The 143,502-nt window shown below is 37.5% G+C and overlaps 10 protein-coding genes, 1 long non-coding RNA gene and 1 pseudogene across 19 annotated transcripts; 8 read left to right on the top strand and 4 right to left on the bottom strand.

Moving 5' to 3' along the window:
- The first annotated feature begins 19,037 nt into the window (after positions 1–19,037).
- Positions 19,038–20,576, top strand: LOC122047492 (HMG-Y-related protein A-like). Of its 2 annotated transcripts, XR_006130545.1 has the most exons (3): positions 19,038–19,211; positions 19,280–19,855; positions 20,169–20,576. XR_006130545.1 is itself a non-coding variant. In XM_042608835.1 (2 exons), exons 1-2 carry the CDS (start codon positions 19,158–19,160, stop codon positions 19,727–19,729), a joined length of 504 nt encoding a protein of 167 aa, XP_042464769.1. In that variant the 5' UTR covers positions 19,038–19,157; the 3' UTR covers positions 19,730–19,981. The 2 variants fall into 2 exon arrangements, 1 of the variants encoding a protein (XP_042464769.1); XM_042608835.1 differs by lacking the exon at positions 20,169–20,576 and having other exon boundaries at positions 19,280–19,981.
- A 2,547-nt stretch (positions 20,577–23,123) lies between these two features.
- LOC122048788 (glutathione S-transferase T3-like) lies at positions 23,124–23,957 on the top strand. The gene is made up of 2 exons (XM_042610311.1): positions 23,124–23,372; positions 23,424–23,957. Exons 1-2 carry the CDS (start codon positions 23,124–23,126, stop codon positions 23,955–23,957), a joined length of 783 nt encoding a protein of 260 aa, XP_042466245.1.
- Positions 23,958–28,106: 4,149 nt separating this feature from the next.
- On the top strand, positions 28,107–29,254 carry LOC122048789. Its single transcript, XM_042610313.1, has 5 exons — positions 28,107–28,180; positions 28,274–28,455; positions 28,505–28,627; positions 28,720–29,100; positions 29,184–29,254. The coding sequence occupies exons 1-5, from the start codon at positions 28,107–28,109 to the stop codon at positions 29,252–29,254; spliced, it is 831 nt and encodes a 276-aa protein (XP_042466247.1).
- Positions 29,255–35,114: 5,860 nt separating this feature from the next.
- LOC122047491 (14-3-3-like protein GF14-C) lies at positions 35,115–40,628 on the top strand. 4 transcript variants are annotated; one of them, XM_042608831.1, is made up of 6 exons: positions 35,115–35,271; positions 35,918–36,394; positions 36,471–36,549; positions 38,001–38,123; positions 40,088–40,204; positions 40,284–40,628. In XM_042608831.1, the coding sequence occupies exons 2-6, from the start codon at positions 35,949–35,951 to the stop codon at positions 40,341–40,343; spliced, it is 825 nt and encodes a 274-aa protein (XP_042464765.1). In that variant the 5' UTR covers positions 35,115–35,271; positions 35,918–35,948; the 3' UTR covers positions 40,344–40,628. The 4 variants fall into 4 exon arrangements, with proteins under 4 accessions (XP_042464765.1, XP_042464768.1, XP_042464767.1 ...); XM_042608834.1 differs by having other exon boundaries at positions 35,918–36,355; XM_042608833.1 differs by having other exon boundaries at positions 35,116–35,271; positions 35,939–36,394.
- A 5,734-nt stretch (positions 40,629–46,362) lies between these two features.
- LOC122048790 lies at positions 46,363–47,639 on the bottom strand. The gene is made up of 3 exons (XM_042610314.1): positions 47,127–47,639; positions 46,888–47,025; positions 46,363–46,822 (listed from the first exon to the last, which is right to left on the bottom strand). Exons 1-3 carry the CDS (start codon positions 47,637–47,639, stop codon positions 46,541–46,543), a joined length of 933 nt encoding a protein of 310 aa, XP_042466248.1. The 3' UTR covers positions 46,363–46,540.
- Positions 47,640–52,738: 5,099 nt separating this feature from the next.
- Positions 52,739–53,698, top strand: LOC122048791 (probable membrane-associated kinase regulator 4). Its single transcript, XM_042610315.1, has one exon. The coding sequence runs from the start codon at positions 52,840–52,842 to the stop codon at positions 53,569–53,571; it is 732 nt and encodes a 243-aa protein (XP_042466249.1). The 5' UTR covers positions 52,739–52,839; the 3' UTR covers positions 53,572–53,698.
- A 286-nt stretch (positions 53,699–53,984) lies between these two features.
- On the bottom strand, positions 53,985–70,882 carry LOC122047495. Of its 3 annotated transcripts, none has more exons than XR_006130547.1 (2): positions 70,662–70,882; positions 53,985–54,942 (listed from the first exon to the last, which is right to left on the bottom strand). It is a non-coding gene; the product is annotated as an uncharacterized LOC122047495 (long non-coding RNA). The 3 variants fall into 3 exon arrangements; XR_006130546.1 differs by having other exon boundaries at positions 53,985–54,998; XR_006130548.1 differs by having other exon boundaries at positions 53,985–56,112.
- A 67-nt stretch (positions 70,883–70,949) lies between these two features.
- Positions 70,950–72,643, top strand: LOC122047494 (40S ribosomal protein S15a-1-like). 2 transcript variants are annotated; one of them, XM_042608836.1, is made up of 4 exons: positions 70,950–71,043; positions 71,879–72,022; positions 72,102–72,262; positions 72,376–72,643. In XM_042608836.1, the coding sequence occupies exons 2-4, from the start codon at positions 71,890–71,892 to the stop codon at positions 72,472–72,474; spliced, it is 393 nt and encodes a 130-aa protein (XP_042464770.1). In that variant the 5' UTR covers positions 70,950–71,043; positions 71,879–71,889; the 3' UTR covers positions 72,475–72,643. The 2 variants fall into 2 exon arrangements, with proteins under 2 accessions (XP_042464770.1, XP_042464771.1); XM_042608837.1 differs by having other exon boundaries at positions 70,970–71,043; positions 71,876–72,022.
- Positions 72,644–73,929: 1,286 nt separating this feature from the next.
- Positions 73,930–74,886, bottom strand: LOC122047496. The gene has a single exon (XM_042608839.1). The coding sequence runs from the start codon at positions 74,832–74,834 to the stop codon at positions 74,238–74,240; it is 597 nt and encodes a 198-aa protein (XP_042464773.1). The 5' UTR covers positions 74,835–74,886; the 3' UTR covers positions 73,930–74,237.
- Positions 74,887–79,450: 4,564 nt separating this feature from the next.
- Positions 79,451–80,377, top strand: LOC122048792 (zinc finger MYM-type protein 1-like). The gene is made up of 2 exons (XM_042610316.1): positions 79,451–79,724; positions 79,860–80,377. The coding sequence occupies exons 1-2, from the start codon at positions 79,451–79,453 to the stop codon at positions 80,375–80,377; spliced, it is 792 nt and encodes a 263-aa protein (XP_042466250.1).
- Positions 80,378–82,934: 2,557 nt separating this feature from the next.
- On the top strand, positions 82,935–97,801 carry LOC122047497 (transcription factor MYB3R-3-like). 2 transcript variants are annotated; one of them, XM_042608840.1, is made up of 10 exons: positions 82,935–83,187; positions 83,273–83,348; positions 83,486–83,680; positions 85,061–85,112; positions 85,904–85,961; positions 93,293–93,387; positions 93,472–93,575; positions 95,576–95,704; positions 96,106–97,251; positions 97,420–97,801. In XM_042608840.1, the coding sequence occupies exons 3-9, from the start codon at positions 83,511–83,513 to the stop codon at positions 97,190–97,192; spliced, it is 1,695 nt and encodes a 564-aa protein (XP_042464774.1). In that variant the 5' UTR covers positions 82,935–83,187; positions 83,273–83,348; positions 83,486–83,510; the 3' UTR covers positions 97,193–97,251; positions 97,420–97,801. The 2 variants fall into 2 exon arrangements, with proteins under 2 accessions (XP_042464774.1, XP_042464775.1); XM_042608841.1 differs by lacking the exon at positions 83,273–83,348.
- A 5,625-nt stretch (positions 97,802–103,426) lies between these two features.
- Positions 103,427–104,373, bottom strand: LOC122047498 (annotated as a pseudogene).
- Between the last annotated feature and the right edge of the window lie 39,129 nt (positions 104,374–143,502).

Raw genomic sequence — 143,502 nt, forward strand, 5'->3', positions numbered from 1 at the left:
TAAAGTAACCATGCCTTTGAGGTTTTCCAAGTAGTCCTACCCACTGAGCTTAATACTAAACCTTGGTCTAACTAGTTAGGATCCATTTAAGGGTAGCTTCGGTTAGTTCCACTTGGCCAAATGCACCAGGTCGAAGCCATATCTTCCTAGACATGCGATGCCCAAGTTTTCCCAACGTACTATCATCCAAAAACTTCACCATTACTATGTTTCAAGTTAAATCTAATCCTTTTTAATCTATCCTTATTTACCCTGTCGGGTAATCTACTCTTGTTTACCCATTTCGGGTAGATTAAGTTCGGTTACCCAGTCGGGTAAATAGATTTTGGAGTTGCCAGCTATTCTGGACCCTCCTTCTATTTTGAATTTTAAGTTTTAATTACGAATTTTGAATTTGAATAATTAATTTCGAATTTGAATTTTAAGTTTTAATTTCGAATTTTTGAAATTGAATTTTAAATTTTAATAATTAATTTCGAATTTGAATTTTGAACTAATTTCAAATTTGAATTTTGAACTAATTTCAAATTTGAATTTTGAATTTTAATAATTAATTTCGAATTTGAATTTTAATTTCTAATTTGAATTTTGATAATTAATTTCGAATTTTGAATTTTAATAATTAATTTCTGATTTGAATTTTGAAATTTTAATAATTAATTTCTAATTTGAATTTTGAATTAATTTCAAATTTGAATTTTGAATTTTAATAATTAATTTTGAATTTGAATTTGAATTTCTAATTTGAATTTTGATAATTAATAATTAATTTCGAATTTTGAATTTTAAGTTTTAATTTCGAATTTTTGAAATTGAATTTTAAATTTTAATAATTAATTTCGAATTTGAATTTTGAATTAATTTCAAATTTGAATTTTGAATTTTAATAATTAATTTTGAATTTGAATTTTGATTTCTAATTTGAATTTTGATAATTAATTTCGAATTTTGAATTTTAATAATTAATTTCTGATTTGAATTTTGAAATTTTAATAATTAATTTCGAATTTTTAAATTTGAGTTTTAGATTAAGTTCGAATTTTTATTGTTTTAGCTCCCCCTGGATCATAGCCTCGATAAGGTTTATTGAGGTAATGTATTTGATCCTTAGGAACCCAATAATATCCAAGTCCAACTTGATTGATCAGGTTGGACTTGGCAACCCATGCTTGGACCATTTTTCTATTTGGTTTTATTAAGGATAGGTAAGATTTATACTTCTTTCTATATCCTAGTCCAGTTCAATTGTAGATTGCCCTTTGAGTTCCAAGAATTAAGTCAAGATTCTTGGATCCCAAGGAAAATTTCTCTAGAGTTATTTTCAAATCCTTGACTTGACTTTTCAGATTGGAATTCTCTTCCTCAAGTTTTTGAACTTGAGTTGAGGTTCCAGTCTGAACTTGATCAGTTAAGGATTCATTATTAGGCGTTTCTTTAAGGAGTGTTACCTCCTTTAGAAGTGCTTTAATTCGAATCTTAGACTTAGCTACTTTATGCATTAAATAATTAATTAAACTATATAACCGACTTTTACTTACAAAGGGGTTCGGCCCTTCGGAAACGAATGTGGATCCGTGGCTCTCGGACTCGGCTTCCGATTCGTCCTCACTTCCGGATCCGTTGGTGAAGTCCCTGGCTGTCAAGGCAAGAAAGTTCGTCTGTTCTTGTTCTTCGTCGTCGGATTCCTCGGAAGAAGACTCGTCCCATGTTGCCTTTAATGCCTTCTTTCTTTTGGGTTTCTTTGGATCTTTCTGGTTTGGGCAATTCGCCTTGATGTGACCCTTCTGATTGCACCCGTAGCATGTCACTTCGAATTTGACCTTCGAGCTTGGTTGGGCTTCTTTAGACTGAATGGCCTTTCTGAGATCCTTTTTGTTGAAACCCTTCTTTTTGCAAAGCTTCTTTACTAAGCTGACTATTTCGATTGTGAGTTCATCGTCGTCTTCTGAGTCTGGTTCTTCTTCTGACTCAGGTTCGGCTCTTCGCTTGACCTTTGACTCACGCGATCTCCCTGTTCCTGCAACCAAAGCCAACCCTTTCTCGGTCGGGCATGCATTAGTCTGTTCGTGAAGTTCGAATTCCGCAAACAGTTCATCTAATTTAATGGTAGACAAGTCCTTGGAGACCTTGTAGGCATCTACCATGGATGCCCACAAGGTGTTCCTTGGAAAGGCGTTTAGAGAATACCTTATGATGTCCCGGTTGTCTACCTTTTGTCCAATCGCATGAAGACCATTGAGCAGATCTTGAATCCGGGCATGGAGTTGGGCGGCTGTTTCACCTTCCTGCAATTTGATGTTAAATAATTTATTAAAAATTAAGTCTCTTTTACTTACTTTGGTGTCGGATGTCCCTTCGTGAAGTTCAATTAGCTTCTCCCACAATTCTTTGGCGCTGTTGAAGGGGCCGACACGATTGAGTTCTTCTTTTGATAGGCCACACTGGAGGGTGCAGGTTGCCTTGGCATTAGCTTCCACTTTCTTGATCGAAGATGCATCCCAGTCCTCGTACGGTAGTGGTTTGCCGGCGCTGTCAGATGGTAGTTCGAATCCGGTTTTGACAATCATCCAGACTTCAAAGTGAGTCTGGAGATATGCCTCCATCCGACTTTTCCAGTACCCGAAGTCGTCTCCGGTGAATAGCGGAGGGTGGGCAGTACTATAGCCTTCTTGAAGTGCCATTTCAGTTTTACCTAAAGCGAAAAAACAACAAAAAAATGTCCCAGGACTTGGTCCTGGCTTAGTAGTGCGGAAGAAAAAAATGAATCACGAACTGGGGTGGTATTGTACCAATTTCGAGAAAAACCGATTCGAGGGAAAAATAATTAGAATATAGCTATGAGGCTAAATTCTAATCGACTCCGAAAAAAAAAACCACGACAAAAATATTTTGAATGGTGGTTGCACCGATTCAAAATGACCCCGCTCTGATACCAATTGATCGATCGAAACGCGCTAGAGGGGGGGGGGTGAATAGCGCTCGTGGCTATTTTTGACGATATAAAACACAGAATGGAAACGCAGCGGAAAGTAAAATAAAACACACAGAGACGCAGGTGTTTTACTTCGTTCGGAGCCTATGGCGACTCCTACTCGAAGGCCCACGGTCCTTGACCGCTTTCGGTGGGCAACAACTATATATCCGAAAAGATTACAATTTGAATTACAATCAGTGTAATAAAAGAATTAATACCGACAACACAAGATTGAAGAATCTGAGCTTTGGGTTGTCGACGTCGAGTAGTAGCACTTCAAAATCGTCTCGTTGGCAGCACTTCACAGAAGACAGCTTAGCAATTGATTGTTGTTTTGAAGCTGCACCTCAACCCTCTTTTTATATGACATTCAGGGCGCCTGGATCCTTTCCGGGCGCCTGGAGTGTGACGTGGCCAACCAACCAGGATGCTCCACGTGGCGAAGTCGCGCAGGGGATAAAACTTGGTCCCGGGCGCCCAGATCCATTCCGGACGCCCGGACCACCTTTTTCCAGCAGGTTCCTCACCTGCAAACAAAGGTTAGTCCGAGCAAAATACCCTGCAAGACAGTGTTAGAATCTGATAAAACAAAGTAAGGAATAACTGACAGTCTTCGGACAGTCCGAGTCTGACTTCGGATTTCCAACCGGAAACCCTAGGTCGACCCGACGCCTACTGTTCCCTCTACGGGGAACGCTTCCTCACCTACTCCCCTCAGGAGAGATTACCTGATGCCAGTCTGATCCTCCAGACCGACTGGACTTACCGCCTAGGGTTACCACCCCCTAGGGTTTTTCTCCACCTAGGGTTACCGCCCCCTAGGACCTAAGGTTACCGCCCCTTAGGGTTTTCCTCCACCTAGGGTTACCGCCCCCTAGGACTAAGGTTACCGCCTCTTAGGGTTTTCCTCCACCTAGGGTTACCGCCCCCTAGGACCTAAGGTTACCACCCCTTAGGGTTTTTCACCTGCCTAACCGCAGCTAGGACTTTTCTGAAACACTCATTCAAACATGTTAGATCACACACTAACTTAACTTTAAATCCTTTGCCATTATCAAAACCAAGGTTCGATCGTCGGATGCTTCCCGCACCAACAATCTCCCCCTTTTTGATAATGGCAACCGAAATTCAATGTTAAGTAAAAGATATGTATAAGCACAAGAAACAGGATAAGCGTGATAGCAAAACATCGCTCCCCCTTAATACAAGCTCCCTTTTAAAATATTTTCTTTGAATTTCTCTACTCTTTCTTTGAATTGAATTTCTCTCTACTCTCCCCCTTTGCCATATATCAAAAATGAGCTAGTTTTTGAAAAAAATTTCAAAGCACAATTTTCAACTTTAGAAATTGTCAAACAAAATTTTTCAACTTCAGAATTTTTCAAACAAGATTTTCAACTTCAGAATTTTTCAAACAAGATTTTCAACTTCAAAAATTTTCAAACAAAATTTTTCAACTTCAGAAATTTTCTAACAAGATTTTCAACTTTAGAAATTTTCAAACAAGATTTTCAGCTTCAGAAATTTTTAAACAAGATTTTCAACTTCAAAAATATTCAGATGTTTAAAGAAAATTTCCAAGGAAAAAAAAAATTAACTTAAAAATTTCAAAGTTTTAAATAATACTGCTTTAACTTAAAAGTTTTAAAGAGAATAGTAAATTTTTTTTTAAAGTTTTAAAGTAGAGAATACTTGAAAGTTTTAAATTTGGAGAAAGTTTTTGAGAAAGCTGCTTAAGGCATGTTTTTGAAATGTATTTCAAGAATACTTAAGGCAAAGGAGAAGCGATGACCTTATTTTTTAAATAGCTTGTCGTTTGTATTAGTAAGGTATCCCGCACCAACAGTAATCACTCACCACAAACCCAGACCCGCAGCTTCCTTTCCGACCAACTTGATGTCGGTCCAAGGCAGAGAAGATCGACAACTACGCTAGGGCACATCAGTGGAGATCAGGAACAGAGAGCTCGATCGACGACGTACAATGAATATGCGACACTGCAGGATCGAGAGAAAGAGGGATCGGGAGAGGGCTGGATTCCTCCCCGTCGTGGCCACGTTCGGTGCTATTAGCGGGGGAGATCGACAGCATCCGGGATCGGCGACCAAGCGTCAGCGCATGGTGGTCTGCGATGATGTCGAAAGAAAGGAGAGGGCGAAGTGTTGGTTGATACTCAGAATATCGTACCGGTTCCCCTGTATAAAAATTTTGTACAAGTCCTGAACCATTCCTAACAACCTATTATGTTTTTTAGAAATTAAATTAGGAATCACAAACGGAACTTAACATTATTGATTCCAAATTTAACTTATCTGTTCTTAGAGGTTTAGACTTGGATCTCAAACCATACTTAAAATTATTGATCCAAATCCACCCATGTTACAAATTCAATTAAATATTAATTTCAAAGATTGGCTTCCAGGTTAAACATGGCGAGACACTAGACCTTCTTGGGTATGGGAGCATCCGCCACTTCCTAGACAAAGTCTTTCAATGAAATTTAATATTTAATTTCCTTGTAGTAACCCTAGGTTTAACCAAAAGGAACAATCGAATCACAAGATCGAAAAAAAACAAAAGAACACAAACTCAAATCACAAATTCGAAACCTAGAATTATATGCCTCTTGTGTTTGGTATTTCAAAATCTATACAAAGAAAACTAGTATGATGCGGAATAGAATTACTAGTTATACCTTTCTTTGTAAGCAACAACCTCTTGATCTTCTATCGTATTCTTCTACTTATCTCGGACGTCGTGTGGGCGACGATCTACCAAGACGAGAACCACCCAAGCTTCCTTTTTCTCCAAGCAAGTTTCGGCCACCACAAGAACTCCAAGAGAAGATGAGGCTCAGCCACCACCAAGTTCCAAGGGATGCTAAGAAATAAGACCTCCTATCTCTCCTTCTTCCTTTAACAAGATCCGGCCACCAACCAAGCTCCTTGAGATGAAGATGCCGCCGATCACGGAAGAAGAATAGGAGAGGGAGAGGAAGAGAGGGGTCGACCACTAACCAAGGAAGAGAGGAATAATAGAAGAGATATTCTTATTAGGTGAGACACCTCTACCCTCTCTTTTATATTCCTTGGTCTTGGCAAATAAGTAAAGTTTTATTAAAACTTCCTTATTCTCTTTGCCAATGAAAGGAAAGTTTAATAAAATTTCCCTTTCAAACTATATATGGCCGACCACCTTAATCCCTCCGTACAAGGAAAGTTTTAAACACAAAATTAAAACTTCCTAATTTGTTTTCGAAAATTTTTAAATAAAAATTTCTCTTTTGAAAATTCCCTTCATGGTTGGTCATAAAATGAAACTTTTATAAATTAAAATCTCTCTATTAAAACATGTAGATGATTTACAAAAAGGAAAGTTTTCTCTAAAATTAAAATCTTCCTTTCAATCTACAAATAAGGAAAGATATCAAATCTTTTCTTAATCTTTTGTAGAAACTATAAAAGGAAAGATTTAATTTTAAAACTCTCTTTTAAATCATGAGGATGGTTACAAAAAAGGAAAGTTTTATCAAAAATTAAAATCTTCCTTTTAACTACAAATAAGGAAAGATATCAAACCTTTCACTTAATATTTAGTAGAAAACTATAAAAGGAAAAAAATTTAAATTTTAAACTCTCTTTTAAAACCATGCCTTCCACATAAGAAAGATTTTAAAAAATAAAAAAAACCTTTTAATTTATTGTGGCCAGCCACACCAAGCTTGGGTTCAAGCTAGGGTCGGCCACCTAATGAAACCAACTCACCTTGGTTTGGCCGGCCCTAGCTTGGGCTCCAAGCTAGGCTTGGTCGGTCACCTTAAGGTGGGTAGGAAGGTGGGTATGGGTGGGTATAATATTTTATAAATAAGAGGCTACGATAGAGACCGAGAGGAGGAATTGGTTTTGGTCTCCCGATGAAATTAAGCTTCCCGTGTTCGCCCCGAACACCCAACTTAATTTCATCAATAATAATTCATACCACTAAAGAATTATTATTGAACTACCGCACCAATCTCAAATTATATTTTGGGCTCCTTTTTATCATGAGTGTATTAGTCTCTCTGTGTTTAAGATATAGAATGCCCACTAATTAAATGAGTTACTGACAACTCACTTAATTAATATCTAGCTCTAAGAGTAGTATCACTCAACCTTATCGTCATGTTGGACTAAGTCCACCTGCAGGGTTTACATGATAATCCTTATGAACTTCTCTTGGGGACATCATCAACCTAGATTACTAGGACACAATTTTCTTCTATAATCAACAACACACACTATAAATAATATTATTTCCCAACTTATCGGAACTAAATCGCACCCTTTGATAAGTCAAAGAAATAAATACTAGATATATGTGCTTGTTATTATATCAAGATTAAGAGCACACACTTCCATAATAACAAAGGTCTTATTCTTTTATGCAGTCAGTATAAAAAGAACTTACCTTAAATGATCCTGCTCAATATACTCAGAGTGTACTAGTGTAATTTTATAGTTAAGATAAACTAATATCAAATTACACTATGACTATTCCAATGGTTTGTTCCTTTCCATCTTAGTCGTGAGCTATTGTTTATAATTTATAAGGAATTGATAACATGATTTTCTGTGTGTGACACCACACACCATGTTATCTACAATATAAATTAATTGAACAACTACACTTAGCATATAAATATAGACATTTGACCAATATAATTCTTTATTTATAAAATAAATGTTTATACAAAAGCTAGACTTTTAGTATACACTCTAACACGCGATGAGGATGGCTAGGCACGAGGCAGCGACTCGAAGAGAAGGACAACCGTATCAAACGTCCGACGATCTGTGGAGACGGAAAGTTTGGCCAACAGTGAGCAGATCAGCGCCGGCGAACTCGGGATTGTGGCGTCGGAGAGGTGAGCGGCGGGATTGCGGCGTCGAAGAGGTGAGAGGCGTCGGGGAAGAGGTAGGTTCGGGCAAAGAAATAAAAGAGGAGAAAGAATGCGGGTAAATATATATAATATAAACTTAGGGTTGGCTTAATTAAACTCTAAGATTCTCCTTAATTAACTCTCACTTTTGGGTATTCCAAAGAGGCTTTCTCGCGGCCCAAAAAACGCATCCCCTTTAAATATGTCATACGAGCTCCGATTAAATTCCAGAAAATTCCTAAAATTTCTTAAAAAATCCAATAAGATTATTTATCAAATAACCTTATTATTTAATTATTATTTGGGCATCGTATTTTATAGCAATAGAAAATGAAAATAAATTGCTCCTTGAGGAAAACCAAAACCTTAAGGAACAAATCACAAATTCTAATCCAACTCAAGACCTAACACTTGAGAAGGAAAATTTAACACTAAAAACAGAAAATAATAAATTAAAAAGTCTTTTAGAAAAATTTACAACAAGATCTAAAATTTTAGATCTTATTTTAAATAATCAGAAAGTAATCTACAATAAACCCGGACTTGGCTACAAGTCAAGTTCAAATAAAACATTTAAATCACTAATAACCCAACATAAACAACAAAATAAAGCTTGGGTTCCAAAAGCGTGCTTAACCATGAAAGTAGGAATTAACCAATATTACATACCCAAAGATAAAATATACTATATAAAATCTGATAAACCAAATCAAAACTCAAGACACAAACCTAGACTAACTAAGGTGGCGTTTGGTTCTCTCCTTGGAATCGAAATGGGAATGGGTATCATAGTATTGTGGAATGGGAATGGGTATGAGCTTATGTATCATTTATACAAATAATGTTTGGTTAGTTGAATATTTTTAATCGGAATGAACTTAAATTTCCTTTTTTACCCTTAGAGGAAAATAAGAGAAAAAATTAGATGGAAGATAAAGTTGAATGTGAGAGAAACATATGATGAGAGAGAATGATGAAAGAGAAAGTGTGATGAGAGAGAAAGTGTGATGGGAAAAATTGAAGAGAGCAAAAGTGTGATGAGAGAAAATGAGGAGAGAGAGCGTGATAGGAAAGATTGAGAAGAGAAAAAGTATGATGAGAGATAAAGAGTGATGGGAAAAAATAAAAAGAGAGAAAGTGTGATGAGAGAAAATGAGAGATTGAGAAGAGAAAGTATGATGAGAAAATGTGATGAGAGAGAAAGTGTGATGGGAAAAAATGAAGAGACGGAAAGTGTGATGAGAGAAAATGAGGAGAGAGAATGATGGAAGAGAATACAGAGAGAGAAAGTGTGATGAGAGAAAATATGGAGAGAGAGTATGATAAGAGAGATTGAGGAGAGAGAAAGTATGATAAAAAAATGAGGAGAGAATGAATAGAGAGAAAATAATGAGAAAGAGTGTGTGATGAGAGAGAATATAGAGAGAAAATGGTAGAGAATGTGTGATGAGAGAGAATGAGAAGAGAGAGTATGATGGAAGAGAATGAAGAGAGAGAAAGTGTGATGAGATAAAATATGAAGAGGAAGTATGGTAAGAGAGATTGAAGAGAGAGAAAGAATGATGAGAGAGAAAGTATGATGAAAAAATGAAGAGAGAAAATAATGAGAGAGTGTGTGTGATGAGAGAGAATATAGAGAGAAAATAGTAGAGAATGTGTGATGAGAGAGAATCAGGAGAGAGAGAAAATAAGGGAGAGAGTATATTGAGAGAGAAAATGTGATGATATAATGAGGAGAGAGGAAGTATGATAGGAGAGAACAAGGAGAGAGAGTGAAATGAAAAAAAAATTGAACAAATATACTAAGGGTATTTTCGTCCAAAACTTAATTTTTATTCTCATTCCATCAAAACCCAAGGGAGGGGGTGAGTTTCATCTATACCCAAATTTTTGGGTTTCATTCTAAAATCTTGATTCCATTCTCATCAACCAAACACAAGGTTTGGGAATAAATTTATTCCCTCATTCCCAAACCTCTAAACCAAACGCCACCTAAATCAAAATCGAAATATTTTAAAACCCACCAAAAATTAAACTATCATCAAGTTAAATATAATTATAAAAGTAACAGACATAAACCTAGAACTAAAATTTGAAAATATAGGCTAATAATTCAAGGGGAGGCTCCAGAATAGCTGACACCTCTAAAACTAACCTACCCGATAGGGTAACCTAAAACTAACTTACTTGACAAGGTAATTAGGACTAGTTTAAAGGGATAACAGTTTAACTTGACCAACGGTACTGGTGAAGTTTTGAATGATAGTACGTTAGGGAAACTTTGTCTATGCATGTCTAGGAAGATATAACTTCGACTTGGTGCATTTGGCTTAGTGGAACTAACCGAAGCTACCCCTTACGGATCCTAACTAGTTAGACCAAGGTTTGTATTAAGTTCAGTGGATAGGACTATTTGGAAAACCTCGAAGGCATGATAACTCTAATGATGTCCAAGTGACTCACCATAGTCTAGAAGTTTATTCAAAAAATGTCTGTTTGTTGAACCTAAAGCTAAACCTTTATCTAACATAAAGTTAAACAAACCCCTAAAACTAAACCTAATTTCTCTCACAAAATTATAGCATTCCCTGGTTGAAAATTTAGATCGGGTGAGATGACTAAGCACTAAAAATTTAAAATAAAATTAAAATTAAATTACACTAAAATTACATTAAATTAAACTAAAATTAAAATTTAAATAAATTTAAATTAAATAAAAAATCTTTCTAATTTAAAAATTATTTAAAAAATTTTACTTTAAAATAAAAAAAATTATTTTAAAATTTATTTAATTAAAAATTACTTCAAAAAAATTATCTAAAAAAATCATTTTAAAAATTATTTAAAAAGAATTTTAAAAATCCTTTTAAATTTTTTTAAAAAAATTCTTTAAAAATCATTTTAAAAATCTTTTTTAAAAAAGTCATTTAAAAATTATTCAAAAAATCATTTTAAAAATATTTTTAAAAATTATTTTAAAAAATTATTTTAAAATTATTTTTAAATAATTTTTAAAATTCTTTTAAAAATCCTTTTAAAAATTATTTAAAAATCATTTTAAAAATACTTTTAAAAATATTTTTAAAAATACTTTTAAAAATATTTTTAAAAATCCTTTTAAAAATTATTTAAAAAATCATTTAAAAATATTTTAAAAAATTCTCTTAAAAATCATTTTAAAAATCCTTTAAAAAAATTCTTTTAAAAATTATCTAAAATCTTTCAAAAAAATCTTTTATAAATTATTTAAAAATCATTTTAAAAATATTTTTTAAAAAAAACATTTTAAAAATCATTTTAAAATATTTTTAAAAATCATTTTCAAAATATTTTTAAAAAATTCTTATAAAATTTTTTAAAAATCATTTTAAAAATCTTTTTTAAAAAATCTTTTTAAAATTATATAAAAATCACTTTAAAATCTTTTTAAAAATTATTTAAAAAATCATTTTAAAAATCTTTTTAAAAAATCCTTTTAAAAATGATTTAAAAATCTTTTTAAAAAATTCTTTTAAAATTTATTTAAAAATCATTTTCAAAATCATTTTAGAAATTCTTTTAAAAATTATTTAAAAATCATTTTAAAAATATTTTTTAAAAAATTATTTTCAAAATTATTTATATATCATTTTAAAAATATTTTTAAAAATTCCTTTTAAAAATTATTTTAAAAATCATTTAAAAAAATTCTCTTAAAAATTATTTAAAAATCAGTTATAAATCTTTTTTAAAAATTCTTTTAAAAATTATTTAAAATTTATTTTTAAAATCCTTTTAAAAATTCTTTCTAAATCCTTTGAAAAAATCTATTTTAAAAATTATTTAAAAAAAATTAACTTTAAAATTTATTTTAAAAAATTGTTTTTAAAATTTACTTTAAAAATTACTTTTAAAAAAAACTAACTTAAAAATTTATTTTGAAAATTATTTTAAAAATTAACTTAAAAATTGATTTAAAACTTATTTTAAAAAAATAACTCAAAAATTTATTTTAAAAATTAACATAAGATTTATTTAAAAATTATTTTAAAAAAATTTAACTTAAAAATTTATTTAAAAATTATTTTTTAAGAAAAATAACTTAAAAATATATTTTAAAAAATTAACTTAAAAATTAACTTAGAAATTTTTTTAAAAATATTTTTTTAAAAAAAATTATCTTAAAAATATATTTTGAATTTTTTTAAAAAAATTAACTTAAAAATTTATTAAAAACTATTTTAATTTAAAAAATTATTTTAAAAATATTTTTAATTTAAAAATTAGTTTATAAAATTGTTTTAACTTAAAATGCATTTCAAGTAAACTTAAAGTTAAACTAAATCTAAATCCTAATGAAATTATTAACATTTGATTAACTTAAAATTCTAGATGAATTAAATAATTAATAAATAAATAATTGGAGTAAAAACTTCAAAAATTAACTGTACTCTGAATTAGACCTGTTCTTAAAACTTAATCTCAATTTAACTCAATCAATCTTAATTTTAGCGTTACTCAAAATCTTAACTTCACTATAATTAAATCATAATTTATCATTATTAACGATTTATTCAAATTGAATCTTAATAAGTTAATACTAATTTTAGACGTAGCTTATCCTAATTGAACGTAACTTAAGTTACTTAATCAAAACTTAAAAATTAAGTAAATGAAAAACAAAATATAAATTGTAACTATTATTTTTAATCCATTGATATTAAGTCAATTAATACAAAATTTAATCAGATAAGTCAAGTAAAATAAAAGTTAATCAATAAATTATTGATAATGATTAACTATTATTAAGTTTGTAACAAATTACTTATTACTTATTATTGAGAATAATTGATTATTGATTAATTTCAATAATCTTATTTTTATCAAACAATTATACCAAGTATATAGAAATAATTATGTAAATAATATACTCGATAAACATAAGTGTTACTAACACTGAATCCCTTAAACACTTAGGTAGAAAAATATGTTAAGGCTTTGAAGTTTAACCCAAATCGTAGTGTTAACTTAAGGGGGAGAGATAAATTAAGGGAGAGTAATAAATTCAGGAGAATATCGAATTTAGAGAGAGAATAATTTTTGTTTCTTAAAAGTTTGTCTCCTAAAGTTTATTTAAATTTCTTAGATTGCTTTTCTAAAATCCTACCTCAATTTTTTTAAAAAAATATACTTTGAAAATCTTACTTTAAATATTTTTCTAGTAAATATTTTCAGGGGGAGGATTAATTGCTCTCATATTTATTTTCCCTTAATTAAAAATGTTTTGAAGTTAGTTTTTGAAAAATATTTTCTTAAAAATATTTTAAATCTGTTTAAAAAATCTAACTTATTTTTGCAAATCTAATTTGATAAACCTATTTTTGAAAACTAGTTTTGAAACATTTTCAATGTTTTCTAATTTAGACTCCCCCGAGTCAATCTGATCTTAATTCAATTTCTCGATTGCATTTTCTTTTACTTCCTTATTTTTTCTGTATTGTTTTTGATGAATGTCAAAGGGGAGGGTTGGTTTAAGTTAGTTTAAACAACAAAAAATACCAAATATAAGACTAACTTTAAAATCTTATAAAATGTTTGTTTTACTTGCATATTTTTTTCACTAACTTAACGCAGGTTGTCATTGCATCAAAAAGGGGGAGATTGTTTGTGCGGTTAGCACTAACGGTTTAACTCAAGTTTTGATGAATGACAAAATAGGTTAAGTTAGTTTCACTGTGATCTAACACTTTGACCAAGTGTGCAGGAGAAGCCCAGCTAGGCCGACGGGCCGACCGGATAGCTGGCACGAAGTCCAGACACGTCGACGGGCTAACCGGATGTCTGGCACGAAGCTCAGCTAGGTTGACAGGCCGACCGGATAGCTGGCACGAAGCCCAGCTAGGTCGACAAGCCGATCGAATAGCTGGCACGAAGTCCAGATAGGTTGATGGGCTGACCGAATATTTGGCAAAAAGTCCAGACGGGTCGAAGGACTGACCAGACATCTGGGAGGTAAGTTAAGGTAAGTCACTAGAGGGGAGTGACTGTGAGGACGCGTTCTCGGAAAGGGAACTTAGGCGTCGATCCAACTTAGAATCATTTCGGAACTCTAAGTTGAGATCCTGACTAGATTCCGATCTCGACGAGACGGAATCTAATTGCTATTTTTTTTATTATTATTATAACTGTACTATGTTAACACTTTGTTTTGTAGAGTAGTTTTGCATTTTGCTTCGGACTAACGTTTTCTTGCAGGTTGCTAGAAAACAGAGGTCCGGGCGCTCGGAAGGGATCCGGGCGCACAGAATGCAAGTTTTATCCTCTTATCACTTCGCCATGTGGAGCACTCTGGTTGGACAGACTACGTCACATTCCAGGCGCCTTGAAGGGATTCGGGTGCTCGGAGCCTCTTATATAAGGAGGATGCGCCCTGGAGCAAAGAACAATTCACAACAATGTCTTCTAACGTTTGCTCTGCTATGTTGTGCTCCTGCTGCGAAGCTTCTCCGACAACGTGCTGTCTTTCTTCTTCATTCTTTATTGTTGTCGGTATTTCTACTTTAAAAGCATTTGTAATTTTACTTGTAATCATATTTTTCGAACTGCTAGTGGATTGCCGAACGAAAGCACTCGACGAGTGCGGGCATTGGAGTAGGAGTCGACGAAGGCTCTGAACCAAGTAAAAAATTACTTGTGTTAGCATTGTTCTATTTTCAATTCTATCTTTCTGCTGCGTACTCGATTTTCTACTCGAATTTCTAAATCGCTATTCACCCCCCCCTTTTAGCAAATTACTCAATCCAACAGGGAGCCTCCACTTCCTTTGTTCGAGGTCAATATTATACTCACACGGCTTAATTAGACTATATTTCTTGTGAACAGTAATACCAATTGTTAGGACCAAAAAAATTCACATACCTTCATAATGGTATGATATTGTCCACTTTGGACCTAAGCCCTTATGATTTTATTTTTGGATTTTACTCATAATGTCTCATACCAATGGAGATATCTTCATCTTTTAAATACATGATTTTTTCCATGTCTCTCCAATATGAGACTTTGATTATATTCGCAATAATCTTCCCTCAAATGAAGGACTACCATTCTCTCATGATTTGGATCTTCCTGTAAGTATCTGGTCACTCTTGACCTACTCCAGGTCTCCCTGCAAACATTCGGCCATTCTTAACCTGCTTCGGGCCTCCCTGCAAGCATTTAGCCACTCTTGACCTGCTCCGGGCCTCCCCTCAACTTCATTCAAGACCATCCCACATGGTATATGGTCTGAACCATGACTTTGATACTATTTATTAGGACTAGAAGAATTCATATATTTTCATAATGGTATGATATTGTCCACTTTGAGCTTAAACCCTCATGTTTTATTTTTAGATTTTACCAAAAAAATTCATACCAATGGAGATATTTTCATCTTTTAAACCCATGGTCTTTTCCATGTCTTTCTAATGTGAGACTTTGATTGTATTCCCAACAATCCTCCCCTCAAACGAAAGACCACCATTAATCTAATGGTTTGGGCCTCTTAGCAAGTATCTAATGACTCTTGACTTGCTTTAGGTCTCCCCACAAATATCCAATCACTCTTAACGTACTTTAAGACTTTCCGTAAACATTTGATCACTCTTGACTTGCTACAGGCCTTCCCTCAATTTCATTCAAAGTCATCCCACATGACATTTGATTTAGATCATAACTCTGATACCAATTGCTGTAACGGAAGAAATTTAGATATCATATCTCCAAAATAATATGATATTATCCACTTTGAATCTAAGTTCTAATAATTTTATTTTTAGGTTTTATCCAAAAGACCTCATACCAATGGAAATATCTTTCCCTTATAAGCCTATGATTTTTCTCATATATTTTCAATAAGTGTTTTTTTTGTAACCTTGTAAACCCAATAGTTCTGACCCTAGCGGCTAAGCTAAATCAATCATATCCCAAGAAGGCTGGCTGTTTATGTGCCTATCACAGGTAGCATGGGTATTTTACTCACGAATGCCAACAGTACACAAAACAACTTCGTCGAGCCAGCAAGTCTCGACTACATGACAGAAGATCACCCTTGGCATCCTCGCGAAGGTCTCCAGCTAATATGCTCGGTGTGATAACTTGAATCATTGAACAGATCATCGAATATACTCACCATCAAGGAGGTCTCAAGAGATGGCCTGACGCCATCAGGATACCCGGACTGTTGTTGTTAGGGAGGGTTCCCCTCGCTAAGGAACAATCAACATGATCTCATGGGTACAATCGATGGGGACTCAAACCATGCAAGGAAGATGTAGGATCGAAAGCGCTAGAGGGGGGGTGTGAATAGCGCTCATGGCTTTCACTTATATTTCATAAATATGCAGTGGAATAGAAGTAAATGAAAAAACAATCGCTAACACCAAGAGTTTTACTTGGTTCGGAGCCTGTGATGACTCCTACTCCAAGGTCCACACTCGTTGAGCGTTTACTTTAGGCAATTCACTATCAATCTGAAAATATTATAAAAGGAGTATTGCAATTTAAATGCAATAAATAAAAGTATACCAATAACTCAAGAATGGAGAAAGTCGAGCTTGTGGTTGTCGGAGTAGTGTTACAGCTTTGCCGGATTGTTTCGTTAGTAGTGCGTAGTAGAAGAATCGTGAATTCAAGTGTTGTTTAAGCCTCTGCTCGAGACAGGCTTATATAGCCTGTTGAGGGCGCTCTCAACCGCATGGAGGGCGCCTCCAACCCCGCCGTAGTCGCAGCGTCGATAAGCTCTACTTTCCTCGCTGCTTATCCGCTTGAGGGCACCTCCAACCTTCATGGAGGGCGCCCTCTGCCCAGTGTCCAGGGTGTCTCCAAGATCCATAGAGGGAGCCCTCTGCCCTTCTACGCGGAGGTCTTCGACTAGTGCACCCGGTGCGCCTCCAAGCTCCATGGAGGGTGCCTCAGGTACTGTTCATCCAAGACTTTACATCTTTTTCACTCCCTGCAAGATGTGTTAGTCCAAAATACAAAATATATCTTGCAAAATAGAGTTAAGCACAATAAAATAAGATTAAGATAAATATTTGACAGTCACCGGACTGCCTGATTTTGACTTTGTATTTCTCTTCCAGAAACCCTAGGTCGAACCGACGCCTACTTTTCCCTCACCGGAGAATGCGTCCTCACCTACTCCACTCAGGAGAGTTTACCTGTTGTCAGCTCGGTCCTCCAGATCGACTGGACTTTTCACCTAGGGTTACCACCCCCTAGGATTTTCCTCAGCCTAGGGTTTCTATCCCTAGGACTTAGGGTTACCACCCCCTAGGATTTTTCTTCACCCAGGTTACCACCCCTTGAGACCTAAGGTTGCCGCCCCTTAGGGTTTTACACCACCTAGGGTTACCACCCCCTAGAACCTAAGGTTACCGCCCCTTAGGGTTTCCATCACCTAGGGTTACCACCCCTAGGGTTTTCCACCTGCCTAACCATGGTTAGGACTTTTGCCTAAGATAACTTAGGACTTTCTTGCAAAGTTAACAAACCTTGTTAGATAACAAGACAACTTAACTTTGAACCCTTTGACATAATCAAAACACAAGTTCGATCGTCAGATACTTCTCGCACCAACAATCTCCCATTTTTTGATTATGACAATACGGATCAAAGTTAAGTAAAACATAACAAGATAATTAAGGTATTTAAGCATGAGCATAACTAAAATACTTCATAAAAATTTCTTTATGCTCTTCTTTTCATAAAAAATTATGTTTAAATTCTTAACTTTAACTTTACTCTTCTCCTGTGATATAAATAAAAAATAATACTAAGTAGAGAGAAGGTTGTAAAGATAGAAATTTTTTTAAATCTTTAGCTCCCCTTGAAAGGCAGCACTTAGCTTTGAAAATAATTTCTTTGAAAAACACTTAGCTAAATTAGAAATTCTGTGAAAATACTTAGTTTTTTCAACAAAAACTTAGATAAACTTAGTCTTGTAGTGCCCCATCTTATTATACTCAAAACATTTGATGTGGCTCTTCCCACTCTTCTTGGTGGATGAGGTGGAGGATTGAGCTTCTAAGATCTCTTCTTCCTTGGATGACTTCTCTTCCTTGGATGACTCCTCTTCCTCTTCACTCGAAGATGTGGACGATTCCACTTCCTCTTCCCTTGAAGATGTGGATGACACTTCCTCATTTTCCTTCTCCTTCTCAGATGTTGAACACGTGTCAACATCTGATTGGTCATTCTCCTCTTGGACTAATGAACTCTTCTCTTTGGGCTCTTCCACTCCTTGGAGTTTTGTATGATCTTCATGAAATGCAATGATCTTTTTCCAAAGATCAAATGCGTTCTTGTAATTACCTACATTCAACAACACGTTAGGAGATAATAAATTCAATAGAATTTTCGTTACCTTCTTATCCATCTCTGAATTGCTCCCTTTGCTTCTTGGTCCAATATCGAGGTTGGAGACGATTCCCCTTCTTGTCCGTTGGAGTCTTGAATGGTTCTTCCAAAGTCATCCAATGGTTCCACTCCATTTGGAACCAAATCTTCAACCGCTTCCTTCAATACTCGAAATCATCCTTTTCGTATGGAGGTGGGATCTGAATATCCCATCCAAGAGGTCATTCGGACTCCATCTTTCTCTAGCGTTTTGCTCTCTTGACGATTAGTCCGTAGAAGAATGATCCGTTCTGATACCACTTATTAGGATCTTGATGTCCGCTACAGGGGAGTTAATAACGTCTCACCCAAAACATCAAACTCAATATATTTTTTAAACTCAAACTCAAATATTAATATTTTTATATTATTCAACTCGATTTTATTCATTTACACCTCTAATTTGATCCCTCTTTAACATACCAAGTTGCCTTTCTATGATTTGCCTTTTAATCTTGATTAGCATCAAGATCAAGATCCTAAACTCTTTTGCCTTTAAAATCCTTCAAATTTCTTTTCTATAAAAAAAAATCCATTACATAATTGAGATAGGCACCATTCTTTATTGCCCACTTCAATAGTTTAAGAAACTTTAATGTAAAAATAATAATAAATTAAATTTTAATTTATTCATCCATTATTTTATTTTGCATTAAAAATAACAAAAAAATGGCTTAAATTTTAATATGATATATATACTATATAATTGAATAAATTAAAAAGTATGGACTCTTCTTCCTCTCACTTTCCCAATTCTACTACTTGTGTTCATTCCCAAATCCCCCAAATCCCTCCATTACCGGACCTTGACCTGTAGCAGCGCAAGTCGCTCTCCAGTCTCCTCCCATGGCGACACCCGAAGACGACCCGCGGACCCAGCCTCTCCCTCCCTACCGTCAGGTACTGCTGCTACTCCGTCCTCTCTCGCCCTCAAATCCGTTTTTTGATTCCCTGATTCTCGCTTTCAGATGATTTTGGCCGCGATCTCCGCCGCCGGTGGCCACAGCGGCGCCAGCAAGTCCTCGATCTCGGATCACATCGAGTCCACTTACTCTGACCGCCTCCCGCCGTCCCACGCCTCACTGCTCGCTGCTTATCTCGCTACCATGGCCTCCGCCGGCGAGCTGGTCGTCGTCGGCCATGACGTCTACCTCCGCCCCGATCCGGAAGCTCCTCCGCCCAAGCGCCGCGGCCGGCCTCCCAAGCCCCGGCACCCCGCCCCCGCCGATGCCGCTCCCAAGCGTCGTGGCCGCCCGCCCAAGAGCGTCGACCCCCTGGCCCCGCCCAAGATCCCGCGCCCCCGCGGACGCCCCCCGAAGCAAGACGGTGACCCCGATCAGCCTGGCCTGGCGAAGAGACCGAGGGGGCGACCGCTGAAGGCCAGGCCGCCGCAGTTCACCGAAGTGGGGTTCGTGTGAGCTCCGCTCTGCTCCCGCAACGTGAGAAAGCTAATTGTTTGACCCAAATTGGCCTTCTGCTGCTGGAATCAACTCGATATGAAAGCTTCGGCTGTGGTTTTCTAGTAGGATTCACCCGACAAGAAGGTTAGTGTTGTATTTGTTCCACTACTTATTGTTCTTGTTCCATTGCCTTTTTCTACTGAAAAAAAAAGACCAACTTTTCTATTGTGCTGATTGCAATTTAATTTAGAGTCAAACATATTCCTTCTCCATGAATGTATTGCTCATGTTGTCGTGGGAATCTCATATGTTCTCTTCAACTCTTTCTGTGCAAGAATCTGTTTCTATCATCACACTTCTGAACAAATCACTACCTTTATAGTTTTTAATCCACAAACACCATTTATTACAGTAAAGATCTTGTAATTATGGATACTGATCATTGAGATTGTTGAAGGAATCACTTGGGGGATGCTGATGATTGACCACAGCTGGATAAGCACAATATATATGAATGGGATAGACAGATGCTTTGGAAAGTTTAGGAAGAAAGGAAAAAAGGGCAAGTGTTCACTTGAAGAATGTGGTTGAACATTACCTTTCTTCTTCACCTATTCAAATGTTGAGTAATGCAATAGATTCAAAGAACAGAGAGAGAGAGAGGCTACTCTTAGTGTATGGAGGATGATGAATTTGGGCATTTGACAGCCTGAGATGCGGTGGAGGGTCATCCAGTGATGCAAGGGCAGTTGAAGTTGGTGACAGACTTAACCTAATTAGGGTCTTTAGTTCTTACCCTTTTCTAGAAGTTTTCATTAGCTCACTTTCCTTTGCTATCTTTTCTTCTTCATTTTCAGGTTTGGAAGTTTTGTTTCGTTCTTGTTTTGACAAATAATCATATATATATATATATATATATATATATATAGTGAGAAGGAAAGTCAACCAATTGCATGAATGATTTTCTCCCTGAATGTGACCATTGAGATATCCATAGATACTTCTCCATGGAGATTGGTTCTCTTATTAACCTAGAGATCAAGGAGGAGTTGTATCGTCAATGGGCCGTGCTGGGTCATGCATGGGCTGGGTCCATGACAGGCATAATTTTGGTCATGCGAGGCGAATCATTCTTACTTTGCTCTATATTAGAGCAAAGGTTATATAGGGTGCCCTAAGTGGTCCAGTACCATCGGTCCTACGATAAAATACAGGCAGGTAAGTCACATAGGGTATTTTGTCCTAGCACAACGGTCCTTTACATAAGAGAGGTTAGGTACCTAATGAGGTATTTCTGAATTGATCCTAAGAGCTATTAGAGGAACACCTATGCAGATACCAATACTTTGCTATCTGGCCTTCAATTAGTTATTATGTTCATGGGAGCCTCATTTGTGACCCAACACAAATCATTTCTACCAAAAAAAATATACTTGTAGCTAAAATTAGGCTCATTCTTTGCACAACAAAATAATTTTGAAAAAATTCTAAACAAATTAAATTATTTTTAATATTGATCCAAATTGTTATTAAAATTTCTTTAAAAAATATTTTTTTATTATTAAATATCCATGTTGAAAAATATTTTTTCTTTCTCAAGGCTGAGCTGATTGGACAAAAACACTAGATGAAATCCACACAATTGAATTGACTAGTACGTATATTTCTAGGTCTAGCCCACTTAGTCAAACCGAGTAGGTTGATCAAATTAGGTGGATCGATTGAACTAGATTGAATGATCGAACCAAACAATTAGTTAGCTAGCCAATTCAATTAGACAAGTAAAGTTGACAAGTCATACAAATTGTATTATAAATGAATCAATTTGGTCAAAATGGTTAGAAGGGAAGACAAATCAAACAGTTCAAGTACATTTCACTAGTTTTATCATACCATTTTTTATGATTAATAAAGAAATATAATTCATATTTTCTTTTTTATATTCCATTTTGTTTGATTTCTAATCTTATTCGATTACATTCGATTGCATTTTATTAGTTCAATTGAATACTATCTTGTCCTTTGACATGAAGATTAAATGCGCAAAATATTTCTCGGCAAAACTCAAAAGAGCCTTTATTTTTTATTATAGTTAAAAGGATGTTTCATTTTTAAAAAGAAATTGAAAAGAGCATCACACTATATTTTTCATCCCTAAAATTATTTGTATTCCAAAGTATTTTAGAAGTTAAAGCCAAAGCTACTATAATACTAATTCACTCCACGTTGCAATAATTATATTCATATTGTTATACGCAATAGTTAGACGGTTTGATTTTCATAAAATTGAAATAATTTAAGAGAAAATCAAAAAGGTGTCCCCTAATTGTCACAATCATTAAAAGGGTATTGTAAGGATATTCTATCATATTTCAAGTACTATTTTTTTTTTTTAATTTCAATGGTGCTGTAACAACGATATAGTAATTGTTATAATGTATCGTGGGTAGATAGTAGCTACTACTAGATGCTAGAAAAAAAATTAATTTAATTCGGTTAAAAATTATATATATAATACTTTCATATAAGAAAATTTTATAAATTTAATCAGAATTATTTAGATTTAATATTTAATGGTAGTAACAATTACAAATCACTAATTAATTGTCTTAAAATAAGTTTAATTAATTTTAAATAATTTAAATTAAATTGATAAAAAAATTATATAAAATATTATATGGTGTTGTGGAGATAATTGGTATCACGTGACATGATTAAGTAAGTTAAAAATCAAGCTGAGTTAGAAGTCAAGTTAAGTTAAGATGAGCATCTAGTTAATTGAGCTTAGATCTAGTCAAGATGAACTCAGGTCTAATCAAACTGAGCTTAGATCTAGTCAAGATGAGCTCGGCCCTCCTAGAAGACCTCAAGTCAAGTCCCTTTAAGTCACATTGTCCTTAGGGTGTCTGCAATGGTGGATTTACAAAACCCAAGAAGTAGGGTTTTGTAAATCCAATTGCATTGCACCACTTTAAAAAACTGAGAACTAAAGAAGCCAGTATCCAATTTTGGATGCTTAATTGAATGTTGGCTTCATGGTGCTTTTAAGAATAAAATATTTAATACACATGGTTCCCATGTTAGTTGTCAAGCAAATGTTTAATTTTTTTTTAAAAAAAAAACTTAATCAAATGAACGTTATCAGACAACGTCCATTTGACAAAAATGAACAACGTTCATTTTGCAAAATTGAACGACAATGTTCATTTTGGCAAAAATGAACGTTGTTTGGCAACGTCTATTTTTTGACAAAGGTAAAAAAAAGGCTATTTAATATTTTTTTTTATTTTTTTTATTTTAATAATAACTTTTTTTTACTTATAAATAGAGAAGTATTTTTCATTTCTCTACTCACTATCTAAAACTTTCTCCATAATTTCTCTTCCACGATATTTCTATCTTCTTATTCCAAATGGGTGAAAGATTCAGTGGTTCATTCAACAATTTATTTGGTTCTCCAAATACAGAGGGAAATTCAAGCTCTCAAAATTCTCAATTGTATTCTCTTCCCAATCTTCATCTGTCGCAATTTGCTTATGCAACTCAATTTTCACAAAATACTCCCACTTGTTCAAATTTTGTTCCTCATGCTCCATTTTTCATGTTTCCATCTGATTATGCTTCAATAGGTGGCCAGTTTATGATGCAACCTCCTTCTCAAGTGTTTACTACTCCATCTCCATCAAGCATGTCGTTGAATGAATCTCGATAGGTGAGTCTGGGAGGATCTGGATCCGATAGAGAGCTCCCAACACCAATTTCAATGCTACGCTCTCAATTTCCACCACATTCGACGGCACCTGGGATAGAAAATATTAACATCGAGGATAATGAGGAGGATGACAAAGAAATGAATGCCTCTTGTAATAGAGCTAAGGTGATGTGGTCAACCGCCGAGAAGAAATGTCTTGCAAGAGCTTGGGGAACTATTACCAATGACCCAAAAGTTGGTAATGCACAAAAGAATAAGCATTTTTGGCAACGTACCTCCACGTACTATAATGATAATCGGCCTACGGGTACGACAGCAAGAGAATGGACATCGATAAAGTCACATTACTATCGAGTTATGCCTGATATTGGTAAGTTCTCAGGATGGTACAATAATTTCTTCAACAATAGAGCTAGTGGTGAAAGTGACGCTAATGTTGTAGCCGCTACACATGATATGTGGAAAAAGGTACACAAGAATAAGACTTTCAAGTATGAACACGTATGGAAGATTATAACAGAGTGCGAGAAATGAGCTCCACAATCTCTTGGTCGTCATGCTGACAAGAAGGCGAGGACTTCCAAATCAGGAGCACATACTTCTTCAACCAATCCGGATACTGATGGTGACTCTGAAATTCGCTCACGTCCAATAGGGCAACAGAAGGCGAAAAGAAAGAATAAAACCAAAGTTACAGAAGACGAAGACTTCAGCGTGAAATGAGAACAAATGCAACAATATCAAAAGGAAAAATTGGCACTTAAGGAACTCGAGCTAAAGCAAAAGGATTATGATATGATTATGAAAGATACGAGTGAAATGACAGAGACACAACTTCATTGGCATATGAAAATAGTTGAAGAAATTATAAAGAGACGTGGCCTACAATAGATTTGTCATTTGTAGACATTTATGTTTTTTAATTTATGTTGGTTTTTGTAGTTTGTGGACGTTTATATTTTTTAAAATTTATGTTGTACTTTATAGTTCGTTGATTTGTAAGTTTTTTATTTATGTTGTACTTTATAGTTCGTTTGTATTTAATTCTATTTTAATTATGTACTATGTTTTATTTTATGATCTCATTGTAATGATTTATTTGTTAATGTTGCAAATTATTAAATTTTCAATAATATTTTTATGAAATTATTTTGTTCGTAAATAAATTTAGTGAAAAAATGTAGTTAATTATTAAATTAATACTTTATTTAAAAATATTAAATAAACTAATATATATTATTAATAAATTAATTAACATGTATATTATAAATATATATTTATGATAATATATAAATAAATAGTAAATAAGATAGTAAATAGAAAATATAGATAATGATGTGGTGGGTCCAATATAAAGTTGTTTGTTGGATTTATGATTGTAGAAAGAGGTATATAAAAGTTGTAGAGTTTTTACTTTTGATGTGACAGTGATGTGGCATAGTAGGTCCCACGATAAAGTTGGGTTTATAACTTTAGATTTGAGGTTACTCTTAGAAGAGGTGTGTCCTCTAAGTCAAGAGAAAAGAGATGTGTCCTTTGGGAGGGAAATTTTTTAAAATAGGCATAAATAGTAAAATTATTACAAAAATAGGTAAAATTAAAACTTTTTACCAATTTAAGTGAGATGAATTTTAAATCCGGTACTTATTATTTTTTATTTATTCCCTTATATTCCGGGATTTAAATCCTGGATATGTATTAATTACCGGGATTTAAATCCTGGTATTTTTTTTTAAATTTTTTTTACAAATTGTTTCATTTTTCATTTGCTTAAGTTTTATCTTTTTTTAAAAAATAATTATAATTATTGATTTTGTATTGAGCCGCATGTGCTATGGTCCCATTAAAGTTTCCGTTAAAGTTTTCTTGACGCTGCTCCATGCAAAACGTAATCAAATGGAATCTTAATCAATTTGCAACGGAAATTTCGCTGACATACAGCGAGTAGAAATCACGTTGACATACAGACATGTTACGCGAATCCTGCTGATCAGCAACAGTCATTAATTAATATGCGCAGCGCATCATGCTGATATTTAATGGGCAGGAATCCCGCTGACATGTCGAATTGAATAATTGAGCAACAGTCATTAATTAACATGCGCAGCACATCATTCTCTATATAAATGTGTAATGAATTAATTGTGAGAAGCGCGGCTCTGAAGGGAAAGCTTTCAAAGCAATTGAGGCTGCGAACGAGCTAGGAAGAGAAAAATTGTGATAAAACAGGTATTTTTTTTTATCTCAAGAGCATTTCTACAAGTAGATTAAAGATTTATTTATCTTCCGATATCGGTTGCTTAAATTTCAAATAAATGAATTAAACAATTCAAATAGATATCATCAAGTTTCTTTCAAGTTAGTTTTATTTTTTTAAAAAATAAGTAATTATAATTATTGATTTTGTGACAACTTGAAAACTTGTTAATTACATGAAATAATCAGGGACGGATCTAGAAATTAGAATTGTACTGAGCTATAACTTTGGATAGAATCCTTGTCTTAATCTGTATAATTTGATAAGTGTCGACGAAAAAAAATATAGAGCACTCAGTTTAACTTTTAATTTTTCCCTCGTTTAAATCTTGTTAGATAAATATCAATATTAAGTCATATTTAATATCAATTATATACCTTTTTTAAAATAATGATACAATATTATATATAATTTAATTATTTATTCACAGATAAAAATAATTTAAAGACATAAAAAAAGATAAATACACTCGCTTATATGGTAGAATTATCCTAAAGATTTGTCTACTATCTATCTTTTTTTGAGTTCATAAAAAAAATACTTTAATATTTTAATATAATCCTAAATAACACGAGTAATAAATTTTCAAAATTATTTTAATTAATTAAATAATTTAATCAATTTAAATCATTTAATTTTATTATTATTAAATCATTTACAATTTACACTCTTAATTATTTGACAACTTAAATTCACATTTTAATTATTTTTCTAATTACCAATGAATTAACATTATGCTCAATCAATCAAAACTTTTATTCGGCCTTTTGAATTACAATATTTAATTAATTAATCTGTACCCTTTTCTTTCTTTTTCTTTAAAATCAGCAGATATTAATTTGTCTCTGGAAATAATATGATCAGTCTATTTTTTCTTATTGTAATTAGAAAAATCACTCTGTATTATTCCTTTGACATGATTACAAACTAAATATTCAACTTACTTTTTCCATTTGAAAGTAGAATTAACAATAATTTAAAAAAAAATTAATTAGTAAGTAAATTTTTTAATTTTATTATTATGCAGCTAGTAAGTGAAATGAATTTATTAGTATTTCATATTAATTAAGAAAATTTTAGTATGTAATTTTAAACTTGAGATTTTCCATGAGAGATTTTTTAAGTTAGTAATATTAAATATTATATTTGAGGTATGTGAAAATATATAGTGTTTGTATCCTATGTAGTTTTTATATTAGATTTGTATTATAACTCGTTAGTAATTTAGTTGTATAGGTTTTTGCTTTTTTTAAAGTATTATTAAGCATAATGTAATTAGTACATTTAGTTTACTATTAAATAAAATTTTGATGTGTTTAAAATAACTTTATCTTGATAATAAATTTAAATTTTAAACTAATGAAAAATATTAATTTAAGAGATGTGAAAATAAAAAATAATTTATTTCATTAGTTTAATTAAAAAAACGTGTTATGATATTTTGTTTGTTGAGAATTTCTTTATGTTTACAAATTATAGTTTATTTAAAATTTGGTGTACCATTACTTATTTATTGTAGAATGACTTCAAAAATAAAAGTCCTTGTTAGGTATGGAGGTAGGATCGTTGAGGGTAAGCACGGTGCAGATTATGAAGGAGGGTCGCATCGAGTAGTGTTTTTGCAAGAGAGCTTCGAGTATAGGGACCTTATTGAGTCCATAAGCCAGAAATTAGAGCTCCGATCAGATGATATTATATCTGATATAATATATAGATTGCCTTGTATGTCAAATGGAGTCATCCATTATTATTGTATGGAGGTCAAAGATGGTGATGATATACGTGCCCTTGTTGATAGTATTGCTGTTGTTGAAAGTACAAGTTATCCTCAACTATATGTGAAAACTAGAAAATATCGAGTTAAGGGTAGGAGAAGTGTATGTACTCAGGAGGCAGAGCTGGGTGGTAGATGAAGTTTTTGTGATCGTAGTTTGGGTCTTTTGCATGAACCTGTTATGCAAAGTGGTAGGCATAGTGTATATGCTCCTACTTCAGAGCTAATTGGTGATCCTTTTATACTGCCTAGTCGTCACAGTGTATGTGCTCCAAGTTCTCAACCGTTTGGTGATTCAACTCTACAATGTGATCGACGAAGTGTGTATGTTCCGAATCAGGCATTGTCTGAAGCTCCATTCGAACCAAGTCTCGGCGCAAGTATTTATGATGAGGCTGGTCCATCACATGAAGTTATGGAGTCTTTTCGTGTATTGAGCCATTCAGATGTCCCACTACCTGAGAGTATTGACATACCAATAGCAACAAATGATTGTCAGTCCAACCCTTCAGAAGAGGAAGATAGTGATGGGCTCCAATCTGCTGAAACAGGGTAGTTGCCTCCTACAGTAAACTGAAATGCTTCAGGCACTTCGATCATTGCCTCTTCCTCACAATCGTCTTGGATCGGATCAGTGGGTAACACAGTTGGAATGGTAGTTGGTACAGAATTTGATACAACATTGGAGTTTCAAGAGAAGGAAGATGTAATTAATGCAGTTAAACAGTATTCCTTGAATTGCAGTCGAGAATATGAAGTTGCTTAGTCAAGTTCGCGTGTTTGGTCAGTCGTATGTAGGAACACTAAATATGGATGTAGTTGGCAGTTACGTGCAGCAAGGCTAAAGAAACTTGGTGGAGGATGGGGCATAACACGATATAAAGGTCCACACACATGTGTTGCGAGGGCTATATCGCTTGATCACAGACAATTGGACTCAAACTTTATATGCAACTGCATATTGGAAGGGGTGAAGAAAGATCCATCCAAGTCAGTTGGAAGTATTATCGTTGAAATTCACAATTGGTTGCATTTCAAACCCTCCTATAGGAAAGCATGGGAGGCTAAATAGAAGGCTATTGCCAGAATTTGGGGTGATTGGGATGAATCATACCAACGTCTACCATATTTCTTTGCAGCTTTGCAACAGACAAATCCTGGAAGTGTTGTATGGTGAGCATTCGATGATCACACTCATGTCAGGCATCGTGCAGTTGAATTCAACAAAAAATTTTTGCGTCGGCTATTTTGGTCATTCAAACCAGTTATTGACAGTATCGAGTTCACAAAGCCAGTGATCCAAATTGATGGAACTTTCCTTTATGGTAAGTATAAACATTCACTCCTAATTGCAACAACCATTGATGGAGATAACTCTATGATTCCACTGGCTTATGCGCTGGTAGAGTCCGAGAATGTGGACAGTTGGGGATGGTTCATGGCGCTCCTTCGAACACATGTAGTAAGGTGTGATGGTATATGTGTCATTTCCGATAGACATATTGGAATTATGCAGACAATGAATAACCAATATCTCGGTTGGGATGAAACTCATGCAAAATATCGCTATTGCCTCCGTCATGTGGCCAGCAATTTTAACACACGCTTCAAAAATGTTGGACTCAAGAATTTACTCATAAAGGCTGGTACGGTTACAAAACTTCGCAATGCTATTAATACTTATGCATACATGTTTTATATACAACATCTAACCGATGTCACATTATAGGGAGGACGTGTCAAGTAAGAAAATGTGAACGAGTTTTGGAGTGGGTAAAAGAGAGGAATGATGAGGCATGAAACTGGATTTCATCGCTCCCAATAGAAAAATGGTCAATGTCCCATGATGGGGGTCACAGATATGGGCATGCAAATACAAATGTAGCTGAGTGTGTCAATTCAGTTTTGAAAGATGCACGTCGTTTACCTGTTGCTGCCCTTATCGAGCACACATTTTATAACACGGTCAAGTACTTTGATAACAAAAGAAATGTGTACTCTGATAAGATGACCAATGACAAAGTGTACACTTCGCAGTGCCTCAAATTACTTGATAGACGTTTGAAAGTTGCGTACACCCATCAGGTAACCTCTTTCAATCGTGAAGATGGAGTTTTTGAAGTGAAGACTAGATACTCCCGTGAAATGCGAAAAGGAGGTAATAAGCAAATGATACATCTTCGCCTTCAACATTGTAGTTGTGGAAAATTTCAGGAGACGAAGATACCTTGTTCGCATGCAATAGCAGCATGTATGGCAACTGGAAGAGATTATTTTATCTATATAGATGCTGTGTATTTATTGTCAACTGCGATCAAATGCTATAAAAGTAGTTTTCATCCCTTGGGTAATGAGGCCTATTGGCTAATTATGGAAGGTGATGATGGTCGATGCCTAATACCTGACCCAGACACGAAGAGAAAAAAGGGTAAGCCAGCGGGAAGAAGGAGAAATGAGATGGACGTTGGACCATCCACAAGCGGAGTGCAACATTGTCGACGGTGTGGGCAACCTGGACATAATAGAAAAACTTGTCCACATGTTTAATTCTTTTTGTTCGTATGTAACTTCAAATATTTTATAACTTTGTAAGACATGTGTTTTTTAATTAACTTTGTAAGACATTATTAATATTATGTATGACGCACTTATATTAACAAAGATTTTGTGTATAAGTATGATATAATATTTGATATACATATATTCATTTGTATCTGTGTATAGATATGGACCGCAGGCATGGACGTGCCGATTACCTTAGACATCCAGGTCCAGTTAATGGCGAGTTATTACATCTACAGACGTCGCATAGATCCGAAACAGTATAGGATAATGTGGTAATAAAATAAATTGTGTCGTTAATTTCTTTGTCATTGTATTTGTGCACATATGTTATGGTTATGATAAAATTAATTTGTTGTACAATGTTTCTTCAGGTTAGAGCAAGTCGCGGTGAGTCATATGACGCCAGTTACCTTGAACCTTTGCTTGTGAAGCGAACCAGTCTACATCAAAATGAGTATAATATTCAAAATGATCGTTTTATTTATTGGATGAGCGTAGCAGGATTCTTAGGGGTTTTCCAGGTTGGATATCGTCGTATTGATGGAGCACTTATTACTGCTCTTCTTGAGAGATGGAGGCCGGAAACACATTCATTTCACATGCCCGAAGGAGAGATGACAGTAACTTTGCAAGATGTTGCAGTTCTGTTGGGTCTACCTATTCATGGGTCAGCGATATCTGGTAGAGCGAATGTTGACATATATGACTATTGTTTAAGGTTCCTTGATCAAGTTTTACACCCCTCTAATATGAAGCCGAGACGTCTTTCAATTAGCTGGCTGGCTAAAACCTTCGATCTAACAAAACTTCCCACCAATGCAACCGACGAAACTATACAGTGTTATGTTCGTGCTACTATATTGCGAATGATAGGTGGTGATCTGATGGGCTCTAAAACAGAGGGTTATGTGCACGACATGTTCTTTCAATTTGTTGAGGATTTACATCGCATGCAAGAGTATAGTTGGGGTAGCGCATGCCTTGCATACTTATACCGCAATTTGTGTAATGCCGTTGACCCATATATTAGTCAGATATCGGGTCCCTTATTGCTTCTGCAGCTATGGGCATGAGAGCGATTCACTCAATGTCGTCCTATTATTAGGGGTGGGATAGAACACACACCCATGCTTCCGCTCGGGACTAGGTGCAATAATTATTTGTTCATATTATTTCAGATTAAAGTATTATATGCTCATTCACTTGATAAAATTATGATTTCAAGTGGGCAGGTAAGAAAGAAGCGCGACAATCACCGCGATTCACTTTGCAGGGATGGAAATATGAATTCGACGTTCAAACACACCACCAAGTAAGATCTTTGTTATTTTAACTTTTGTCGTTTACAATGTTAGCTATATTAATGTAAAGACTAATTGTTATGACATTATGTAGATCTCTGGGGAGCCATATGCTCAATTTATTCACCAGTTAGATCCGATTTGTCTATCTGGGCAGGACATTTGGACGGCCTTGATATGCTTCAATGTCGTCGAATGGTATTATCCAGATAGGGTACGACAACAATTCGGCTGGCTCCAGTTTATCCCTGTTCCTCCTTTTCGTCATTGTGGTTATCATTCAACCAGTTAAAAGGGAAAGTATGACATTGATTGGAGAGTTGAATGGGCAAAAGATATTAACATTTGGAATAACCGCCAACAATTTGTGGTTCACAGTAATACCAGTTTATTGACCCAACAGTATCATAGTCAATATGGAGACCGGTACAGGCGAATAACGCGAAGATTTATGACAATCGAGGGGGCCACTCATGTAGGAAGTGTAAGATATCACCAAATTCTCTAATTGTTTCATAAATTAATATTCAATTGCACTTTAACAACCATTATATTTATTTTTTTCTTCTTCTGCTAGATTGATACTCACGAGAGAGCATGGATCTCATAATGCTCAGATAATGCTCTGATCGGACAACAGCATAACCAGATGGCTGGGGCTATTCTTGGAGCTTTTGGGGAGCAGCGAAGATACATGGACTACCCAAGTGAATATATCATTCAGGATGATATGCATATTCCTGATTATGGGTTCACTCCTACCGCTAATGAACTATCAGGTAGAGGTCCGAGAACTCGTCAACCAAGGCAAAGGTATGTCGATCCTCCTCGTATGAGCTGTGATACTATTTATGAACCGCCAGTCTGGAGAGATCTATCAATGCAAGCTGGCTCATCTTCATTCACACAAGCCCGAACAAGTTTTGGTGGTTATCCCACATCAGGTGGGTTTGGCCACTACTCCGATCCCTAATCATCTTCAGAGCCATTTTCGGGTCCATCATCGTTGCCAACCGATAGAGATTTTGGCCACCCGACCACTTTAGAATTTTCAATGTTTGAATTAGGCTCTCATTTTCAGGGTAGTTTGGGACCTGATTATTTTACTCCTTCTACAAATATTTTTTTTGCTCCATTTCAAATGGAACGCATGTCCACAATATCTAACCTCCAATCAGTAGATATATCTAGTATGCGTTTCCATTTATCTGAAGCTAATGATGATGATCCACAAGAGGACAATCATGGGGATGACGAAGAGGCTGGAAATGATGCACATAACGACGCTGTAATCCAACAATCACATGAGCGGAATACGGGTGGTAGAATTCCTTTTCTCAGACGATTCCTTCCACACCGAAATCGTCGACGTCCGAGATGTGGTACCGATTGAATATAATTTGTAGCATATTTGATAAATGTTTTTATATTTAGACGTTACAATCTTTCTACCAATAATATAAATGTCGATTTTCCTTATATTTAGATGTGATAATATTAATATATTTGCTAAATCTCAGAATATCTTTTATTTTCAGTTTATTGAAATTATTTTCTAAAATAACTTATAATATATTTAATAAATATAAATATAATTTATTATTATTTGATCATGTCCGAGTCGCTGAATCGACGGACGCTGGGTACGTGGCGCTCTCCTCTATCTCCGACCAGCTGCACAGACCTCCGGCGAACCTGCACAGAAGTCGGGCCGGGGAGAGGTCCCCGGCGACGACCCTCCGACGCTCAAGTCAGGCAAGAAGAAGACGATGAAATAGCTCCGAAGATCAGAGTTTTTCATACCTCTGGCGAAGTCTGCGGGCTCTTATATAGAGCTCTGAGGAGGCTGATGCACATACACCGAGGCACACGCGTGTCCTCAGCCCATACCCAGTATGGGCTTGTCAGAGGAGCTTGCCTGACCCCTTACTGCTACAGTCCGAGCACGTCTCTGATGGGACAGCATAATCTTCTGATGAGATAGCATAATCTTCTGTCTTGTCATTCTAGCCCTTCTGTTTCCGCACCGAGCGGCATGCAGCTTGGCAGTCCCATCATGTCCGACCGGACTAAGGTGTACGTCCGTTCGGGGTATTCCTGGTCATGTGCTCTGGACTGTTCGCAGTGTTGATACTTTATTCCTTCGGGCGAGCGGGCCATCCGCTCGGCACTACTATACTGTTCATCATGAGCGTCGGAACCCCGACTTCCCGCCGGGGTGTATTGCTTCCGCTCGGAAGCTTCAGCCGGTCGTCACCATCATTATCCGCTCGGCCAAGCTTCTGGTTGGCCTTTTACCTTTCGACCTCCACGTGGCGTTGACTCTGCTAAATGGAGACTCCCATTCTTACTGCCGGATCATTATTATTTAAACATATGTTAATAAAACAAATTAGCTTTGTAAAAGAAATTATAAAAAATTATTACGGATTTGAATTTATTTTTAAAAAAATAAAACTTAAGCAAATGAAAAATGAAATAATTTGTAAAAAAAATTTTAAAAAAAAGTACCGGGATTTAAATCCCGATAATTAATACATATCCGGGATTTAAATCCCGAAATATAAGGGAATAAATAAAAAATAATAAGTACCGGGATTTAAATCCTGGATATGAATTCATCTCACCTAGATTGGTAAAAAGTTTTAATTTTACCTATTTTTATAATAACTTTACTATTTATGCCTATTTTAAAAAATTTCCCCTTTTGGGAACCAAAATCATCCTTTGGATGGGATGAGGAGATGGGTTCATTAATGAAAAGAGAGGTAAATTATTTATGTTTATCTGGTTCCTCTAGGTAAATTATTTATGTTTATCTGGTTTAAGAGGAAGGGAAGATTTAACATGTATTACTCTAGGCGAGGAGAATAAAAGTTAAATATATCACGTTCCAAATTGAGGTGTAAGAAAATATTTTTCAAGATTAAAGCTTACCAATTCTAGCTTACCTTTCCTTTAGCTCACTCCTTTTATTTATAAGATTAAGTTCTCCTTCTCTTTAATTATCCTTCCCTCTCTTTCCCTCACCTCCTCCCAAATAAAGGTAATCAGACCTCTTGACCTACCAATCTGATCTCTATGGTGCGCAACAGTGGGAAGCCGATCTCCTGAGAAGTCATCCGAAAAAAAACAGTAGATCTCCAAACAGATCAGACCCCTTGACCTACCAATCTGTCGAGCAGAGTCGAGCTCACGACCTACTGAGTAGGGCTAAGCTCCCGACATGAATAGACTGGAAGAAAGTCGAATAAAAAATGTGTTTTAATGAAAAATAAGATGAGTCAAGAATTAGCGGCACTTTTTAAAATTTTATCCGACTAATTTTTTAGTCTGTACAGCATACCTAACGTAAAATTTATTCTTTAGAATTAAAAAAGAAAGAAAAAAAAAGAGACGATCTTTTTTTTATCAAGTAGGAGTAAATCTAATATAAAATTATTCTTTAAAAATATTATTTGATTTTAATAATTTTTTATTAAATTGAATTTGAATTAATACGATCTATTTCTAACATGTCACCTTTCCTGTCTAGCTGTCTACTTGTCAGGGGGAAAAGTCGGACCGTGTTACACGCGGTTCAGCCAATCAAGGAGACGGGATCGATCGGGATTTCTGATGCCGCGAATCCTGCACCTACACGTGTCTTGTTATTCTCAACGGGAGTCCACTTGACTGTAAACTATTCCACTCGTTTAAAAGTTAAATCTACTCATATTCGTACCCGTCTTTACATGAAAACCGACAGTAGGTCCCATATTGCCACGTCTCTGTCCTCCCAATCTCGCCGCCACCGGTGAGCCGTTGGGTAGACAAGGTGTTGCCCTATTTTCTCCCATCACGGCTCTCTCTCTCTCTCTAGAAAGCACGATCCAAAAGGCAGGGAAAGGGTAGAGGGCAAGGATTGGGAGAAAGAATCGCTAGGGCGTCTCGCTTCCTTGGCGTTGAAGGGTACGCCTTTCCTCCGCTTTCGTTTCTCTTCATCCCGCGCTGTTGATTGTTCTTCTAAGATCATGTTGTTGGTTCTCGATTCGAAAATTTTCATCTTATACGGAAGCGGAAGAATTTTGTGGTCCATTCCTACCGAATGTTTGGTTCGGCGTCTGGCTTGTGATTTTAGGGTTAGGTTGTCTTCGAAACGGTTTGCTCTTCTAAGATCATGTTGTTGGTTGTTGATCGAAAAGTTTCATCTTTTGCGGGTTAGGAAGAATTTTGTTGTCTATTCCTGCCGAATATTTGGTTCGGCGTCTAGCTTGTGTTTTTAGGGTTAGGTTATCTTCGAATCGGTTTGCTCTTCTTGGATCATGTTGTCGATTCGAAAAGTTTCATCTTTTACGGAAAAGGAAGGATTTTGTTGTCCATTTCATACTCCATTTCTGCCGAATATTTGGTACTGTGTCTATCTTGTGTTTTTAGGGTTAGGTTGTTGAATATTTATTTCTCTGTCTTGTGGCGTCTGGTTTTGTCATCCTCTGATCGTGCCTAAAGCCATATTTTTCATACAAAATCGTTATTCTTTGTTGCTTTTGAATCTTGATCGTGTATTTGTTGTGTAAGTTGGGATTTTAATGCCGATCTGGTGTCCGAAATTCGATAGAGGAAGATTTCTGTGATCCAGATCTAGCAACATGTCTCCTGTGGAATCCTCGCGCGAGGACAATGTATACTTGGCGAAACTGGCAGAGCAGGCAGAGCGGTACGAGGAGATGGTGGAATACATGGAAAAGGTGGTGAAGACAATCAACACGGAGGAGCTTACTGTGGAGGAGCGCAACCTCCTCTCAGTAGCCTATAAGAACGTGATTGGGGCTAGACGTGCATCCTGGCGCATCATCTCTTCAATTGAACAGAAAGAGGAGGGTCGTGGTAACGAGAATCATGTGACACTGATCAAGGAGTACCGCAGCAAGGTGGAGGCTGAGCTCGGCAAGATCTGCGATGGCATCCTGAAGCTGCTTGATTCCCACCTGGTCCCCTCTGCCAGTACTGCTGAATCCAAAGTGTTTTACCTCAAGATGAAGGGTGATTACCACAGGTCGGTCAGTCCAAGATATTTTGGCATAGAAAAGGATAGGTTTGTACAACATGCATGTGGGATGACGTTTTCTCCTCTATTTTTTACAATTATACTTTTGTACTGTGATGCCTAGGTACCTCGCAGAGTTCAAGACTAGTGCCGAGAGGAAGGAAGCTGCTGAGAGCACTCTGTTAGCTTACAAATCTGCACAGGTATTTGCAACATAGTTATATATTTTCAAATTGGTCCACATTTCTTTCTATCAAGATCACAACATGAAATGATAGAAAACATCAACTTTAAAGTGGGCATAATTGGTTAAAGATCAAGGTGAGAAAAGTAAGTAAAAACAAATTTTGATCATATTTAAGTTCAGGATTACAAATTATATAGTTTATTACTCTTTTTTTTTCAAGACAAGAATAATTTTCTTTTGGGTGGGAGAATTTGAATTAGTTTTTTACATGTACTCTTTTTCCCAATAAATAGATTGAGATGCTTTATTAGGGATATCACTTTTTTTTGCTAACGGATAAGCCTGTAAATAGAATAAATTCAAGCTTGAATTGAGTAAACATACAGAAATTATATGCTTGTAATTAATTAAAACTAAAATGAACACATCAAAGCTAATCACTAGAAGAAAAGAAGTCTCAGAATTGTGTTAGGTGGATAAATATAGTATTCAATACGAATTAGATATTGAAGGTGATACCATTAGAAAGAGTGGTAGTGGAGTGGAGCTTTAATTGTTGTGTATTCCTAGAGTAAGAAAAATTTATAATAGTATGATCTGACAACTTATGACTTGGAGTGTTGGGAAACTAGGAAACATAAATTAGCATAACAATGAGAATGCTAAGATGGATGGGTAAGGTTATCAAAGAAGATAAAAAATAAATAAATTACTATTCAGGAGAAATTTAGTGTAGCTCCAATTCATGATATGAGAGAGTTGTGTTTGTTTGTCCATGTTTAAAGATGGAGAATAGTTTTTATACTTTGACAAGTTAATTGTTTGGAGCTGAAGGTGCGGGTAGCAGGAGACCAAAAAATGCGACTGACATAACTAAAAGTATATAAAAGATCTATATTTTGTCAGGGATGCAGCTTTTCTTTTAAACGTGATATAAGAGATAGATTTTCTCAGTTATATAGTCTTATTAGAGCTCAATGGAGAATAAAATCCATATTATCCAACCCAAAATAGTTGGGATTAATGCTGCTGCTTGTTGATATTGTTGTGTATCCTACCCTACATACATAAATCTTAGTGTGATTGTTATATCATTGGGACTTAGGATTGTCAAGGAAACAATTGGCCGGCCTGCACATGAAAGATCAAACAATAACCTGGCTTAGGCTGTGTGCCCTGACATAACTTCAGATTTTTAAAATGCCTTTTTCTTATGGTGTGATACCTATTTAATGGACATAATAATAATTATCGACATAATTGTCTCTCTTGAAAAAATATATCTATATCTATATTGTGCCTAAATCATTAGGCACATAAACATTACTTGCACAATAAATGCTACAAAAATTGATCAGATTAAAACAGCTTCCTTCACAACCAGGCTGCTAATGGGCTTTGGATGACATTATTTAATTGTCTCGGATATTTTCTTTGACAATTTGACAATTAGAAACTTACTAACAGGATATTGCTTTAGCTGATCTTGCTCCAACTCATCCTATAAGGCTTGGGCTGGCACTTAACTTCTCTGTGTTCTACTATGAGATTCTTAATTCACCAGATCGTGCTTGCAGCCTCGCCAAGCAGGTTTGTCTATATCCTCTCCCCTTCATCTCTTTTCTTGTTTCTGCTTTGTCATTGGGTTGATATCTTACAACCATAATATTGTATCTGTTATTAATTCTGTTTATTAGATCGAAGTTAACATCAAGTGATTCTTTTGAGACACCGGTTACAAAACAAGATTGGCTTGCAACTAATGGCCGGTGCAATATTCTATTAAAATTAATATTGTGTCCATTCTTTCATCATTACATATTCATATTTGTTGAAGTATATCCAAAGTCAATATTCCTTGTTCCATTAATTATGCAGCATATGTGATAGTTAACCTATTCTTTTAATTATTTGTCTTAATTATGAAAGAGCTCTGTACCATGTGGATAGCCCTGGTCTGTGGAACCATTACCAGTATTGGGTTTAGTCCAATAAATCTATACTCATGGATTTGGTCCAGTAAATTTTGACTCATGGGTGGCGCAAGCTATTCTATTCTGGTATATGGTTTCTCTTGACTATGTACCTATATCCATCACTTTAGGAATTGGGTTCAAGCTTTACCCAACCCCTTTTACTCTTGATGTATACGAAGGAATGTGGTTCACTTGACAAATTCCTACCTCTATATCTATTTCTGAGATGTTTGGATAAACTACAGTTTGAAATTTTACTTGATTGGTTTGATCCGTGGGATTTGTCAGATTGGATTTGGAGGATGAACAAATAATTTCATGTTAAAGATTTAAAAAATGAGAAAAACTAAATACTTTTTTTAAAAAATAACTATTAGTTTTGCTGTTGTATTAAATTGTACATAATTACTACTATTGAAAGTACTGTATTTTTAATTAATTCAAAACTCATATTTTTAAAGATGATATTAAATAATTTGCTTGCTAATTTAATAAATATTGCTATTCATAAGTAATATTAGTATACTTTCAATAGCTTTTATTAGTGTGCAATAGCAGACTATCAATAACTTGATTTTATTTTATAATATTTATTTATTAAAATGAATGAATATTATATAATTCCATCCCATTAACATAGGCTGATAATAACTATGAGATTATAATTATTATATTTCTATCATGTATGTATAATCACGAAAATACTAAAAATGCAGTTAAAAAACTAATATCAGACTATATTGTTTGTAAATATTGCTTATGTAAACTGATGACACAATTATATATGATATCATAATACAGATTTAATAGAGTTCAAATAATATCATATATTTAATATATAATTAATATATAGCTTAACAATATGCATTTATTATTTTAAAGATATCATTTCACTAATTATATCATTTTATTATAGAATATTTGAATTCAATTATTCAAATGTTTCAGATTATTAATGTGAAAAGTTAACATCTGTTATCGATAATTGTATTATATAGTAATAATTTAGAGAGAATTAATATTATGAGCAAATGTCATCTCATCAATATATGATAATCACCTTATTACTTCTAAGTTTTATACAGTTAAAATAGAAGTACATAATTGATAACACTAGTTTCAATTTTCTGAGAAGTTTGATGCTTCTATTCAAGCCTCTGAGAAACTTTCGGCTCCTGCTTCTGACTACTTGTTTGCTGATTCTTTAGCTTCATAATTGGTCCCAATCTCCACCGACTTATCACCAAAACTCTCCGCCAAAAGCTTTTTGTCGAGCCTCAACATGCATCTCACTTTTAGTTTCTTGTTGCAAATGTTGTTTCTTGTATTCTGCCAGTAACTAGTGTCCGTCCAAGGTTATGATGGCTAGTTGCTTGAGATAGTGGAAGTGTAGTGTTTCTTTAGTTTGTCATTGTTCCAAATTCAAATATTCAAACAATGAAATGGATATGGTTTTGGATCTCAACCTATGTAATTCAAATTTTAGAGACTACATGAAAAGTCAGCTTAGGAACGATTTGAGTCCAATTATTATGATTTCCAACTCTACATAACCTTTTCTGTTGGTGTCCTTTTCAGGCATTTGACGAGGCTATCTCGGAACTGGATACATTGGGCGAAGAATCGTACAAGGACAGTACCTTGATCATGCAACTTATACGAGACAACTTGACACTGTGGACCTCTGACATTACGGTTAGCCTGACAAATTTTATGAGTTGCATTAACAGTTAGGTTGTCGATATTCTCTCCTAACAAGCCTTTTGTTGGACAGGAGGATGGAGCTGATGAGATCAAGGAAGCCTCAAAGAAAGAATCTGGAGAGGGACAGTGATCTCAACTTAGTTCGTAGTTTACGCGGATATAAAAATCCATTGTTTCAAGTAGGCGTAGTTACTATCTAGTAAGTTTCATCTGCGTGTGGACATACCTAGACAACTAGTATTGCCTAAAGATCGAATTCACATTTGTCGTAAGTTTTCCCCATTGCCGTACCACCCCGCTTGTGATGGAAAACTCAGTGTCTCATTCTGATTTAAGGTGGATGTGGATTGGGTAAATCATGTTCTTGAAATGGTTCACAAGAAGGAATAGAATTGCATTACGAGTTGAATTGCTATTTGCAAACCTCATTCCTCCTCGCCCTTATAGCTTCCTTGCATGTTTCATGATTTGTTGCTCTATTTTTTTGGGAGTTGATGTAAGATTTAGATCATTCCAATTGTTAATCAAAGTTGGAGCTAACTTGAATTTATCATGATGCTAAAATTTCTAAGGAGAATAAGCAGTTCAACAATTGTAGTGCGCTAAAGAAAGTCCTCAAGTTAATTAAATAACCTTCCTTGTTGTGTAGACCGCAAAGTTTGTTAGAATTAAAAGTAAAGGTATATATTATTGGTGCAAAGAAAGAATATATAGGATTATAAATGAAATTAAACGTTTGCGATCAAGTTTGAGTTTTATTTTTTTAAAATTTTAGTTGGTATTATATATCTATCTTTTCGAGCTAATTAATCTTGGAGCTAATTAATCTTGGAGTGATCAGTTTCTTTTCAAGAAAGTTGTTTTTTTATTATCGGGTAAATTAGGAGGTGCTATGGAGGTTTATTTAGATGATCAATATTTAAGGAAAAATCTCTTATAATATGTTTGAAATTATTCTTTGGTTATTTGTTAGAGGGTTTAAATAATTTTTAAATTAAATAAATAAACTTGAACATATATATGTTAAGTTTGTTAAGGTCATGAATAGATATTAGAGACGACGATTAATTACTGGTGAACCTAGGGTGTCATGTCAAGATTCATCGCACTTTTTAAATTTATTTGATGGGCGGGGCGCTATGTCAAGATTCATCGTACCTTTAAATTTATTTGATCGGCGGAATGTGAAGCTGGATCGTCAACTATTAGTAATCTAAATGTTAGGTATAAAAAAATGAATAGATGTTAGATATTGTGAACTGTTTATGAATAATACTCAGGAATAAAATTTATGAATAATATCCAACAATAACTAAGTTTTGAAATGCAAAAGTTAAAATTAATCAAACAAAATTTGAATTGAAAGTTTAACGAATAAAATTTAAATTATGTTTGAACCAAATAATAATTTCAACGACTCAGTATATTTTAGATTTGACTTAACTTAACTCGATCATCTTATCAAATAAATTTGAACATCCTAAAATTTAAATCGATTTGACTCATCTATCGATCTAAGGATAAGCAAATCATTGACTAAGGAGAAGTGCAAACATGCACTCGATATGCCATGTCGCTAAAAAAGTCTTAATATGCTAAATGTGTTTTTTAATGAGAAGAAGAAAAGAAAATTTCATGTGGCAATAAAAGGTGATTCCTTCGCTTCTAGCATCTCTATCAATTCGTCTCTAGATTAACACAGATGAAATAAATTATGGATGACTAAGAAACGAAAACTTCATGCACACTATAACATAGACATATATCCCTTGATTAAAGGCCGACAAGGAATAACTCTAAGGCTCATGTCTTCATGTAGGGGCATGTAGCCTTTACTTAAAGTTAACATTCTCTCTTGTTAATGAAATTCTAATCTAATCTACATGTCTAATGATGGCTGACACCTTTTGTTTTGTGTTTCTTTTAGTATGTAATAAGAAACATTTTTTTGGGGATAATTTTGTAAAGTAGTTGATTTGATTAAATAAAAATGGTGATTCTTGCAGTGAAATTAATTAATTAAGTGGTAATGAGTGCAGTTAATTGCCTTTTTTCATAAATTGTTTTTTAAATGAATAGAAAATTAGATGGCATAAAAACGAAGACGAAAATACTATTAATTAAGATTTCAAATTATATTAGTTAATGCAATTTTGTGTGCTATGATTGGAATGAGGAGTTATTTCAAAATCCTAAAAATTTTCGTCTTTATCTATCTTCCTTCCTTCAGATTAGATAATCTAGGTGTTTAACTTTACGTGGCTAATCTGGAAGGCAAAGAGTTTTCCCTCCTAGATCACTTATCGAGTAAATTTAAAAACATATGATAGAAGGCGATTCATTCACCTCCATTATCTCTGCTAACTTGTTTCTAGATTAATATGGAGGAGGTGAATCACAGGTATCTATTAACCATAAATTATTAGTACAAGTGACCAAGGCATAGGGGAGGACATGTTTGAACATGCCGAATTTTGACCCTAATATTTCATGTGATAACATTCTATGCCTCAACCATCGTATCACCCCAAGAAAACTATGTAAGTTAAAAAACATACACACTCAGAAGTTAGTCGACTTCTAAAATATTCATCCCATTTAATATTCAAATATTGAATTCCTTATTGTTCCTTACCACTACATCACACCCCAGGAGGACCAAACATCATACTTGATTATCTTCTTTCATTCCTTTAATTGAGCACCTTTGCATTTAATATTACTTTCTTCTTATCTTTATGGATTGACGTAGTTAGTATCCACATGAGTATTTACTCTAATAGATCTTGATACCAATTATCAATAAATACAAAATATTTTATTGGGTGTCTAACCTCTCCCATACAAAGGACTGTTGTGCTAGAGTAAAATACCCCTTATGATTGGCGATATTGAGCTGCTTGAGATGAACAATATCACCTTTTGCTTTAATATTACTCTCTTCTCTCTGTCCTGTTGGTGCAATTGTCCTTGGATCCAGGTTAAACAGTTTGACTAAACTCAAGTTGGCTCGAGCTTGAGTTTCGATGTTTGACAACATGTGAGAGAGAAGTCAAGTTGGCCAAGGGAGAATTAGATACTTGTTTAGGAAAGTTCTAATTAGAGGTCAGACAATGAGAAGTCCTAATTAGAGGTTAGGTAACGAAAAAACTTTAGTGAGTGAAGCTAAGTAGTAAAAGTCCTAATTGAAGGTTAGGCAACAGAAAAGCATAATGAGTGAAGCTAGACAGTGGAAGTCTTAATGAGGCTAGGCAAGGAAAAAGTCTAAGTGGGTCAAAGGTTAATCGAAAACTTGGTGAAAAAGCCTTGGTAGATGAAGGATGGTCGGATGCAGGCATTATGTCAATCAATTAGGGCAATTGATTAAGAGTGTTTTTGCATGAAAACAGAAGACTTTGGAATCGATTAGAGCAACTGATTTGAGCTTCATCAATCGATTATAGTAATTGATTGAAGATTGTTTACAAGAGCACAATAGGTACTTGAATCGATTAGGAAATCGATTAAGAGATTCTCGAAGAAAGCTTCTAAATCAATTGGGTAATCAACTAATCGATTGATATGACTCACCAATCGATTAGTCAGGTGAAAATAGTCATTCTGTAGGTTTTGAAGGTTAAACTGACGTGACAATCGATTGGGGGCAAGCCTAATCGATTAGGAGGCGTCGAAACAACCCTAGAAAAGGGGTTTAACGAGATTTGAAGCACAGTTGTGTTACTCAATCTGCCGGAGATATTTGGAACTTTAGTTGAATTTAAATATACCAAATTTAAATTCTACTTATATGTTGAAATGACCTGAACTGGTAATTTCAGGCTGCCAGCAAGGGCTGGTGTCTGCCAAGTGCCGAACGCAAGCTTCACAGTGGCCGACTGGGCGAGTTAGCTGAGCGAGAGGCCGACCGGGCGAGTTTGCTAAGTGAGAGGTCGACCGGGCGAATTTGCTGAGCGAGTAGATGACCGATCGAGTTGGGTCAACAGGACAAAGAGGTCGAGCGAGCTCTTGACGCAAGTCAGATCGGGAAGAATAGTCGACCGAGCGAGCTACCTGTTGAGCAAATTGACTGTCGACCGAATTAGCTGCCGACCAAGCGAAATAGCTGTCGACCGAGCAAATTAGCTACCAACCGAGTGAAATAGTGTCGATCGAATGAATTAGCTTCCGAGCGAATCAAAGTCTTCTGTCGAGCGAGTTGTTGCCGAGTGACCGGGCGGGCGAACAGCAGAGCAAAGTGATCGACCGAGCGAAGCCTAGAAAGCAGCCAGACGAGTGAACTGAGTGAACCGAGGCCTGCGACAAACGCAGTTTCTTTGAAATAGATTCGCCCTACCTCCGACTGGGCTTCGAGGCTTTCTTGGGTGGTTTGTTTCCCAGGATACAATGGTAAATCGTGATTCCTACTAAGCACTGATGGTCATGGCGAACTGAGAGGTGCTCAACTGTTATCATGGGCATTCCACCGAGCAAGACATGCACAATAGAGGAGAAGGGGAACGTAGGTGGAGATTCAGCCTTTCATGTGTGTAACTTTTTGTTTGTGGTCGTAGGCTCCTTATATAAGAGCTAAAGACCAAAGGGACAGTGTTAATGATCATTTAAAGATCATTATTCGCCAATTGTGAAATGGACAGTGTTAATGATAGTTCAATGATCACTATTCAACAGTTGTGAAACGCCAATGTCTCACTCGGCTGTATTAATCTTTATTTAATGCATTCGTTACACCAGTAGCAAAAAGATCGCACCCACGCATGTGAGAGAGCCTCTTTCCATGCATTTGTTCACATTCTCAATGCATGTGAATCAATATAAACTAACCAACGTACTTTGAAGTTCCCAATGTAGGACTAAAGTCTCATTCACAATGGAGCTCTATGCCTCTTCCACCTTTTCTCCATTCACATATATCCAACAAGTTGTTCACTCCAGTTCTTGGAGATTCTGAGGCAAAGTGTCGCTACATTTCCAAGTCAACAAGAGGCATTTCCGAGCAACCAGAGATCAAGCAAGCAAAATTTTCATTGTATTATGTATTTACTTCCTTATTTTTTTTTGTATTCTTGTTTTGAGGTTGTCTCTGCCTCTAAAAAGTTTCCAAGAAAAAGAATTTCATAGTGGATAAGATCGTGGGAGCCGCATCCTTAGATTACAAGATTAGTCATTTTAAAGAGATGGAGATTAAATAAAAATAAAGATGTTAACATTGCTTTAAATTTTCTATTGCAAATCAAATTTAAAGAAGCGGTCAAGGCGATTCACCCTATCCTCCTTAGCTCTCTAACTATCCTAACTGGTAAAAATCTTAGGAGTCATGATTTGTCAACTAGGTTGACTATTTTTCTATAGCTCCATTGCCTCATCATGATGATGACAAGAATCAATTGCAATGAGAGCATAAATTAAATATAAAATCCTTATACCTGTACATTAACTTTATAGTTATAAAATACAAGTCCAACAAATCACCAACCAAGTCATAAAGAGAGTTTGATCACCAAAGTTGTCAAATTCTTCTGTCGATAGTAATCCATATCGTAAAGGAATCATCAATATTATTAAAATGCAAGCTAGCATAATGATTCAAATTTGATTTATTACTATATTAAGTAATATATTTGAATAAAAGGTGAAATTTATCATCCTTATAGCTCCCCACGGCTGCCCCTTACATCATTAGGAAGGAGTAAATTAGGAAATCAAAACTAACGATAATTTCTTGATCGTGGCCGAAATTCAACCCTTGTTCAATTTTGTAAATTACCAATTTGACTATATCCTAAAGAGACTATAGTAATATAAGTATTTCAATTCATGGTTTCCACTATGATAGTCTTATTGATTGGGATATTTTATTAGCACCACCTAACATACAACAATTAAGATAGCCTTTGATGACATCAACAACTCATCGATGGAGTCGACACCTATTCAATGATGCCAATATCTCCTCAATGAGGTAGAAGTCATCTAAGATGCAAAGATAAGTTAGTAAAGAGTATGATAACCATGACATAACTATTTTAATAATTTTAAAATAGTTTAGACAAAATTAATGATTTCTATCAAGCTAAATCAATTTTAATCAAATTCGTAAAACAAATTATTTTGTCAGAGAAATCAGTCCCACGACACGTGGAATTTTGTCAGAATATCTAATCTTTTGATATAATAAATCCGAATCAAATTTTTTGCAATCATTAAACATTACCTATATTAGCACCAAATCGTCACTAGATTTTGTCAAAAGTCAAACCGCAGAAACCAAAGAATCTACTTCTACAGTGGCACTGCCTCTTCGAGCACTCGATTCCTCTCTCTCTTTAGTTAGGAGAGACTACCACTGTTCATGTCGAAGACGCCGTGGTCGACGAAGCTCCGGAGGAAGCCGCCGTCGCAGTAGAGCAGCTCGTCCTCGTCCTCCGCCGCCATCATCGCCGCCTCCGGGCTCCACCAGTCGCCGCTGCCAAATGCGTGGCTCTGGTTTACCCCCGAGCCCACGTGGCCGTTGACAACCGCCATATCTGCCATCTCCTTCTCGTCGCCGTTCTTCGCGAATCGGCCCCGCACCCGCGGCCGGCTGTCGGCGAGCGTCTTCCTGCACGCGTACTGGAAGGAATGCCAATTAGTCGATCGATCGGTAGGTTAAAATTGAGTAAAATTGGAATACGCACAGTGATCTTCTTTTGGAAGTTCCTCTGATTGCGTTTGCTCCTATATCGGTCGATCCTTTCTTTCCGCTCCTCGGCACTGTATCGCCGGACTCTTCCCGGATCGCCGGCTGATCCTTCCAGCGAACCGTATTGCGTCCCCTGCAATCGAAATTCATGGAAAAAGCTGCAAGGTCGGATCTTGATCGTAGTAAACGATCCAAAATGAGTTTTTTAGCAGGAAAGATGGGACTTTCAGTCACCTGGAGGTCGCCGGTGCTGAGCACGGAGGACGGCGAGGAGGAGTACGGAGGAGGAGGAGGCTGGTCTTGGAGATCGCCTGACGTCGTATCGTGGTGGTAGTAGTGGTGGTGGTGGAGGGGAAGCGACAGGGAGCAGCTGCTCCGGTGGAGGTCTGAGTACTGGGCGGCGAAGAAGGTGGAGGAGAAGGGGAAGAGGCGGCCGTCGAGAGCTTCATGGCAGTGCTCCGGAGGAGGATCGGCTGCGGATGAGATGAACGGTTGGTGGCGTAGGCCGCCGTAGGAGGAGGAGGAGAGGAACATGGCGTTCGAGTGCTTTGCGCCGAGGAGGGAGCTCGATTTATGGACGAGGAAAGAGGCGCTGCGAGGGCCCCGCTGGACATCGCAAACAACAACAGTGGTTGGTTGACCGACGTGGGTCCCACGAAAAATGTGAATGGGTGTGGACCGCTGAGTCGGCTGACAAGTCTTTGTATCAAATATTTCATTTAGAGGGCACTCACCTCCAGTTGACATGCTGCCTCTGTGGCCCCCTCTCTTGCCCCGGGGCGGGGCTCTGGTGGACCAATATGGTGTTATAGTTATCTCTCAAATATTTATTGTTCAATTCTTAGCCATGGATTATGTATAGAATTTTTTTTTTTTAATAAGACTTAGTTATAAAGGACGTTGATATTCTGATTATTTTGATAGACACCGGCAAATTTTTATGGAACAGGATCAATCATCCTGACTTGACGACTGTTAAAAAATTTAGGTGAAGTCGGATCAATTGAGATTAGATATTCTAATCCATAAAAACGTAGATCAGGATATAGATCATTTATAATCATGGTCGGGTCATAGTTATGATCCTGTTACATTTAGTTGCGATCCCTCTCTAAATTCAATGTTTCTCTTAAGTTATAGTTTGAGTCGGGATGGATGGTAAGAGGCCCAATGACGGAGCCAGCCCCGGTGAACTACCCGGGCTGATATTAGGATGTGCGCCACAAGTTTTGATGTCGACGTCGTAAATGTCGTCGCTCCGGGCTAGCCGCCGATGCTGACATCATTGCCCTAGGTTAGCTGTACATTTTTCTTATTTTTTCCCCTTTTTTTCCACTGTAGTTTCCTTTCTCATGTCGTTGGCTACTCGAGCTACAGCCCGGGTAGCCATGAATGTGGCTCTGCCACTGTAGAGGCCGCCGACAGTGGACAAGTGGCTAGGCTACCAGGTGTCGAGCGGGGGGCGACCTTTGGCCATCCGCCCGACCCAAACTATAATATGAGAGTTGGTGAATCCGATCATTATGGTACATCTCCTGATCCATTTTTTTATGATTTAAAGGATCCTATCTCATATCGATCACTCGGATTCGACGTTACCTATTCAGCTTAATTTTTTTTCTCTATGTTTTAAAGAAAAATAAACAAAATAAATTTTTTTATGAAACCATGATCGATTTCATAATCCGTAATGATTATTTAAAATATTTTATTACTTTCATAGTGTTTAAGAGGTATCTTTAGGATTCCATCCATGACTTTGGGATCGAAGGAGGTGCTAATAAAATGTTTTTAAAAAATTAAATAGATTGAATCAGTGCGGAAAATTATTTGATTTAAAAAAATATTTGTCATTTAACGAAAATAGATTTTTCAGTTGATTATAATCTATTATTACATCGAATATTATTAGATTAAACAAACTGGAAGTGCCCTAAACGCGAGAGACAGAGAGAGACAACGCAACCGCCTCCCAGATTCTATGGAATTGGAGTTCCACTGAAAGAAATGGGCATCGCAATCCGCACTGAAAGATTGCCCCCTGCTGCAGATTTGGTCAACAGAAGAAAGTCAACTTCCTTAAGTCGTCGTCTTGATTTGACAAAAATACTTTAGTCAACCCATAAGAAAAAAAGAGGGTTCAAACATTTTTCCCACATGACCTTCCCGCGCCCCTATCCTCGACCTGACCCCACACGTTCTTCACCTTTCAGAAACCAATTGATCGATGGAAAAGGATTCGACTGTTGGAAAAGTGAATGAAAAATAACTGAAATGGATCGAATTTGCTCGAATGTAAATGAAAGATTAGTTTTACATTAGGAGTTTCGTGACGATAAAATTAGTTTACATTGAATCACAATTTATAAATGTGAATATGTAAATGGATGAGAAGGTCTCTTTTCAGTGCAAGCGCAACTTATGCGCGTCGAATGTTAGACCAATTGAGGTAAAATTTACCCACGCAGCGCAATCTGTATTTTTGCCACTCGATTTAATTTTTCTCGCCAGTCTCAAATCTGAAATAGATACATGACCGTTGTTCAACAACTTGACCTCCCACGCAGCGCAATCTGCATTGAATATTGACTAATTGATCATAGATTCATTCAAACTCAATGTTGTTCCAATGTTGCTCCACTCACCCTTGCACAACATGACATTGCACAAGAAAGAATTAGCAGCAGCTTCCAAGCCAATCAGAAGAGAACCCACACAGAGTCAGCAGCATCCCACTGACATTGCACAGCAGTATCTACAGCAAACAAACTTGAAGGGGCCATGGCCAACCCAATGTGATAAACTCCAGCAGCTTATCTTCATGCCACAATTTGCAAAGCTATGTTGACTCTTCACATGCAAATGTCAAAAGCATGGTTAAGCAATCATAGAGGGAAACATATAAACAACTCACTTGGACATGAAAAGACTTAACTGATTGAGTTCAAGAACAGACAGGGATAAGATACTTCATATCCTGGCAAGTAATGGAGAAGATTAGGCTGTGCTGCAATCCTCTCTCTGGTCTTCAGCTTTACACTTAGTAGAACTTTATCAAAAGGTCAACTCATGGCATAGTAAAGCCACTAGAACCGAGTGGGGAGGCAATTATTGCGAGGTGATACTCCGAACCTAGATAAGATTTTGTGATTTGTTTTAATACATAGCATTGACTGTGTTTTCAGATCAATATAAGAATTTAAAGTCAGCTTTTGGGAATCTTAAGTTTTAGGATCTATAACATTGGAACACTGAAAGTTTTTCTCCAAGGTGTAGACGACCGATCGAACAAGGCCAATTGGATGCCACATTCAGTTTTGCTGGTTACTGCTGAGAAAAACTTAATGACTTCCTGTGTGTCAACTGCTCGGCCATGGCAGAAGAAACAGTAGGTCATTTACTTTTCAGCTGCAGTGGAAGTAGGGGAGGATGGAAATGGATTCTCGATGTTGGTAGAAGCTTGATTGGGATCTACAGTGTGTCTGAACGGGAAAGCTCCAAAGTTCAATATCCTTGTCCATCTCTATGCATGGCTATGCAGCATTTGGATCTATCGTTGTTAGACCATTTGGTGGGACGCGCTTTGGATGTGGAGAAACAGAGAAAGTCGAGAACTTGAGCATTATCAAAGGACTTATGATTGAGGTTAAAACTACAAGTTCAAGACAAGGTTCTTATATGGCAGTTATTCCAGAGTTTCTACCAAGGAAACCTAGATACTCACAGATTAAACTACATATGCATCACTTTGATCCCCCAAAAGGAAGAATGCTAATTTACTAAGTGTCTTCAGGCCAATGACTCATGAAACCATTAGCATTAAACTTAGGTCCAGAGCCCTTTAACAAAGATTGCAAAGCTATATATCGTAAGTATCAGTTCGCAATCATTAAAAACAAAGGTGCCTAAGACTGGAATTAGTGTCACAAAAAGATAATTGAAACTGGACTAATCAATAGACTGAAAAAAAAAACTTGTCTTTTCAGATATTCTTCATAAAATTCTGATAAGAAGCAGTAGAAATGGAGCTCTAAAATTTGCTCTCTCTCATTCAGACAAGGCAAATTTTCAGAAACAGGTTGGCTTTGCTTGGCTAATAGCTTGGGAGTACATTTGGAGGAATGCACACATAATTTTATATAGGGGGACGTCGGAAAATTTCAAGGAAACTAAGCTAACATGAAGTGAAGCTTGGGCATAGGCAATATGATTACAAATAAACAAAATTGTTTTCCAACATACAATGAGAGAGCATATTAGGTGTTATTTGTGACCATAACGTATTTATGAGCTTAAAGGGAAGATTTACAAAATGACGGTTAGACTTGCTATTTTAAATGGAACTAAATGTTGGACTATGAAGTGAATACATAAATAGAAAATGAGAGTCGTTGAAATGGGATGTTAAGGTGGATATGGGGACATATGGTGATGGATATAACAAAAAATGAAAGCATTAGAGAAAAAGTAAGGTTGCACCAATTGAGAGAAAACTCTCAATAGAATAAAGACTTGAATTTGTTGATGTTGTAATGAAAGAGCACATCACTGTATAGTTGCTTTTCAAAACAATAGATTATGGCTGGTCAGAACCTGTGTGAAGAAGGGACTGAAAACTGAACTCACATGGGGCGAGTGGAAGCACCGATAAATTACATTATGAAACCTCGAATATCTAAAGGATGGGTGATAGTCCTTAGTGACATCTATAGTTTTTTAAAAAAATTATGAGTTATTGAGGCAGACTACACTAGTACTAATTTAAATCTTAAACATTTGAACATGTCTAGATGACATTTATCTATGTTTATCCAAATTATGAGGCTTTCGGAAAGTCTATCGGCTTTCATATATGCTCAGTTATATATCTTTGAATACATATTTCAGTATTTTGTTACATAGGCGTTGCAGTTTCAATAGAAAGTGAAAATTTGAAGACAAAGAATTGCAATTTTTTTATTCTTCATATCATAAGCATTACAAATAAAATTTTATCAAATAATAAAATTTTTAACATCACTCAATATGCCAAGGTAATGTTAAACTCTGGTATTAATGAAGGATGATCTCGTAATGGTTAAAACTTTTAAGTTTGAAGGTTCAAGATTACTAACAAATTAGTTTATGCCTAAAACTTAGTTTATTCTCCACAATAGTTTATATAAAAAAAAGAACAAGAAAAAAAAAACACTGAAGGTTCAAGACATTCCAACTACAGATAACAATTAACAACTAAGAAATACTCCTTGGTTTACTTTTTTTCTTAAAAAAAAACTTTGAATAAAAAAAACAAACATACGCCTTCCTGAAATCTCTACCATAACTCTAATTCTTTTATTCATCAGAAAAAACCAGTTCTAAACGTGCAGTCAACGCACGATCATTCATTAAGCATAAAAATAAGTAGCCTCTTGTCTTCATTCAAAGTGTTCTTCCTACTGATTAGCAAGTTTATATTACAATTTATAGATAATGACCACTCTTTAGTCCTAATAATGTTAACTTATTAACTTAAACATGGATCAAAATTGGTCAACTAATGTCCTGTCAATATCTGCATTTGGTACAACAACTACCAATTAAACAAACCTTAAACTTGTTTAGCTTCTAATTTGTTTTATATTTCAAGTTCTATGAAAGAACAATATCTCCAAGGTCCCCGAAAGCATGAAACTTGACCTATGCGAGCATATTAAATCATCAGTGTTGTACTAAATTTGTGTGGTTTACTAATTAATTGCATTCATCAACTAAAATAAATTATTTTTTAAAAAACAAACAGTAGGAGACAGAGGATAATATGAAGACAGACTAATTCTCAAAATAATATAATGTTACTTACCAGGGCATGTTGAAATAGGAGAAGTATGAAGGGGTGAAATGAAAAGTTTGCCTTCATGCTGCCGGCGGCTGCTATAAAAGCACATCCTTCTTACGGTGCTCGTCCATGGCGGAAGAAGACTTCGCCGGCTATTCTCCTCGGTCGGAGGATTTCGAATTCCACATGACTACTGATGACGACCCAGCCTTGCTCTCTCCGGCCGATGAACTCTTCTACAAGGGGAAGCTTCTCCCTCTCCACCTCCCCCCGCGCCTGCAAATGGTTGAGCAGCTTCTGGCCAACCCACCCTCCGCCGACGATGCCGCCGGCGACGAAGGAACTGCTTATCGCTCCTGCAACTCCAGCGGCACGCATTCTCATTCCAATTCGCTTCCCAAGAAATCATGGACCAAGAAGCTCCTCAACCTCAAGATCAAAGCTCCGAAATCCTACTTGAGGTCCTTTTTCCACAAATCCAGATCCTCCGACGAGGACTTGAAGACTTCAAAGAGCATGAAACGCGATCAAAATGAGATCTTGGAGGACGACGAGCGAGTGACCAAGTCCTCTGTTTCCTCCTCCGCCGCTGTTGCGACGAAGTCGTTGTCCTTCTCGAGCACCGCCAACACGGGCGGGAAGTCGACACTGAAGAGGAGCAGCAGCGTGAGCTCCGACGCGGAAAACTCGATCCAAGGAGCGATTGCCCACTGCAAGAAGAGTCAGCTGGAAGTTGACTCGGCGGCGGCGAGGAAGAGCGCGGGCAATGTGGGCTTCTACCTCCTCTCCGCTTCCAAGATTGCTCCGGACTGCGAACAGAGCAAGAAAACAGAGATGATGCAGTTTGACTTTTGTTTTTGATGTTTCATCTACGAAAAAAGAGAGTCAAAAGATCTTCTTCGAGCTCAATGAATGTTGGTCATCCAGATTCTTGACATCGATTTGCGTCTTCAGTTCTCAAAATTAATCATTCTCGACTCTTCAAAGTCTTAACTGCAAATGGTTTTAAGCAAACAAAGATTAATGAATACAATATCTTCAAAAAGAATATTAAATGAAAAGAACTTTCTCCCCTAGTTAAACTGCTCAATTAATAAAGAATTCCTACAAAATTACATTAAAAGACAACCACTTGTTTATAACTTTGTCTGAGTGTTTTTAGAAGCCAAGAAAAAATCTATTAAATGAAGACAAAGCCAAGACCACGGCAATTGTAATAGCAGTGAAGCTCCACTTGTTCAAAGCAGCAAATGTCTCATATTGGACAAACCCACTGAAGAAAAGATTCATTGCTTGATTACAGAAACAGGTGAGAAGAATTGTTTGAGGTGGAGACGAATAAACCCTAAACTATGCACATGTGTCTTTAGAATAATTGACATGATTGAACTCAAAAGAAGCAGAGCAACCCAGTTCACGAGATGCTGTGGAGCATTTGCTGAATATGGAGACATTTTAGTCAATTTGTACAAATTTCAACAGCCTCAGTTGACCCCTCAGATTCCACCTCGTTGCTTCAATTCAATTCCAGTGTCTGTCTTCAGATCCTGGTGCAGTTCGCAATCAGACTGCTCCACTGCTGACTCTTGACCCCTCTTCGACTACAGAGTCTTGCAGCTCCCCCATCATTGTTCTTGTCATCCTGGAACCGACTGTCAACCCTATTCGATCATGGCACCGCACCATGTCATGTCAATCTCAGTAGATGATCACAATGGGCGTGTTTGGAGTCCATTTGAGAGGTAGTGCAGTGGCACCAGCACATCTGGTTTGGTGCCAGAGCAGTTTGAATCAGCTGTTGATGTGTTCAGGAGGCATGTATCATTCATTGTTTCCTTCTTGCATATCCATGCAGTTTTGTTGCTGTCTTTCCAACATATTATGTTATGCCCATTGCTAAACTATATTTCCATTTGGTCAAACAGTGTGCATATCTCATGCTCAAATCCAGAACTATTTGATGTCATGGATGGAAGCATTCTAGTCTTGAGAATGATGACTGGGATTTGTTTTTGCCTTCTTGTGCTTGTTCAACTGTTCTTTATTGACGCTTTGCAGGAGTCTTCGAAGATAGAATGTGAGAAGAACAAGGTGAGATGCTTCAGTCTGAGGAAGTATTGCCATCACAGCTTAGATTTTGATGCCTTTCTGTTTGCTTGCTTAAAAGACGTTCTTTGTGCCACTGAATTTTGTTATCTACTTTGAAGATTAATCTAATCGTTGTCTTTGTACCTGAAATCAGTTGACCATGATACCGTCAAAAGTTTTGTTGATTTCATTGTTGGCTCCTGCTTTAAAAAAGATAGGAATAAAAGGATGCAGCAATTTAGCACAAATAATATGGTCGTTGAACTATAAAAAAGGCAGTAAATAGCTAAATATATTCTGAAAATAGATCTAGAACAAATATAACATCAACTTTTAATTTTCACAACTAAACGGGATGAACTAAGTGTATATGGTCCTAGGCTCCTAGCCGATGTGGTAATTGTTACCTAAGCAATCCAAACTTCTAAAGTAATAGAGGATTAACAAGCTGCTTAAGTCCTAACATAAAAGATATAACTGGTTCTCTTAAGTTGAACTGTAACTCTTAAAAACTTGATTAGCTAACTACTTATTAGCTTAAGTTCTTCATGTCTCGATAGAATAGTCCTTGGAAATAACAAGAGAGCCGCTATACAAATTGCTTACCAGACTAGTTGCCTACCATGTAGAAACTCAAACTGTATACCCTCTTAATCCTCTACAGCTACAACTACTACATCAAACTACCAAAATATTACACGACACAGTTTAACACAAAGTTCAACAGCCATAGAAACATCTGAAATAGTTAGACAACTACATTACATTAGCAACTAAGCTCCCCTGACTAGCTGAAAAATGTAAACATAAAGAGGTTGTCTAGTCTTCAGGACTCCGAAGCTTCTTCAATTCTCATTAATTATCTTTCTACAGCTTGGCTTCCAAAGGGATCTTCAGCATCCAACCCCAGAAAACCCTCCTCCATTAGCACAACTATCAACATCTCCACCGTCAAATATACATCAATTCCTTTCCAACCATATAGTTCTCAATAGTTTTTTTTTTTGTGGCCTTGATTGTTTAAATGTCCTCTTTCAAAGAACCAAAATGGCATGTATCTAGCATATGTTAGCAGTTTGATGAATAATCCTTCAACATTTCTGACTTCATGATTTCTAGTATTAATTTCAATCTGCAGCAACTCTGACCACTTGATCTCTCCAAACAATCCCACACCCCTTTCTCTATACTAGAGGCATGGATCCTCTTGTTCATGTTGTGTTTAAAGAGGTCTTCCGATTCATAGCAAAGGAGCCTTCCCTTGATCACCTATCACTCTAGAATAAGACATCACGCTCATTTTCCACCTTGTATCTGCGACCAGCTAAAACAAAATTCCTCACTGCCATTACATCATTCCATAAAAAAAAAAAGACATCTATTTGCTTTAGGTTCATTTCCAGTGTGTTTTGCTAAAGTATCTGTGTTTAATCATTTGAAAGACAAGTATCAAATATTGGAAAAAAATAGAATTGCCATGTTTAAAAATAGTACACTCATTACAATTAAATTTACAACTTAAGAACTCATGACTAATGTCCTCTTTGTGCGCTCAACATGTGCAGCATGCCTAATGTTTGTATTGTAGAATATGTTAGACAAAACAATCTCTTACCGGAGATATTGGGAAATTAGTCAAATTTAAATACATCAAATTAAATTCAACTTATCTGTCGAGATGATCTGAGCAGATAATCTCAGTCTGCCAGAAGGGGCTGGTTTTTTGCCAAGGGTTGAAGGCAGACTGTACAGTGCTGAGTGGGCTGAGCGGTCGGGCGAGTAGATCGGCCAAATGTTCGGCTGGGCAAAGGGTCGAGCGGTCGAACAGATCGAGCGAGCGGTTGAGCGAGTGACCGGCCGAGCAGACCGAGCGAGCGGACGGGCGAGTGACCAACCGAGCAGATCGAGCGAGAAGTCGGGCGTGTGAGCGGCCGAGCAAGCGTGAGGCTAGACGGGTTTATGGCCGAGCGGTCAAAGAGGTCGAGCGAGCGAACGACCGCACGAACGAGTGTCTAGCCGAGCGGACTAAGCAAGCAGCAGGGCGAACTGGGCGAGCGATAGGGCGAACTCGGCGAGCGACCGCGCGAACTGAGCGAGCAGCTGAGCAAACTGATTCTTAGTTTGCCCAAAACACATTCGGATTTGGGGTAGTCCAACACATGTGCTGAAGGGAGACGCTGATAAGTTGAAAACACGTACAGAAGTTCGCTTATTTGTGTGTTATCCTAGAGGAACGAAAGGCGGTTTATTTTATAGTCCTAAAGATCAGAAGGTCATTGTTAGCACCAATGCCCGATTTTTAAAAGAGGACTATGTAATGAACCACAAGCCCATGAGTAAAATTAAGTGCAGTCTATATTCACGAGTATACGTCAAGTGCCTCAGTACTCTTGTTATCCATTTCCAGTGCTCAACACCAGGATTACTCGTGTATTTATTCAGTTTACTTACTGCATAGGTCAAGTCTGGTCGTGTACAACTCATCAGGTACATCAGATTTCCAATCACTTGAGTGTACTCTATCTAAGAGATACTTTCACCTCGATTTTTCGATAAATGTTGACTCGTATCTATCGGCGTTCGTGCCAATGCAATATCACCCTTGGTGAATTTCTCGAGAATCTTATCCACGTAATGGGACTGACTAAGAACTGTTAGTACCCCAAGATAGTTTTGATATGATCAACCAAGTTAGGTTAGGTTCTGTTGGTGTTTAATACCTGTGTCTAAGTGTGCAGGAACTTAAGAGCACAGGAAGTTGAGCGAAAGACACAGCTAGTGAGAAGGATAGCACGGGAGAAAGCCAATAGGCTCGGTGCGTCCGAGGGACACGACGCTAGGGAAGAGTACGTTGGCGGACGAGAAGGAGGTGCGCAACGCTTTCGAGGGACGAGAAGTCGGAGTGGAAAGTTGCTCGAGAAGGCCAATAAAATGGGTTCGGGTGAGCCCTATTCCGGATACCCGAAATCACCCAAGCAAGTGGAACCGGAGCGGAAGACCCGGACCAATGTGAGAGGAACCGGAGCGGAAGACCGGGACTGAAAATCAACAGCAAGGTAACTTTCTTAGTTCGGACACCCGGACCCAGTCCAAGCACCCAGACCAGGAATTTTATCTAAACGCGACGTGGCGCGTTCCGTTGTGATGGGGATACAAATTTATCCTCTCCAGGCGCTTGGAACCCTTCTAGGGGCCCCAATCAGGGTTATATACACGACCCTAATTTTAGAAGTTAAACACAACACTTGTAATTGATTCCATTTGACTTTAGCTTTGTAGTTGTGAGTTTTGACTGCTATAAGAGGTTTCTCCGCCCAGAGAAGAATTTTAGTGAGCTTTCAATTTCCTTGGATTAGCAATCTCCTGATTGCAAACTAAGTAACCCTTTTGTGCCTCTTCTTTTTAATCAATTTTTTTTCTTTTATGCAAGTGTTAGTTTAATCAAACTGTAAAGAACAAGAAAGGTGTTTTATTTTTACAGGGCTATTTGTTGGGACTGTTATGTCGGCTAGAAGGGGGGTTGAATAGCCCTGCACTTAATAAAACATAAAATACCATTCTCGAAATTAAATGAACAACAACAACAACAACAACAATAACCATGTTAGAGTGTATACTAAAAGCCTAGCTTTTGTAACATTTATTTTAAAATAAAGAATCACATTGGTCAAAAATGTCTACATGCTAAGTGTAGTTGTTCAAATAATTTATATTGTAGATAACATGGTGTGTGGTGTCACACACAGAAGATCATGCTATCAATTCCTTATAAATTATAAACAGTAGCACACGACCGAGATGGAAAGGAACAAACTATCAGAACAGTCGTAGTGTAATTAGGTATTAGTTTATCTTGACTATATAATTACACTAGCACACTTAGAGTGTATTGAGTAGGACCATTGCGGCAATTTCTTTTTATACTGATTAAATAAAAGAACAAGACTTCAGTTATTATGGAAGTGTGTGCTCTTAATCCTAATATAATGACAAGCATATACATTTAATATTTATTTCTTTAATTTATCAATGGGTGAGATTTAGTTCGATAAATCAAAAGGCCCGATAAGTTGGGAAATGATATTACTTATAGTGTGTGTTGTTAATTATAGAAGGAAACTGTGTCCTAGTAATCTAGTTTGATAATGTCCCCAAGAGAAACTCATAAGGATTGTCATGCTAAACCCTGCAGGTGGACTTATCCAACATAACGATAAGGTTGAGTGGTACTACTCTTGGACTAAGACATTAATTAAAATGTTGTTAGTAACTCAATTAATTAGTGGACATCCGATATCTTAAACACAGGAGATTGACACACTCATGATAAGAAAGAGCCCATAATGTAATTTGGGATTGGTGCGGTAATGCAATAATAACTCTCTAGTGAAATGACTTATTATTGATGAACTCGAGTTGTGTGTTCAGGGTGAACACGGGATACTCAAGCTCGTCGGGAGACCAAAACCAATTTCTCCTCTAGGTCCCTGTCGTAGCCTTATTAATGTCTCATATCCACTCATGAGAAGCCCATCTTGGTGTCCAAGAAGGGGTCAACCCATGGCTTGGTGACCAAGCAAAAGGGGTCGGCCATATTCTCCTTAAGGTGGTCGGCCATATGCTTCCTGAAGGGGCCGGTCACATAATTCAAATTAAGAGGGTGTTTTGAATTTTTTAAATCTTCTCTTTGTAGATATCTACAAGTTTTAAAAGAGAGATTTTAAAATTATAAAACTTTCCTTATTTGAATTAGGCCACATGGTTTAAAAGAAAGTTTTAAAAGTTTTAAAGTTTTCCTTTTTTAACCATCCACATGGTTTTTAAAAAGAGAATTTTAAATTTGAAACTTTCCTTTTTTGTAACCATGATAAAAAAGAAAATTTTAGAAGAGATGTTTAAATTTTAAAACTTGGTTTTAATTTTTAAAACTTTCCTTTTTTAAACATCACATTAGGAAATTAAAAGAGAGCTTGTAAAATTTTATAAGAGCTTTCCTTCTTTGCTTATAAAATTTTTACAAAATATTTTTCTCCCTTTTTATAAGGGTGGTGTCCAAGCAAGGGGCTGGCCATTAAGAGAATAAAAGAGGAGGAAAAGGAAAATAAAAGGAGGAAAGGAAATCAAGAGGAAGATTTTAATTTTGTAAAAATCTTTCCTTATTTGTCTTGGGCAAGTATTATTAAAGAAGGGAGGAGAGACCTCATGATGGATCTATTCTTATTCTCTCTTCTCTCTTGTCTTTCTCTCCCTCTCTTCTCCCTTTGCTCTCTTTTCTTTTGTGGTGGTGGTGGCCGAAAGTTTGAGAAGGAGGAGGAGTTTTGGGTGGTGTTCATCTTGGAGGATCGTCGCCCACACGACGTCCAAGGCGAGGCGAGGAATACGGCAGAAGATCTTGAAGTCATTAGCTTGCAAAGAAAAGGTATAACTAGCAATTATTTTTCGCATCATGCTAGTTTTTCTTTGTATGATTTCCAAACACAAGAGACATATGATTCTAGAGTTTCGAATTTGTGATTCGAGTTTGTGTTTTTTTTGTTTTTCGAATTTGTGATTCAATTGTTTCTTTTGGTTAAACCTAGAGTTATATAAGGAAATTAAATATTAGATTTCCTTAAAAGGCTTTGTCTAGGCGGTGGTGAATGATCTCATACCTAAGAAGGACTAGTGCCTCGCCATGCAATCCTGGAAGCCAATTTTGGAAATTAATATTTAATTGAATTTATAACATAGGTGGATTTGGATCAATAATGTTAAGCATCGTTTGCGATCCAAATCTAAACCATTAAGAACAGATAAGTTAAATTTGGAATCAATAATGTTAAGTTCCGTTTGCGATTCTTAATTTAATTTCTAAAGAATACAATAGGTTGTTTAGGAAAGATTCGACACTTGTACAAAATTTTTGTACAGTGGAACCGGTACGATCTTCCTAGGACCAACCAACAAACCAAGCCTTTTCCCACTAGGAGGGGTCGGTTGTATGAATCCTTTTACGTCATTGAACTCTATCTCCTATTATATCATCATCTATATTTAAATAAATTTTATCTTGTTTTATTGTTGTTAATCAAGTCTTTTTTGGTCTTCCTCTTCCTCGTTTGATATGCATGTTTATCATAGTTTCACATCGCCTAACTGGAGCATTTATTGGTCGTCTAAGTACATGCCCGTATCATCTTAAACGTGTCTCTCGGAGTTTTTCCTCAATAGATGCAACTCCGACTTTCTTTCTAATGCTCTCATTTCTTATTTATCCATCCTCGTATGTCCACACATCCACCTTAACATACTCATCTCTACAACTTTCATATTCTGCTCATGTGCTTGAATCATAGCCCAACATTCAGTTTCATATAACATAACAGGTTTAACTGTGATTTTATAAAAATTTTAGAGATACTTTAAGGTCACATTAAATACTCGATGCTCTCTTCCATTTCAACCATCCTGCTTATATTCTATGAAAGACATATCGCTCAATCTCTTTATCATTTTGTAAAAATGATCCTAAATATTTAAATCTCTCGGTTCCGGGCAACTCGTCCTCTCCTATCTTAACAATTGTTTCATTACTTCTAATATTGCTAAACTTAAATTCCATATATTCTATCTTTAATCTACTAAGCTTAAAACCATTCCCTTCTAGTGTTTCCCTCCAAGATTCTAGCTTAACATTTACACCTTCACGTGTCTTATCTACCAAAATAATACCATTTGCAAACAACATGCACTACGGTACTGTGTCTTGAATGTGCGCAGTGAGTTCGCCCATAATTAGTGTAAAAAGATAAGAACTTAGAGCTGATCCTTGATGTAACCCTATATTTATTGGAAATGCTTCAGTTACTCCCCCTGAAGTCTTTACTCTGGTCGTTACATCCTCATACATATCTTTAATTAGTTCATATATGTTACGCTAATACCTCTCTTTTCTAAAATTTTCCATATAATTTCTCTTGGGACTCTATAATAAGCTTTTTCTAAGTCAATGAATACCATGTGTAGATCTTGTTTTTGCTCCCGATATTTTTCAATTAATTGTCTAAGAAGATGTATAGCTTCTATTGTCGATCTTCCAGGCATGAACTCAAATTGATTTTCTGTAACTATGGTCTCCTTCCTTAATCTATTTTGTATTACTTTTTCCCAAAATTTCATAGTATGACTCGTTAGTTTAATACCCCTATAGTTTGCACAATTTTGTACGTCTTTCTTATTCTTATATAAGGGAACTGGAGTACTTATCATTCATTGATCAGACATTTTTTTATTTTCAATATCATGTTAAATAATTTTGTAAGTCATTCAATATCTTGTTTCCCTAAGCACTTCCATACCTATATCGGAATATCATTTGGTCCAACGATTTTTCTATTGTGCATCTCATTTAAAGTTTGTTTTACTTCTGAAGTTTGAATTCTACGATAAAAATTAAAATTTCTATGCTCATTTGACCTAATTAAATTACCTAAGTTAAGTTTATCACCAAAACCATCATTAAAAAGCTGATGAAAATACATCTTCCATCGTTCTTTTATTTCTTCATCGTTTACTAATACCCTATTATATTCATCTTTAAAACATTTTATTTGGCTAAGATCTCTTGTTTTTCTTTCTCTCACTTTAGCTATTCTATAAATGTCTCTTTCCCCTTCTTTTGTATCCAATTTTTAATATAACCGTCCAAAAGTTTCATTTTTTGCTTCACTCACTACTTTCTTAGCTTCTTTCTTGGCTATTGTATATTTTTTTAAGTTTTCCTATTTTAACAAATATATAATTCCTTATAAGTTATTCGTTTTTCCTTACCTTTCTCTTGTACTTTCTCATTCCACCACCAAGATTTTTTACTTAGTGGTGCATGTCCCTTTGACTCACCGAATACACTCTTAGCTACTATTTTCAACTTTGATACCATCTTATCTCATGTTGTATTAGAGTCATTGTATATTTCACCTAATGCTTGTACTTCTACCTTCTCCTTAAATATATGTTGCTTCCCATCCTTTAACTTCCACCACTTAATTATAGGAATTGTATATATTTTCTTTCTATTGATACTATATTTGAGGCGTATATCCAACACTATTACCCTATGTTGGGTAGTTAAGCTTTCTCCAGGGATAACTTTGCAATCTTTGCAAATCTTTCTATCTTTTTCCTAACCATAAGAAAGTCAATTTGCGATTTATTATTCCCACTTTTGAATGTGACTAAATGTTTTCTCTTTTCTTAAAAAACGTATTAACTAATATAAGGTCATATGCTATCGCAAAATCTAATATAATTTTTCCTTCCTCATTCTTCATTTCTTATCCAAACCCATAATTCCCATGTACTCTCTCATACTCCTCATTTTTCACTCCGACATGCCCATTTAGATCACCTCCTATTAAAATCATTTCATTTGGTGGAATATTTTATAATATTTCATTTAAGTCCTCACAAAACCTTGATTTGGTAGCTTCATTAAATCCTACTTGTGGTGCATATACGCTAATTATGTTTATAGTTTCTTTCGCCACTATTATTTTAAGGGTTATAATTCTATCTCCTTTTCTAACTACTCCTACAACTTCATCTTTAACAAACTATCTACAATAATACCCACTCCATTTCTTGCTTTACTCTTTCTAGTATACCATAACTTTAAACCTGAGTTCTCTATCATCTTTACCTTCTCACCTGTCCATTTTGTCTCTTGTACACACAAAATACTAATTTTTCTCTTAATCATCATATCTACTACCTCCATTGATTTACCAGTGAGAGTTCCTATGTTCCATGTTCTAAATCTTAGATTATTAGTTTTCCTATCATATTTGTTCTTATCTAACCTATGGTGTGAGAACTCTTGCCTATTTAACACTACACCCAAGTTCTCATGGAGATATAGCGGCCCTTGCTGAGACGTTACAGTCGGACCCGCGAACTCTTGCATATTTATCACTACACCCGAGTTTTGGAGATGTAGCAGTCCTTGCCGAGACGTTACAATCGGACCCTGCAACGCGTTCCTTCCGAGGAACAACCTAGCATTAGCACAATAGTTTAATGGATTCATTCATTGAATATTTGCCATAGTTTGACGCTGGCTGGCAACCTAAAGCAACCCTCCTCCTTTATCCGGGCTTGGGACCGGCCATGACCGGTCGCCATGGGCGGAGTTAATCCAAGGGATTTACTTGCATAAAATAAGGAAAATAAACAAAAAACAGAGGCTCAAGGGATTTACTTGGATACAACCGGGGAAGTTGTTAATCTAAGGAAGTGAAGTGCACTAAATACTCCTTCAGGCGGAGAAGCCTCTTACAGCAGTGAAAGCACGGAAAGATAAAGCTAAACTAACAAAGGGAAGCGCACAAGTGTTGTAAATGAAATTACTTGTTGTTGTTTAGTTTTTGGACCAAGGTTGTATTCGGGGCGTCTAGAAGGGTTCCAGGCGCCTAGAAGAGGTTAAAACTTTATCCCCTTCGCAACATATCGCGGTCAAACACGATCTGGATAATATCACATTCTGGGCGTCTGGTTTATTCCGGGCGCCCGGACGCTTAAAGTCAACAATGTTGACTTTTTTCGATTCGGGCCCTCTGCTCCGGTGTTGTTCGCCTCAGTCCGGATCTTCCGCTCCGGCTCCGTTTGCTTGGGTGATTTCGGCCATCCGAAATAGGGCTCACCCGAACCCAACTTCCGGCCTTCTCGAGCAACCTTCCGCTCCGGTTTCTTGTCCCTCGGAAACGTCTCACGTCTCCTTCTCATCCGCCCGCATACTTTTCCGCAGCACCTCGTCCCTCGAACGCACCAAGCCCGTCGGCTCTCTTCCATGCTGTCCTTCTTGCTCGCTGCGTCTTTTGCTCGACTTCCTGTGCTCCTAAGCTCCTGCACACTTAGACACAGAGTTAAACATAACAGGACCTAACTTAACTTGTTTGATCACATCAAAACAACCTTGGGGTACCAACACTATTCACCCCCTCTAACCGGTCGCCAAGGGACCAACAAGTGGTATCAGAGCCCAACAGCTTCAAGAGGACTAATCATCGAACGAAGCATAAGACATGGCCGGACCGAGCATCTACCCACCAAAGTTCAAGGGGAAATTCGCGAGCTGGAAGAAAAAAATGGAAGTATTCTTTAAGACAAATTTTGATTTACTATTAATCATGAAATTTGATTTTGTAGCACCAAAGGGCAAAGAAGAATACCATGGACGAAGAATGAGTAAGCCGACTTCGTGGCAAACGACAAAACAGCGTTTCATCTGCTTAGAGTCTTACCACCTCAAGAAGTCAACCGGATCGAAGCCTACGAGTCAGCGAAGGAGCTCTGGGAGAAATTCCTATGACTACATGAAGGGACCTCGGAGGTAAAACTCGCAAGACGGGATCTGCTCCGAAACCATATCAGCAACCTTAAATTAGAAGAAGGCAAAACCGTTGCACACTTTCACTCTAGAATAAAGGAACTCATCACCGAACTCACGAATTTCGAAGAAAAGGTAACCAACTGAGATTCGCTAAGGTACGTGTTTAACGTCTTTCCTAGGAATTCTGAATAAGTGTCCGTAGTAGATGTTTACTATATCTCAAAGAATCTAGAGATAAGTATCTTAGAAGAAATATTTTCAACATTTAAAGTTCATGAAACAAGATGTGCAGATCTGAAGGAGCCAAAGCACAACATTGCTCTAAAAGCAAAAGTGGGTGAGCCTGACTCTGAATCTTCACTCGATGATAACGAAACGACATTCATGGTAAGAAGATTTAAAAAGTTGTTGAAAACTAATAAATTTAATCAAGTGCAGGAAAAAAGAAGAAGAAAGATAAGATGCTACCATTATAATGACGAAGGACACGTGAAAGATAACTAGCCCTAAATTGAAGAGCAAGAACAAGAACAAGGCCAAGGAGAAGAACAAGAAGTTAGCCCATACCAAGTATAATATAAAGACAACATGGGATAAAACGTCGTCCGAATCAGAGATCGAAGCCCTCGTTGGACTTGCACTAGTGGCAAATCACCAAGAAGATGAAGACGAAGCAAGCTCGTCCGAAATGAGCATCGAGAGCATCGATGAAGGGGGAGCGACATAAAAAGGAAGCAGCACTTCAAGAGGAGATTCAGATAATGGGGTCGACAAGGTAAGTCAGGTACGGTCTCTACCTCCTGATAAATTATTTCAATTTATAAAAATGTTGTCGAAGAGTTCCTGTATATTAGAAATAGAAAATAAAAAATTATTAAAAGAAAATGAAGAATTAAAATTAACCTTAGCGACATTTTGTCGACTAGAGGATTTCGATAAGATAAAAATGGAAAATAAAAAATTGAAACAAGAAATTAAAAATAATGCATACTCACAAGTTAGAAAGTATAATGGATTAAAATGACATTTTAGATATCATAATGGCTAAATTAGAAAAATATCACAGAAATATGTTGCTAAGAAATTCTTAATTAATCCTATAGAAAAGAATCTATTTTGGGTTCTAAAATTATATTTAGGTTATTTTTTTTGCATGCCCTGTGTTTTTTTTAAAATTAGACCAATGACTTTTAGAAAGAAAATTAAATGTTTAATTTCTTTAAAAGACTTTGTCTAAAAGTGATTATTGTTCCAATAACCAAGAAGACTTAGTGCCTCGCCACAGCCTGCAAGCAATTACTGAAATAAATATTTAATTGACTAACTGTTAAATATTTAATTAAATAATTATCTAATGCTTTCAAACAAATTGTTCAAAATTTTTGATAGAAATTATTTAGAAGATAATTTTTTTAATAAAAAAAATTCATCACTTAGCTGTATAAAAATTTTAAAATGTTTTCTGCAAAATTTTTTTTGCAGAGTTGTTTTCAAACTTTATTTTTCTGTAAAAAATTATTATCTTTCTGGAAAAGATTTTTTTGTGTGAAAAACTTTATGTCTGCTCAACTCTTAGTAAAAAGTTTTTAAAATATTTTTCAAAATTCATTATAAGATTCTAGATTTTTTAAAAAAATTTCATAATTTTCTGGAAAATAGTCTTTTCCCTTAGACTGCGTTTTAGATTTTTTAAAAAATTATTTTAGAAAAGTACCCCATTTTTAATGTGATCAAAAGGGGAGAAGTGAAGATTAAGTCTAGAGGGAAGGTATCATTAATCTTTGCATATTATTATTTGTAAATTTACCTTGTTATTAATGGTTTATGTTTTTTCCCTAACTTAACTTGGGTTGTTCACATCAAAAAGGGAAAAATTGTTAGTACGGCAAAGTAGTTTTGATGTGATCAACCAAATCAAGTTAGGTCCCGTTGGTGTTTAACACCTGCGTCTAAGTGTGTAGGAACTTAGGAGCACCAAGTCAAGTTAAGTTTTGTTGGTGTTTAACACCTGTGTTTAAGTGTGCAGGAACTTAGGAGCACAAAAAGTCGAGCGAAAGACGTAACTAGCGAGAAGGACGACACAGGAGAGAGCCGATGGGCTCGGTGCGTCCGAGGGACGAGGCACTGCGGAAGAGTACGCTAGCGGACGAGAAGGAGGCGCGAGGCGTTTCCGAGGGACGAGAAGCCAGAGCAGAAGATTGTTCGAGAAGGTCAGAAAATGTATTCGGGTGAACCCTATTCTGGATGGCCGAAGTCAACCTATAAAGGGAACCGGAGAGAAAGACCCGGACCAATGCGAGCGGAACTGAAGCGGAAGACCGGGATCGAAAGTCAACAGGAAGTTGACTTTCTTGGTCCGAGTGCCGAACCAGGAACTTCATCCAAATGCAACGCGGCGTGTTCCATTGTGACGGAGATAAAAGTTTATCCCCCTCCAGGCTCCCCAATCAGGGCTATAAATACAGTCCTGATCATAAAAGCTAAACACAACACTTGTAATTGATTCTATTTGACTTTAGCTTTCTAATTGTGAGTTTTGACTGTTGTAAGTGGCTTCTAAGCGTAGAGGAGATTTTTAGTGAGCTTTCAATTTCTTTGGATTAGTAATCATCTGATTGCAAACCAAATAACCCTTTTGTGTCTCTTCTTTTTAATCAGTTTTTTTTTCTTTTATGCAAGTGTTAGTTTAATCAAGCTGTAAAGAACGAGAAAGATGTTTTATTTTTGCAGGGTTATTCACCCCTCTTTAGCCGGCCGCTAAAGGATCAACAAGGATAAGTCCTTCTGTTGTTCTAAAAATTTTGATTCCTAGAATCATATCAGCTAGGCGCATGTCTTTCATGTCAAATCTTGAGTTCAACATATCTTTAGTGGATTTGATTATTTTATCATTACTCTCAATGATAAGTATGTCATCTACATATAAGCACAAGATGACGTAGTCATTCTCTGTGACTTTCATGTAGACATATTTATCACATTCATTAATCTTGAATCCATATTCCTTCATGGCATTATCAAATTTTATGTCACTGCTTTAGTGCTTGTTTCAAGTCATATAATGACTTCACCTATCTACAAACCTTATTTTTCTATCCTGACACAGAAAACTCTTCTGGTTGTTCCATGTAGATTTCATCTTCTAAATCTACGTTTAGAAAGGTTTTTTTACATCCGTCTGATATATTTCAAGATTCCATAGAGCGGCAATAGCAACAATATTTTAATGGAGGTTATTCTCGACACTGGAGAATACGCATCAAAGTAATCGAGATCTTCTTGTTGTCAGTATCGTTTGATTATCAATTTGACCTTATACTTATCAATTGTGTCATCTGACTTCATTTTCTTCTTGAAGATCCACTTGCAACCTAGTGATTTACTTCCAAGAGGAAGATCCACAAGTTTCCAAGTATGATTTTATAAGATAGAGTCTATCTCAAATGCAATTGCTTCTCTCCAATGAGGTCCATCAGAAGAGCCTACAGCTTCTGAGTAACTTCGGAGCTTACTTTCCAACATGAAAGTGATAGAATCCAATTTATAGAATTTTTCTACCCGAGCTCTTTTGCTCCGTCTAAGTTCAACCTCTATTGGTTCTTCATCATCATCTTCACCTTGTATTTCATATGTCTGCTTTGAGAAGTTAGCATCCTCTCGGGTCTTATACAGAAACACATGCTCGAAGAACGAGACATTTCTTGATTCTATTATCGAATTTTTGTGTATCTCCGGTATTTGTGACTCATACACAAAAAACTAATACACACTGCTGTTCTGTGTATATCCAATAAATATGCAATCAACAGTTTTGGTTCTATCTTAATCCTTTTCGGATCAGGCAACAAAACTTTGGCAAGACACCCCCACATTCATAAATATTTGTAAGATGGTTGTCTTCCATTCCAAAACTCAGAAGGACTCTTATCTATTTTTTTCTAGGGCACCTTATTAAAAAGGTAATTAACTGTTAGCATAGCTTCTCCTCACATAACAGTCCAGAGCTTAATAGAAGAGCATTGATCATCTCCTTTAGAGTTCGATTCTTACGCTCAACAACTCCATTTTGTTGAGGAGTAAAAGGAGCTGTAATTTCGTATTTGATCCCATGTCAAGCATACAACTCAGCGAACGGCGATATATATTCACCGTCTTGGTCACTTTGAACCACCTTAATCTTTCTATTAAGTTAGTTTTCAACCTCATTCTTATAAAGTGTAAATTTCTCTATAGTTTCAGTTTCATCCTTATTTTTAAGAAGATACACATAACAGTATTTTGTGTTATCATCTATAAAAGTGATGAATATTTATTCCCACCACGTGTTGGTGTACCTTTGAGGTCGCACATGTCGGTGTGAATTAGCCCGAGTGGTTCAATTCTTCTTTCGATGTGTTGAAAGGATAGTCTTATCATTTTTGCTTCAACACAAATCTCACACTTGTGTTTCAAGTCAAGATGGAATGCAGTTATATTTTGCATATTTATTAATCTACGCAACATATCGTAGTTAACATGTCCTAGTCTATTATGCCACAAACATGAAGACTCAAGCATATAAGTGGAATAGTTTTTATTCTTATTTATCTTAGGCCTAATAATCATTATATTGAGTTTAAACAACTCATCAGATGCATAGCCTCTTTCAACAAACATTCTATTCTTAGACGGTACAACTCTGTCTGATTCAAAAATAATGCGAAAGGGATGCTTGTTTAACAGTGATCCGGGCACTAGATTCTTCCGAATCTCCGGAACATAGATTAAGGTCCTTGCCCGAGGTCATCTTCAGCATCACTTTTCCTTGGCCCATGATGTCCGAGGTTGCTAACTTCCCCATGAACAGTTTATCTTCATTGACTTCTTCGCAGTTGTTGAGCAGCTCCTTGTTGCAGCATACATGTTTGGTGGCTCCAGTATCGATCCACCATTGTCGCAGGTTTAAACCGATCAAGTTCAATTCTGAGACCACTGCGCAGAGGTCGACTATTGCTGGTCTCTCGTTCAGGTTGACCTCTTGTTTCTTCTTCGATTTTCTACCTTATGAAGATTTGTGACCAACTCGATCACAGTTGAAGTACTTCCCAGAGAATTTTTTTATGTTAATGTCTCCTCTGAGTCCCATCTTGGAAGACTTGGGTTCTTTCTTTTCGAGTTTTGATCGTACTTGATCATGTTGACTTTCACACTAGCCTGAGAGAACAGCTACTGTGAAGTCTAATAATGAGAGAACTTTTGTTGTCTTCTTCGATGCGAAGTCTAATAATGACTTCATCCATGTTCATCTCCCTCTGCTTATGCTTCATGTATTTGTGCATCTAATGTTCATCTTCTTCTGCTTATGCTTCAGGTATTTGTGCATCCAAAGCATACGCATTTTTCTTCCACGCAGACTCACTATACTAAATACAATTCAGATATCGAAGCACTTCCTTTCTTGCGCTTAAAGGCAGGTATTTCGAAGAAAAACTCATTCATGGTATGAATTGCTTATTACCTTGTGTTGGATCGTGCGAGGAGGGCTTGACGGCCACTTCATCGTAGGCGGCGCTGCCGGCGACGGAGGCCTTGTTCGGATTGGAAGGCCTCGATATCACACACAGGGAGTGGAATTGAGCTGGGGAAGCGACAAAATGGATTCCGGCGAGTTAGGGTTTTATACCATCGCACGTGCATAATGGATTCCGGGCTATGTCGAGCACTAAAATGAACGGATCGGGATGGACCGGCCCGGTCGGCCCATACATGAATTCTAGGGCATTGGTAATCCCTGTATATATTGGAAACACCAACGCAGGCTTACGCCTCTCTCGTTTGATTCCATCGTCGTCTTAGGGTTTCGCGCCGTGCTTCCGTCGCGGACTTCATCCTTTGGCAAGGTCCGGTCTTTGTCTTCTTCTGTGCTCAAAATTTTCTTCTGTCGATGTGACGGATCTTTTGCATGTAGATCCGGCGTTTTTAATATTTGTGGAATAGCTTTCGGTTGTTGTTTGATCTCCATATCTTTGTGTATACCTTATATTTTGCTTTTAGCGTCGATAACTAGTGCTGAAGCTTCTGTATTTTGATCTCCATTTCTGAAGCTTCCGTAGTATGTTGATAATTAATGCCTTGGCCAAGTCCTCGTTCTCTTTAACAATACCTGCTTTTTTAATTCAAATTTAAAACTCTGTTGGAAAATTAGTGCAATTTTTTTAGTGCAGCCAAAAGATTCATTATTTAATTGTAAAACCTTAAAAATTATATGGTTGTAATTCGTTCAATTTAAAAATTGCAATCCCCTGTATTTTGAACACGATCTAAACTAGGCAAACAATGGCTGCAAATTTTTTGGTTTAATTGAAGAAAAACATAAAAATTGACCTAGATTTAATTGAATAGTACCTATTTGGTGTATTCGAGTATAGTTTGTCCATATAAACCTGGATCTTCAAGCAAGAAGACTGTTAGAGCTCGTTTTTTGGATGATTCTCCAAGCCTTCTCTGGCCTGGGTTTCTTTCTGTGATTATGTTTGGATTAGAAATATATGTAGGAGGTATTGATCTACATTGCAGATTACTTTTGTAAGAACTTACAATTTACGTTGTTTATATTTGAACACCTTCACACTTGACCTATTCTTAAATTAGAGTATATGTTCCAGCTATAGATTCGTAGTTACAATTTTTAGACAAATCTTCACATATAAATTTAATTCTTCCTTGCTTCAGCAGACTTGATCAGGATGGTGAGAGTCAGTGTACTGAATGATGCTCTCAAGAGCATGTACAATGCTGAGAAGCGCGGAAAGAGGCAGGTCATGATTAGACCTTCCTCAAAAGTGATAATCAAGTTTCTCCTCGTCATGCAGAAACACGGTTTGTGCTTTTGACAACATCTTTGTTCTGTCGCTGCAGCCATTTCATTTTGGTGAGTTTTATGATGGTGGTTTTGCAGGTTACATTGGTGAGTTTGAGTACGTGGATGACCACCGTGCTGGTAAAATAGTTGTCGAGTTGAATGGCAGGTTGAATAAGTGTGGTGTTATTAGCCCCCGCTTCGATGTGGGTGTCAAAGAGATAGAGTCTTGGACTGCCAGACTGCTTCCATCTCGCCAGGTAAATTCGCTTTCCGTCTTTAATTCTCAATAGAGGTGTTGTTCCTTTTCATTTGTTCTCCTTAATGTTGGATGATGCTAAACTGCACTATGTTTCTTTACTGAATTATGCAGTTTGGTTACATTGTGTTGACAACATCTGCCGGAATCATGGATCATGAAGAGGCAAGAAGAAAGAATGCTGGTGGCAAGGTACTCGGCTTCTTCTACTAGATCCATTTTAGCTCCCTACTTTCATTTTTAAGATGAGTCTGATTGATTGGCTTCGATGTCTTTGTACTGTTTTGGCAAAACTATCTTGTTGAACTAAGTGTTCAAGATCTTTCTGAATCTTCTTCTGAAGCAATTCTGAATATGTGATTGAGTTCCAGTTTCAGTTTCATTTTTTTCTATGTTGATTTCTGCAAGCAGAATGTATGTTTGCTGTTATTTTTCTCAACACAATTATAGTTTGCCTCCAAATGAATTAATAAGAATAGATAACAATCTTGTCACTTCCAAATGAATTAATTCCCTGAAAGGGCATTTGGTTAAAAAATAGATAAAGAATGAATTGATTATTTGTAGGAAGAGAACAATAAATAAGCAGAAAATTTATGGTGAATAAATTTTGAATTAGTCAGTGTGGGCTGGCTATAAATTTTTAAAATTTAATTTATAGAATGAATTTTAATTAAAAGTATTTTAATTTTTAAAATAAAATTTAATTTAATCTTTAAAAACCTATTAAATTGGCGCTCCGACTCCTGCGTCGCTTGTTGTTCCACTATGTAGTTTTCTGGTCGGTGCTCCGACTCCTTCTCCTGCTCGTGCTCTGGCGGATCCGCCCTTGCCGTACGGGTCCCTACGGAGGGGACGGCATGGGAGGTGGTTTGTGTCCCGGCGAGGCTTTTCCGGCAGTTGACAATGGATCTGGTGGTACTGCCGATCTTCGCCGCCTTGGCCGTCGGCGGTTCCATCTGCGTTGTCCGGGCCGTGGGGCTGCGGGAGTACGAGGACAATGCCATCGAGTCATGAACATACCTACTTCGTCGCCATGCTTGATCTGCACGCACAGAAAGAAGGCGTGGAAGCCGATCTCTTCCAAAAGGCGCCAAACACGCCTTCTCCATTTTAGCATAAGAAATTGATTTTATTGGAGAAAATGCCTCGCTCAGAAATTTCGATTGACATAATCAAGCGAGTCGAATGCACTGAGGTAATCTATTCCCTTGCCCAATTCGCAGGTGTGCTATTTCACTAGGCTCGGATCTTTTATCGTTGTTTGTTTTGTTTTTTGATTTTGCTATCAATTGGAGCTTCATTCCCTCCAGTGGTGAGCTCGTCAGTTCAATCATCTGCTTGATTTCTCATACTTAAATTGAGAATTGAAACATTCTTCACGCCCTTCTTCCACATATTCTTGAAACCAAAAAGCTTCGAAGCATCGCTTGATTCTAGCAGAAATACTACTGAGAACTGAACAGGAAATTGACGCGTGCAGATAAGAAAATTCATGGGTAATGGTAAAGCCCTTAATGTAAAAGATTAATTGTAAAATCTCATTGAAAAATTAACTGAACAACTTCGAGATGAAGATTGATCATTTAGTAGTTCAGATCCATGAGAAAATTAGCAACTATGATTTTCAGTGGAAAAAATGACTCCATGCTACTCTGCTTTGTACGGTTTAGAAAGAAAAAAGAATAAATAATAATAATAATTTAGATGAAAAGTACAAAATTAATATTTTTATCCTGATTTACAGATGGCACAACCTAGCAAACAAGCTCGCGATAGTTGACTGATTTCGGATCATTTGTACCCCATTTTTCAGCGGCGATTCCATGGGTTCACCTTTCCTATGGTATAGTCCAGTGGCCTAGAGGCGATGAGTGAGACGCGGAGAAAAGGGGAAAAATGGGACAGACTATCCGAATTCTAGTTGACTTGCCAAACTGAACGGGAAACAATACCGATAGTTCACTTGCCAATGATTAACGGCCGAAAAGGCGGCGGACAAAGTCTTTCAGGGAGCCCGGCGACGCTCGATCGCTGACCTCGCACCGTTTGAAACTGATGGCGGCCCACAAGATGAAGAGGACTAACACCCAGAGGAGGATGTCTAAGAGGAGATGCGTCTTGGGCTGCGACGCGATGAAGGCGAGGACGAGGCTCGAGTAGGCAACTGCAAAGGGCCACCGGATGAGGCGCGACTCCACGCGGACTCCGGTGAGCAGCGCCAGCGTCATGAGCATGGAGTTTCCGAAACCGGCCCAGCTGGCGGCCATGAAAAGCCAGTAGCGGAGGCGGTGCTTGTCGCGGAGGATGGAGTCGCCGGCCTGGTGCCCGCCGCTGTCGTCCTGGTAATAGCCTCCGGGGAGGTTGGTGCCCATCTGGTATGTGAGAGCTGTGATGAGCGTGGCGACGACGAGGAGGACGTTGCTGTCGTTTCTCTCCCAGCCGGCAAAATGTCTCTGTTCTTGTTGCTTTTGTTGTTGTTGCTGCTGCTGCTGCTCGTGTGGCGGCTCTGTCGCCGGTGTGCCGTTGCCGAGTCCATTCATCTCTATGTCCACCGCCTGTGGTTTAGACATTACTCAAAGGCTGAGCAGGATCGGATCAAAATCGATGAATTAGTGGCGGAGGAGGAGGAGTTGCTCTCTTAAGTAGACTTGGTTGACTTGACTTATCGGAGAATTTCCAAGAAAGAGGAAGGCGATTTCGGAGAAGAAGAAGGTTGGCAAATTCCGCAAGAAATCATCCGCGTCAACTGCTACTTTCGCTAGGCTCATCCAGGCGTCCTGGCCAACTATGTGAACCGTCAAGTCAAGTGGCTAGGAAACGGAAACTAATCTTGGGCACCCATAAGAAAAAATTATACTGGTCAAGAATGAGATCTGAGTCCATAAATATTGTACTATATAACAACGAATCTTTTAAATATGCAGTAGTTAAGGATCAAATTATAGATCTCTCAATGATAATTTAATGTCCTAGTTCAAATAATTTAGATCTTTTAAATAGCTATTAACTCCTAAAAAAATTTATAGATATATAAATGACTTAGTATTAGCTGGAGAGGAAGGGTGTTAGAGTATAAATTGTTCCAAAGGTAATTGTAGACTAGACCATAGTATATTAAGTTCGGACTAGTCACTCTCCGGTCGAACCCATATCGTGATGCTCATACCTCGGCCCTCAGCCCTGTCATCCAATTCGCTCCAAGATCCAATTCGCTCTAAGATCCAAGCACGGTTCAGTAGTCAAAGTAACTTCGTCACTTTCGTGTACCCATCGGATGGCTGCCCTTTCAGGGGCTCATTGAGATGGTTATTTCACCCTAAAATTAAGGGTGCAAATAAATCAAGCTCAAATCAACTCGGGCTTGAGAAAATTAAAAACTTAGCTCGAGCTTGAGCGAGTTTGTGAATTTGAGCTCGAGCTCAGCCATTGAAACATTGAATTAGAATGAAAAAATAAGGCGATGTAAAACTGGGATTTAGACCTTCAACCACCAATAAACCTAATAAAATCCTTTAGTCACAAATACCTCCTCAACTTATTATTTAATTTAAAATAGTCATTATTTTAAATATTAAAATATTGAATATAATTAGCATGACTCAAACAAGCTCAACAGCCATTATTAAATGGATTCAAGATTGGCTCGAATATTAAACAAGCTGACTTGAGCTCGGTCAACTTCGAGCTCAAGTCAAGCTTTGACCAAGTCACTCGCGAACGACTCACAAATAACTTGACTCATTTACACCCCTATCGGAAGGAGCCCATTCAATACACATAGACTAATTAGACCGTTAGTCTAATTTAATTTTAATAATCGAGGTCGAAAAAAAAAATTCTCACATCTAAAATTATAATATATATTATATAGAGACAACTGATCATTTCAAGGTTAAAATTTCATTTTTTTTTTTTAAATAACACTGTAAAAAAAATCTAAAATATCTCAAATTAACTTTTAAACAGTCTAATATTTATTTATTTTGATAATTCATTATTTGAAAAATCCTAATAATCTTATAATCATATTCATAAGTATAGTTTTGTTACTCTATTCATTAATCTATGGACACCTAATATTATTTTTTTTAAAAAAAAATTATAATTTATGACTTAGGATTTAGAGTTTAGGATCTAATGTGTTTAAGTTAAAGGATGTGATTTTTTTTTTTTTTAAAAATGAACACTAGATGTCCATGGATTATCTATAGCAGGGTAACAAAAACATATTTGATAAGTCTTACACTATTGGATGAGATCAAGTTTGATTTAATTATTCCCCTTCATTAGGAACTTTACTATGCAAGAGATCAAAAACTTGTAACACTTGGGAGCAAACAAGATGAAATCTATACAAAATGATAACACAACTTATCTATAGTGTTTAAGTATTTCAAACAAAGTCAATGGTTAAGGAAAAATTGAACTCCCTCTTTAGCAGTATTGTCTCACTTAGGTATTTACAACGATTGATAATTGTCCTATAAGAAGTAAAAAACAAAAGAGAAAAAAACGCAAGTTTGTGATGAATTGAAATGAATAATATAATATAATATAATTTATCAATGTGTATCTAAAAGTGACTGATATTTGTGTTTATCAAAGGATGCATTCATTTTCCAAAATACATTTCGATTTGAGTGTTACATAAAGAACATAAGACCGACAATAGAATAGAGAGATCAAAAAGGTAGACGATCACGATACGAGTCATAATTTTCATAGGAGGACATGGATAATCTAGTAAATGATGACGTGAAACGTGATGATGTCCTCCTCCACACGCTAGGGCATCTCCTCTCTATTTTCGATCTTTGAGTCATAGTTGTGTCAGTCGTCCGGTGAGCCCCAAAGTCTATCAAGCCAACACACATCAGCGAGCGGGCACTAGTTAGGCCGGTGTGAGCCCTCCCATAGATAAGTAGTACTAAGATGCAGAGAAAGAAGCTCACGGGTGCATATAAGGAGCAAATACTCAAAGTTGTTAATTAGTTGTCCCCTGAGTGGATTTATGGTATGCTAAGAAAAGACACAACGGAGTCATTATTTATAATGCTAATGTGTTTTTCATAGAGATTTACCCTTTTCCCTCGTCCTTACCTTTTGCAAAAGTTTGACAAAAGAATTGTATAAAATGACTCAATTTACTTATCAAATGTAACTTATGTTCGATATGTGATTTTTTTGTAACTATCGATGCATATGTTTGCATTTCTTGTAGTATACAAATAAAATATTCGAGCTTTATAAATAATCAATTAAATAATATAATTTTCATCAAACTAAATTAAATTATTTAAAGACCAACTCTATTTTGTTAGACAATTCTTCAATAGTAAAAAGTACGACACAAAAGTCAAAATAAACTATACTTATTAACCAATTCAACTGGATATAATTAACAAACTTATATACAAACTAAATATGACAATCAATGGTCCTAGTAATTGATTGTATAGATCGAACCATTTATAAATATTATTTCTAGTTAATGATGGTATTGAGATAATGCATTTTTTAACTAAGCTCGATGACCTACCTATATGATATTGCTTAAGTCAATTTAATCACATAATTTTTATGAAACAAAGTTAAACTATGCCTACATATTTTGCTTAAAATTTTTAATAGCATATAACTATTCCTACTTGAGATCGCTAATGAATAAGTCATCAGACAACTGTCTACTATGTTGATAAAGTCATTGAATGCCAAGGGAGAGTTGGGCCACCGAGAACGACTGCAAAGCTCAAGAGAAATAGGGAGTTAGAATGAAGGTCAGGAGTGGCCTAGCTCAACCACTGCTACGAACTATGTGCGGATCCACAGAGGGTGAAGTTGACGGTCGTCCCCCCTTGTCGCGATGGTTTGTTTGTTTTTTTTTTTTATTTTGAACCAAATTTATAGATATGGATTTTAAGTTGACAAGAAATTTAAGAGATGGTTTTAAAAACCCTAAAATCTAATTAGATTTTTTTTTTAACTTTCCTTTTTCTCTCTCCTCCTTCGAGCTTTACGCCGTGCTCACAAAGAAAGAAAAGGCCTCAACCCTTTTTATTCTTCTGCCGACGTCGATGAAAGGTGAAGCCACCTTTCTGTCATTGGTCCGCCACCCACCTCCTGGCGACTAGTGATTCTTGTCGGCCAGCAGGATTTCTGGCTAAACCACGCCACCCGGACTCGGAGCAAGGGAGTCCGCAGACAGAAACTGTTCACTGCCACCCAACAGGCTATTCTGCCATCGCTGCTTCCTAACTACTGCTGGTTCAGTGGTCCTAGAGGCTCGGCCAGAGCTCCACTGACGGCCACACGCATTGCCGCAGCTTCAAGTAAGTGGATTTTATTATTATTATTTTTTAATTTTTCGATTGTTTCTAAATTACCGTGTATGATTTATTAATAATTATTGACTTATTGTATATAAATTAATAATTGAAAATTTTGATTGTTTAAATGTTTAGTTGCTTTAGTATATTTGATTGTTGGATAATTGAAATTTTAGTTTTTCTATATTTAATTGTTGGATAATTTTTAATTTAGTTTTTGTATAAATTCTAAAAATTAGTTTTTTTATTAATTGTTAGTTAATTGTGATTTGTAAATATTGATAATTTATGCTAAATTAATTTTGTTTTTTTTTAAAAGAATTGGATTGATGATAATGCTAAATAATTTAATTGTCCTATTGTTAAATTGTGCATATTAAGTTTAGTAAAATAATACCGATATTTTTTTCTCATATATTATAATTTATAGAAAATGTTGAAATATTTTACAAAGAGACCTAGAAGTTCAATTGAATCGTCTAGTGTTCCCGATGGAGGATCTACTCCTTCACCACAAACACCACCACCTCCTCCTCCTTCGCAAATTTTATTTGAAAATATTAGAAATCTGAATAGTGAAATAGAAATTATTGTTGATCCTGGTTTACAAAAACTGATTGAAAAGTATGATGTTGATGTTAGAGATCGTATTCGAAAAGAATATTGCTATGTGTCCTTATCAACCTCGAGGCCATAATTTTCCAAGAAAAAAAATGAGTAAAGACAATTAATGTTTCAGAGAGATTTAGTTTAAAGATCATGATTAGTTGGAGTTTAGTTTTTCAAAAGATGCAATATTTTATTTCTTGTGTTATCTTTTTAGACCTAGTAATATAGGGTTTGGAGGAGATGATGTGTTTATGAGATCTGATTTCGTAAATTGTAAAAAAGCGATTGAAAAATTCAATGAGCATGTAGGTGAAGTTGGTAGTGCTCACAATGAGGCAAGAATACAGTTTGAGGGTTTCAAAAATCAAAGACAAAGTGTGAAGTATTTATTTTCATGGGGGAAACATGAGATTGAAGTTGCTTATCGCAAACGCTTGACTGCCATTTTAAAATTAATTCAATTTTTGTTGCTACAAGGATTGCCTTTTCGGGGACATGATGAGTCTCCGGCATCATCCAATAGAGGTAATTTCTTAGAATTACTCGAATGGTATAGCTCAGAGTGTCCAGAAGTTGTAGCAATTGTTGGAATGAATGCACTTGGAAATAATCAAATGATTGCCCCAAAAATTCAAAAGCAGTAAGTGAATGCTTTTGCAGTTGAGACCACAAATGCTATTCTAGCTAATCTTGGAGATAGGTGGTTCACTTTACTACTTGATGAGGCTCGTGATTGCTCAATGAAAGAGCAAATGACATTTGTTATTAAATATGTGAACAAACATGGAGAAGTAATTGAACGATTTATGGCTATAGTTCATGTTGCAACAACTACAACTGCTTGTTTGAAGGAGGCAATTGACTCTTTATTTGCTAAGTATGGTTTGTCAATGGCGAGATTGAGAGGTCAAGGATATGATGGTGCTTCAAATATGTCTAGAGAATTTAATGACTTAAAGTCACTGATAATAAAAGAAAATCCGTATACAAGATATGTTCATTGTTTTGCTCATCAACTCCAACTAATGGTTGTAGCTATTGCTCAAGCAAATCAATATGTTTATGATTTCATGTGGATTTTTGGTTCGATTGTGAACACATCTGCATCATCTTGCAAAAGGGTCGACAAACTTCGACAACTTGAACATGACAAAAAAGTTGAACTTCTTGAAACATGAGAGATTAGTTATGGTCGAGGGTCTCATCATTCAACTTTATATCGTATTGAACAAATGTAGCCATCTGTTATAGAGGTTCTTCAAAAATTGATTGATGATGGTGATCGTTCTTCTAAGGGTTTACATAGAACTTTGGTTGAAAGAATGGAAGTATGAATTTGTGTTTATTCTACTATTGATGAAACTTATATTGACAATCACAAATTATTTGTCAACAATTTCATAAGAGAAAGATCAAAATATTGTGAATATGATGCGTTTGATCAATAATGTGAAAGACAAATTACAAAAGTTGAGAGATTTTGGATGAGATGTTTTACTTGAGGATGTGAAGAAGTTTTGTAACACTCATTCCATTGAAATAATTAATATAGCAGATACTATCAACAACCATAGTCGTATGAAGAGAGATGGAAAAAATATTAATTTTTATCACTACTACCATATTAAAATCTATTGTAGGATAACTTCATAATTATTTTTTTATTTACAGTCAATTAAATTCTTTTAAATAGTAGCATATTTATTAATTTTTACTTATGTTGTTTGGCTTTTAAATTGCAGGTTATTGATATTATTCTACACGAGATGAATAGTCATTTTTTCTGAAATAACTACAGATTTACTGATTTGTATATCATGTCTTGACCCTAGGAACTCATTCTCTAGATTTGATGTACAAAAGTTAGTGAGTCTAGCTCATTTTTATGAGGATAATTTTTCTTAGAATGAGTGTATATTGGTTGAACAAGAGCTTGAAACATATATTGATGACGTCAGATCATATAAACGGTTTGAAGGCATTTTTTATTTGGGAGCTCTTGCAAAGAAAATGATTGAAACAATGAAAAATCATGTGTTTCCTTTGATTTATCGGATGATTAAGCTAAGCTGACTTCTTCCAGTTGCTACTACAACCGTTGAAAGGGTGTTTTCGGCAATGAATATTATCAAAACAGATTTGCGAAACAGGATTAGAGATTAATGAATGAATGACAGTTTGGTAGTCTATATCGAGAAAAATATTTTTAATACTATCGACAATGAGCCAATTTTGTAGCGTTTTTAGAAAATGAAGTCTCGAAGAATGTAATTGTCACGTATTCGTTAGTAGACTGTTTTAATATTATTGTACGAGTTTTTTCATAATATTGTACCTTGTTCTCTTATATATAAAATTATTTAAAAAATATTTTTTTAAATACATATAATTAATTATCTGTTAAAAAAAAAATTAGCCGCACTCGCTATGGTTTCTCCATGTTTGAATTCCTGGATTCGCCACTAACAAGAACAAACTATATCTATATGTGGGAGAAGAAAATCCTCTCTTTACCACATTCACCTAACCTTGTATAGTCGAAGGAAAATAGGGTTTGCGAGGCTGCCACACAAGCCAAGAGTCGGCTGGATCAATGGAGAAGGGTCTGCTGCTACGGGCACAAATAGCGTGGTTCGGTTGTCAGTTGGATGTCACCTTCAGTGCAAGCTACCCCCATCAAAGATGGTTTTAGATCGCAAGGTACAACTGTTGGGATATGATTACGCTAACACAGTAATCTAATCTATAATTGCACCAATAAATGACGAGCATGCAATTAACGGTAATAAGAGTAAAGTTAAGAATTTGTGTATCTCCGGTTGAAGCGTCGGGCTTGCCGACTGTCTTTAGAGAATTTATTGTCGCCCCTCGGACTCAACCTCAGAGAACTAGTGTACGTCGGTTCGAAGAAGTGCGTTGCTTCTTCACGCGATAGCCAAATCAGATTGGCAAAAACAAACCGGGCCGCCCGTAAGCGCGAGGCCCACGAGCTGGGGATTTGCACCCCCCCTGCGTGCGATGTTTACGTGCGTCGCACCTGGTTTATGGATTTCCGGTTTGAACCCCCTGAAACCACCTGATTTGGGCTCGGCCCACGCATGCGTGTAGGTCCCCTTAATTTTGCTAAGCATTGATGAAAGGACTCCATATATAAAACCTTCCAACCTTTCTTTTCTTAACAATGTAGGACTAAAAGCTTACACTTATGCATTACCAAAAGCAAAAAGAATAATGTGAATTAAAACTCAACAACAACTGCCACAATTGTCGAGTGTTTAGAAGAGAACAACTCGGCCTAGACACTTCTTCTTGGGTGGGTTCCTTTGGGTGAACACTAGATTGAGAGAGTTTGTCTGGACGGAGGATGAGAGAATGTTCCCGCTTAGGATGTCTATGGACTTGGATAAGTTGACTAACCCAAAATGTTCCTTGGACATATCAAATGAGCTAAAAATTTAATGCATTTAGTGTTGAAGATCAAATAAGATTCTTATTTTTAGAATATTTAATTTTATTAGAATGGAAAAAGTACGTTAAATGAAATTATATGCCGTTATAATAATTAATAAAACATCCCTAATGCTTCAATTTACAACCTCCCTAACAAAGTAACTCCCATCGACGCCCTCTCGCCCAATCGAACGGTCCGCAACCGCCCAAACCCTACCTTTCCATTAACTGATAGAAAAGGCCGTTTAAGGTTCAAACTCTCTCCTGCTGTTGCAACGGTAACGACGCCGCCCGTCAACAACCGTTGCCGCATCTGCCCCCTCTCCAACGCGCACCGCTAACGCTTCCGTCACGCCGCCGTCACGCCGCCTTCCTTTACCCGTCCGATATCGAGCAGTTCTTCCTTTTGCTTCAACGGGCGAAGGCGAAAAGGTTTCCTTTTGAACTCTCCGGCGGAACGCGAGCGTCCCGCGAGAGCGTTGCTTCGATTCGTGGGTATCCAGTCCGATCTCCGGCTTCCGGCCTTCGTTCACGCAAGGTACTCGATATCTGAAGCCCTCTGGATCGTTTCGTGGTTCTGCTAGAGAGATCTCTAAGTTTTTTTTGTCCTCGATTTGTTTTAGAATTTAGATCTCGCTTCTGGATCCCTTCTGAACCTGTTCGGATCGATCCTTTTCTGGAGATTTGCCTTCCGTTCTGGTTTGCTTCTGTTTTTTTTTTTCCTCTTGCTGTTTGAGCCTCGTGCAGTAGCTTTTGGCTCCGGTTCCAACCATAGTGGCGTTTACGTTCGCCCGTTGGAGTTGGGTTTGATGTGGTGATTTGATCTGGTGTTGTAGGGTTTAGAATCTGGTTGCTGCTTGCATGGGAGATGGTGGCGCCATGGCTATCGAAGTCATGAAGATTGAGCAGAGTTGTGTGGAGAACAAGCAACCGGGGGCTGCTTCGAGTTCATCCATGTCTGAAGGAAGTTATGGGTTTTCTGGGGTGTCTCCGTCCGTTTGTAGCTCCTCGAGGTCTTCCCCATCCCATAGGTACTGCTTAGTTTGTTGTATTACGATTTGGATGCTCAATATGGAATTTTACTGCTCAATTTTTGCCCTTTTACTCACCATTGGTTTCCTGTTGAGTTTTTACTGTTTAATTTACTTGAAATTTTGCATTCTGCATTTTTTTTCTACAGTTTTTGACTGTTCAATTTCTATAAGATGCAGAGAATCTTTGTCTGAGTTAACTAATCGGTGTTAAGTTTTGTTTTTTATTAGCCTGTATGTATGAGTTCTTACTGTAGGGATCGAGTCAAGTCTGCTTTATCATCACTTGTTTGTTTCGATGCTACTCAAAGAACACTGAATCGATCAATCCCAATAAGGTAGACGCTCAAATATACTCATTAGAACTGCCCTTAGTAGATACAAATAGGTGGTCTTTGTATGCAAAATCAACTCCACAGTGAGAAGCCATATAGAATCTTTATTTTTTTTTATGGTGGAAGCAACAAGCCAAATACATTGTGTTTAACCTAGATTATTCTCCTCCAACACATCTAGATGACAAGTAAATATGCTCAGGAAAACTTAACAACAATGCAATATGGTTCAATATAAGCCTAATGCACGAAGAGATTTTGGCGATATTTACACCCAAACAATCAACGAGAAAAGGAATCAGACAGGTTACTGATAAATCAAAGGTCTTGGTTTTGTGTTTTTCTCTAAATGAGCCCATCAGAGATGTGTTATTTATACCAGAATGGAAGCTAGAGTTTAACTAGGATTAAGAGGTGGCTTAGGTATAAGAATCCATTACATAGGGTCTTAGTGTTAATCACCTTATTCATCATCTTTGGAGAGGAGAGTCAAGAGATAGAATGGCTGTTCATCTGGAGCTTGATGAGGGGTGGAGTTCCAGAGAACAGGAGGTCTATGGAAGGAGATATTTGCAGGAAGGTAACCAATAGAATGTTGCGTATTTGAATCCATGATTGGTTTTCTTGGCAGATGCATCTCGTGGTGACTTTCATAAGCAATTGTAGCATTCTGTAAAGTACTCTTTCAAGAAGACATCTAATTGCAGAACAATAGAATTAATATGGTTTGCCTCTAGAGTTTTAAGTTCTTGATTACTATTTAGTCTTTGTGGGAAAGGAGGCATAAAAGTTGAAGATTCAATAGATGATAGCTGCATCCAGTGACCTATTAATTGGGTTTCTGCAATAGTAGTGGATTTTTCTGAAGTTTTTCTTTTTTGGTTTAAGATACTTTTCTTACATTAGATAGCTTGTTTGCTGTAGTAGTCTTTTATTGGTGACTGAATCTTGAAGAAGTTTGTTCATATTCCTTGTTTCACTAGTTATGAATACTTTTTTGGTAAATGTTTACTGACTATTAGTTTTTCCCTCTCTATTAATGTAGGAGAACTAGTGGTCCAATAAGGCGAGCCAAGGGTGGCTGGACACCACAAGAGGTAACTGGCTTTTGATTAGTCTTACCTTGTTTTTTAGGTCAGTACATAATCCATCTTATTTTTTCTTAGATATCTTTAATTTGAGATAAATAACTTATATTTTTTCATCTGATTTGCTCTCAAGCATTTCCATGGTGCTAAGTTCCACAACATAGTCCATCTTATTTGTTCTTAGATATCTTTAATTTGAGATAAATAACTTATATTTTTTCATCTGATTTGCTCTCAAGCATTTCCATGGTGCTAAGTTCCACAACATCTACTATGATCCAACACTAGCATTATCATCATTCCAATTGAACGGATTCCTCAATGATTTTGCTATGACTTCATTGTCTTTTAATGGCTTTACTGATAAATATTGCTATCACTATTATTATCATTAACTGTTGATTTATATTTTTATTTTAAATCATCAGTTGAACCTTTCCTAACAACTTATGCTTAGTGCTCACCCAGTCAAATATCTAGCAGATTCACTTTGAGATAATAACATCTAGCTTTAAAGGAATCTTCCTTTACTCTCCCTAATATTTTACTAAAGCTGGAAGAAGATTTGACCAAAAAATAATGAACTTTGGGAGGGTAAAGTTTCCATTTATTCTGAATTGCATACTAAAGAAGCCAAGAACTCCATAAATTAGTTTAGTGATTTCTTTTTGTTTTCTTGGATGTCTTCTGAACTTTAAGCAAAGTATTTTGCATTATAACAAATATAGTTCATTTGATATTCTCCATGCTATTTCTATTTCATCCTGCTGAGCCGCTGACTACTACTTTATATGTCATAGGATGAGACATTAAGGAGAGCTGTTGAAATCTACAAAGGAAGGTGCTGGAAAAAAATAGGTAGAGCATGCTATGTTCTTCTTGCTTATTCTATTATGAATGATACACTAAGATGATTCATCCTACTTATTCAGTTGTGTTGGGACCTTGATCATCAGCTAGAGGGGGTGAATAGATAGTCACCCACTTCGTTCGCTTTCCTATACTTGTTAGCGTAGCGGAAATACAACCAAACAAATATGAAAGTTAACCCTAGAGACAAGAAGAAAGAAAAAAAACCCTAACACGTTTGTTTATATGGTTTGGAGATGATGCTCCTACTCCACGACTGTTTGTAAGGTAGACAATCCCTCAATACATCAGTGAATTAGTCCATAGAACTCCAACTAGCTCAATCCTCCTTGTCGGCAGAGAAACCTCACCACAAACTCGATCAAGAACTCTTGGGGTGCTCTAAGCTTTGGAGACTCTATTAGAAGTTAACCACCTCTAATTTCGTCCCCCAAAGCCAGCCAATCTGAGTTCCATTATATAGAGTTTGGGAAGAAACACCCAAGCTATGTTTCCGCTACTAGTTGACCGTCATACTTACCAGTTGACCAACCTCTGTGGAATTTGACCGTTACAACCTAACGACTTGATTCCGGTCGACTGCTCAGCATGGATCTGGTCTTCATAGGCTTGTCTGTTCACTCCCAGTTGACTGGACCAGTCAACTAGTAACCCTAGAACCACAAACCCTCGAATTCCATTTCGGGTTTACTGGTTCTCAACCACTAATCTTCTGAGACAAATACTAGTCGACTAGTAAACCCTAACTTAGGGTTTTACCCCCGAGTACAATCACTTATGCACTCGTCCTCGCCCGCACAACCTTGACCTTGCCTTCTAACCTCCTCCATCATCCTTACGTTCCTCGGATGCTTTCCCATCCTTCACATCTTGCCTTCAAAAACTTCCTTTGGCCTTGTCCTTGTTGTCAAATCTTTCTTTGCCAAGAGGCTCCTTACCTCTGGGTCTGCATCCTTGTCAAGAAGCTCCTCGCTCTCGGAGCTTCATTTGCCAGGAGCTTTTCGCTCCAGGACTTTATCCTTGCCGAGAGCCCCTCGCTCCGGGTCTTCACCTTGCCAAGTTACACTTAGACTTACACGGCCAAGCCTCAAGCTTGGACTTACACCGCCAAAACTCTCATGCTTGGACTTCACCTTTGCTAAGATCGCACCTGGTCTTTCCTTGCACTTGTCACTTGCACACTCAACAACGCATATTAAATACAGATGCAAACCCTAACTTAAATTCTTTGCCTAAATATCAAAATCGATTGCTCCAACAATCTCCCCCTTTTGATGTTTGGCAACCATTTAAGTTAAAGAAACAAATAATGCAATATATACGTAAATAAATATACAATCTACTCATGCATATGCTATGGAACTTAATCCTTGTCTCCCCCTTCACCTAAGCTCCCCTTTAAGTTAGGATTCCTTACAAAGATATTTAGGTTTCTCACTTAAACCTAAACTTCTCCCCCTTTACCATATATCAAACAGAGCTTTAACAATATCTCAATTATTGGACTCTTATACCTCTAATGACTATAATCATTATGTATTAATCTCCCATATTAATTTCATAAATACACTAGAAATTTCCTAGATTCCCAAAAATTCTCAAATTTTGTGAGAAGTCTGTTTAACCATTTTCTACTTGGGAATAATATAATTAAAAATTAATTCATCACGTATCCTAAGATAGGCATAAAACCCAAAATTATCTAAATAGTTTAATTGAACCTTGACCTAAAGTCCTAGTTTTGGCTTCCGTTTGATGTATCTACCCATACTAAATCATAATGCATCCCTAGCATTAGTTTATATGACATCTATACATATAAAATCAATTTTCATGCAATATGAATCCTATTTCATATTTTCATGCATGAATCTCATCTCAATTGTGCCAACCAACTAGGTTAGAAACTCAAGTCCCTTTCTAAACCCTTTGGCACATTTTATGACCCATCTAGAATATCAAGGAAGGTCCACTTGAGATCCATTGACCATGGGTCCCAAATTGACTCTTTGAGCTCCCCCTAGAGTTAACCCTAGCCACCTTCCTAGGTGACTCATCTATTATGGCTAGACCATTATGATGCACCTCGGGTGAGAATTAACCTAACCGCTCTACTCGCTTAACCATAGACACCTTGTCTTTGATTAATTTCTCTTTGTCCTTAACTTTGGATGATTTATCCATAATTGACTTATTCTTGGATTTCTTATCCTTGGATAACTTCTGTTTGCCATAGTTATATGTAACCCTTGCATATGACTTTTTCTTGGCTTTGATTGACTTTGCTATTGTATTTCTACCAAAATGCTCCATGGGTAATTTCCCTTTACCCTTGTTTAATGAAGACCGGTATTCCAAACCGAATCTATCACCATTGGATTTTTGACTACCTAAAATATTATCTAGTCCTTTAGATCCAACAATGAATATATCTAAGATTTTTTCCACCCTATCAAGTTTTTCCCTCGAGACTTAATTTTCCAATTCTAGGTTTCTAACCCTAGAATTAACTTGTCCACCATAGACAATCGTAGACCTACCCACCTTCCTAGGCATATGTCTCCCCTTCTTGGGATTAACACCTAGGTTTTCCTTAGGTCTACTATTTCTAGGTTTAGCATTTGGATTTAATTTTCTTGGGCTATTAACCATGTTAACCTTATTTCTATCATGGTATCTAAATCCAAAATTATGCATAGGTAAATAAACGACATTGTTATTTCTAACATGTATATCCTTAGAACTTGAATTAACATTCAAATTAAAATTCAAGTTAGGGTTTACCTTTCTACTTACCATTAGAGCTCCACTTGACACGAGTATCCACATGGCTTCTTCCACTTCCTCTATTGCTTCATCCGCCCCATCTTCTTGAGCACTCTCTTCCTTGGGCATTTTATGTGGTAATGTCTTCGCTCACCACACGTGAAGCACACTATGTGCATCTTCTCCTTCTTCTTCTTACAACTCAAAATAGATTCTATATGAATTGAATTGAGTTTAGGAGTTACCTCTTTTTTCTTTTTGAGTGAAGGGCACCTACTCTTGTAGTATTCCATTTTACCACACTCAAAACATTTGATGTGGTTCTTCTTGCTCTTCTCGATAGAGGCAGTTGAGCGTTGCATTTCCAAGACTTCTTCACTTGTCTTGGACTCTTCTTCCTTCCTTGAAGATGTGGACGATTCCACTTCTTTCCACGAAGATGTGGATGATTTGACTTCTTTCTCCTCTTCGGATGTTGAGCACGTTTCAACATCTGATTGGTCCTTCTCCTCCTCTTGAACCAATGGACCCTTCTCCTTGAGCTCCTCCACTTGTTGGATTTGTGTAGGATTTTCATAAAGAGTAATCACTTTGCTCCATAGCTCATGAGCATACTTGTACTCACCTACACATGATAACAAATTAGGAGGCAATAAATTTATCAAAATTTTTGTTGCCTCCGTGTTTACCTCTGATTGTTCCCTTTGCCCCTTGGTCCAATACCGTGGTCGGAGACGTTTTCCCTTCTTATCCGTTGGAGCTTCAAAAGGTTCCTCCAACGCTATCCAATGATTCCAATCCATTTAGAACCATGTCTCCAAGCGCTTCCTCCAATACTCAAAGTCTTCACGCTCGTATGGAGGTGAAATTCGGATGTTCCATCCTAGTTCTCCTTCCGATTCCATTGCGAAACCAATTGTTGGTATCAAACGATTTCTAAAAATTGTCGCCTTCTTCCTCTAGTGCTTGCTCCTTTCGGCGGTTAGTCCTTCAAGAGCGCTCCTCGTTCTGATACCAATTGTTGGTACCTTGATCACCTGCTAGAGAGAGGGAGGGGGGGTTGAATAGACGGTCACCACTTCGTTCGTTTTCCTATACTTATTAGCACAACAAAAATACAACTAAACAAATATGAAAGATAATCCTAGAGACAAGAAGAAAGAAAACAAACCTTGACACGGTTGTTTACGTGGTTCGGAGATGATGCTCCTACTCCACTGTTGTTCGTAAGGTGAACGATTCTTCTCCGTCGGTTGATTAGTTCTCGAAACTCCGGCTAGCTCAATCATACTTATCGGTGGAGAAACCTCACCATAAATTCGATCAAGCACTCTTTGATTGCTCTGAGTTTTAGAGACTCTATTAGGGGTTAACCACCTCTAATTTCGTCCCCTAAAGCCAGACAATCCGAATTCCATTATATAGAGCTTGGGAAGAAACACCCAAGTTATGTTTCCGCCGCTAATCGACACATACTTACCAGTCGCCTATGTGGAATTCAACCGTTACAACCTAACGACTCGATTCCAGTCGACTGGTAACTTTACGAGTCGATTGGTAACCCTAGAACCACAAACCTTGGAATTCCATTTCGGGTTTGCTGGTTCTCAACCACTAGTCGACTAGTAAAGCCTAACTTAGAGTTTTACCCCTGAGTATAATCACTCATGCACTCGTCCTCGCCTGCACGAAGTGGTGAATAGACGGTCACCACTTCATTCGCTTTCCTATACTTATTAGCACAACAAAAATACAACCAAACAAATATGAAAGATAATCCTAGAGACAAGAAGAAAGAAAACAAACCTTAACACGGTTGTTTACGTGGTTCGGAGATGATGCTCCTACTCCACTATTGTTTGTAAGGTGAACGATCCCTCTCCGTCGGTTGATTAGTTCCCGGAACTCCGGCTAGCTCAATCATCCTTATCGGTGGAGAAACCTCACCATAAATTCGATCAAGCACTCTTGGATTGCTCTGAGTTTTAAAGACTCTATTAGGGGTTAATCACCTCTAATTTCGTCTCCTAAAGCCAGACAATCCGAATTCCATTATATAGAGCTTGGGAGGAAACACCCAAGTTATGTTTTCGCCACCAATCGACACATACTTACCAGTCGCCTATGTGGAATTCAACCGTTACAACCTAATGGCTCAATTCCAATCGATTGGTAACTTTACGAGTCGATTGGTAACCCTAGAACCACAAACCCTGGAATTCCATTTCGGGTTTGTTGGTTCTCAACCACTAGTCGACTAGTAAAGCCTAACTTAGAGTTTTACTCCCGAGTACAATCACTCATGCACTCGTCCTAGCCCGCACAACCTTGGCCTTGCCTTCTAGCCTTCTCCATCATCCTTTCGTCCCTCGTATGCTTCCCCATTCTTCACGCCTTGCCTTCAAGAGCTTCCTTCGGCCTTGTCCTTGTTGTCGGCTCTTCCTTTGCCAAGAGGCTCAAGAAGCTCCTCGCTCCCGTGACTTCGCTTGCTCTGGGGCTTCATCCTTGCCAAGAGCCCCTCGCTCCGGGTCTTCACCTTGCCAAGTCACACGGGCTTACATAGCCAAGCCTCAAGCTTGGACTTACACCGCCAAGACTCCCATGCTTGGACTTCACCTTTGTCAAGATCGCACTTGGTCTTTCCTTACATCTGTCACCTGCACACTTAACCGCGCATATCAAATACCGATGCAAACTCTAACTTAAACTCTTTGCCCAAATATCAAAACATAAGGCTACACCGATTGCTCCAACAAGTTGTTCCTATGTTTTCTTCAAAAGATCTATTCGATTTGCTTTCACGTTTCTTTGCATATTATGAATTAACTTGAATAGTAGGGAAATGCAAGCTTTTGAATACGGCAACCATCACAAAATGGGATGGTGAAATAGGGTAGCAACTGGAGAAACGAACAGAGCGATGTAAAAGAATATAAAGACTGATTCCTTTTTCTTATCTCATTTAGTATCACTAGCAATACAGACTTCTAGTTCAAGCCTAATGAAGTTTATCAAAAAACATCATATAGATGAATCTTTTAGCATATGAAAAATACAAAACTGAATTTCTACTAATTTCTATAAGATGTAACCAGAAATTCCAGAACATGGAAAATTATATAGGAATTTAAGAAATAAGGAAAATATACATATACATGCATAAATTGGGTAACTCACTCATTCCTTTAGTTTTGAAACAACAACAATCAAGTCTTATCCCACTAGGTGGGGTTGGCTTCCTTAGTTTTGAAAAAGCTTAAAACATCTGTTGCCTACAAGAAAGATATGCATTTTATATTATTTCTACTTCAAGCATGCAGTGAAGAATCTCAATTTTCTATCTGATCTTACATGGGCAAGTGGTGGGTGGATGTTATAGAAATAAAGTTCTTAGTTGTGTCTTCTTGTTGATAGCTGATGTGAAGGGTTACAGAATTATGTAACACATCTAAGTCAGGACTGGTATCTGTTAGTGTAATTCCTTGTCCCCTTTGAGTTACATGGATGTTATTCATTGGGGCTTGAATTGAACTTGAACCTAACAACTAAAATGAGGCAAATGCACCAAAAATCAATAGAAAAAAAAAGCCAACAAAATGGAGAACTATGAGAATGGAAGGAGAACTAGTGTTTGTAAATGTTTAATACTAATATGCATTTTCTATACATGGGTTAAGCTCATTATAGTTATTTGTATAATTCTCTAGCTACAAAGAACCTCCTTTAATGGCCTTTTAATAAAAAAGTAGAACTAGTGCTTCTGAATTTTTACTAAACTAGCAATCATGTTTCAACAAAACAAGTATGATTCAGTCTTTTTTTCACTGAAGGAGACAATCATGTATGATTTGTTGTTTACTATACCATTGGTAATAGATGTGCTGAAGTAAGACAGATTCCCTGTGCTGAAGGTAATAGATGTTTTTTTTTCACAAATTAAAAGACAGAATTAATGATTTGCTGTTTACTATACCAATATCTAGTTGTTCTTGCACAAGTTTCTTATTTGGTCTGGGTATTGAGGTCACAATACTATTGCCACACTGAAGTTCTTGTGAGAATCACCATTATGCCCTTGCTTTATCCTGCCAAGGGCAACTCTTCACCACAATCTTCTGAAAGCCTATTCCCCAATTGTTATGATTGCCTGGATATAATTCAGTCACATTTTTGCAAGGCTTTGAATTATTATCCTCTTTGATAGAAGAGGAAAAGAAATGAGTAGGGAAAGTCCTAGTTGGGTAAAATTACCAAAGTGCGTCTGTCAGTTTGTGAAATATCAACCTAAATAAAATGTGTTCAATTTAGAAGCCTCTTTTCTTGCATATTCCCAAACAGGGTGTTTTTCCCCTCTGTTGGTCAAACTTGGGTTTGGGGCTATACACTACTTTGGTGATCCAAGTTATTTCTTTTTTTAATAATTTATATTAATCTTTTTAAAAAATTCAAAATCGTGTAAAATAAGTAGAGCCATAAGAAAAATATATTTCTTGAAGGTATTACTACATGTTTACTTTGTTATTGATCTTGCATGTTAATCTTTTACTTTGCAGCTGAATCTTTTCCAAATAGAACAGAAGTTCAATGTCTTCATCGGTGGCAAAAAGTTCTCAATCCTGAACTTATTAAAGGTCCATGGACTCAAGAGGTAATTTCATCTTCTAATAAGCTGTATCTTTAGAACTGAAAATAGAGTACTCCAGGACATTTTTTTTGCTCTTTTTGGTTACAGGAAGATGAGCAAATAATTAGTCTTGTAGCAAAGTATGGGCCATCAAAATGGTCTACCATTGCAAAGAGTCTTCCTGGACGAATTGGGAAACAATGTAGGGAGAGGTAAATTTATAGTTTTCTATAAGCATTGAAATGATATTTTTAAAAATGTTTTCAGATATCTATGTCTTTGACTTTATATTCTTTTCTCTAGAATTTTATAATATGTTAGAAGTGTTAATGGTCTGAAACTAGTTTATTCCTAATTAATTGCGTCCATTTCCACTAACTAATAGTTCGCTATCTGACCACGTGCTTGCCAGAACTTTTGGGCGTCATATGATGCATATATGCATCTTTGTAGCGTACAAATCTTGTACCATCTAGCACAGGCAATAGATTGGCTTAATTATTTTAGTTTATTACCATGAATTGGTAAATGCTTATTGTTCTCATTGAATATATTTTGTACCATACTCAGATACTCTATTTGCTGGTACAACTCTCACATTGTCTAGGATAACCAACAGATTAGCTTAATTTTCTGGTATTTCCACCATGAATTTGTACATGCCCATTGTTTTCTAGGTGTGAGAATGTTTCTGTTGTTGCTAACATGTGCACTGGAATGATAATGCATTCATAAACAACCAAAGGGTTTCCTGTTCAAAATTTTAAAGACTATCACTTCAATTTTGAGGATACTTAGTAGTTTCCTTGCAAATTTCATTAGCTTTCTTTTAGCAAGTTTTTTATTTAGGTTGAAAAGAGGGTAGTGTCACATTTAGCTTTCTTTCTGTGTTTCTGGTTAGAATTAACAGACGAATAGATTAACCTTCCTCCTATATTGCCTAGGTAGTGAGCCAATATGCCCTTGTTGGGAAAATGCAATTTCATCATATCACTCCTGAATTATGCTTATGATATTGGTGAACTCCTTGTTCACATGTAATATGAACTTGTTTTGTGGACTACTTACTCAAACAATATAGTAGTTAAAATATTGAGCAATTTTTAGAATCAGCTTCTGTTAGTGAAATTCCCTGTAATTTTTTTTGTTGATATTGACTTCGTGGAACAATTTGCCTTATGGGAGATAATAATAATAATAATAATAATAATAATAATAACTTTATATGCCTAAGGATTTATTTACCCTGGAGCATTTCCTTTTGCCATAGATTTCACCGAAGGAAACTGCTTACGGGTGTGTTATGGAGGTATAGCCCACTTGTCTAAGGATTGTTTTGAGGCATTCTTTGAAGTCCCTCACGCTTCTCTAAGGTATTTATGGTATGAGTCTTGCATTGCCGTGAATGACAGGTGTTGTGCCTTTTCCTAGCTTGAGCTTTAGAAAAAGTTGGTTAGTATCACAATCATCAAGTAGCTCACTTCCATGGTATCCTGGAAGCTAAACAAGCAATTTGCAAGTGTTCTAGTTGTACTGTTAACTCCTTTTACTAGTTAATTATGGTTTATAGAAGTTTGATAAGATGTTTTGACATCTACCAGGCTAATTATGACATAAAGCCGCTCAAAACAATGACAATGTCTGCAGATGCAGGATTCTATGTTTTCATAAAGGACGAGTCTGTAACACATTCAGATGGCTCGATCTGTTGAGATAATTGTCTAGCACTTCTATCCGCAAAAACAAATCTAAGAACTTGTATCATTTTTTTGGCATATCTTATATCAATACTTGGCTTCTGGTGATGGGTTAGGGTATACTTATAGGTAAATGTCCAATACGAATTTACATTTGATAGTTATGCAATACTTTCTATTCCACTTTTGTGTTAAAAAACTATATTATCCATAGAGCATCATCCAGATGGATTACATATCTAAAAAAGTCTATGAACTTACAATCTCAATTCTTGGCTTCTAGTTATGGATCTAGTGTCTTTTTAGTTGAATGTTGAATGCAAATTTATTTTACGGTTTAGCTAGGCTTTGTACTCCACTTTGGCCAAAGTCTATATTATTCAAAGAGCATCATCCATATGGATTAAACATCTGAATTTAGCTACTTAAGCCTTGCCTTCAGAATCAATCTGGCCCCTTCCTTTGTTCCCTGCATATGGCTCAAGTATGACTTGCGTGATTTTGAACTTTCTTAGATGGCATAATCATTTGGATCCAACGATAAGAAAAGACGCATGGACTTCCCAGGAGGAGCTTGCTCTCATGAATGCCCATTGTGTGTACGGAAATAAATGGGCAGAAATTGCAAAGGTCTTGCCTGGAAGGTATTTGACTATTTTCTGAAATATTTTTGCACTCAATAGTAAATCGTTGTTGCTCAAGAACAGAATTCTTTTTGTTCATGCAAAAAAAATAGTATTTATCTCTTGTTATTTTGTCATGCTCTCCAAGCAAACTATTCTTCTTGTAAAAAACTCTTTCTTATTTATGTCGCCCCAAATTCATTTACTTGTTATTTGTAACAAATATTGTTTGATATTGCATGCTTATATGGCAACCAGTGGCCATAATACTTGTTATTCTAACAAAGCTTCTGACTATGCTTAGGTAGGGCCAAGTTAGGATTGTATTGACTTCCAACAAACATAACATCTCTTTTAAGTTCAAACCTTGTGAATTTGCATCTTTTTCACTTGCTGTAATTTGCTTCTCTTTTTGTATTTAGAACTGACAATTCAATAAAGAACCACTGGAATAGTTCATTGAAGAAAAAGTCAGATTTCTTCTTGGCTACTGGTAAGCTTTCACCAGTTCCCAAAGCTGAAATTCTTGATGGCCCGAAGGACATATCAAACATAGGTGGCGGAAATACGCTTCTAAGTCCGAGAGATAGAACAGAGAATGGTTCTAGAGCTTTGTCTGGATCAGCCAGTTCCTCAGATTCTGGTCTGCATTCTGAAGCATTTAGATTGGATGGTCAAAAGAATTGGTTGCAACTATCATTAGTTCCTAAAGCAGATACTTCAACAACTATAACGGCAAACCAAGTTCATGATCCAAATTCCCAGTCCAACATGCACACTCCAATTTCTGAGATCTGCAATGGATATGAACGTGGAAAAGAACTTGCAGATCAGGAAAACATAACGGAGATTGACCAACTGAATGATGCATCTCAACTAACACGACATGAAGAATCTCCCCTTGGTCGTGGTTGTTCACTCTTTTATAAGCCACCTCAGCTTCAAGATGTTTGTCTTTCTGCTGTTTCTACTCTATCATACGATTTCATTGAAAAGCAATTTCACTGCTCAGCAATTGTGTCGTCACCAAATGAATATCAGACACCTCCCTCTTCAAAGGGGAAGGAACCAACACAAAGTATTGAATCAATATTAAAAAATGCAGCTAGAAGTTTCCCGAACACTCCCTCTATTATCAGGAGGGCAAAGAGGGAAGCAGAGACAACTCTTGCTTCTGAAATAAGTTTGTCACATGCGGATAGCGTGAAATTTTCTGAGAATTTTGCAACTATTGCTACTACTGGAAGGAGCAGAGAAAGCTCGGATCCAGTTGAGTCTTCAATGACAAAACATGGTCCAAGTACTTCTGGCAGAAGAAATAATTCATACCATGACAACAGCTTCAATGGTTCTCCTCCATACAGATTGAGGTCCAAAAGAACTGCAATTATCAAATCTATGGGGAAGCAGCTTGATTTTACAGTCGAGGAAAAGGATTGCAACAGTAATGTCAAGCCCCTGTACTTGGCCACTCATCCTCCCAAGCAGACAAAAGAGGGAACACAATGAGAATCTAATTGGATTTGAAAACTGCAAAAATATAAAGAAGTCCGACGCACCAGATTTATGTAAGTTCTTTTTAATTTGAAAGCGTCATCCAGTATATCTAGTGTTTTTTGTTTGCATTACTTGAGATTTTTTTTTTTTAAAAAAAAGGTATCATTACAAAAAAAGTTATTCTTGTTTTCCCCCTCATTCTTGAGTGATAACTGTATTTTTTTCTCGCGTTGCTGTAGGTTTGGACAACAAAGATATGGGAAGTATTATTTTCCACTACACTGTATTTAAGTGGTACCAAACACATTGGACTGCACACATTTCTCACTGTCCCTGTGCGGGTGTTGTTTAAATTGCAAGTGGATTTCGTATCTTGCACCAAAGTTATCCAAATCATTGGCACAAGATTTGGGCATTAATTGTTGTTAAACCACCCCTTGAAATGGGAAGTGGTAGAATTTTTCGGCCGAACAAGAACTTGTCTAGAGCTGATGCTGAAAATTATTCCCAATTGAGTAGGACTCGTGAAAATAAACCCATGGGCCATGGGCATTTTTTTTATGCTTACAGTGTTATTCAATATGACATGAATAAATGAATGCCATGCCCTGTTTTTTTTTTTTTTTTTTGTTTGGTTGTTTTATTATTATTAGTAGTATTATAGGTAGACCTTCTTCCTAGTTTACCTATTAGATAAATTTAAAGTAGATTTTATACACCTTAATTAGGAGATTTTCTGGAAGAAATACGGGTTTCTGTTTCTGGTGGCAACATGCTATTGGTTGGTGGTTCCGTTTATGGGGTCAAATCAAGACCGGAATAGGGTTATGTACATTCTTATTATGAGAATAGGTCATTCGAGCGTATGTAAATAGATACTCCAAATTCGGGGGTCAAAAAGTTTCATAAAGTATTCTTGATGGAAAAAAATGTGAGTGAAAGATCCACTGAATTGAATTTGATCCATGAATCTAAGAAATAACTTGTACAGTTTGGGAAGGAGTTTTTATTGATAAAAAAAGAATAGTAGTTGACTTTCAGAATATTTGTCTCTATCGAAATTCCCTTAGTTATCAATCTATGAGAGCCTTGATGGAGGAAGATTTGAGGTGGCGGTTGTGGGGGTGAAATCGGATTCAAAGTTTGAGCCAAAGGGCTAGCAAGATCCATTGAGCTCATTGGCCTAAAACTACACTACTACGAGACCAAAACTCTGAGATCACCAACCAATCAATTTATTAGTTGTGTTTTTTTTTCCTTTAGGGTTTAGAAAAATGAGTAAACAAGCATCCATGTCAGCTTTAAATGCACCAAACGGATGACAAGCAATATGCCGGTAGTCGACGAGCCTCCCCACCAAACAGTGCCGTCCTTGGGCGACATCTCCATTTCCATCCTGCCTGGCGAGGCCTTGGCCAGCAAAATATATAAGAGAACAAACAAACAAACAGAAGCTGATGGAGAGATCACGTCGGATCAGCCCGTGCAGAGGGAGGGAATGAATAATGGTGCGTGAGCGAGCAGAGCTGATGGCGATGTGCCTGCAGTGACCAGCAATGCATTTGCTGGTGTCTCTGTCGTGTCGCTGAGAATCCATCTGATGCACGGTGGAGTGATGGAGCAGGGCGGTGGTCCAGTGGACAAGCCTAATGAAGATGATGCAACAGGCTTGACTTCCAGGAGGGGTTTGCCTTAAGGTGCGGTGCATCTAAAACAGGCTGCTGATTCCTCATTTTATGAAAATCAAACTAAACTAATCGAAATTGATTGAAGATCAAACTGATATAAAATCTATTAATCAATTGATGCCGTGGTATCTGGATAAACCAAGTGGGTCGGGAATGAGTCATCCATTTTTACGTGGAATAAAAAAATTACACGAACTCTTATCTGGCGTTTGATCGAACCGTTTAGGATGAACGGTATCTTTCTAATCCGCCGAATTAATTAAAAAAAAAAAAATTAAAAACTGTCTTTTCGACTGAAGTCCAACCAACAGCCGCCTTAGATTTCCATTCGATTCATGGAGTAGAGTGGAGCGATCTAAATTGGTCCCTGCGAAATTGTTGTATATATCTCATCTCCTGTGGCAAGGACCAGCCGTCGATTTCAGTCAAATATCACAAGGACAGAGAAAGAGAGAAAGAAAGAAAGAAAGAAAGGTGCTCCCTGCTGGTGGGTCTCTCCCTGCCTCCTCTTCATCTGACTTCATCATCATCTCCATCTCCATCATCATCTCCATCTGATTATATTATAAATGACCCTGCACAATTCCTACTCCTCTGTCAATCCAATTCCTCTATTTCTTTCTTTCTTTCTTTCTTTCTTCGTGCGAGCAGAGAAATATGGAGGTGTACATGGGGGAGAAGTGGACGAAGAAGGGGAGCAGCGACGGAGCCAGCCGGAGGAGAACCAGCGGCGCCGCTGCCGGGTCGTTCCCGAGGCGGTGCGCGAGGCTGGTGAAGGAACAGAGGGCGCGGTTCTATATCATGCGCCGCTGCGTCACCATGCTCGTCTGCTGGAGAGACGTTTGATTCATTGATGCAGCGTTAGGCGGCTGCTTCGTCTTTGGTTTGCTAGGAGACGGTCGCCGGCGGCGCCGCCGTCGTCCGAGGAGGAGGAAGAGTTAGATTTAGGAGGACAAACGGTCAAAAAAAAAAATCTCCTCTTTTTGTTTTTTGATCTGGAGAGTTGTTGTGCTTTGTAAAGTAACCGTGTAAAAGAAAGATTTACAAAGTTTGCAAATTTCGATTTGGACGAGAAGAAGAAGTTTGATTGTTTAATTTGTATTTTTGTTCACCCTTGTGTTCTTAGTGGTGGGTTGATCTACCCTAACGCCATCACCGCGGATTGTCTTCCCCTTTCTCTTATATTTTTGTTTTTCTCTGGATACGAATCCGAGTTGTGATTCCTTCTCAACGACGTCAAGCCCCCGGGCTAAAGACCGAGTAACCTAAGATGTGGTGGCTCCGCCATCAGTGGGTTGACAAAGAAATTTTCATTAATTATTATTACACTTTTCACAAGTGAAGTTTAAAATGAGAAGAACATTATCAACACACACTAGCCAATAAAATCAAGTCTGAGTTAAATTTTATGGTATTCAAGTTTATTTGATAAGATAATTCAGTCAAATTTAAAATGAACTGAACTGTTGAAATAATTGTTCAAGTTTGACTTAATTTCTTTTTATAAGCTTGAGTTTGATTGAAATTTAGCTGGAGTTTGGTTCGTTTAGATGTTATTAAGCTCTCAATTGAAACTTATTTAATCATTTGATACATTCACATTTTAAACTTTTTTGCTTGATTATTGAGCTTAATAATACAAACTTCTTAATTCATTTTAAAAATTTCTTTATTTATTTAGATTGATAAGAGTTTTATTGATAAATATGATTCATAAATTTTATTTATGAATATTGTTTATGAACATTGTTCATGAATAGTTCACAATCTTTGTTCATGACCATTAACAAACTGAACATATATGTTGATCCTACTCGTGAATGTCGACGAGTGAATCATCGGTGAGTTGGCTTTGATGACAACTTGATCACCAACGACGAGGATGATGATATTATTCTATGAGCCTAGGTGAAAGTAGACAATAAGAAGAGAGTTAGAATGATGGCCAGGGATTCCCCGGCACGACCACTCCGATGCTCAAGTTAGAGAACAAAGAAGAAGGTAATATTAGAGTTTAAATGTGCATATGTGCGCCTATCTTGGATGCCAAAAATGACTACCTTTTATAGGGAGATGATAAACTTTTTCCTTCTGTTCCGATCTTTATGTTATCATTATTTGATTCCTTAAATAATCCGATACTTATTCATGTCGTTGTCTTTTTCCTAAAATAATTCGAGATTTATATGATGATTATCCTATTTCTAAAATAATATGAGATTTGTATGATAGTTATTCTTTTCTTAAAATAATCTGAGATTTATGCAAGTATCAAGAGAAGCTCCTAAAAAGGTGGAGTCCTGAGGAGCCGGGGCACCCAAAAAGTTGGAGAATCCAAGAAGTCGGGGATGTCTGAGAAGTCGAGGGTGCCTAAGAAGTCGGATGCGCCCTAAGAAGTCAGGGTGCCTGGGGAGTCGGGGGAGTCTGAGAAGTCGGGAGTCGACTCAGTTTTCCCTTTGCTAGAACCACCATCACAGTAGGGTCTCTAACCTCCCTTATCAATGTGACGTCCTCTAATTACCTTCTGGATCACAAGTCTCCCTTTCAAGTCTAGTTAAATGAGGCGAGAGACAGACAGACTGAACTATTGTAATCAGAATAATTCTAGCTACCTTGACCGCTCAAGTCACATGATGAATCCCTTACGTATTTCTGAAGAAATTACACATTAAATGTTAGCATGTCTCAATCATTGTATCTTTAAATACATCCATTCTTTTTAAACATGTTGCATGCGTTATCCACCTCGATTCATAAGCCCATAATTCATCAATGTATCTTTAAGGTTGAATCACATTAATTTAGCGTGACCTGGTAAAGAAAACTAAGTGTCTTTTACCAGGTAATTATTACTTGGATTTGATTTATTATATATGTTTGTCCTACAGTTGGAAATATATCATGCTCATGTAACAACAGAGATCCAACGGTTCTTGTTAAGCGAGTCAGACTATATTAGGTTAGATAAGAATGTCCCTGCACGCAATCGATGATTCTGCATTCGCCATCCTTCATCTTTTTTGTCTTTGAGCTTTACTTCCTATTCAATAAGTTGTTTAGTTCATCCCTACGATTCTTCTTTTCACCAGTCTTTGATAGTCTAGAAGTGTACTCAATGGAAGGGGAATATTCTTCTCTTCTCTACTATAAATCCACCACGTCAAGCTTTATTGATGCGTCCTTGGATTGATTAAGGACTACTTACGGGATTCCGGTCAATCATTTGTCAGGGCTTCTGAATGGTAACAACTGACTAGATCATCCTCCTACAATCTTTGTGACCTTCTTTCAAAATTATATGGTGAGCGGGTTGTGTTTCCCTATCCTAGTGTTCTTTATCGAAGTATCACAATACTTTCGTACTTAGGAGCTTAAATAATATAGTCCTTAAGGTCTAAGCTTGCTTAATAATAGAATTAAAAAAAAAGACTATTTGAAAAGCTAGTTAATGATGACCTTCCATGGATTCACCTATATAAGCCGTGACTAAGGTTGCAAAAATAAGAGCTTGAATACCACTTGTAAATAATTTAAGAAACATGATAGGTATAGGAGCTACTGAAGGGACTAAAGAAACAAGAACAACAACTACTAATTCATTAGCTAATATATTTCCAAAAAGTTGAAAACTAAAAGATAAAGGTTTTGTGAAATCTTCTAGTATGTTAATTGGTAAAAGGATTGCGGTTTGTTGAATGTATTTCCCAAAATAACTCAATCCTTTTTTTGCTAAGACCCGCATAAAAATATGTGTTGAATGTGAGTAAAGCTAAAGTAATAGTAGTATTTATATCATTCGTGGGTGTAGCTAATTCTCCATGAGATAACTGTATAATTTTCTAAGGTAAAAGAGCACCTGACCAGTTAGAAATAAAAATAAAGAGGAACATAGTTCCAATAAAGGGATCTATATGTGAGTTACAAATCCTTCGGTCTATTACAAAAGGAACATAGTTCCAAAATTGATGGGTTAGTGTAAGCTTATCCATGCAGTTATACACTCTTCAAATATGAATTTATTTTCTAAAAGATCCTGACTTTTGTGCTTTGGTGAGTCGTCCGAGATCCTTTCGATGACCTATATTGTGTTGAAGGAATATTCATATGATCCGATCGATTGCGTAAGGCCTAGTAGAATTTTGTAAAGATTCCACATAATGAATAGGTGTGGAAGCTATAATTGTAAACCACGATTGAATCTATGGAAGCATTGGTTTATACATTCCTTTTAGTCTCTATTTTAGGGATAATTTTTTTCGCTATCTTTTTTCAAGAACCGCTTAAGGTTCCAACTGAAAAAGTAAAATAATTTTTTATTATTTCAATTGAAGTAATGAGTCTCCCATATAGGGTAGGGAGACTCATTACTTCAACTATTCCTCATGTTCTTCGAATAGATCTCTTAGTTATTGAGAGGGTTGCCCAAAAGTAGTATATAAGGAATACCCAGTAAAGCTTACAAGTAAACCAGAGGGGATTGTTATTTCAGGGTATTTCTATATTTCTTTAATAATTCAGATACACTAAGACAAAAGTCTTATCCATTTGTAGATAAAACTTAAATAATAGCTAGGTCTAGAGGGAAATTGTGAGCATAATGTTCATGCATTACTTCCATACCAAGGTTTGTTCGGTTGATGATATTAGCCCAAGTGTTAATAACACGACCCTGACCATCAACTACGAATTGATTTAAATTAAAACCATTTAAGTTGAAAGTCATAGCACTTGTACCTAAAGTAGTGAACCAAATACCAATTATAGGCCAAGCATCCAAGAAGAAATGTAAAGAAGGAGAATTGTTGAAACTAACATATTGGAAGATCAATTGCCTAAAATAACCATGAGCAACTATGATATTATAAGTCTCTTCCTCTTGGCCGAATTTGTAACCTTCATTAGCAAATTTACTTTTAGTGGTTTCCTTGATCAAACTAGAGGTTACCAAGGAACCTTGCATAGCACTAAATAGAGAGCCGCCGAATGCACCAGCTACACCTAACATGTGAAATGGGCTCATAAGAATGTTGTGTTCTTCCTAGAATACAATCATGAAGTTAAAAGTACCAGATATTCCTAAAGGCATACATCAGAAAAACTTCCTTGACCAATAGGATAGATTAAGAAAATAGCAGCAGCTGTTGCAACAAGAGCTGAATATGCAACAACAATCCAAGGATGCATACCCAAACGGAAACTTAGTTCCCACTCATGACCCATGTAACAAGCTACACAAAGTAAAAAATGGAAAACAATTAACTCGTAAGGACTGTCATTGTATAACCACTCATCAACAAATGCTACTTCCCAAATTGGGTAAAAATGCAAACCTGTAGCTGCAGAAGTAGGAATAATGGCACCAGAAATAATATTATTTCCATAAAGTAGAGAACCAGAAATCAGTTCATGAATACCATCAATATCTACTGGAGGGGCAGCAATGAAGGCAATAATAAATATGAAAGTTGTGGTCAATAAGGTAAGGATCATCAAAACACCAAACCATCCAATGTAAAGATGATTTTCAGTGCTGGTTATCTAGTTGCAGAAGCCCCATAGGCTTGTGCTTTCGTGTCTCTCTAAAATTGCAGTTATGGTAAGATCTTGATTTATTCAATTTATTAAGGACTCCCAAGCATATGTATTAACTATTCATAGTTATGAGTTAAAAATAGAAGGCTTGTTATCTAACAATATAACATGGTTTATATGTTAATGTCAACCAATATCAACCGAACAGACGTATATCCATCTTATATATCTATGACTAAATACAAAAAATATCTACAACTAAACAATTTGTAAATGAAGTGAATAATTTTTTTTATTTTTTTTATGGGTTGCCCGGGACTCAAACCTGGAACTAGTCGGATGGAGTAGATATTTTTCCTTTTGGTATAATAGGTAACAAATCTCTCCCCAAAACGTGCTTGTATTTTTCATTGCACATGACTTTCCCTATGTATACATTAAATAAAAAAAGATCCTGAGAAGAAAGTAAAGTACAAATAAGAATTTTGACTACTCAGTTGATTCAAGCAGTCCAGACATGAGCATTTCAAAATGATAATTCTTTGAATATTTTTTCTCTTGATCTATAGTATAAATATAGATTATTTGTGCATCTTCTATGGATCTTATATTTATATTGTATTGTATTATGTCATGACTAATAAACAATTTATCAAGTCATTGATACGGATAATATCCAAATACCAAATATGTTCTCTATATGATCCATATAAATAAAAAGAAATTATTTTAGAAAAGATCAAGAAAATAACTTGTTCTTCTTCTGTAAAGAATTCTTCTAATAATCTTGAACTTAATCTTCATAAAAAACTGCGTGCTGAACTTTTATGTTTACGAGCCAAAGTTCTGGCACATGAAAGTCAAAGCATATACTTTATTTGATATAAACTCTATTTTTTTTAGGATCCACTGTGATAGTAAGAAAACTTTCTACATATCCGACCAAATCTATTAATAATATCACAATATGCTAAATCGGTCCAAATTGGTTTAGCCCTTCCACTCGACACTGTTAGATCACTAAGGCCAACTTTCGTCCCTGCTCGACGGGTCTTGCAGTCAAGATCCCTTCTGCCTTTGCACTCGAGGGCTTCGTCCAGCTCGAGGAAACCTTTGCATGCCTCTGTTACCTTTTGGGAGGCCTACGCCCCATAGAAACTATCTACTTGAGACCGTCCCTTGGCTCGTAGGTCCTGACACAAGGTTAGAATTCTGCTTCTGAATTTGTTACTTTATTTCATGATAGAGACTCAGTGCACTAGGGATTCTTCCTCAAATATACTGTTAGGCATTTCATTTATTGAGCTGAGCCTAGGCAGAGCTGAGCTTGAGTTTTATTACGCTTCAGATCCTCTGACGTACCCTAGGGATTAGAGGAACCTCTTTTTAACCCCAGATTCTAGATACTCGATAGGGAAGAGGAGAGTGAAGATTAACCTCAAATATACCATTAGGCAGAACTTGTTTCATTCATGTTTAGCCAACTCAAGATAAAGAGAAGCACAAACAGAAAAGATTCTCCTAGGAAAGATGCAAGATGAAAGAACAAAGTGTTCTCTAGTACTAGAGAGAGAATAGGATTAGTAGAGAGAGAATAGATTTGCACATCAGAATCTGATGCGATAAGCATCTCTCCAAGACTGGACTTGAACGAGCTTGTTTAGAGCTTGAATTCCAGGATCTTACTACTTGAACTACTTTCCCTTTCCATTAAATTGATTCGTTCACAGTATAATTATCTTATAAATGGATTCATTCACATTATAATTATCTTATCAAAGAATCTATTACCGGTTGAGGGCTCACTCTAGATCTGTACCTGTAGCCTCCGAAGAGTCTTTGAGTTAGGACTTAGCTTCTGCTCCTACCTCTCCATCAAACACTGAAGGAGAACTGAAGTTACCCAAGGAAACTAATAAAAGAGCCTCCCTCGGATCAAACTCTTCTAACCAAATATTTCAACTTATGCGGAGCCAGCAGCTACAAGATGTTGCCTATAATAGCATGAAATACAAAATAAAACTCATAGTGATTTCCTGAGATGATCTTGATCTCTGCTTGATATCGGAAGCACGATCACAGATGAAATCGAAAAGCCCTTCGAATTTCATGAGTCAAATCCCTTTCCACAGGACATTCTCCTTTGCATTTGATCACCTCAAATCCCTCTCATTTTCTCTATGGATCTCCCTGGTTTGGATACTCATATATAAGAAGACTGAGGAAGACTAAGGTGTAGGGGCACCCCTTCTTTGCATCAATGAGGGAGATGAAGGGGAAGAGGTGCCCCTTCGTCTCCTTAACGTCTAACATTTCCCACTCATCCAAGTCAATCCATAATTGTCATATAGACCATGTCAGTCATATAAACTACAAGATGATCATGTCACAACGACCAGAGCAAAAATTAATTAATCACAAAGATTAAATAAGAACATCCATTCTATACATTAGGGAAAATGGTTTGTACGACAGCAAGCATACTAAGCACTTATTGCTATGAAGATTGTCATGCCTTATACAACTGGTCTATAGAACGAATCAGAGACATCAATAACTTACCTTTACCCCAGATTAAATTATTTACATCAACATGAACATCTCTAATCCCTCACAATGACTATTATGTCAAGAGCATGTTCAACATCTCCAATTAACATAATTATTCATAATTATATTATATGTACTAAACAAAATGTAACTGGTATCAATAAATAAATGTCATAGATGTAAATCAATCTTAATCTTTCTTTTTAGCTAGAATCTATTTATTCTAATAAGTCATTTTTTCTACTTATGCTCCATAGATCGAATCACCCATAGCCAATAAGAAACATGGTAAAGTAGCAAACATTGATTAGAACTTCAAGTAGACAGCTAAATAATCACTTAGGGTAAGATTGAGATTAACTTATAATCTCAAGGGTCTCACATAGTAAAGAAGCAGGGATCCATTCTCCTACTACCTTTCTTGTCACCATAGCACATGTGGTATGAATCACATGCTACGATGTTATTCTCTTTACTAAAAAGAGCACATGTTTTTCATTAAAATCTAACATTGTACATATTTCGATCTAAACATACCTAATATCAAATTATGAATTCAACATATGAATTCCAATTTAGCTCTAAGCAGATTTAGTAAATAATGGGTTCATTTACTTCAATTATAACATAAATAATCTTATCTTGACATAATTATCAAGGCAACATTAACTTATGAGTATGCCTAAGATTCACAGCTACATAAGTTGTCTCATAAGCAACGGTCTTACCTCTATTCACACTTAATAAATAGAGATGATTCTCCATGTGAGTGGACCAATCTCAATCTGTCAACATGCTTATCGAGACTTTTTTTTTCAAATGTAACAAAGACATATACACCGAATAGCGTTGGAACAATCCCAATGGTCCGTGAGACCATGTGTTTTGGTGTAAGGGCAAAGGATTTAAGTTAGGTTCATCCTTGTATTTGATATGTGTACTTGAGTTGTGCAGGATTGCAGGATACACATGTGACTCAGGTTGATGGCTTCGGGTCCGGTGAAGGATGGAGCATCCGAGGGACCGTGGACAAGGCAGCAAGGACAAGGGCCGAGGGAAGCGACTTCGAGGCATACGCGAAGGATGACATTCGGGACGAGCCGCGAGCTTGAATGCATCCGAGGGACAAGAGCCAAAGGAAGTATACTTGAAGGCAAGAGGTCAAGGCTGCAAAAAAGTGGCAAGTGAGTCATAAGGGTGAGGGTACGAGTGCACGAGAAATTGTACTCAGAGTAAAATCCTAGTTTTAGAGTTTCACTGTAGCGTTACTGCAGTATTACTGTAGCAGTACTGTAGCGTTACTGTAGCAGTCGACTGCATGTTTTAGCAGTCGACTGGTGCAGTCGACCGTGCAGTCGACTGGGAGCGAACAGAATATTTCTGTTCGTTTCGGTCAGTGTGGAGCAGTTGACTATTAGTTTTAGCAGTCGACTGGTATCGAACCGTTGGGATATAACGATCGAATTTCCACAGAGGGCAGTCGACTACATGTTTTGGCAGTCAACTAGTATGCGGAGTTTTTAACCCGCGGACTATATAATCAAAGCTTGGAAACTTGGTTATAGCTGACGAAATTAGTGGTGGAAAACCCTAATTAGTAGTCTACTTGTTCTCAAGTGTTTGTGAGTGTTGTGGTGAGGTTTCTCTACCCACAAGGAGCTACTTAAGATAGCCAAAGTTTATCGGGGGTTAATCCACCGACGGATCGGGATCGTCCACCTCAAGGACACGCCGTGGAGTAGGAGCCCTAATCTCCGAACCACGTTAAATGAACGTGTTACCGGTTTGCCTTTCCTTTCTTAGTTTTAGTCTTTAGCTTGTTTGTTTTGTTTGTATTACCGCTTGTGCAAGCTAACAAGTGTAGGAAGAAGCGAGTATTTGGGGGTGTCGTCTATCCAACCCCCCTTCAAGCTGGTCATCGATCCTTTACAAATAGATCATGATATTTTCATTTATCTAAATGTCTTTACAATAAATTACATTCTTCGAAGTCCCCAAAATTTCACATGTCCTTAAAATGACTATTTAGTCAATGGCTTAGTAAAAGAATTGACAAGCATATTATGTGTAGGGATGTGCTCAAGAACTATCTTTTTCTTGTCAACAATATTCCTTTAAAAAATTATACTTAATTTCTGCATGCTTATCTTTACTGTGATATTTAGGATCTTTAGAAAAAAGGTATAGCAGCTTGACTGTCATAGTACATTGTAACATGACTCCCATTGTCTTCAGTCATCTTCAGATGCTTCAAAAACCTTCTTAACCAGATAACCTCTTGCACAGCCGCTGCACAAGCCACATGTTCAGCTTCCATTGTCGATAAGGTTACACAAGCCTGATTCTTGTTGTTCCATGAGATTGTGCCACCATTCAGCAAGAAGGTATAGCCAAATGTGGATTTTCTATCATCAAGATCCCCTGCCCAATCTGTATTTATGTAATCACTCAGGCTCATATCTGATCCTTAGAAACAGAGACAATAATTCAATATCCTTTTGAAATATCTGAATATCCTCTTCATCGCTTTCTAGTGTCTCGATCTTGGGTTTGACTGGAAACGAATAACTAAGTCAATAGCATATCTTATATCAGGATGAATAGACAATATAATGTACATTAAACTACCAATAACACTGGCATATGTTTTTTTCTTCATTTCATCTATTTTTCCAAGAGTCTTGGGATATATACTTTTGCTCAAAACAGTACCTCTTACTATAGGTGTCTGTTCAACATTGTAATCTGACATATTTAAGTGTTGTAATATCTTAGTAATACAAGCTTCTTGAGACAAATCCAAAAACTTTTTTGATCGATCTTTAATGATCTTTACTCTTAAGATGTATTTAACTTCTCTCATATCTATTATGTCAAACTGTGATGGAAGTTATGATTTTACTTCTATCACACACTTTACGTCACTTCCAACTATTAGCGTATCATCAACATATAATAATAAAATTGTAAACTTTTTTTTTCCTTTCTTAGATAAACGTAATAATCCTCATTAATCATTTCGAAACCATAAGATAAAATGACTTCATTAAATCTTATATTCCATTATCTTGACGCCTGCTTTAGCTCATGTATAGACTTCTTAAGTAGTCTACATACTCTATTCTCTTGGCCTTCGACAACGTAACCTGCTGGTTGTGCCATATAGATTTTCTCATAAAGATTACCATTAAGTCATTTTTATATTCATCTAATTTAATTCTATGTCAAATTGTACTACTATAACTAAGATGATACGTATTGACACAAACTTCACAACTAGGAAAAATGTCTTTTCAAAATCAATACCCTCCATCTAGGTATATCCTTTTGCAACTAAATGAGTTTTGTATTGATTAATTGATCCATCTACTTTCCTCTTTACTTTGAGAATTCACTTATTCCCAATAGCCCTTCATCCTGGAGGAAGATTGATTAAATCTCAAACTTGATTCTTTCTCATTGACTCCATCTCCTTATCCATTGCAATTTTCTATTTTTAACTTACTAAGCTTCTTAAAGTTTCCTCAACTGTTCGAGATTCCTCATCGTCAACTGGGAGAATCATCAATGTCTCATTCTCAATGTCAAAGCTTCTTTGAGGAATAATCTGGTGACTACTTCTTCATAAGTTAGACTATTAAGAAACTAATTCATTCAGTGGCAAATTACTTCCACTAGGTTGACTAGATTCAGGCATCTCCTGATTTGTTGATAAAGGAACATTATCCTCCTCTTCTATCACATATAGAGTAATTGTCTTATCAACTTCACCTCGTGTTGGGAACTCAGTTTTAAGAAAAGTAGCATCTCTTGACTCTATTTCAGAAATGGTTCCATTTTGTCACTCACCAATGAAGGCATAACCCTCAGAATTTCAGAATACCTTATAAAGATATACTTCTTATCTCTAGATTCTAACTTTCTATATTCGTGAGTCTTATCATGAACATAGGCAGCTAACCCCCAAGGTCTCAGATTACTAAAATCTGGCTTTCTACCTGTCTAACGTTTATATAGGGTAGATAAAACTGACTTTAAAGACACTTTGTTAAGTATATAGGCGACAACTAATAATGCATCTCCCCAATAGGAGATCGACAAATTAGCATGTGCCATCGTAGACCTAACCATTTCAAGAAGAGTTATATTTCTTCTTTCAGCAATCCCATTTTACTATGGAGTTCCAGAGATAGTCATCTGTCTAATAATCCCTTATTATTACACATTGTCTTGAACTGATTAGATAAATATTCATCTCCACGGTTAGTGCACAAGGTTTTAACCTTACTTTTCAATTGATTCTCAATTTCATTCAAGTAATGATTGAAGCAATCTAATGCTTCATATTTGTGAGAAATCAAATATACATGGCTACAATGTGTGAAATCATCAATAAATGTAATGAAATAAGAACTCCAATTTCTAGCCTTCGCATTCATTAGACCATAAATATCTAAATAAATTAATTGCAATGATGATTCAACCCTAATACTCTTACCAAATGATTTCCTAGTTGCCTTTCTAGCAAGACAATGATCACATATAGACAAGTTAATCTTATCATGAGTGTCTAAAAGACCCTCTTTAACTAATCTATCCATTCGTTCTTGTCCTATATATCCTAGTCTAGCATGCCAAATTTTATCATTGACATCAGCATTAAGAGTAATGTTTGAAAAATAATCATCATTATTATTTGGTTCTATATCAAGAACCATAAAACTATTTATTACATAACCATGCCCAATTAACACGAAGTTAATTCGAAGTTCCACACAACGGCTATAAAAATTTACACTATAACTTAAATCAAGAAGACAAGTGACGGAAACTAGATTCCGTCAAATCTCAAGAGCATACAGGATGTCATGTAGAAATAAGGTTCGTCCACCACGTAGGTTGAGCTTGCAAGTGACAATTCCTTTGACTTCAATTCTTACATTATTTCCCACATATATCCATTTGTTGTTAGCTGGTACCAGACGGTACTTCATATATGTAGCTCGATCACGAGCCACATGGTTCGTTGCTCCTGAATCTATAATCCATAAAGAATAAGAATCAGCTAATAACACTATACTTGCAATATAATACTCAAGGAAAGAAGATAAAGATGGATCTACCTTTTTTGGCTCGATACAATCCCGAGCAAAATGACCTTCTTGCCATAGTTATAGCAAGTCAACTTGCTCTTAGGTCTTTATCCATATTTCTTTCCTTTTTTTCTTGATTTGGTTTTTTGCTGCAATAGTATTAGTTGTTGGTTGCTACTCGGAAAACCTAAAGGTACCACTGTACAAAAATTTTGTACAAAGGTCTGAACCTTTTCCTAGCTACCATGTGTTCTTTTAAATTAAATTTTGGATCGCCTGCGGAACTTAATGTTGGTGCAACCTTATGTCAAGGTTGACTTGGTTGACCTGACTCGAGTTGGTCAAGGGTGACCTGACTCGAGTTGTATTTTGATGTTTGACAATGTTTGACGAGAGTAGAAAAGTTGTATTCTGATGTGTTCACAAGAATACGAACTTGGGAGATTGTTGGTGCAACCGTAGGTCAAGGTTGACCTGGTTGACCTGATTCGGGAAAAAGTCCAAGCAGGGAGCTTGGCACTGGAAAAGTCCAAGTATGGAGACTTGGCACTGGAAAAGTCCAAGCAGGGAGCTTGGCACGCGAAAAGTCCAAGTATGGAGACTTGGTACTGGAAAAGTCCAAGCAGGGAGCTTGGCACGAGGGAAAGTCCTAACTGGGATGTTAGGCAGTTGGAAAGTCCTGGTGAGTGAAGCCAGGCAGTGAGAAAGTCCTAACTGGGATGTTAGGCAGTGTGGAAAGTCCTGGTGAGTGAAACCAGTCAGTGGGAAAGTCCTAACTGGGATGTTAGGCAGTGGGAAAGTCCTAAGATGTTAGGCGGTTGGAAAGTCCCGTGAGTGAAACCAGCAAGGAAAATCCAGATGGATCGGGGATGATCGGACACTGGTGTTGAAAAGTCTAAGTGGGTCAAAGGGATTGACCGGACACTTAGCGGGAGTGCTACAGGTCAAGGGTGGCCGGATACTAGGCATGATGTACCAACAGTCAAGGTTGGACCGGATGTTGGTGTGGAAGCCTTAGGTTTAGGGTCGAAAAGTTTGGATCGGCCGCAGACCGATCCAATGATCATGGCTCATCCGATCGGTGCGGTGACCGATCGGTGACCGATCGATATGCTCGATGGTTATCTGATCGATGCGGAGACCGATCAGAAGGAGAACAGTAGCACGGAGAAGCTGATCGGTCCGTAGACCGATCAGAGGTTCGATCGACCGGACCGATCCGTTTCTGATCGGTCCATGGACCGATCGACGATCAGGGACGGAACAGAAGCTTCCACATTGAGCCTGATCAGGTTGTTAGCTGATCGGTCCACGCCTAGCCGAGCAGTTGCGACGCAACGGCTAGTTTCTTCGCTGTTTCTTCTTCGCAGGTATAAAGGGGCTGAGAGCTTCTACAGGGATACTACTTCTTCTACTTCTCCCTGCTTCTAGCTTGCTGCTGCTTGCGATCTGAGCTTTGTTGAGCTCTCCCCAGTAAGCTTCGTGTGAGCTTCCAGTCGTTGTTGCTTCACAGGCAATCGACGAGAAGGCGAGTTAGTGTTTATACATTGTTCTTGTCTTTCTACTTGTATTCCTTGTATTCTAGTCTATCGTTGCAAACGTTTGTGGCGAGGTTTCTCCACCCACAAGGAGTATATTGTATTAGCCGGTTTTCCGGGGGCTCATCCACCGACGGATTGATAGGGCTCGTCCACCTCACGGACACGCCGAGGAGTAGGAGTTCATCTCCGAACCTCGTTACATCCTTGCGTTTGAGGTTTGCTTTCTTCTTCTTAGTTTCTTCCTTGTATTTCCGCTGCAACTAACCTAATCGTAGGAAGAAACGCGAAAGATTGGGGTCGGCTATTCACACCCCCTCTCTAGCCGTACGAAGAGATCCTAACAAGTGGTATCAGAGCGAGGCCGCTCTTCGACGGATCAACACCCGGGGGAGCACGGGCTAGAGATGGATCTCTATGGAGAAGATATCACGATTCAACCCTTCTACGAGTCTCACGACAACTTCACGTATTGGAGGGTAAGGATGATGTATTTTCTTAGGACTAATATGTTAAATTGGTTTTGTGTACAAGAAGGGTTTTCCCCTCCGATGGATGAGGAAGGAAAACCTATCAAGAAGAAGGAGTGGACGAAAGAGCAAATCCGACAATCCGAAATCAATGACGAGGTAACAAAAATTATTGAATTTGCGTTACCTAATAATGTTTTGTGCAAGATAGATAGGTACAACAACGCCAAGGAATTGTGGAACAACTTGGCCAAGTTCCATGAGGAGAGCTCCACTTCAAGCCATGAAGAGGAGTCAAGTGAGCTAAGTAGCTCACACCATGGAGGAGAGGAATTAGAAGTTGAGGGTTACTCAACATCTAAGGAAGAAGAGGATGAGAGCACTTCTTCAAGATTGGAGCAAGAAGAAGAAGCATCTACCTCCGGAAGGGATGAAGAAAAGAGCATTCATCCATCTTCAAACCTAGGTAACTCAAACATGTTAATTTCAAGTAAATTGCATATAATGTGTTTTGAGTGTAGGGAATTTGGGCACTACAAGAGTAAGTGTCCAAAGAGGGTAAGAAAGACTCCACCGGCACCAAAGGTCAAGAAAGCCGGAGTCCCGATACGCAAAGGCAAGGAGCACGTAGTGTGCTTCCAATGCAAGCGAAGGGGACACTATAGGAGCCATTGTCCAAGGGGGAGGCAACCTCACAAGGACAAGGGATGCACATCGATAGGGGGAGCTAAGGCAAACCCTAAGGTACCTTTTAAGGCATACTATTGCAATTCAAATAAGAAACATGCTAGTAGTTTTATTGCTATTGCAAATAATGATGAGCATGTTAACACTAGAAATCAACACATGTGCTTAGGTGCTAAACATGTCAACCTAGATAGGGATACTACTAGGAATGCCAACCCTAGAATTACCTCATCTAAGGTTAAGGAGAACCTAGGTAGGAATCCCAAATCAACTAGACACATGCCTAGGAATGCCTCAAAGAAAAATGACAAATCAAAAATTGAGGTATTAGAGAAGGAGAATCAAGTCTTGAGGTCAAGACTTGATACTTTGGAAAAGGCTCTTAAGAACTTGGAGAAGTCATCTCTAGGGTTTAAGGGTCAAATTTCAAAGCCCAAGGACAAGAAAGGTTTGGGTCACAAACCTAAGTCCCAATTGGTCAAGCCCACTTACCATAATGTTCCATTCGATTATGGAACAAAATCTAGGACTAGGAAGACCACCACCAAGGTCACAAGGGAAGTCACCCCTATAGTTGACCTTGATGAGACCCAAATGACCAAGGCTTTAAAGCCTAAGAGGGTCATTAGGAGGGTTGCTAAGGAAGTCATCCCTAGTGAATATTTAGTGAACCCAATGAGCTCTAATAGGTATTGGGTTCCTAGGAGCATTTTCTCTACCCCATAGATGGGTTAGAGAGTGTCAACTCCAATAAGAAGGGTAGTTAACCCAACTTTGAGGAAATTGACACTCAAGGAGCATTTTCAAGGTTTTTGGGAACCTTTGAAAATGAAATGGAATAATCTTTGTCATTCACTCCTTGGAAGAGTAAGTTGTGCCAAAGTGAGAATATATTAATCTTACTTTAAATTGACACAATTTGGAAAAACCTAGAGAAATATCAAATTGGGATTTTGATATTCTCTTAGGTAATCAAGGCAATCCGGGCCTTAACTTAGAAGTGCTACTCTTGTAGAATTTTAAATGGTATAAATCAAACAAGAGATCAAGAAATGTCAATTTGGGTTTTGACATTTTCTTGGAGCACTTTGGGCAATCTAGGATTAGAATTTAAGTTAGCTAAGTGATTAAGGATACTTAGATAGGTAATCTAGGTATTTTATTTGTGTTAACTTACCGTGGTTGTTTGCCATATGCCATGTCATGACATCATATTTAATTTATGATCATTTGAAATGCCATGATAATGCTTAGGTTATTATATGTCATGTGTTAGTTTAGTTTCAAACTTTATGCCATGACATCATGACATTGGCACATGTTTTTACTTATGATATCATTATATGCCATGTCATCATCTCTTGCATTATAATCAATAAAATTGATTTAAGGACAAACATATAATTTGATATTGAGATCAAATTGATGTTTAGAAAATGCATGAGAACTTAGCCTAAGTTGACCTTAACCCATATCTCACATCAAATTGACTTGAATGTGGTTTGATACACCTTAGATGTGTGTGAGATATTAGGATCATGAGTTAGGATCAAGATGCATAGTTTTTGTACCTAGATGAGCCTAATTCAAGAAAAGGAGGATCATAGGGAAAGCTTGTGTACAAGTCATGTACATCTAGCCCTAAGATTATGGTCCTAAATTCAAATGATTTTAAAAGCATTTTAAAATTGATTTGAAAAACCTTGATGAAGCTTTCCTAGTGATAGCATTCATCATTGAACATTGTGATACAAAGTTGAGTTAAACTTGAACTATTTCAAAGTTTTTGAACTTTGTATCAAGATTGAAAAATGGAAACTATTTTCATAGAAAATTATTTTTCCGTGATAGTATATGGTATGAGGAGTGTATCCTCAAAATTTTACGATTTTTGGAATTTTCTGGAATTTATTAGGAGTTTCTGAATTTCCGGGAAGGGAAATCAGAAATCTCTGATTTCAGAGTGTGGATCGGTCACCGGACCGATCCAGGGAAGTTCTGATCGGTCTGGTGACCGATCCAGGGGGATTCTGATCGGTCTGGGGACCGATCAGTGCGTGCCAGTTTCTGATTTTCAGCTGTTGGTCTGAAATTTCAGCTGGAAGTTGGGTTTTGTGGATTTCTAAAGGTTTGAAACTCGCCAAGACATTGTTGGTGCAATGGTCAAGGGGGAGTTGACCTTTAGGGGAAGTTTTACCTAATTGTCAAGGGGAAGTTGACTTTTAGGGGGAATTTTTACTCCAAAAGACTTTTAAGGATTAGTGATATGGGATTATCACTAAGTTGATTGTTGAGTTTAGTATCAAGGGGGAAATTAAGAGTTTCAAATGAAAGGTATGGGACTTTCATTAGGAAGAAACTCTTGACCTTGATACCCTCCTTTTTTCTTTTTGATGTGTGTCAAAAAGGGGAGAGTGTTCATTGGAGAATTATTGGAGAACCCAAGTTAGGTTATCGGGTTAACCTAAGCTAGAGAAGAATGTCATGGAATGTTCAAGGAAGAACATTGGAATTCTTTTTGATGTGTGTCAAAAAGGGGGAGAATTATTGGAAAACCCAAGTTAGGTTATCGGGTTAACCTAAGGGGAGAATGTCCAGAGAATGTTCAAGGAAAGAACATTGGACATTGGAAGATGGTTGGAAAACCTAAGTTAGGTTATCAGGTTAACCTAACTTGATTTTGGATTTTGTCAAACATCAAAAAGGGGGAGATTGTTGGTGCAACCTTATGTCAAGGTTGACTTGGTTGACCTGACTCGAGTTGTTCAAGGGTGACCTGACTCGAGTTGTATTTTGATGTTTGACAATGTTTGACGAGAGTAGAAAAGTTGTATTCTGATGTGTTCACAAGAATACGAACTTGGGAGATTGTTGGTGCAACCGTAGGTCAAGGTTGACCTGGTTGACCTGATTCGGGAAAAAGTCCAAGCAGGGAGCTTGGCACTGGAAAAGTCCAAGTATGGAGACTTGGCACTGGAAAAGTCCAAGCAGGGAGCTTGGCACGCGAAAAGTCCAAGTATGGAGACTTGGTACTGGAAAAGTCCAAGCAGGGAGCTTGGCACGAGGGAAAGTCCTAACTGGGATGTTAGGCAGTTGGAAAGTCCTGGTGAGTGAAGCCAGGCAGTGAGAAAGTCCTAACTGGGATGTTAGGCAGTGTGGAAAGTCCTGGTGAGTGAAACCAGGCAGTGGGAAAGTCCTAACTGGGATGTTAGGCAGTGGGAAAGTCCTAACTGGGATGTTAGGCAGTTGGAAAGTCCTGGTGAGTGAAACCAGGCAAGGGAAAATCCAGATGGATCAGGGATGATCGGACTTCTGGTGTTGAAAAGTCTAAGTGGGTCAAAGGGATTGACCGGACACTTAGCGGGGAGTGCTAGCAGGTCAAGGGAGTGACCGGATGCTAGGCATGATGTACCAACAGGTCAAGGTTGACCGGATGTTGGTGTGGAAGCCTTAGGTTTAGGGTTGAAAAGTTTGGATCGGGCTGCAGACCGATCCAATGATACATGGCTCATCTGATCGGTCTGGTGACCGATCAGTGACCGATCAGTATGCTACTGATGGTTATCTGATCGGTCCCGAGACCGATCGGAGAACGATGGCGGGAGAAAAGGTCCGATCGGTCCGTAGACCGATCAGAGGTTCTGATCGACCGATCAGCCATCCGTTTCTGATCGGTCCATGGACCGATCAGTGACGAAGCATAGGCTTCTTCCCGATTGGTCCGCACCGATCAGATGTTACTGATCGGTCCACGCATCGATCGAGTTCTAGCTGCTGACGCAACGGCTAGTTTCTTCACTGTTTCTTCTTCGCAGGGCTGAGAGCTTCTACAGGGATACTACTTCTTCTACTTCTCGCTAGAGTCAATGCTTGCGATCGAGCTTTGTTGAGCTCTCGCTAAGCTTCGTGTGAGCTTCAACGGTCAGCTGCTGCTGTTGTCCGAGAAGTTGTTGCTTCACAGGCAGTCGACGAGAAGGCGAGTTAGTGTTTATACATTGTTCTTGTCTTTCTACTTGTATTCCTTGTATTCTAGTCTACTGTTGTAAACGTTTGTGGCGAGGTTTCTCCACCCACAAGGAGTATATTGTATTAGCCGGTTTTCCGGGGGCTCATCCACCGACGGATTGATAGGGCTCGTCCACCTCACGGACACGCCGAGGAGTAGGAGTTCATCTCCGAACCTCGTTACATCCTTGCGTTTGAGGTTTGCTTTCTTCTTCTTAGTTTCTTCCTTGTATTTCCGCTGCAACTAACCTAATCGTAGGAAGAAACGCGAAAGATTGGGGTCGGCTATTCACACCCCCTCTCTAGCCGTACGAAGAGATCCTAACACTTAACACGTTTGATCCAAAACTTAATCTATTTGTTCTTTTAGGTTTTGACTTGGATCTCCTGCGGAACTTAACACGTTTCATCCAAATCACCTAAGTTATTAATTCCATTAAATATTAATTTCCAAAATTGGTTCCCAGTACTGACGTGGCGAGGCACATGACCTTCTTGGATATGGGAGTAACCACCACCGACTAGACAAAACCTTTTAAGGAAAGTCAATATTTAATTTCCTAAAATAACTTTAGGTCAACCGAAAAGAACAATCAAATCACAAGGAAAAGAAAAACAAAAGAACATTATATCGAAAACAAATTCGAAACACTAGAATCGTATGCCTCTTGTATTTAGTATTATTTCCAAAAATAACTAGTATGATGTGGAAAGAAAAATTACTAGTTATACCTTTTAGAAAGACCTCTTGATCTTCTACCGTATTCCTCTTCTAACCTCGGACGTTGTGTGGGCAACGATCTTCCAAGATGAGAACCACCTAGGCACCTTCTTCCTGTTGATACAGTCTGACCTGGCTGTTGTTTTGATGTTGACACTGATTTAAGTTTATATCAGATAGTGTTTAAACTCAGAATGACTACTGATCGAGGTTGATCAGTTGGGAGGGAAAGTCCTGGTGAGTGAAGCCAGGCAAGGGAAATCCAGATGGGTCAAGACATCTGGTGAAAAGTCTAAGCAGGGAGCTTGGCACGGGAAAAGTCCAAGTATGGTGACTTGGCACGGAATGGTCGGAGAGGGCTCGGTAGCTCGTTCTCTGGACCGGACGAAGTCGGAGAGGGCTCGGTAGCTCGTTCTCCGGACTAGGTCAGAGAGGGCTCGGTAGCTCGTTCTCTGGACCGGATGAAGTCGGAGAGGGCTCGGTAGCTCGTTCTCCGGATTAAGTCAGAAAGAGGACTTTCAATGGCACATTGGATCGGTCGTTGGACCGATCCAGACACAAGAATCAGTGGATCGGTCGGCAGACCGATCCAGTGAAACTAAGTTCCACGGATCGGTCTGATGACCGATCAGATGACACTCAGTAGCACACTGAGTGAAATCTGATCGGTCTGCAGAACGATCAGAAAACACTCAGTAGCACACTGAGTGCAATCTGATCGGTCAGAGAGACCGATCAGGAGAAGAGACTGCAAAGAAAGAAAAGAGGTGGATCGGTCTGTGGACCGATCCACACTCAATCTGATCGGTCACTACGACCGATCAGAATAGTCTCAGACCGATCAGGCTGTTGCCTGATCGGTCCAAGGCAGTGTGATCGGTCTGGTGACCGATCCACACACTCTGATTTGTTCGTTGTATCAACGATTCCTCCACTGCTTTTGATATATCTTTCATTTATGTGATGTAATCCTCTGTGTTGTTAGCTTTTGAGTTTGCAGGTTAACAGGTATCATTCCAAGCCTAATTTCAAATTAAGTTCGTAAGAGGAATGCGACAAATGGTCTTTCTGTTGGTTTCAGCGGCGCATGGTGCATTTCAGGCATCAACGGATACTGCTGTGATCTGGCTGCGATCTGCTTAACTCCTGGGGATTGGTTCGAGCTCAGAAGACGCCAGTGTTGACTGTGATATCATTGGTGTGAGTTCAGAGAATCAGAGAAGGAGGAAAAGGGATTGGCTGCAGCGCTGATTTGCGCAGTTTGGACCAGATTTGTGACAGCAGAGATCAGGTTTTGAGAAGCAGTAAAAACAGCGAGAGGGGAACAAGAACAAAACACGAAAGAAAGCTTGAAAGAAAAGTGTGTGCTGTTGTGCGAAGTTCTTGCGCTCTTGGGTGAACTGCGATCTCTGTTTTCTGCTACTAATTCTCGCGTGGTTGTAAGCACTCCTATTCTCCTTTGCCACCGAGTTTCTGTAAGTCTCGTGCTTTAATTTAGATCTTTCTTGAGACTCTGTTGAGAGGTTGCTCCACCGAGAAGGAGACATCTTTAGCCGGAAGTTATCCGGGGTGCGATCTACCGAAGATCAAGGAGTCGTCCACCTTACGGACACGCCGAGGAGTAGGGGCAAGTTATCCCCGAACCTCGTATATCTTTGTGTCTGCTGTGTATGTGTTTTTCTTCCTTCGTTTTAGTTTTCCACTTCCGCTGTGCTAACTAATTTTTGTGTAGAAATCTCTGTCTAAGTTTTTTTTTAAGAGGCTATTCACCCCCCTATAGCCATCTAAGATCCCAACAAGTGGTATCAGAGCCTGGTGCTCTTCATTACGGCTTAACAACCCAAAGAGCTAAACAATGGCCATGAAGGAGGGACTCAGCACCAACCGTCCACCTTATTTCGATGGAGCAGATTTTCAATACTGGAAAAGCCGCATGGAGTATTACCTCAAGACCGATATCTCCATGTGGTTCTCCGTCAAGGAGGGATTCTCACCTCCAAAGGATGAAGAAGGTAAGGAACTTGACTCATCGAGATGGTCAACCGAGCAAACTCGCAAGGGACAAGCCGATGCCAAGGCGGTTGTCACTTTGCAATGTGGGATAGCCAAGGATCAACTTGTCAAGGTTGGTCCTTTCACAAGTGCGAAGGATCTATGGAACAAGCTCATCGAGCTCCAAGAAGGGACTCGAGACTCTCGGATCGCCAAGAGGGATTTGTTCCTAAACCAACTACAGAACCTTGTCATGAAGGAAAATGAAACTGTAAGTGAGATACATGGAAGGTTCAAGGAGATCATCAATGGTCTCCATTCGGTGGATGAACCAGTAGAAAACCGTGACCTCGTAAGGTATGCTCTAAAAGCTTTTCCTAGGAATGCCTTGTGGTCATCTATGGTGGATGCCTACAAGGTATCCAAGGATCTTTCCATTGTTAAGTTAGATGAATTTTTTTGTGAAATGGAATTACATGAACTTGCTAACAAAGGGCAAAAAGAGAAAGGTATTGCTTTGGTTGCAGAAGAAAAGAGCAAGGAGGGAAGAAGGAAGAAAGAAAAGAAGAAGGAGAAAGAAATTGTTTCATCTTCATCCTCCTCCGAGTCCGATGATGAAGGTGAATCATCATCAAGCGAGATGGCCAACTTCGTGAGAAGAATCATGAGAAGGAGCAGAAGATACAAAGGGAAAGGTAAACTTAGTGAACAAAATATTGACAAAACTAATGTTACATGTTATGAGTGCAGCAAAAAGGGACACTATCGGAGCGAGTGTCCGAAATTAAAAAGGAAGGAGGAACGAGCCAAAAAGAAGGAGGAAAGAGTCAAGAAGAAGAATGCTCTAAAAGCTACATGGGATGAGTCTTCTTCAAGTTCATCTGAGGAAGAGAAGAGGGAGAAGAGTACACGGCAGTTAGCCCTCATGGCAAGAGAGGAGTCCGAGTCCGAGAGTGAGGACTCAAGCTCTTCAGCCGCGACTTCATCATCTTCGGATGATGAAGAGGTAACCTCTCCCCATTTAGAAAAGTGTTATAAAACAATTGCACATTTGTCTACTTCCCTTAAAAAATCAAAAACAGAAAATAAATCATTAAAAGAAGAAGTAGAGAACTTGAGAGCTCTTAGGGAAGATGAGGTTGATGATCTACATCTAGAGCTCCTTGAAGATGAAAACAAAGCCTTGAAGGGTGAGGTTGAGAAACTCAAGAAAATGCTTGAGAAATTCTCAACTAGCTCCAAGACATTAGACATGATTCTAAATGCCCAAAGGGCGGTCTACAACAAGGCTGGATTAGGATACCAACCTAAGGAGTCTAGTTTTATTTCTTTAGTGTCAAGAACCCAATTTCATAGATCGCATGTTTCTAGGGTTCATGAGACTAGGAAGAAGGTAACAAAGGCATGGGTGCCTAAGTCTTTCATTGTAGATGCATTAGGTCCCAAGATTTGGGTACCTAAAACATCTATCTTTCGTGTCTTGTAGGCATTGGTAAAGGGGGAGCGTCTATCAACTTGGTTTGTTGATAGTGGATGCTCCAAGCACATGACCGGGGACAAGTCACTATTTTCTACCATTCAAAACAAAAATAGAGGTAATGTGTCATTTGGTAACAATGGTAGTCTTAAGGTTGTAGGAGTTGGAGACATTCATATAGCCGAATGTCTCCATATCAAGAATGTCCTTCTAGTCAAGGGGATGACTTTTAATCTCCTAAGTGTCAGTCAATTGTGTGATACGGGTTACACAATTGAATTTCATTCAAGTCAATGTTTGGTTAAACACATTGACACACTTGACACGGTACTAGTAGGCACAAGGGTTGATAATATTTATCAAGTATCGTTTAAAAGTGCTACTAATGCTTTGATTAAGTGTTTCATGTCAAAAGAAGAAGAGTCTTGGCCATGGCATAGAAGGTTGGCACATGTAAACATGAAGAACATCCGGAAGTTGGCCAACCAAGGATTAGTGCGAGACTTACCCAGCATCAAGTACCACAAGACCAAACTATGTGATGCATGTCAAAAGGGTAAGCAAACAAAAGGTGTTCATAAAGGTAAAAGCATTGTAAGTACATCTACTGCTTTAGATTTATTGCACATGGACCTATTTGATTGCAGTAGTGTAATATCATTGAATGGAAGTAGATATTGCTTGGTAATCGTTGATGATTTTACTAGATACACATGGACCTTCTTTTTGAAACATAAGGACCAAACTATAGATATTTTATTTCCTTTTGTAGAAGAACTGAAAATGAAAAATCTACAACAATTAAAACCATTAGAAGTGATCATGGTGGGGAATTTCAAAATCATAGGTTTCTAGAGTTTTGTCAAGAAAAGGGATATAGGCATGAGTTCTCTACTCCAAGGACCCCACAGCAAAATGGGGTTGTGGAGAGAAAGAACCGAGTACTACAAGAGGCTGCACGAAGCATGCTCAATGAGTACTCACTACCGAGCTACTTATGGGCTGAAGCTGTGAATATCAAACTCGAGTTTTAATTCATAGGTTTTTAGGAAAGACTCCCCATGAACTTTGGTTTGGGAAACCACCTACAATTAAACATCTTAGGGTGTTTGGTTGTAAGGTGTTTATTTTGAACACCAAGGACCATCTTGGGAAGTTCACGGCTAAGGCTGATCAAGGGATACTGGTCGGGTACTCTCTTACCAGCAAAGCCTATCGAGTCTACAACAATAGGACCAAATTGATTGAAGAGTCCTCTGATGTAGCCTTTGAAGAAATCCCTAACTTAAATGATCAACCAAGGGATGTAGGAGAAATTCAATTTGGACTTAGAAATCTAAGTTTGAATGATCAAAATGAAGAACGAGTCGAAGTTGACTCTGATGTTGATGAGCAAAGGCAACAAAGAACTCAATCTGATCCTTTGCCTGATATTGAGTTCTTGCCTGTGCCGAGTGAGACCACTCATGAGGCACCGCCAACACCAAGGCAGTCTAGGTTAGCCACTAGTCATCCCCAAGATCAAATTGTGGGAGACATCCAACAAGGGGTTAGGACTAGGTCATTCTTTAGAAATGAATCTAATGAAGTCGCATTGATTTCAGAGATTGAACCAAAAATAGTTGATGAGGCATTGCACGATCCTGATTGGATCTTAGCTATGCAAGATGAGTTAGGTCAATTTGAAAGGAGTCAAGTGTGGGACTTGGTTCCTAGACCGAAAAAGACCACCATTATTGGAACTAAATGGGTCTTCAAAAATAAGTTAAATCAAAAGGGAGAAGTTGTAAGAAACAAGGCAAGACTTGTAGCCAAGGGCTATAGTCAAGTCGAAGGTCTCGATTATGATGAGACTTATGCTCCCGTGGCACGATTAGAGTCCATTCGTTTGATGCTAGCTTTTGCTGCACATAGAGGTTTCAAACTCTATCAAATGGATGTTAAATCTGCCTTCTTAAATGGTTTTATTAAAGAAGAAGTCTATGTTGAACAACCACGGGGGTTTGTGAATACCGATGCTCCAAACCACGTGTACAAGCTCAAGAAAGCACTTTATGGGCTTAAACAAGCACCACGAGCTTGGTACGAAAGGTTGTCAACATATTTACTAGAAAAGGGTTTTGTGAGAGGCCAAATAGACCCAACACTATTTCTGCGTAGAGATGGTGAAAATATTTTTGTAGCCCAAGTATATGTCGATGACATAATTTGTGGTTCAAATAACAAGGGCTATTTGAATGAATTTATTTCTCACATGGAAAGTGAGTTTGAGATGAGTCTAGTAGGAGAATTGACATTCTTCCTTGGACTTGAAATCAAACAAACTCGATATGGCATTTATGTCCATCAGACGAAATACACTCAAGAGATGCTTAGAAAATTCAATATGAGTGACTCTAAGGAAGTGTCCACTCCAATGGCGACAAACACTCGCCTTGACAATGATGAGAGTGGAAACCAATTGATCTAACGCAATATAGAAGCATGATTGGTAGTCTTCTATATCTCACAGCTAGTCGACCGGACATACTCTTTGCTGTGGGCATGTGCGCTAGGTATCAAGTCTGTGCCAAGGAATCTCATTTAATTGCAGTTAAGAGAATATTGAGATACCTTAAGGGCACAATTCGAGTAGGTCTATGGTACCCTCGTACAGAGTCTTTTGACTTGATAGGCTATACCGATTCCGATTATGCTGGGTGCAAATTGGATCGGAAAAGCACTAGTGGGGGTTGCCAATTCTTAGGTTCATCATTAGTTAGTTGGTCAAGTCGGAAGCAACATTGTGTTGCTCTCTCCACGACCGAGGCCGAATATATTGCCATGGGAGAGAGTGTATCACAGTTGTTGTGGATGATACACACCCTAGAGGATTATGGACTTTCTTATAAGGGTGTACAAGTGCTATGTGACAACATTAGCACGATCAACCTAACTAAAAATCCAGTCCATCATTCAAGGACCAAGCACATTGAAGTGCGTCATCACTTCATTAGAGATCACGTAGCTAGGGGTGACATTGTGCTCACATATGTGGAGTCAAAGTCAAACCTAGCCGACATTTTCACCAAACCCCTTCCGGAAAATGAATTTAGTCATTTAAGGAGGGAGTTGGGGATGTGTTTGGCTCCTTAGGTCCTTAGGACTTCATCATGATCAATAAGGACAAATTAAAATGACAAAAGAAATTGGGAATGATTTTGGGCAATTTGGGAACATCTCACACAAACTATAAGGTTTAACAAAATATTTTTGTTTGCTATAAATGGGGTGAGATGCTAGGAACAACCAAATTATTCAAAATGTATCATGCATCTCTTGAATAATTAGGTTGAAGAGACATTAATTGAGTATGGGGAACACCATTACATAATTCATGTGTAATTGGTTCCTTGATCTTACTCATATATTCCAATCAAGGAATCTTGGTTGGACCTTTGCCTAGAAATTATCCAATTATAGTTGATGGTTGATTTGTTGATTGATATTTTTGATTGACACTTAACATGCCTTGATTGAAAATTAGGACAAGTTGTTTATATTTTGACAAACTTGAAACTGATCATAGCAATCCTAGGTCTTAACTAATACCTTGGTTCACTATAGGTAATAGTTTTATAAGGTTCTCTAAGATTGGAACTCTAAGATTCCAAATGTCTGAGTCTTTGGTTTTTGAAGTCTGAAACTTTCGGGCTCTAAACACGCTCAGGCCATAAGAGTTCATTTTTTTTAACACAATTGTGGGTGTTGATCCTTAGGTTCTAGGTTATGAATTTGGGAGGTTCTGAATTCTTAGTTGTTGAACTTCTCAGAATTCTCGATCAACAACGGCTCAAAAATTTCAGTTACTGAAATCAGAATTTCAGGATTATCAGACACTGATCGGTCTAGGGACCGATCAGGCCGATATCTGATCGGTCTCTACGACCGATCAGTAGAGTTCATTCGATATCTGATCGGTCTCCACGACCGATCAGGAGATTTGACGATACCTGATCGGTCTCCACGACCGATCAGGACAGGAAATTCCTGATAGTTCACTGATCGATCCAGGGATCGATCAGGAGACACCGACACAAATCGCAGCCCACTGATCCACATCTGATCGGTCCAAGGACCGATCAGGAAGATCCCTGATCGGTCTCCACGACCGATCAGGACGGTCACTGACCGATCAGGATGTTTCCTGATCGGTCAGGATTTCTCTGTTCGGACAGCCGTCCGATCAGATCACACTGTGCACTATCCCCTCATTAACACCTCCCGACCCACTCTCTTCCCGATCTTCTTCCTTCTCAAAACCCTAGCCGACCAACTCATAACCTAGTCGACGCCCCTCTTTTCTTCCCGTCTTCTCGACCCATCATCTTCTAAAAGCCGCAGGTTACAATGGCGCCCAGGTAACTCTTCTTTCTCCCGAGATTTGTTCATTCTTAGCGTTCTAGCTTCTTTTCACATTTTCTCTATGTGTGTTGTCTCGGTTCTCTCTGTGTGGCTCCCGTGGACTCCCATTTGCCCCGATCGTGTCCAAATCTTTATCTATTTAGGAAGAAAGCAGCCGGTGAGAGTTCTTCTAAGACCCCAGCTGAGAAAACCAAGTCTCCTGCTCCCTCTCGACCCCAACCAGCTGGTTCTAGTAGATTCCCAAACCGCCATTTTGAGCAAGCATTTCAACAGAGGACATTCAAGCTGCTTCCATGTCGATCTGTGGATCGCAAGTATATGGATGAATTTTGTCCTTTTGTTTCCGAAACCCTAGCCTATTTTAAACTTGACTCGGTAGTCTACTTAGAGAGGGACATCAACCTTGACCTAGTTTCTGAGTTCTATAATAATCTTCATCAGAACAGTGATGGTGTTTATAAAACTCGAGTCGCTAAAAGATCTATCGATTTCTCCATCAGAGAATTTTTTGGGTATCTAGGCTGCCGGATGTGTACGGGGGATCTTTTCTCAATTTATCCTGATTTACCAGAATCATTACGTCCTCCACTTGATGTCTCACCTGACTCCATCTATGAGTACTTCTTCGGTCATCCTAGACCAGATGACCTAGATGAGTTGGATGTTGACTTTCCCACTTTTGCCGCCCTACGACTATCTGCCCCTGACTATATTCTTTTTAAGATAGTCACAAACTGTATTCTTCCAATTACATCCAAACCTCTTGCTGAGATCCGACCCTATCATTGTTTGATGCTGTATGGGTTACGTCGGCGTCTCGACTTTGACATTATGTCCAGCATCTACTCTTCGATCATTTCATATTCTCGGCCCAGTGGCTCCACTGTTTATATGCCTTATGGGCATATAATTACTGATTGGCTCGAGACCCTTCAGGTTGATGTGTCTAAGGGTAGGGTAGTCAAAATGGTCAGGCAGGATTGCCGACTTGGGAAACGGGCATTTTCCAAGTCTGGCATCATTGGACAAAATGGGGGTGTTCAGTGGAAGGATGGGAGAGCTTTGGGTGAGTTACCACGGGGACCTCCACGACAGGCTGCTCCTGTTGCTGCTCCTCCTGCTGACATTGGCGAGGCGGATCCAGACCTGCGCTGGCAGATCGCTGAGTTGGAGAGCCGATTTGATCGTCACGAGGAGACCAGCGCTACGATGACCTGCGCGGGCATATTGACCAGCGCTTCGATGATATGCGCAGTCATCAGGTGGTGACACAGCAGTTGCTACTCGGATGGATGGCACGCTACCCGCCTCCGCAGTCTTACCCAGGCTATCCATCCTCCGGCATGCCGCCTCAGGATTTCACCCCTCCTGCCGATGATGGTGATATTCCTCAGTGTGAGGATGTTGATTGATACAGTTTGTTTGTTGACTGTCTGTATTTTGGATGTTATTTGTTAGTCTTTATGACTGACCTGGATGTTTGCACTTCTGATGCTACTCATGTATTTATGGTACTCAGTTTTATATTTACTTGCTCTTTATTATATTTCATTTTCTATCCGTTATTAGTATGCTGTTCACTTGCATGTCTTGTTTGTCTTTTATTTCCTTATTACTGTCTTATAATACGCTTAGAGTGACTTCTCAGTGCTTTAGTAACCAGACAGTGAGGGTTAAGGGGGAGTTCTTTAAGTTATCTTACCTTATTCGCACCTTTTCGGTGTTTGACAAAGGGGGAGAAGATAACTAAGTTTAGATGAATGCAAATGTGAAGACCCTCACATAGTGTTGTATCCGTCTTAGGGGGAGGATCTTGATTCCCCTAAAATTATGAAAATTTGAACAATTCTGATCTAAACTTAAATCGTGTTGTCAAACAACAAAAAGGGGGAGATTGTTGATACAGTCTGACCTGGCTGTTATTTTGATGTTGACACTGATTTAAGTTTATATCAGATAGTGTTTAAACTCAGAATGACTACTGATCGAGGTTGATCAGTTGGGCAGGTGAGTGAAGCCAGGCAAGGGAAATCCAGATGGGTCAAGACACGGGAAAAGTCTAAGCGGGGAGCTTGGCGGGAAAAGTCCAAGTATGGTGACTTGGCACGGAATGGTCGGAGAGGGCTCGTTCTCCGGACTAGGCCCGAGAGGGCTCGGTAGCTCGTTCTCCGGACTAGGTCAGAGAGGGCTAGCTCGCTCTCCTGACTAGGTCCAGAGAGGGCTCGGAGCTCGTTCTCGGACCGGATGAAGTCGGAGAGGGCTCGGTAGCTCGCTCTCCGGATTAAGTCAAAGAGGACTTCCATGGCACACTGGATCGGTCGTTGGACCGATCCGGACACAAGAATCGGTGGATCGGTCGGCAGACCGATCCAGTGAAACTAAGTTCCACGGATCGGTCCGATGACCGATCGATGACACTCAGTAGCACACTGAGTGAAATCTGATCGGTCTACAGAACGATGAGTGCAATCTGATCGGTCGGGAGACCGATCGGGAGTAGAGACTGCAAAGAAAGAAAGAGGTGGATCGGTCGTGGACCGATCCACACTCAATCTGATCGGTCACTACGACCGATCAGGCTGTTGCCTGATCGGTCCAAGGCAGTGTGATCGGTCCGGTGACCGATCCACACACTCTGATTTGTTCGTTGTATCAACGATTCCTTCACTGCTTTTGATATATCTCTTTCATTTATGTGATGTAATCCTCTGTGCTGTTAGCTTTTGAGTTTGCAGGTTAACAGGTATCATTCCAAGCCTAATTTCAAATTAAGTTCGTAAGAGGAATGCGACAAATGGTCTTTCTGTTGGTTTCATGCATGGTGCATTTCTGCATCAACGGATCTGCTGTGATCGATCGCGATCCGCTTAACTCCGGGATTGGTTCGAGCTCAAGACGCCAAGGTTGACTGTGATATCATTGGTGTGAGTTCGGAGAATCAGGAAGGAGGAAGCGCTGGTTTGCACAGTTTGGACCAGATTTGTGACAGAAGAGATCAGGAGCAGTAAAAACAGTGAGAGGGGAACAAGAACAAAACACGAAGAAAGCTTGAAAGAAAAGTGTGTGTTGTGCGAAGTTCTTGCGCTCTTGGGTGAACTGCGATTTCTGCTACTAATTCTCGCGTGGTTGTAAGCACTCCTATTCTCCTTTGCCACCGAGTTTCTGTAAGTCTCGTGCTTTAATTTAGATCTTTCTTGAGACTCTGTTGAGAGGTTGCTCCACCGAGAAGGAGACATCTTTAGCCGGAAGTTATCCGGGGTGCGATCTACCGAAGATCATGGAGTCGTCCACCTTACGGACACGCCGAGGAGTAGGGGCAAGTTATCCCCGAACCTCGTATATCTTTGTGTCTGCTGTGTATGTGTTTTTCTTCCTTCGTTTTAGTTTTCCACTTCCGCTGTGCTAACTAATTTTTGTGTAGAAATCTCTGTCTAAGTTTTTTTTTAAGAGGCTATTCACCCCCCTCTAGCCATCTAAGATCCCAACACTTCCTTCTTCCTTCAAGTTTCGGCCAAGCACAAGAACTTCCAAAGGATGAAGAATTTTCCACCAACCAAGCTCCAAGGGATGCATGCTTTCTCTCCTTCTTCTCCTTCCTTGATCCGGCCGCATCCTCCAAGCTCCAAGAGATGATAGATTTCGGCCACAACAAGAGGAGAGAAGAGAAAGGGAAGGGCCGGCCACCACACCAAGGAAAAGAGGGAGAAAAATAGAATAGAGTCCTTAGCCTTGAAGCCTCCTCTACCCCCTCTTTTATAATCCTTGGTCTTGGTAAATAAGGAAAAATTAATAAAAACTTCCTTAATTCTTTTGCCATTGAAAAGGAAAATTTATTTAATTAAAAATAATTTTTCTTTTCAATTTGTAATGGCCGGCCACCACATAAATTCTCCAAGCAAATAAAATTTTAAACAAAAATTAAAACTTCCTTATTTGCTTCCGGAAATTTATAAAAATTTGTCCAATAATTTTTATCCCTTCATGATTGGTTTATAAAAAGGAAATTTAATAAATTAAAATCTTTCTTTTAAACATGTGGATAAAAAGAAAGTTATCTCTATAAATTAAAAACTCTTTTAATCTACAAATAAGGAAAGATATCAAATCTTTTCTTAATCTTTTGTAGAAACTTATAAAAGAGAATATTTAATTTTAAACTCTCTTTTAAATCATGAACATGATTAAAAAGGAGAGTTTTCTTAAAATTTAAAATACTCCTTTAATCAACAAATAAGGAAAGATTTCAAATTTTAAACTCTCTTTTAAACATGTAGATGATTTACAAATAAGGAAAGTTTTTACCAAAAATTAAAACCATCCTTTTAAACTACAAATAAGGAAAGAGATTAATCTCTTCTCTTAATCTTTTGTAGAAAGTTATAAAAGGAAATTTTTAATTTTTAAACTCTCTTTTAAAATCATGATATCCACATAAGAAATAATTTTAATAAAAATCCTTTTTAATATTCTAGTGGCCGGCCACCTAAGCTTGGGACCCAAGCTTTGGTCGGCCACCTACATGGCTCATCCACTTGGTCTTGGTCGGCCCTAGCTTGGGTTCCAAGCTAGCTTGGCCGGCCCCATTGGATGGGTAAGAAGGTGGGTATGCGGTGGGTATAAATCTCTATATACTAGAGGCTATGATAGGGACCGAGAGGAGGAATTGGTTTTGGTCTCCCGATAAAATTAAGCATCCCGTGCTCGCCCCGAACACACAACTTAATTTTATCAATAATAATTCATTCTACTAGAGAACTATTATTGAACTACCGCACCAATCCCAAATTACATTTTGGGCTCCTTCTTATCATGAGTGTGTTAGTCTCCCTGTGTTTAAGATAACAAATGTCCACTAATTAAGTAAGTTACTGACAACTCACTTAATTAATATCTAGCTCCAAGAGTAGTATCACTCAACTTCATCGTCATGTCGGACTAAGTCCACCTGCAGGGTTTAACATGACAATCCTTATGAGCTCCTCTTGGGGACATTCTCAACCTAGATTACTAGGACACAGTTTCCTTCTATAATCAACAACACACACTATAAGTGATATCATTTCCCAACTTATCGGGTCTATTGATTCATCGAACTAAATCTCACCCATTGATAAATTAAAGAAATAAATATCAAATATATGTGCTTGTTATTATATTAGGATTAGGAGCACACACTTCCATAATAACTGAGGTCTTTGTTCCTTTATAAAGTCAGTATAAAAGAAACGACCTCTAATGGTCCTACACAATATACTCTTAGTGTACTAGTGTAATTATATAGTTAAGATAAACTAACACCTAATTACACTACGACCTTCCAATGGTTTGTTCCTTTCCATCATGGTCGTGAGCTACTGTTTATAATTTATAAGGTACTGATAACATGATCTTCTGTGTGTGACACCACACACCATGTTATCTACAATATAAATTAATTGAACAACTACATTTATCACAAATGTAGACATTTGACCAATGTGATTCTTATTTCTAGATAAATGTTTTATACCAAAAGCTAGGCTTTTAGTATACATTCTAACAATCTCCCACTTATACTAAAAGACTAAGCTGCCATATCTGCTGCCATACATCTGATTCCCATGCCTTTCAAAAAGCTCTTGCCTTAAGGACCTTAGGTTATCATCTGATGCAATCTAGGCGGCAACAACTTCTCCTCGTTATACAATTTCTTGTATTGGGTAGTACTTGCGCTCTATTGTGTTTACTTGCCTTATAGACTCATGGTTTCTTCGAGTTTGCTACTGCACCATTATTATTACAATAAATTGTAATAATCTTTGGACAAACTAGAAATCATATCTAAGTCTATCTTGAGGTTATTTAAGTCATTCAGCTTTTATGGCTACCTCAGAGGCTTGACATATACTCAGTTTCTATGGTGGAGTCCAGAGAAACACCTATGCTTATCACTTTTCCATAGTTATGACTTTTCCTCCTAAAGTAAACACAAAACCCCGAGGTCGACTTATTATTGTCCCTATCCGATTAGAAGTCAAAATCGGTGCAACCTACAGGAACCAAATTAATTGCCTTGTAAGCTAGCATATAATCTCTAGTGCCTCTAAAGTACTTTTAATATATGCTTTTCTGCAGTCCAATGTCCTTGTCTAGGGTTACTTTGATATCTGCTAACTATGCCCTTGGCAAAATAGATTTCTGATCTCGTGCATAGCATACATTAGGTTGTCTAACTGCCGAAGTATAAAGAACTGCCTACATGTCCTCAATCTCCTTTGATGTCATCGGAGACATCTCTTTAGATAAAGACACTCCATGCTTAAAAGGTAAGAAACCTTTCTAGGAGTTTTGCATGCTAAAACCGAGCAAGGATTTTTTCGATGTATTAAGCTTGGGATAAGTAATATATATTTTTTCTTGCGATCCCTTATTACTTTGATCTCAAAAATATATACATTCTCCCAAGTCCTTTATATCGAATTATTTGGACAACCATACCCTTACTTCTGACAACATTTTGATATTGTTTCCAACTACCAAAAATGTTATCTACGTATAGTACAAGAAACACCACCACGTTTCCATCACACCTTTTGTATACACAAGACTTATCCGTTTACTCAATAAATCCATAGATCTGGATTACTTTGATAAACTGGATGTTCCAAGATCTTGAAGCTTTGCCTCAGTCCATAGACTGATTGAGCTTGCACACAAGATGCTCTTAGCCCTTTACAATGAACCCTTCTGGTTGCTTTATATGGATGCTTTCTTCAAGACTTCCATTAAGGAATGCTGTCTTGACATCCATTTGCCAAATAGATAAAAGAATCCGGATAGACTTAAGCATGGCTACCAGTGAAAAAGTTTCCTTTTTCATCTAGCCTTGCTTTTGAAAGTTTCTACCTTCCTGTCTATCCCTCTTTTCCTATTATAGACCTTTTTACACCCAAAGGCTTTTACACCATTTAGTGTTTCTACAAGCTTCCAGATTTTATTAGAATACATATATTCTAATTCTGTTATTCATTACTCTTTGCCAAGATGTTGCATCTTTATCTTGGAGTGCTTCGTCATATGTCCGGAGATCAGGTTCATGTCCTCCAGGGATCGAGTCCAAAAACTCTCCCAAAACATGAATCCTTTTAAGTTGCCTAACAACCCTCCCACTACGACAAGGCACTTTCTGCAATTATGTATCATTTGTGATACATGTTACAGTTTCCTTGTGGTATCTCATCTTGTACAGTTGGTACTAGATTAGACATGTCTTTTATTATTTCCTTAAGAACAAATTTTCTTATGGGCACGTGATTTATTACATAGTCATTTTCTAAAAATCGATCATTGATGCTAACAATGACCTTCTAATTTTTAAGACTATAATCCTACTTTCATTTCTCTAGGATAACCCACAAACAAGTGAATTCCTGTCCAACTTATCATTATCTCTCTTCAGCATATGTGCTGGACTACCCGAATCCGAATATGCTTCAAAATAGGCTTACGCTTATTCAGCAATTCTATATGAGTAGAGAGTTATGACTTTAGAAGGTACTATATCCACTTCCGTTTCCAGAGTATATCCTTAAAATGAATTTGGTAATAACTCATCATCAATCTACTTATTTCCATAAGAGTCCTATACCTTCCTTTTTCTACACCATTCTGTAGGGGTGTACCAGGTGCAGTTATTTTGGATTGAATCCCTACTTCTGATAAGTGACTCCTAAATTCTCCCAAGAGGTACTTGCCACTACGATCTCACCGTAGTGTCTTGATACTTTTACTTTAACGTTTCTCCGCATCAGCCTTGTACTCTTTGAACTAATCAAAGTACTTAGTCTTGCGGCACATTAAGTAAATGTATATGTATCTTGAATAGTTATCTATAAAATAGATGAAATATTCGATACTACCTCTTGCCTGGATAGTCATAGGATCACACAAATCAGAATGAACCAATTCCAACATATCTTTGGCTCCATACCCCTTAGACTTAAAAGCTTCTTGGTTATTTTTCCTTCCAAGTAAGACTCCCGGGTTGGAAAGATTTCCACTACTAATGAACCCAAAAGTTCATCAGCTACCAATGAATCCTACTTAAGTTAATATAACCTAGCTTTAGATGCCAAAAATATAATTGGTTCATATCCGAAGGTTGCTTTCTCTTAAAGTTAGAAGATGTGTTACTAATTTCCATTTGTTGCATCGTGGGAGTTATTGGATTATAAATTGTCAACCAACATACCAGAATAGATAACTTCCCTATTTTTCTTGATAACAACTTTGCTATCAAAATAGACACAATATCTATTCTATAATAGTTTAGAAACTGAAATCAGGTTCTTTCTAAACTTAGTATGTAAAGACAATTTCTAATAATCCATATTTTATTCCTATTAGAGAATAAACCTCTCCCACTGCTACTTTTGCAGTAATGCCCATGTGGACGGTGTTTTTATTTTCATTTAGTTGTCGGGTTTCCTGGAACCCTGCAATGAATTGCAGACATGATTAATGGCATCTGTATCTACACTCCAGGTTCTGATAGATAACACCACTAGACATGTTTCAACTAATAAATTAAATACACCTAAATTGTTCTTAGTTCTAAGAAGACAGTCTACCTTAATGTCCAAGTCCTATTTCCAATCATTACAATTGGGACTACTAAGTCTTTTCTATAGTATAACAACTAGGGGATTGACAAACATTTTAAATCCTAAGAATCACAAAAATATTTGGTCAAGATCAATTCTTTAAAATCCCCATGAATTTTGTATGTCACGATAGTGTGGACGTATACAAAATCAAAGAAAAGATTTTATCCATTAATTTTATTATCTCGTCAACTTTACTTTATGACGAATAAAATTAATAGTTGATCTTTCTTTGATCAAATATTTGGTCAAAACTTTTGAATTTAAAATAACATTGATTCCTCAAACAATATTATTTAAATTCACCAACACCTCAAACACCGTGAATTTTGCATGCCACGATAGTGTGGACGTATACAAAATTTAAACATTTGTAAGAGGAGGGGTTTACCCATTAATTAGCTTGTCAATAAATCTTTATGACAAATAAAATTACCTCAAACACCATGAATTTTGTATGCCACAATAGTGTGGACGTATACAAAATCAAACATTCGTAAGAGGGGTTTTTAATTTTATTATCTTGTCAACCTATTTATTTGACAAATTAATAGTTAGTTTTCTTCGGTCACACAAATAATAGCAGTGACTCCGATGGGGAGGATACTATTAGACGTGCCTAAGTGTATACCATTACTTGACACTAAGTCCATTAATAAGATTATGCCCCTTCCGATGGGGAAGATCACACGCTCTTAATTAACTTCCTATAGTCATCCAAAATGGAAGTTTAATCTAGTAATCCGCAAACAAGCTCATCCGATATGGAGGAAGGCACTCAAAGCCAACGCGCAAGCTTGTTGCATCACTTATAAACCAGTAATGGAGACCGTGGAATTTATTTAAAAATAAATCCCTCTCCCACTTAGTTATTTAAAGTGAGAAATTTTGATTATGCTAGTCTACTTAACATGCATACTAACAAGCACACACAGTCTCAGCATAAAAAGCAATAAACAGAAAAACTAATTTTCAACTATTATGACTTTTATCTATTGATGTCCTCCGTGTGTCGCCAACCCTAGCTGCTGCAATCTTTGGCCACCGCCACCGGGTCTAGTTGTCGCATCCATCTTGCTCCTTGTTCCGCTGCGCCTTTGATCCTCAAAAGGTTCCACGCCTTGCAAGATTCGATCCGCGACATAAATAGAATTTTACATTTTTCGATCCTATATTCCTCGAAGGAATGTACATGTAAACTAGATCGAACATAAAATAAAATTTACATCCATCGATCCTATATTCCATAAAAGGAATGTACATGTAACTAGATCAAAAAATAAAATCCTAATAAAACTAAATACTCTGTATTTTATAATACAATCATGCACACAATAAAATGCCCTTGACATGTCCAAGGGTCCAATCACACACATAATTACTATAAGCCATAATAGTTGGATCCTGCATCCACAAAGTTAGCACATCCTACTATTATCCTGCCTAAATTATGTATGACATGTGCATAATTAAACTAATACCAAATACACAGAGGCAAAATCCTAGTTCTGATACCAATTGTTGGTTGCTACTCGGAAAACCTAAAGGTTCCACTGTACAAAAATTTTGTATAAAGGTCTGAACCTTTTCCTAGCTATCATGTGTTCTTTTAAATTAAATTTTGGATCGTCTGCGGAACTTAACACGTTTGATCCAAAACTTAATCTATTTATTCTTTTAGGTTTTGACTTGGATCTCCTGCGGAACTTAACACGTTTCATCCAAATCACCTAAGTTATTAATTCTATTAAATATTAATTTCCAAAATTGGTTCCCAGTACTGACGTGGCGAGGCACATGGCCTTCTTGGATAAGGGAGCAACCACCACCGACTAGACAAAACCTTTTAAGGAAAGCCAATATTTAATTTCCTAAAATAACTTTAGGTCAACCGAAAAGAACAATCAAATCACAAGGAAAAGGAAAATAAAAGAACACTATATCGAAAACAAATTCGAAACACTAGAATCGTATGCCTCTTGTATTTAGTATTATTTCCAAAAATAACTAGTATGATGCGGAAAGAAAAATTACTAGTTATACCTTTTAGAAAGACCTCTTGATCTTCTACCGTATTCCTCTACTAACCTCGGACGTTGTGTGGGTAACGATCTTCCAAGATGAGAACCACCTAGGCACCTTCTTCCTTCTTCCTTCAAGTTTCGGCCAAGCACAAGAACTTCCAAAGGATGAAGAATTTTCCACCAACCAAGCTCCAAGGGATACATGCTTTCTCTCCTTCTTCTCCTTCCTTGATCCGGCCGCATCCTCCAAGCTCCAAGAGATGATAGATTTCGGCCACAACAAGAGGAGAGAAGAGAAAGGGAAGGGCCGGCCACCACACCAAGGAAAAGAGGGAGAAAAAATAGAATAGAGTCCTTAGCCTTAAAGTCTCCTCTACCCCCTCTTTTATAATCCTTGGTCTTGGAAAATAAGGAAAAATTAATAAAAACTTCCTTAATTCTTTTGCCATTGAAAAGGAAAATTTATTTAATTAAAAACAATTTTTCTTTTCAATTTGTAATGGCAGCCACCACATAAATTCTCCAAGCAAATAAAATTTTAAACAAAAATTAAAACTTCCTTATTTGCTTCCGGAAATTTATAAAAATTTGTCCAATAATTTTTATCCCTTCATGATTGGTTTATAAAAAGGAAATTTAATAAATTAAAATCTTTCTTTTAAACATGTGGATAAAAATAAAGTTATCTCTATAAATTAAAAACTCTTTTAATCTACAAATAAGGAAAAATATCAAATCTTTTCTTAATCTTTTGTAGAAACTTATAAAAGAGAATATTTAATTTTAAACTCTCTTTTAAATCATGAACATGATTAAAAAGGAAAGTTTTCTTAAAATTTAAAATCCTCCTTTAATCAACAAATAAGGAAAGATTTCAAATTTTAAACTCTCTTTTAAACATGTAGATGATTTACAAATAAGGAAAGTTTTTACCAAAAATTAAAACCATCCTTTTAAACTACAAATAAGGAAAGAGATTAATCTCTTCTCTTAATCTTTTGTAGAAAGCTATAAAAGGAAATTTTTAATTTTTAAACTCTCTTTTAAAATCATGATATCCACATAAGAAATAATTTTAATAAAAATCCTTTTTAATATTCTAGTGGCCGACCACCTAAGCTTGGGACCCAAGCTTTGGCCGGCCACCTACATGGCTCATCCACTTGGTCTTGGCCCTAGCTTTTCCAATGGATGGGTAAGAAGGTGGGTATGCGGTGGGTATAAATCTCTATATACTAGAGGCTACGATAGGGACCGAGAGGAGGAATTGGTTTTGGTCTCCCGATAAAATTAAGCATCCCGTGCTCGCCCCGAACACACAACTTAATTTTATCAATAATAATTCATTCCACTAGAGAACTATTATTGAACTACCGCACCAATCCTAAATTATATTTTGGGCTCCTTCTTATCATGAGTGTGTTAGTCTCCCTGTGTTTAAGATAACAAATGTCCACTAATTAAGTAAGTTACTGACAGCTCACTTAATTAATATCTAGCTCCAAGAGTAGTACCACTCAACTTCATCATCATGTCGGACTAAGTTCACCTGCAGGGTTTAACATGACAATCCTTATGAGCTCCTCTTGGGGGCATTCTCAACCTAGATTACTAGGACACAGTTTCCTTCTATAATCAACAACACACACTATAAGTGATATCATTTCCCAACTTATCGGGTCTATTGATTCATCGAACTAAATCTCACCCATTGATAAATTAAAGAAATAAATATCAAATATATGTGCTTGTTATTATATTAGGATTAGGAGCACACACTTCCATAATAACTGAGGTCTTTGTTCCTTTATAAAGTCAGTATAAAAGAAACGACCTCTAATGGTCCTACTCAATACACTCTTAGTGTACTAGTGTAATTATATAGTTAAGATAAACTAACACCTAATTACACTACGACCTTCCAATGGTTTGTTCCTTTCCATCATGGTCGTGAGCTACTGTTTATAATTTATAAGGTACTGATAACATGATCTTCTGTGTGTGACACCACACACCATGTTATCTACAATATAAATTAATTGAACAACTACATTTATCACAAATGTAGACATTTGACCAATGTGATTCTTATTTCTAGATAAATGTTTTATACCAAAAGCTAGGCTTTTAGTATACATTCTAACATTAGCCTCCTTTCCTTTTTCCTTTCCTTTCTTAAACCATTTTTCTTATTCTTGGAATCAGAACCTTCAGCTACAAAAGCTTGGAAGAAATCCTTACAGATTCAATCCTCTCTGCCTCAAGGTCAACATGACATTAGACATCAGTGAAAGTCTTGATACTCTCACTGTGGGTAAGGTTATGTTTCATCGTTTCCCAAGGATCAGGAAGGGAATGGATAACTGCCTAAATCTGTTATTCATCGGTCAATGCATTACCAGCAATCTTAGGCTCTCGAATCATGTTACCCATCTCCCTTAGATGTTGGGTCATGGTAACATTTGAGCATTTTTTACAGTTATCAAATTTAATTGTTAGCTGACGGAACTTACTGAAACTTACTCCGCTATACTTCTCTCTAAAGGCTGCCCAAACAGCATGAGCTAATGATAATGACTCATACTCAAATACTAGGTTATCCACCACTGAACTAATCAATATTCACTTAGCAATGGAGTCCTTCCTTTTCCATATCTTATAGGCATCAAGGTCCCGTCTGTGCTGTGTAGTAGAAACATCAGCCGGTTCTTCTATGAATTGATTTACAACCTCTCGAACTTCTTATTCTTCAAAAACATATTGTATCTTGAGGTGTCAGATTTTATAGTTATCCCCATATAATTCCTCTCCTTTATTAAGTTCAGCTATGATGTTCTTAGTTGTCGTAATCTACATAAATAAACATATTATTTATTATTTCAATGTAATTCATATGTATGTAATTAATTATTAACTCGGTATAAATTAGAATTGGTTGTGATAACTATGTTTCCATACATCATTTGTGTTGGTGCGGTTTGCAGTAACAGTCTAACCCGGGTTTTGATGAATGACAAGTAAGTTAAGTTAGGTTCTGTCGTGATCTAACCACTTGATTAAGTGTGTAGGAAATCCAGCTATGTCAAGGGGCCGACCGGATAGCTGGTACGAAGTCCAGCTAGGTCGACAAGCCGACCGGATAGCTGGTACGAAGTCCAGATAGGTCGATGGACTGACCGGATGTTTGGCAAGAAGTCCATGTTGGTGCAGTGAGCACCAGATGATCGAACCTGAGTTTTGATTATGGCAAAGGGTTCAAAGTTAAGCTGTGGTGTTATCTAACAAGGTTCATGGAGCTTGCAGGAAAGTCCTAAGTGATGCTTAGGCAAAAGTCCTAGCTGCGGTTAGGCAAGGTGAAAACTTAAGGGGGGTAACCTTAGGTCCTAAGGGGTGGTAACCCTAGGTGGCAGAAAATCCTAAGGGGGGATAACCTTAGGTCCTAGGGGGTGGTAACCCTAGGTGGCGAAACCCCTAAGGGGGGTAACCTTAGGTCATAGGGGGTGGTAACCCTAGGTGGAGAAAAACCCTAGGGGGCGGTAACCCTGGGTCCTAGGGGGTGGTAACCCTAGGCGGAAATTTTAGTCCGTCTGGAGGACCAGACTGACATTAGGTAAATCTCCTGAGTGGAGTAGGTGAGGATGCGTTCCCCGAGAGGGAACAGTAGGCATTGGGTCGACCTACGGTTTCCAGTTGGAAACCCGAAGTCAAACCCGAACAGTCCGAAGGCTGTCAATTCATTTGTTTACATATTATCTATTGTGTTCTAACTCTGTTTTGCAGGAGACTAACCTTTTTGTGCAGAGTTAGAAGTGACCGGGATCGATCGACCGAACCTTGGGATCGGTCGACCGAACCCCCATACTAGCAGATCAGATCTCCAGAGGTTGGACCGGGCTCGACCAGGGGATCGGTCGACCGAACCTTGGATCGGTCGACCGAACCTGGGTTGGGTGTCGACTGGATCAGGCTGACTGGGCTGAGTCAGAGCTTATCGGTCGACTGAACCTGTTTATCGGTCGACCGAACCTCGGATGGAGTTTGACAGGATCGAAGCGGAGCGAGAAGATCGGGCGGATCAGATAGGAGGGATCGCCTGATCAGTCGACTGAACCTTGGGATCGGTCGACCGATCCGCGTCGGGTCAAACTTGATCCCGAAGCTTGGGGATCTGGATCAGACTTTGTAGAGCTATAAAAGGAGGCCTCAAGGTGCAGCTTGAACAGAACTCTCGAACAGAAGATCTATTGTGCTCTAGTGTGCTGCTCCATACGCTTCAACAACGCCCTGCTCCGACAATTAGCGACCACTCTTAATATATTGTATTTTGTTGATATAATCTTTCTTTTTAAGCTCATACATGTACTCATCTACTTGTAAAGATTTGCGCTATATAGTTGTTGCCCACCGAAAGCGGTCAACGAACGCGGGCCTTCGAGTAGGAGTCGAGATAGGCTCCGAACGAAGTAAATTCTCGTGTCTTCTGTGTTTGTGTTATTTCTTTTCCGCTGCATTTACTTTTACGATTCCGAAATCGATTATGAAAGCCACGAGCGCTATTCACCCCCCCCCTCTAGCGCTTTCGATCCAACAATTGGTATCAGAGCGGGGTAGCTTTGATCTGGTGCAACCACCAATCAAGCATCTTTCATGGCATTTTTTTGGTTTTAGGAGTCGATTGGAATCAGTACTCTTACCATTTTCCAATTTATTTTTCGTAATTAGATTTCTTGCTCGAGGTTGGTGCAACACCACCCGAGTTCGTGTTCTATTTTTTTTTCTTCCCGCACTACTAATCCAGGACCAAGTCCTGGAATTTTCTTGTTGTTTATTTTCTTCATAGTTGATTTAAAATGGCCCTTCAAGAAAGCTACAGTACAGCTCGCCCCCCGCTATTCACCGGAGACGACTTCGGGTACTAGAAGGGTCGGATGGAGGCATATCTCCAGACTCATTTTGAAGTCTGGATAATCGTCAAAACCAGACTCCAACTACCAACAGATAGCGCCGGCAAGCCACTACCATATGAGGACTGGGATGCATCTCTGATTAAGAAGGTGTAAGCTAATGCCAAGGTGACCTGCACCCTCCAGTGCGGCCTATCAAAAGAAGAACTTAACCGGGTCGACCCCTTCAACAGTGCTAAGGAGCTGTGGGAGAAGCTCATTGAACTTCACGAAGGAACGCCCGACACCAAAGTAAGTAAAAGAGACCAAATCTTCAATAAATTATTTAATATCAAACTGCAGGAATGTGAGACGGCTGCCAAACTCCACGCCCGGATTCAAGATCTGCTCAACGGTCTTCATGCAATTGGACAGAAGGTAGATAATCGGGACATCATAAGGTACTCCTTAAACACCTTTCCGAGGAACACCTTGTGGGCATCCATGGTAGATGCCTACAAGGTTTCTAGGGACCTATCTATCATTAAATTAGATGAGCTTTTTGCAAAATTCGAACTTCATGAACAGATTAATGCACGCCCGACCGAGAAAGGGT

This window comes from Zingiber officinale, chromosome 2B (genome assembly GCF_018446385.1).
Source record: "Zingiber officinale cultivar Zhangliang chromosome 2B, Zo_v1.1, whole genome shotgun sequence".
Taxonomy (NCBI): domain Eukaryota; kingdom Viridiplantae; phylum Streptophyta; class Magnoliopsida; order Zingiberales; family Zingiberaceae; genus Zingiber; species Zingiber officinale.

What these genes read in the sequence shown, in the direction of transcription:
- LOC122047492 (XM_042608835.1), top strand. Translation starts at nt 19,158, where the DNA reads ATGGCGACACCCGAAGACGACCCGCGGACCCAGCCTCTCCCTCCCTAC. An exon ending in CTCTCCCTCCCTACCGTCAG is followed by an intron (nt 19,212 to 19,279) that starts GTACTGCTGCTA and finishes TCTCGCTTTCAG; the next exon opens with ATGATTTTGGCCGCGATCTC.
- LOC122048788 (XM_042610311.1), top strand. Translation starts at nt 23,124, where the DNA reads ATGGGTGAAAGATTCAGTGGTTCATTCAACAATTTATTTGGTTCTCCA. An exon ending in TGATGCAACCTCCTTCTCAA is followed by an intron (nt 23,373 to 23,423) that starts GTGTTTACTACT and finishes GAATCTCGATAG; the next exon opens with GTGAGTCTGGGAGGATCTGG.
- LOC122048789 (XM_042610313.1), top strand. Translation starts at nt 28,107, where the DNA reads ATGGTAGTTGGTACAGAATTTGATACAACATTGGAGTTTCAAGAGAAG. An exon ending in TCCATCCAAGTCAGTTGGAA is followed by an intron (nt 28,456 to 28,504) that starts GTATTATCGTTG and finishes ACCCTCCTATAG; the next exon opens with GAAAGCATGGGAGGCTAAAT. An exon ending in AATCCTGGAAGTGTTGTATG is followed by an intron (nt 28,628 to 28,719) that starts GTGAGCATTCGA and finishes CATTCAAACCAG; the next exon opens with TTATTGACAGTATCGAGTTC.
- LOC122047491 (XM_042608831.1), top strand. Translation starts at nt 35,949, where the DNA reads ATGTCTCCTGTGGAATCCTCGCGCGAGGACAATGTATACTTGGCGAAA. An exon ending in CTTGCAGCCTCGCCAAGCAG is followed by an intron (nt 38,124 to 40,087) that starts GTTTGTCTATAT and finishes TGTCCTTTTCAG; the next exon opens with GCATTTGACGAGGCTATCTC. An exon ending in TGTGGACCTCTGACATTACG is followed by an intron (nt 40,205 to 40,283) that starts GTTAGCCTGACA and finishes TTTGTTGGACAG; the next exon opens with GAGGATGGAGCTGATGAGAT.
- LOC122048790 (XM_042610314.1), bottom strand. Translation starts at nt 47,639, where the DNA reads ATGTCAACTGGAGGTGAGTGCCCTCTAAATGAAATATTTGATACAAAG. An exon ending in TCAGCACCGGCGACCTCCAG is followed by an intron (nt 47,026 to 47,126) that starts GTGACTGAAAGT and finishes TTTCGATTGCAG; the next exon opens with GGGACGCAATACGGTTCGCT. An exon ending in ACTTCCAAAAGAAGATCACT is followed by an intron (nt 46,823 to 46,887) that starts GTGCGTATTCCA and finishes CATTCCTTCCAG; the next exon opens with TACGCGTGCAGGAAGACGCT.
- LOC122048791 (XM_042610315.1), top strand. Translation starts at nt 52,840, where the DNA reads ATGGCGGAAGAAGACTTCGCCGGCTATTCTCCTCGGTCGGAGGATTTC.
- LOC122047494 (XM_042608836.1), top strand. Translation starts at nt 71,890, where the DNA reads ATGGTGAGAGTCAGTGTACTGAATGATGCTCTCAAGAGCATGTACAAT. An exon ending in CCTCGTCATGCAGAAACACG is followed by an intron (nt 72,023 to 72,101) that starts GTTTGTGCTTTT and finishes GTGGTTTTGCAG; the next exon opens with GTTACATTGGTGAGTTTGAG. An exon ending in GACTGCTTCCATCTCGCCAG is followed by an intron (nt 72,263 to 72,375) that starts GTAAATTCGCTT and finishes TGAATTATGCAG; the next exon opens with TTTGGTTACATTGTGTTGAC.
- LOC122047496 (XM_042608839.1), bottom strand. Translation starts at nt 74,834, where the DNA reads ATGTCTAAACCACAGGCGGTGGACATAGAGATGAATGGACTCGGCAAC.
- LOC122048792 (XM_042610316.1), top strand. Translation starts at nt 79,451, where the DNA reads ATGAGATCTGATTTCGTAAATTGTAAAAAAGCGATTGAAAAATTCAAT. An exon ending in TCCGGCATCATCCAATAGAG is followed by an intron (nt 79,725 to 79,859) that starts GTAATTTCTTAG and finishes ATGCTTTTGCAG; the next exon opens with TTGAGACCACAAATGCTATT.
- LOC122047497 (XM_042608840.1), top strand. Translation starts at nt 83,511, where the DNA reads ATGGGAGATGGTGGCGCCATGGCTATCGAAGTCATGAAGATTGAGCAG. An exon ending in GTGGCTGGACACCACAAGAG is followed by an intron (nt 85,113 to 85,903) that starts GTAACTGGCTTT and finishes TATATGTCATAG; the next exon opens with GATGAGACATTAAGGAGAGC. An exon ending in AAGGTGCTGGAAAAAAATAG is followed by an intron (nt 85,962 to 93,292) that starts GTAGAGCATGCT and finishes TTTACTTTGCAG; the next exon opens with CTGAATCTTTTCCAAATAGA.